Source organism: Ictidomys tridecemlineatus, chromosome 7, assembly GCF_052094955.1.
Source record: "Ictidomys tridecemlineatus isolate mIctTri1 chromosome 7, mIctTri1.hap1, whole genome shotgun sequence".
NCBI classification, from domain to species: Eukaryota; Metazoa; Chordata; class Mammalia; order Rodentia; family Sciuridae; genus Ictidomys; species Ictidomys tridecemlineatus.
In genome coordinates this window covers 44,071,994-44,216,172 of record NC_135483.1, presented here as the reverse complement: position 1 = coordinate 44,216,172, position 144,179 = coordinate 44,071,994, and the positions used below count along the sequence as shown (strand labels likewise).

At 34.9% G+C, this 144,179-nt stretch overlaps 2 protein-coding genes and 2 pseudogenes across 9 annotated transcripts; 3 read left to right on the top strand and 1 right to left on the bottom strand.

The window, feature by feature from the left end:
* The first annotated feature begins 65,875 nt into the window (after positions 1-65,875).
* Osgin2 (oxidative stress induced growth inhibitor family member 2) lies at positions 65,876-91,111 on the top strand. Of its 2 annotated transcripts, XM_005328637.4 has the most exons (6): positions 65,876-66,041; positions 72,479-72,633; positions 78,403-78,539; positions 79,027-79,218; positions 86,270-86,361; positions 89,097-91,111. In XM_005328637.4, exons 1-6 carry the CDS (start codon positions 65,998-66,000, stop codon positions 90,127-90,129), a joined length of 1,653 nt encoding a protein of 550 aa, XP_005328694.2. In that variant the 5' UTR covers positions 65,876-65,997; the 3' UTR covers positions 90,130-91,111. The 2 variants fall into 2 exon arrangements, with proteins under 2 accessions (XP_005328694.2, XP_077873067.1); XM_078016941.1 differs by lacking the exons at positions 65,876-66,041; positions 72,479-72,633; positions 78,403-78,539; positions 79,027-79,218 and adding an exon at positions 82,370-83,855.
* Positions 91,112-102,433: 11,322 nt separating this feature from the next.
* Nbn (nibrin) lies at positions 102,434-140,622 on the bottom strand. 7 transcript variants are annotated; one of them, XM_078016935.1, is made up of 16 exons: positions 140,450-140,621; positions 137,329-137,462; positions 135,341-135,489; positions 134,751-134,910; positions 132,384-132,487; positions 127,082-127,199; positions 126,337-126,530; positions 120,333-120,430; positions 118,258-118,387; positions 115,672-115,947; positions 114,030-114,480; positions 111,021-111,083; positions 109,912-110,067; positions 109,002-109,115; positions 103,800-103,849; positions 102,434-102,613 (listed from the first exon to the last, which is right to left on the bottom strand). In XM_078016935.1, exons 1-16 carry the CDS (start codon positions 140,484-140,486, stop codon positions 102,583-102,585), a joined length of 2,265 nt encoding a protein of 754 aa, XP_077873061.1. In that variant the 5' UTR covers positions 140,487-140,621; the 3' UTR covers positions 102,434-102,582. The 7 variants fall into 7 exon arrangements, with proteins under 7 accessions (XP_077873061.1, XP_077873060.1, XP_077873062.1 ...); XM_078016934.1 differs by having other exon boundaries at positions 111,015-111,083; positions 140,450-140,620; XM_078016936.1 differs by lacking the exon at positions 137,329-137,462 and having other exon boundaries at positions 111,015-111,083; positions 140,450-140,613.
* LOC120883847 (U2 spliceosomal RNA) lies at positions 107,155-107,334 on the top strand (annotated as a pseudogene).
* LOC101955593 (protein BTG3 pseudogene) lies at positions 129,913-130,823 on the top strand (annotated as a pseudogene).
* Positions 140,623-144,179: the final 3,557 nt, after the last annotated feature.

Below are 144,179 nucleotides of genomic sequence, written 5' to 3'. Positions count from 1 at the left end.
AATTGTTTTTCTCCAATAAATAATTGTGATAGAAAAATCTCATCTTTCCCTTCCTGTACACTGATCTTAATAGCACTATACTTTCTGGTTATTTTGTTGTTATTTTAGGAATTTGAGAGCAGAGGAAAGAGAAGTGGGTTTAGAGAAGCTGATCTGTCTTCTATGCTCAGAAAGCCATGAAGCTGGCTCTCTTCTAACCACAAAAGTAGATGTTGAAGACATTTATGTGGCTGAATTCCTAATTTTCTTTCTATTTTAGCTAGCCAAGTGTTTGAAAAAAAAAAAGAATAAGGAACAAAACTTATCTTAATTTTCATTTTAGTTAATTTATCCCTTCTTGCACATCCAAGTCTGAAAGATGGGTTGTCTACCACAGTTAAGAAAACTGATTTCTATTCATTTATATTTCAACATCATTATCAATGAAGTGCAAGATAGATAGATTGCTACTAGTAACTACTGGAAAAGATTTTTTTTTCCTAAAATGTGTGACTAAAGTTTCTGTCATAACTACTTTTTTTAATATGAAGATTTGTTCCTATGAATCATTGAAAAGATGAAAAATATTTCCTATTGAAAAATATTTATTCCTTGGAAACACTATGTAAATGAAAGATTTTATATTTTTTCTACTGATGTAGCTTGTTTTTATAGAAAACATCAATGGATTATGGCTTCAAGAATCTCGGGCTCAGGGCTGGAGTTGTGGCTCAGTAGTAGAGCATTTGGCTGGCACATGTGAGGCCCTGGATTCGGTCCTCAGCACCACATATAAATAAGTAAAATAAAAGATCCATTTAGAACTAAAAAATATATATTTAAAAAAAGGGGGCTGGGATTGTGATGCAGTGGTAGAGCCCTTGCCTAGCATGTGCAAGGCACTGCGTTCAATTCTCAGCACCACATATAAATAAATAAAGATCCATGGACAACTAGACAATTTTAAAAAAAGAATCTTGGGCTCATAATAATTATCACTTATTAAATATTTGCTATATGCCAGATGTGGTAATAGGGACCAGGATTACAGAAATAAGTTAGACACAATTCTGTACTCAAAGAATTTGGGCCTAAGAATAGAAATATGTTCACACTAAATTTGGAGATAGTCGGAAACCAACTTTTAGTGCAAAATTAGAATTACCTAGGGTGATACTACAATAGTGTGAATAGGGCATGGGGATGGTTTGGGATAATATGCAAAGGTTCTATAGAGAAATCCCCATTTCTAGACTCAATATTAAAGTGAGTAAAAGTAATGATACACTCTTTCAGTTCAGTTTAGATAGAACAGAAGATATGTGAATCATCTAACATAGTCACTAAAGATTAAGTAAGAAAAAGAAAAGGGCTGGAGCTGTAGCTCAGTGATAGAACACTTGCCTAGTGCATGTAAGGCACTGTTTTAATCCTCAGCGCTACATAAAAAGAAATAAATAAAAAGAATAAGAAACAAACCTTGCAAAAAATCAAAATAAAAAAGAAAGAAACAAGCTTTGTTAAGAATTATATGGAGAGACAACCTAGCCAACAAGTACAATAACGTGTGACTGGTATTATTACAGAATACAAGAATAGAATATTATAGAATACAAGGTCCATAGAGGAGGATACTTCCCTCAGCTCTGCAGATTAAGAAGGCTTCCCAGGACAGAGATGCTTTAGCTGAATTTTAATGAATAGGAATTTCCCATCAAGTCAGGCAAATAGGACAAAAAGAGCAGTTAATGAGAGACTACATGGGGGGAGATATTGGAGATATAAAGGATAATGTGTACTTATTGGGCACTTACTATGTGCTAGACACTGGGTGTGATGGGAAGCAATGGGGTGAAGATTGACCTTGGATAAGATATTCAGCAGCCTGATAGTCTTATAAAAAATAAATCACATCATCTTACTGATCTCACTCTCTTATTGAATAACCTTCAAATGTGGGTTCCATTTGCAACTCATTAACTATAGCAGGTCCTCTCAGCATGACCCACAACATCCAACATGATTAGTCCCTGACACTTTCCACAAGCTCTTGTCTTGCAACATCCACTTATTCCATCCCTCTGACCTTCTTCCTATTTTACAGGAAAACCCCTTATGTTTCCCCCTGGAATTTGCATTCACCATTTCCTGGAATGTTTATTCCTCAGCATTCAAGCTATGATTCAACTACTTTGAGAAGCTTTTCATTACTACCATAAGATGGTAGCCCTGCCCTGCCCAACTCTTATCCCTGACCCATCTCCTTGTTTTGTTATCTCAGTTTTTATTAATCAAACTTAAAAGTGTCTATTTATTTGCTTTGAGTGTTCTATCCCCTCTAACAAAACTCTACAGAAACAGAAACGTCTATTTTTTAAACACTGCTCTTACCTCAGTATCTAGAAGACTAGCCAATTGCCTGTTGATAAATAAATGAATAATAACCACAAAAGTGAGTAAGGTGAGCAGTGTTTGTGATCATAAGAAATGAGATTAAGGGGGCTGGGGTCGTGGCTCAATGACAGAGCACATGCCTTGTACATGTGAGGCACTGGGTTCAATCCTCAGCACCACATGAAAATAAATAAACAAAATAAAGATATATATATATACACATACATATAGGCATTCATATACACACACATACACACACACATATACATATATGCATATATATATATATATATATATATATATATGATCAAAAGGTTTTCCTGGGTGAAGAGAAGCTCAGATAGGAAACTAAACAACTAAATTGATGAAGATATAAAAAAAATTAATCTATGAGTAATTATATTGTAAGAGATCAACACAGTAAGTGTGATTATTTATATTGGGAATGTTTGTGAAATCCTGGAATTTTATGCCAAAGGATTTAAATTTTCATCTGTATAAAACCATAAACATATTGTTTCATAAAACATGGTAGTCATGATGTGTCTTCTGATAAAGAACATCTTTCAACTGTTTAACTATCATTCCTTCAGCTACCAATGCTGCTTTGGGCTCTCTGTTACAGGATTGATGTACTCATAAGGAAAACACAGTCTGAAAGACCAATGCTAATCAGTGTAGGTAAAATATACACAATCTGAAAATATCTCACTACAGTACTTGAATATTTTTTTTACATATGTTCACATATGGTTTCTTGTTTTTTTTAAATAAAAGAAATACCTGTGAAAAGCAAAGTTAGTTTTTTAAAGAAATCATTCTTGCTAGGCACAGTGGCACATGCCTATAATCTCAGTTACCCTGGAGGCTGAGTCAAGAGGACTACAAATTCAAGACTAGCCTTGACAACTTAGTAAGACCCTTTCTCAAAAAAAAAAAAAAAAAAAAACAGAAAGAAAGAAAGCTGGGGTTTATAGATCAGTGGTGGAGCACCTGGGGTAATTCCCTAGTAAAACACACACACACACACACACACACACACACACACACACACGTCATTCTTTACCAAACATTTACATATGTAGTAATTTATTGTAAAGGTAAAATTTAATCAACATGAAAAGAAAAGTATATCAAGGTCAAATAGGGAGCCTACATCCTGGAAACAAATTTTTACCCCTCACACCTCAGATAGGGCCACATCAATGATTATAGCAGCACAATTCACAATAGCTAGACTGTGGAACCAACCTAGATGCCTTTCAATAGATGAGTGGATAAAAAAATTGTGGCAGCTATACACAATGGAGTATTATGCAGCACTAAGAAATGACAAAATCATAGAATTTGCAGGGAAATGGGTGGCATTAGAGCAGATTATGCTAAGTGAAGCTAGCCAAGCCCTAAAAAACAAATGTCAAATGTCTTCTTTGATATAAAGAGAGCCACTAATAATAGAACAGAAAGGAAGAGCATGAGGAAAAGACTAACAGTAAACTAAGACGAATGGGGGGAGAGAAAGGGAGAGAGAAGGGAAAGCATATGGAAATGGTAGGAGACCTTCAGTGATACACAAAATTATAAGAGGTTACGAGGGGCAAGGGGGAGGGGGAAATAAAAGGAAGAGAATTGGACAACAGCAGAGGAGGTAGAGAGGGAAGATGGGAGGGGAGGGGAGGGGAGGGGGGATAGTAGGGGATAGGAAAGGTAGCAGAATACAACAGTCACTAATATGCCATTATGTAAAAATGTGAGTATGTAACAGAAGTGAGTCTGCAATATGTATTTGGGAAGTTCAAAACCCAATTGAGTCAAATGTATGAAAGATGATATATTATGAGCTCTGTAATGCTTTGAACAATCAATAAAAAAATGAAAAAAAAGTATATCAAGGTCAGCTATACCTGTATTTGTAAAAAAAATAAAGAATAACAAAATATGCAGCAACTTGATAGGACATCATCCTATAGCTTATAAAATGATACAAAATCCATACAAAGCAGAAAAATTCATGATAAAATATATATTTAAATGAAAATAACAATATTAAAATAGCATTCATAGTACAACAGTCCTCCCTTATCCTTGGAGGACATGTTTTAAAACCCATAGTTTTGATGTAGATCCTGAAACTGCAGATAGTAATGAACTTGATGTATACTATGTTTTTTCTATACATACATATCCATAATAAAGTTTAATTTATAAATTAAGCACAGTAAGAGAATAGCAACAATAATAGTAAAATAGAGCAATTATTAAAATGTGCTTTTTCTTTCTTCGTCTTTTTTGAATAGATAATTTCTTATATAGATTTTAGCAACCTTTTTTTTATTAAATTACAAAATTTCAGCTTTTCACTTAGAAGAAGTACTTCATGGCCTCTTTTGGGAATACTTGAATTGCAAGTATCACACTGGTCTTCCACTTTTAGGGCCATTATTAAGTAAAATAAGGCTTACTCAAACATTAGCACTGATAGCTCAGCCAACTTGATAACCAGCCAACTACTGAGTGACTAACCCTAACCCTAACTAAAAAGAACAAATTTAAAAATATGGCAAAATATATTCATCAGATGGGGCTGGGCATGTAGCTCAGAGGCAGAGGACTTGCCTAGCACAGAGAAGGCTATGCATTAGACCCCCAGGCCCAGCATCCCCCCACTCCCATATTTTATCTGAAAATCATTTGTTACCTTCTTTGCAGCACATTTTTTTTATTTTGTATTTAACTTTTATATCAAGTTATGGCTCTCATTTTGTTTTCTTGCATGGTACTCATAGTTCATCATCATAATCCATTTTTGAAGAAAAAGCTAATGAAGTTTCATTAGAGGACTTGTTTGGGAGAGTCTAAGCTATTTATAAAATAGGAAAGAAATAAATAATAGCAAATCCCATGACAGATGAAAAGAAAGAAAAACGAGTGAACGAGTATTTGTAAAGAGAACAGATGAAGTGGGTTAATGAAATGCAATAATGAATCTATGAATAATTTTCACAGATGGCTACAATTCCAGGTATGATATCTATGAGCAGCATCTAATACACTCAATCAGTTCATTTCAATTCAGCAATTCTAAATCTATAATATTTAGAAATGCTGAGATAATATAACCTGCTGTTTCTGGCTCACAGATTTGTCACTGTAATACGAAAAGTTTTACTGCCTTCTTGCTGTATTGATAGAAGGCTGACTAGCTTATTTGTTACTGTGTCATTAACAGTACTTGCTGACTATTGTAAATACCAACCATCTTTTCAGTTGCCTCTCTTATAATTTTTATTGGGATATTTATATTCTTTTTACCTAGAGATGTTTTTGTTTGTGATCAAATATGATAAACTGGGAAAATTACAGTAGTAAATTCTAATCTATTTCTTTCCAGGTAAATGGAGGTAGGAGTTGTTATGGTTTTTAGTTGTAATGCATGAATAAAATAATTTAAAATTCACTTTTACTTGATGCTTTTCATGACCAAGTGAAGATTGGAATTAAGATTTTAGTGTTAGGGGATTCCCACAGATGTCAAGAATCAGGCCTTCACATGGCCCAAATCTTCTGTGTTTAGGATCATCTTTTTTTTTTTAATTGGTTGTTCAAAACATTACAAAGCTCTTGACATATCGTATTTCATACATTAGATTCAAGTGGGTTATGAACTCCCATTTTTACCCCAATAGGATCATCTTAAATGTCACAATCAGCTCAGATTCTGTCATTGCATAAGCAAAACTAAATTTATGAATTTTGACCCATTACTTGTATTACTAACATAAGAAGATAGTGGAGTTGAAAAAGATAGCTGGTAGAATAAGGATCAGAGTCAGAGAGAAGAGGCCACTTGGTACCTCCAATAGTTACATAATTATTTCTTTTGTTCTCTCTTATCCCAAGCCAAGCCTCTTCTTTCTCATGATTCATTGCCTGTGTACCCTCTTCCAGATGGTGCCCCCTCCCCTTCATTGATAAAATCAACTTCCTAATTGGAATCAGAGTTTCTCTTCTGAATTCCTGCATATTTCTTGATACTATATTTACCAATTAAAAGTCAGTTTTAAGGGATTGGGGTTATAGCTCAGTGGTGGAGCACTTGCCTCACACATGTGAGGCACTGGATTTGATCTTCAGCACTACATAAAAACAAATAAATAAAATAAAGATATTGTGTCCATATGCAACTAAAAATATCTTTTTAAGAAAGTCAAGCTCACCTTTTCTTCCCATTGCACAATTAGACTTACATTTGTAACCATGTGAATGGAGTAAATGCTCGTTCGTATAAAATGAAAGGACTTCCCCCTTTCACTTCCTCCAAAACACATGCATGCATCTACGTCTGAAAGCATTTAGCAATGTGTCCAGCACAAGACCGAATATTATTTCCCCTTTCCTTTGTATAGGACTGTGCAAGCCACCAAATATAACCTTAGGGAATTAACGAGCAAAGTAAAAGACAGAAAGAGTAGCTCAGATTGGAAAAGAGAGCTCTGGTGTCAGACCCGGTTTTGAATACCAGCTTTATCATTTGACAGCTTTCTGTCCTTAGAAGAATGACTTCACCTCTGATTCTCAGTTTCCTTTGTACATAGTAAGGCTTGCACCACTTAGGCCATTGAATGGTTACTAAAAGTAACAAGATATTCTATGCAAAGCTTCTAGCACAGTACCTAGAACATATGTATTTTCGAATCTTTTTTATAAAGGACATACCCATTAATCATTAGAAAAAATGTAAATCAAAACACCAATGCGATATCACCTCACATTCAGTAGGAGGACAGAAAGAAAGAAAAAAAAAAGAAAAGAAAAGAAGAGAGAGAGAAAGGAAGGAAGGAAGGAAGGAAGGAAGGAAGGAAGGAAGGAAGGAAGGAAGGAAGGAAGGAAGAAAGGAAGGAAGGAAGGAAGGAAAATAACAAGTGTTGTTGAGAATGTGGAAAAATTGGAATCCTGTGTACTACTAGAGGGAATGTAAAATAGTGTAGCTGTGATAGGAAACAGTATGGAGTTTTCTCAGAAGAGGAGTGTAATCCTTATCATAGCATTCAGCATCACAATTCTGGGAATACGCCCAAAGAAATATAAAGCAAGATATCAAAGAACTATTTGTACACCTATGTTCATTGCAGCAGCATTTACAATAGCCAATTCAAAGAAACAGCCCAAATGTCCTTTGATAGATAATGAATAAAGACAATGTGTCATACACATACAATGGAATTTTTCAGCCCTTTCAAAAAAGGAGATCTTGTCCCATGCTATAACATGGATAAAACCTGAAGACATTATGTGGACAAAACAAGCCAGACACAAAAGGACAAATACTGTTTGATTCCATTTACATGAGATATCTAGAGTGGTCAAAATCATAGAAACTGAAAGTAGAACGGTGGTTTCCAAGGAGTTGCTGGAGGGTGAAATGGGAAGTTGTTTTCTGATGGGTAAAGAGCTTCAGTTTTGCAAGATGAAAAAGTTCCAGGGATATGTTACACAACATTGTGCATACAGTTAACAGTGCTAAACTGTATACTTAAAGACGGTTAACAGAGTAAATTTCATATTATGTTTTTTTCACCACCATTTTTTTAAATAGGGAAAACTAAAACAAAACTTAGGTTGTTAAGTTCTCTCTAATGCCCAGAATAGAGAAGGGAGAGGAGAAAGAGGAAGATTTAGAAAGCAAAGAACAACTTTCAATTCTTAAAGTAAATCTGTGTAACAGAAAAGCCTAATCAGAAGCACCTTCCCCACTCCCCACCCTAGGGGACACTCAAAAGAGACTATAAACAACTGTCAGGGATAAACAAGGGTCTGAGGGTATGTTTGCCTAAGAATTGGAAATGAGAAAAGTTGAAAGAAAGGAAAGAAAACTTTGAAAGGGAGAAAAGGAAAAAAGTGTTATAGGAAAAAAAAGTCAATAATTTGAATTAAAATGAAGAGTTTGAACCCTGTTTCTACTACTTGCTTATCTTCTCTGGGGTTGACTTTCCTTCATCAGGAAAAACAAGGATGATAGCGTGCATATGCGAATATGAAACAATGAATCTCACCATTATGTATAATTATAAGACACCAGTAAAAATTGGTTGAAAAGGGATGATCATGCTTTTGTGGCAGAGATGTTGTGAACATTCTCCTAAGATCCTGTGTTTGAAATGTTCTTTCCATCCTATGAAGCACAAAACACATTTTACTTGCAATTTCTACAGCTATGCAAACTAGCTGATGACCACCACAGGGAAAACAGTAGTTTCTATCTTCTTACACATGGGGATAATTACTTATTATTTTGATGCCTATCATTAGTCTTGCTTATGAATATCAGTATTTGTTCAGTGCAGGAAAGTGTGGGATGATTCTTATCTTCAAAGTGAAAATGTGACAGTTTACCCCCTAAGCATTAAAGATAATAAATCAGATGTTCTTAATCAAAACAAGGAAACAGTTTAATGTTTCTTAAAAAAAAAATCACATTGAATCATGGCTCAAGAATGCATTCATTGTTGTCCCCTTTTCTAAAGACAATATTAAATGCAGCATTTACAAAAGGTAATAATCAAATTCTCTCTACTGCCAAAGACAAAGGAGAAAAAAATCACCTTGAAAAATAGAGGATATTTTAATAAAGCTGATTTGATCCTGGGCTTTTGTTTGTTTGTTTGCTTGCTTGCTTGTTTTAAAGAAAATCATAGTTTTTTGTTCCATTGAAGTCTTTTTTTTTTTTTTTGTACAAGGGATTGAACTCAGGGAGCACTTGGCCACTGAGCTACATCCCTAGCCCTATTTTGTATTTTATTTAGAGACAGGGTCTCACTGAGTTGCTGAGCACTTCGCCATTGCTGAAGTTGGCCTTGAACTCACAAACCTCCTGCCTCAGCTTCCTGAGTGGCTGGGATTACAGGCATGTGCCACTGTGCCCAGCTTCATTGGGGTCTTTAATTGAAGATCTTCCATCTCCTAAAGTGTGAAGTTCGTTTCAATGCTTCTGGGAATCAGAATTCACAATACTGAAAGTTAATATTTCCCAGGGTGGTTGTCAGTAATACAACTTCCCATTTTTTGTTTTTGAGTAGATATTGCAGCTTCAATAACAAAATACTTTTGGTTGGTCTGCTGCTCTTGTCTAAAGCATTGGACAAGAAAATTTTTCTTGTTGAACAAGAAAAATCTCAATGGATACCTACAGCCATGTGCCACATTTTCAAATTGCATGGGCTTTTCTTATCTATAGCCTGGATTCTGTATTAGTTTCTTTTCTGATGTTTAACATTTTCTCTGCTGAAATTGGTTTACTTTACCACCAAGATTTTTAAAGTATTGATTAATTATTTTGGACTGATATCTGTTTTGTTTTAATATGAAAACTCAATCAGTATCTATAATTTGGACAGGGGAATCTATAACTAATATCAAGAGCATTCACTTATGTTCTTATGAAGCTCATTAGAGGAAAGTTAGAAAATAATCTTAACCTTGTAAAAAATAAATAAGTAAATAAATTACCTTCAAAGTATTTGAGGCGTGTTGATTTTGGTAGTGTTTAATAAACCAATACCAATTTCCTTTGCTAGTATTCTCCAAATACTAACAGTAAAGGAATTGTTTCACTGGGTTCCGCTTCACTAATCTACTCCTGACTCACTTCAACTGTGAGCCTTTCCACTTAGTTCTATCCCTTTCGACTTGCTTTCAACATATCCTTTTCATGTGCAATCAGAGGGAAAAGAAAAACTTGCATGTGTATATGAACAGAAAGAAAAAGATGAAGCAGTAAAAGGTTTCCAGGAAAGTAGAAATTTCTATGAAAATCTTTAGCCTCTTTTTTTTAAAAACACTATAAACAATCTTTGTGACTCACCCAACTTGACTTTTAGCTGGTCTGCAACTAATCCTTTAAGTAAGGAACTTTAAAATAGACCTGAATGACAACTCCTATTTTATATTTTCTTTCTTCTCTAACTAAACCAAGAGATTGCCATGGAGATTGTTTTAAAATTAGGCTTCACATCCAAGGCATGAGGTTTAGAGGAATAAGCAGTAGATTTGGAGCCTGGATCCTAGAGGTGACTTTGTCCATTATTGTGACCTTGGACAAGAGTTGTTAACTCACGAGGCCTTACTTCATCTTAGAAGTTGCCTAAAATTTCTACCTTTATAGTTTAGGTAATATTAAATTTAATAGAAATTGAGAGGTTTAAATATATCCTTTAGAAGGGGGGAAATCATGCCTTCTCTGGACCCTCGGATGGTGACATCAGTTTGCATTGTCAATTTCAATGATATTTTTTTAGAGAGGCTTTCCCCAACTGCTCTATTATTGCCATCTATCTGAGCTGGCAACCTAAGCTGGGTTCACAAAATCTGACTACTACAATAACTGAAGAAAATGGTGAAGAAAGCACACAAGCACACAGAAGTACCTTTTCAAAATCCGGAGATGGCTCTCCACCATAGGGTCGTTGGAAAAAAGAAAGCACCACCTGAATTCTTTATTCTTATATAGGGGGGGACCCACAAAGGGAGGTTCCATGGAATGCATGGAATGTTCTTTCCAAAAAAAAGGTCAGGGGTAGTATTACAAAGGAACAAGAAGGCAGCTCACTCCATTGGGTAATGCCCACTTCCAAAGCTTTGCTCCTCTCCTGAGCGGAGCCAGGGATCCACCTGCTTCCCAGCCAGTCTCCACATTTCCATTGCTCAAAGCTAAGTGGCGCTCAGCTCCTATGTGGCAGCTCCCAACACTCTATAATAATGTCAGTCTCTTCATTGGTCGTTAATACTCCTCCTTGGGCATCAGCGTTCTAATAATGATCTGCAATTATTTCATGTTAATTCTGTTTATTTTATGTTTACTGCATCATCAGGTAAGCTCCCTAAAGGCAGAGATGTGCCCTCTCCTTATTACCACTGAGCCATAGGACTTAGAAATAAATAATAAGTACTCAATAAATATCTATTAACAAGTGATAATAGCACCCTTACTTTACACCAAAGTCCTGTATCATTTGATTTTTTTTAAGCACAGAAATTTTGGCCTGAGTACCCCAACGTCTGTACATTTACATTTTTACTATGCTATGCTTATGCAGACAACACATTGTCTTGTTGGGTCTGAAAGATGAAGAAAGCTTCACTGTGAAGTGTGGAAACCAAGAGAAGAGAAAGTTGGTTGAGGCTGACCCTATCAAGGAAAGGAAAAATGAAGTGTGCTGCCAAGGAGTCCTCATACTGCTTCTCTTTGTCCCAAGGCCACATTTGGGTGGTAGAGATGTCTGGGAGTGATGTGACTTGAGAACAGGTTATTGAGGGACAGAAGGACAACCACCCAAAGTGTACCCAGGAAGCTGGAAAATAGGCATTGCTCTGATTCTTTCAGTTAAAATTCATGTGTGAGGATTATGCCTGCGGTTACATAGGAAGAAGAGAAGGTTAAATATGGAAGCATGGGGGAAAAAAAAAGAAAAAACTAGATTTTTATTCAAGTAAAATGTAAATTCATTATTGAAAAGTTAAAAGGTACAATTTTTTTAAAGAGGAACAGATAATCACAAAATGAGCTTACTTTACTTAAGCACAAAATAAGTACCATTAATATTTTGCTGCATATTATTCCAGATTTTTATAGACAAACCTATACATAAATACATGCTTTTTAAAAATAGGTTTGGGGTTGGGGTTGTGGCTCAGCGGTATAGCGCCTGCCTTGCACGTGTGAGACCCTGGGTTTATAAATGTACACCTTTAAGTATATGTAGAAAGTACCAATCAGAAATAAATAAAGGAGGGTGAAAAGGAGAGGGAGTAAGGGAGGAAAGGAAAGATAGAGATTGAAATAAAATTATTTGTATGTATAATTTTGTCTAAATGAAACCAAGTACTATATATAATTTTTAAAATGAAACAAATAGACTTATTCAAAAGTGCTAAGCTTTTAGGTTTAGTAGAAATTGTATCATATTGATGTGAAATGTGTTTCCTTTTCATGATTTATGGCAATACCCTTTATATTTCAAGCCCTATGACATTCAAATATGCATTTCTACAGTCCTAAAGAGTATCAGATTTATTATCTGTGGGTCATACTTGCTGGACATGTGTTAAATTGTGTAGTTTTTAAAAATACAGTTTGTATAATTTCTTGTACTTCATTGTGAAAGGATTAAGAAATTAAAACAGCTGTTCTCTAATTCTATTTATTTCATGTTAGTAGGGCCATTAATCTGTCACCAAGCAGAAATGTACTTAGAACAAAATTTGTGATTATTTTCTATCCTGCATGTGTTGAATCATGGTCAGAAATAAGGCTTCTTGATGTTGTCTTTCTCATCACATTAACCACCTATCAGGAGTGAACCTTCATCTACAGCAGAGAAAGAATTTCCAGATTTATATACAGATTGCCTCCAGGTCAAGTAATTTTAGAAGTAATGTTTTGTTATGGGTATGATGGTGCATGCCCGTAATCCCAGTGGCTTGGGAGGCTGAGACAGGGAAGATGGAGCGAGTTCAAAGCCAGCCTCAGCAAAAGCCAGGTGCTAAGCAACTCAGTGAGATCCTGTCTCTAAATAAAATACAAAATAGAGCTGGAGATGTGGCTCAGTGGTTGAGTGCCCCTGAGTTCAATCTCCAATACCAAAAAAAAAAAAAAAAAAGTAGTATAAATGTTTTTGAAGAAAAGGGGCTCATGTTCTGCATATTTTTTTAAGGTAAAATTCACAAGAGCCGTTTTAAAGTGTACAATTCAGTTGCTCTTAGCATATTCACAATGAGGTAGTGTATCCACTACTTCTGTCCAGTGCTAAAATATTTTCATTGTTCCAAAAGGAAAACTTGTACCCATTAAGCAGTTGCTATTCATTCCTCCCCCCACCCCCAACTCCCAATCTCTGGCAACTAACATTCTGCATCCCATGTCTACTGATTTACCTATTCAGTATGTGTAACATAAATGGAATCATAAAGATACTTGCTCCACCCGATGATCTCACTTCTTTCTCCCCGCTGGTTTCTTCCTCCACTGTCTGAAAACAGTTCTCCCTGGCCACTGGCTCCCTCCTTCCTTTCAACAATAGTTATGAGAATGGGAAGGATCTGAGTGTACTGAGTGTAATAGCATCTGAAAGGATCTGGAATCAGTGAAACATTGTGTACGTGATGAAAGTGGGGGAGGGAGGGGTCCAGATGACTCAGAAGTGTCCTCTAAGAAGCAACAGCAACATGGTCAGTGGGTGACTGACTCAGCTGACCACCTTAGCAGGAGGAGCTATTACACATGAGAAGTTTCACCAGCGAGTTCTTCAGAATTTGCTATCATACTGCCTTATTTCATCACTATTGATTCACTACTTACTCTCTGACCTTTAGTTTCTCCCTCTATGTTAATTTGCCTGAACTATCAGCATTGCACAGAAAGTAATTTCTAAAGCTGAGACTTACAAAGAACAGATACAAAAATTAGTAGCAGTGGTATAAAATCAAGAACAACTTGAAAGCCCCAGCCAGACTTCTATGAATAATGCAAGGAATGCCAAAGTTTAACATGAGCTTTAAACCAGTCTTCAGAAGAACAATTAAAGTTTGGGAATAACAGACAGAAGGGAATCCTTATTAGCTATTGCGGCACAACGTTTAACTGGAGGAAAAGAAAGTAGAACTACACAATCTACATCTGCCTTTCTTCTGCTCTAACAAGGAAAAGCTCCACCAGCTCAAAACATAAAACAAGAATAATATTTAAGAAAAAAGAGGGAATGATAATCCCATTTAGTTATTTTCTTTGTTCAATTTGGAATACTTTTCAGAGCACTAAAAGGAGCTGTACGTCTCAGTGAGAGACGGCTGTTGATAATCTTTGAAAAATTACAACAAATTGGAGAGGTGCCATACATTGCTAGTGGGACTGCAGATTGGTGCAGCCACACTGAAGCAGGATGGAGATTCCTCAGAAAAAAACTCAGAATGGAACCATCATTTGACCCAGTTATCCCACTCCTCAGATATATTCAAAGGACTTAAAATCAGCATACTACAGTGACATGACCACATGGATGTTTATAACAAATCAATTCACAATTGCTAAGCTATGAAACCAACCTAGGTGCCCTAAAACAGATGAATGGATAAAGAGAATAATGAACTATCATTCAGCCATAAAGAATAATGCAATTATGGCATTTGCCAGTAAATGGACAGAATTGGAGACTATAACGTTAAGCAAAATAAGCCAATTCCCCAAAACCAAAAGCTGAAACATCTCTTTGATGTGTGGAGACAATACACAATAAGGGGTGGGGAGAATAGAAGTGCAGTAGATTAGACAACCGGGAATGAAGGGAAGGGAGGGAGGATGGGAATAGGAAAGACAGTGGAATGAATCAAACATCCTATGTTCATATATGAATCTACCACCAGTGAAACTCCACATCATGTACAATCACAAGAATGGGATCCTAATAAGTTATACTCCATGTATGTATATTATATCAAAGTACAATCTACTGTCATGTATATTTAAAAAGAACAAATAAAAAGAAAAGAAGGAAGAAAGGGAGGGAGGAGGGAGGGAAATGTGGAAGACAAATAGACATGGGCATGCCTTAACTTAAAAAAACAAAAAAAACTTTTCTTCTAGTTACCACTTGCTGGGTGAGGTTGATGAGATTTCAAAGTAGAACTCTCTTAACAACTGCTTATCATAGAAAGGAAAGGCTGGTTTCCCACTAAAGGTGGCCGGCTAGATATGTGCATTCGTCCTTCTTCCCAAATCCAACAAAATGTCAGAAGAGAGAAATTAAATAAAAATTAACCTGAGTAAGTTTTAGAAAACTCAGAAGGAATATGTTGAGGAATTCCCGGAATACACTGATGCCCAAACACAACAGAATTGAAAGACCCACAAGGGGCTAGGAATGTGGCTTGCTGGTAAAGCACTTGCCTCACAAGTGAGGTCCTGAGTTCAATCCCCAGCACCACCAAAATAAGGGGGGGAAAAGACCCATAAGTCCAGACCATGAAAGAGAACACTGAAAATTAATTTTCTTGGCAGAGTTCTGTAAAAGACTCATACTCAAATTAAGTAGGCCCAGATTGGAAGAAGTGAGGCCTCCATGTATGTATATTATATCAAAATACAATCTACTGTCATGTATATTTAAAAAGAACAAATAAAAAGAAAAGAAAGAAGGGAGGGAGGAAGGAGGGAGATGTGGAAGAGAAATAGACATGGGCATGCATGTTGGAAAGTTGGAAAGTTGGAAAGGCAAAGTTGATTCTTACTCCACCTAAGGGTTGATGCAGATGAGTCTCAAAGAGGTCCAGAGAGTGAGGTCCTTGTCACAGGCAAATGGCAGCTGTATATCCTTTAAACAAAGCATCCTCAAGGCTAAAGGAAAGGTCCACCCTCTCTCTACTATGTAAGAAATAAAAGGTCCAGTGGTCCATTTTCAAAATATGGTATTTCACCTTAAATGTAAAATTGGGATATAAGACAGGCAACTGGAGCAGAGAACAGAATGAAAGTTACCAGCAGGTTTCACAAGAGTGTGAAAACTCCAGAGCCCCTTGACAGGAGGTGAGAGAGCAGGAGCCAGCCTGACCAACAGAGAAGACTTCATACATGCCAAAATGCACTCAATCGCAGAAAGGCCTTCCTGCCACAAGAGGACAAAGGGAGGTGGGAACAGATAAAGGAGTATTTCTTTAAATGATCCAATAGGAGTCAGTAAAATCTAGGTGACATTTGAGAAGATTGTGCATCACATAGTATTCAGCCACTGAGGAACCGTGGGAGGGACCTTGCACTCTAGGGGATAAAATACTGGTTGTAACCTCCCCTCAGATCTGTTTCCCCCAGACACCTATCTTGCAAGATTGTCAATAAAGCCTTGCTTTTTGCTCTACCTTATGTCTGTTATGTTTCTTTGGGTTTGGACAAAGGAGCATGTGTGTAGTTGTGTTTCTCACAACTACACACAACCACTTGAGGTAATTTAACCCAATACTCAGACTCTGGCCACACAAAGAAGAATTTTAACACTTTCCAGTCATTCATACTATTCAAATTAGTATTTGTCTACAAATATGTCCAAACAACCAAAAACCATCCACCAATCAAAAATGCAAAAAGAAGCACCAAACTCAAAAAGCAGAACTAAGGCCTGACAAAATGCAACATGGGCATCAAATAAAGTGACAAGTAAGTATATTTAATACTTTCAGAGAGATTCCAGGAAGCTCTGAACCCATAAAAAAAAAATGAAATACAACCAGCCATGGTGGCACATTCCTGTAATCTCAGTGACTAACGAGGCCGAGGCAAGAGAATTGCAAGTTGGAGGCCAGCCTAGGCAACTGAGTGAGATCTCATCTCAAAATTAAAAAAAAAAAAAAAATGAAAAGGGATGGGGATGTAGCTCAGTGGTAAAGCACTCCCAGATTCAATCCAAACTAAAAAAAAAAAAAAAAAGTGGGGGATGGCGGGGGAATAATAAAGATAAAAGAAATACAGATGGTTCTAAACATAACTAATGAAATACCATTCAAATATTGAGACCAGGGATAGAGATGGCACTTGTCTAGCAAATATGAAGTCCTGAGTTTGATCCCCAAACCAAAATAGAATAAAAAAGAGTTACTTGAATGTTTAAAATAACAAAAGGAGTTGGAAAAAGGGAAGCAGTGACCACTCCAAGTCAGCATGGACTCATGAAAGACAAGTCATGCCTCAGTTACTTCATTTCCTTTCTTGAGAGTCATCAGACTGTACATCTGGCAATGCCAATTGTATGGTGTGTCTGGTGTCCAAAAAGCCATTAATTAATTATTTCATGACTTTAGACTCTGAAAAATATTATGTCCTATCAGTGATTGACTAATAAATCAATAAGCTTATATATATATATATATATATATATATAACACCTAGTATACAAATTTTAAATTTAATTGTTTTTCCCTCTATATTAGAAACTTCTTGAGCAAAGAAATATTTTTTAATTACATTCAACCTATCTCTGTGGCCTAAAATAATATGGTAGATGCTCAGTGAGTATTTATGAAATGATAATTAAACAAATATAATTAATGCAGTCTGTTTAAAAGCATAGATGAGGTTAAAGAGGAGTAGCTAGGTGCTCAGTTTATTTGGAGTGATAAATTGGTAGCACCATCCCATTTATATTTACCACTGAGTTACATCCCCAACCCTTTTTATTTTTTTTATTTTGGTTTTAGTTGGTTGCTTAATGCTGTCAACTAAAATGCTGTGATGTGGCTGACAAGACAACTACAAATAAAAAGCTATGGCAATGAACAAATAGTGACATTATGGTTTGGATGTGGGGTGTCCCCCCAAAGCTCATGTATGAGACATTGCAATAAGATTTGGAGGGAGAAATTATTGGGTTAGTGAATTAATCCCCTGATGGGGTTTTTGTATCTGGTGAGTGTCGTCTCTCTCTTCTTTCTGATCATCAATGTGAGCCACTTGCCACACTCTTCCGCCATGATGTTCTGCCTCACCTTGAGCCCCAAGCATTAGAGGCAGCCTTCAATGAACTGAGACCTCTGAAACCATAAACCCCTAAATAAAGCTTTCCTCCTAATTATTCTTGTGAAGACTTTTAGTCACAGCAGGGAAAAAGTTGACTAAAATAAGTGAAAAACACAGGAGAATGTGACACACATCCAGCCATCTTCCTTTTCCTGGAAGTCACTTTTCTTGGATGATTCCCAAACATTTATCAGAGTTCAGAGTAGGTATGGACTCTTACATGAGGTTTTTCTAGCCAATCTTTTCTCTAAGATCCTACATGGATCTCTACAACCACCTAAGACACTACTTCATAATTGTCAATTGGCTTACATATTTGTTATCAATTCTAAACACCAGAGTATCCACAGAGTCCACTACAAGTCTAACATATCAATACAATCAATAAAATGCTTCCCAAAGGAATCACAGAAGAACTATTTGGAGAGACCAAGAGGTCAAGGGAAATATTTTAGCATGCTACTCCCTAGGATCAAACTTCAGTTCAGTCATTTTCCAGCTGTGGAACCCTAGACAAGTTACTTACCCTCTCTGTAATTAGTTGCAATGTCTGTTACATGAAAATAATAATAAACATGTCATGGGGTTTGTTATGAAGATTAAGTAATATCATATGTAAACAAGTTCTACATGGTGTAAGCATTTAGTAAAAGGTCATTATTATTTTATGACCCTAACTTATCTATGAGATCCTTGCTGTGTTCTTCATCACTGTATTCTCAGAACCTGGCATGTAATAGATATTTAATTAATGTTTGATGAGTTAATCTATATGAATAGGTATATTTTTAAACTTCAAAAATAGTTTTTCTCCCTCTCTCACCACTTCTATTCAACATAGTTCTTGAAACACTGGCCAGAGCAATTAGACAGATAAAAGAAATTAAAGGAATAAGTATAGGAAAAGAAGAACTTAAACTAGTACTATTTGCTGATGATATGATTCTATACCTAGAAGACCCAAAAAACTCCACCAGAAAACTTCTAGAACTAGTAAATGAATTCAGCAAAGTAGCAGGATATAAAATCAACACCCATAAATCAAAGGCATTTCTGTATATCAGTGACAAATCCTCTGAGAAGGAAATGAGGAAAACTACCCCATCCACAATATCCTCAAAAAAAAAAGATATTTGGGAATCAACTTAACAAAAGCAGTGAAAGATCTAGACAATGAAAACTAGAAAACCCTAAAGAGAGAAATTGAAGAAGACCTTAGAAGATGGAAAGATCTACCTCGCTCATGGATAGGCAGAATTAATATTATCAAAATGACCATACTACCAAAAGCACTATACAGATTTAATGCAATTCTGATCAAAATCCCAATGGTATTCCTCATACAAATAGAAAAAGCAATCATGAAATTCATCTGAAAAAATAAGAGACCTAGAATAGCTAAAGCAATTCTTAGCAGGAAGAGTGAAGCAGGAGGTATCACTATACCAGACCTTAAACTACAATACAGAGCAATAGTAACAAAAAAAAAAGCATGGTATTGGCACCAAAACAGGCCAGTAGACCAATGGTACAGAATAGAGGACACAGAGACTAACCCACAAAATTACAATTATCTTATATTAGACAAAGATGCCAAGAACATGCACTGGAGAAAAGATAGTATCTTCAACAAATGGTGCTGGGAAAACTGGAAATCCATATGCAACAAAATGAAATTGAACCCCTATCTCTCACCATGCAGAAAACTTAACTCAAAATGAATCAAGCACCTAAGAATTAAACCAGAGATTCTGCATCTAATAGAAGAAAAAATAGGCCCTAATCTTCATCATATGGGATTAGGCCCAAACTTCCTTAATAAGACTCCTATAGCACAAGAATTAAAATCAAGAATCAATAAATGTGATGGATTCAAACTAAAAAGTTTTTTCTCAGCAAAAGAAACAATCTGTGAAAACAGAGAGCCTACATCCTGGGAGCAAATTTTTACCCCTCACACATCTGATAGAGCACTCATCTCTAGGATATATAAAGAACCCAAGAAGCTAAGCACCAAAAAAAAAAAAAAAAAACAGATAACCCAATCAATAAATGGGCCAAGGACCTGAACAGACACCTCTCAGAAGAGGATATAAAGTCAATCAACAAATATATGAAAAATGCTCATCATCTCTAGCAATCAGAGAAATGCAAATCAAAACTACACTAAGATATCATCTCACTCCAGTCAGAATGGCAGCTATTATGAAGACAAACAAGAAGTGTTGGCGAGGATGTGGGGAAAAAGGTACACTCATACATTGCTGGTGGGAGTGCAAATTGGTGCAGCCAATTTGTAAAGCAATATGGAGATTCCTTGGAAATCTGAGAATGGAACCACCATTTGACCCAGCTATTCCTCTTCTCGGACTATACCCAAGGGACTTAAAAACAGCACACCACAGGGACACAGCCACATCAATGTTTATAGCAGCACAATTCACAATAGCTAAACTGTGGAACCAACCTAGATGTCCTTCAGTGGATGAATGGATAAAAAAAATGTGGCATTTATACACAATGGAATATTACTCAGCATTAAAAAAAAGAACAAATCATGGCATTTGCAGGTAAATGTATGGCGTTGGAGAAGATAATGCTAAGTGAAGTCAGCCAATCCCCCAAAAACAAATGTTGAATGTTTTCTCTGATATAAGTGGGGGTGAATCATAGTGGGGTAGGGAGGGATAGCATGGGAGGATTAAATTAATTCTAGATAGGGAAGAGGGGTGGGAGGGAAAGGAAGGAGGAAAGGGATTAGCAAGGATGGTGGAATGTGATGGTCATCATTATACAAAATACATGTATGGAGACTTGAATTGGGTGTCAACATACCTGTATACAAACAGAGATATGAAAAATTGTGGTATATATGTGTATTAAGAATTGTAATGCAAAAAAAGTACATGTATAATGGCATAAATTGACATGAACATACTTTATATACAGAGATATGAAAATTGCACCCTATATGTGTAATAAGGATTATAAGGCATTCCACTGTTATTGTGTATTTAAAAAATAATAAAATCAATTAAAAATAGTTTTTCTTTAATAACTAATTATTTGGTCTGTGAAGTCAGTTCTTCACTGATTGCAGCAGGATAGAGAGCATGCAGTGTTGGAGAAGCCATATTTCAGTCCTAGAGGTGAAAAACACAGGTAACCTCACCCAATTCTGAGGAAGGCTGCTGATGTGCTTCCAAATTTTTCTTTCAGAATGTTCTTTCCATACTTTCTGGCTTATATTATATGTTCCTAAATCCATAATCATCTCCTTTCTTATGTCTTTCTTCCATTACCCATAACTTTGATAATATCTGTTGAACAATAACAAAAAGGGTCACACAGGAAGGTGAGGAGACATCTAATCCTACCTCCAGTTTCTGGAATAAGACCTTCCTTAGAATATTCAAAATGAATAATAATTGACACAGAGTTTCAGTAAAAGGATCTCTGTTCAGTGGCTCACTAGTACCTACAAAATGGAAAAAGCTAACTACAGTTCTCCATTTCTCATTCCAGGTCACTTTAAGCCCATTTGAAAAACAATTCTTGTGAATTCATAGGGAAGATGAAATAACAGATGTGGAAGGGTTTTGGGTAGCACCAGTTAACAATAATGAGGCAGTAGAGGCCAATGCAGGAGGTTAGAGAAAAGATCTGTGGTATTAGAGGCAATGTATGTCATCATGTTTTGCTTTGAGAATAAATTCTCCTTTTTGTACCTTCAGCACTAAAAGTTGGCAATAGTTACCAATATTAATTTAAAATTCTAAATTAAACCTAAGGAAGGTTAAAAATAGGCATGTTTTGTCATATGTTAGAAGTATCAGGGCCCATTAATATTAGCAAAATGAGAGATTTGAGAAATATTTTCACAGTTCCAATAACTGTGAAAATATTTAATACTAGCAAAATGAGAGATTTGAGAAATATTTTCACAGTTCCAATAACCAGGCACCTCTAGTGAACAGTAAACCTGGCATCTCTTCCTCTCCACAGAAGTTAAGAAGAAGGGTAAGAGAGCTGGGATACTTCTCTTCATCCGGTAGCAAGTGTGTTCTACCTAAAGAGCTCCATACCCTGAGCCCTTTTCATAATATTTTAAGTTACTGAGGTATTTATATAGAACACTTTATGCTCTACAATTATTTTCCTGAACAAAATATCTGTAAGGAAGTGGTGTTTGGGCCAAGTCTTAAGAAGATTGACAGGGAGGGTTGGAAAGGAAGTATGGAAGCAAGGAAAAATGGAAGGAAGGAAAGAGTGAAAGAAAGGAGGGAGGGACATACATTTGGGGACACTAGTAGGTCCTATAGATTCAATACACAGACCCATCCCAGTGACCCAGACACCAGGACCATTCTGGAACCTGGCTAGGCCCTGTAGACTCCTACTCAAGGCCTAACCCAGTGCAAGTTCAGGTTCTGTGGACCCAGGCTTCAGGGGACCCCCAAGCAGATACAAGCTCCAGGTTTACCCCTCATAGATTCACTCTCCAGGAATACCCCCATGGACCTAATCACAGGTCCAGCCCAATGGATGCAAAATCCAAGATCCAGACCCACCCAGCTGCTAATCCAGGCACCCTCCCAGCCTGTCATGACCGTAACTTGCCTAGACCATGCCACATGACCTGCCCATAATGTCTGAACAGGTTGACAAAAGACAAGTTACTTGAAACATATATAGTCGAGGATAAAAATGAGAAAGATTAAAAAAAAAAGAATGAAAAAAGCTTAGAGTATCTGTGGGAGGGAATTTAAAGAATAAATATGCAAGTTATAGGAATGTAAAATGGAGAAGAGAAAGATAAAGGGTAGACACCTGTTTCTAAATTTGGAAACTTTTCAAATTTAGAGAATTATATAAATATCCAGATACTTGTCAGTAAGGTTAAAGGTCTCTAATCAGATTCAATCCAAACAAAACTACACCAAGCCATATTAGAAACCGTCAAAAATCAAATGCAAAGAGAAGATCTTAAAAGCAGTAGGAGAAAATAAGCAAATCACATACAAGGGAGTTCCATTAAGGCTAGCAATGGATGCCTCCTCAGAAAACTTACAGGTTGGGAGACAATTCAAAGTGCTGAAAGAAAAAAAAAATGTCCAACAAAACTATTATGTTCATCAAAATTGTTCTTTAGAAATTAAAGCTAGGTAAGACAGTCCAAGACCAATAAAAACTGAGATAATTCATCATGCCAAACCTATCTTACAAGAAATACTAATAGAAATCCCTTAAGCTGAAAGATAAGAAAACTATTTAGTAACACAAAAATTTATTAAAGCATCAAACTCATTGGTAAAAAGTAAGGGCACAATCAAGTTTAGAATACTGTAATGGTAGAGTATGAATCACTTATCTCTTTAGTATGAAGGTTAAAAGAAAAAAATTTTAAAGTGGTAGCTATAATAATTTGTTAAGGAACGCACAATGTAAGAAGATTTAAGTTGTGACAATGAAAACATAAAATGTAGGTGGGGTGGAATCAAAGTGTAGAGTATGTTTATGCTATAAAAGTTGTGTTGTGGGGCTCGGGTTGTAGCTCAGTGGTAGAGCACTTGCCTAGCATGTGTAAGGCACTGAGTTCAATCCTCAGCACCACATAAAAATAAATAAATAAAATAAAGGTATCGTGTCCATCTAAAATTAAAAATATATGTTTTTAAAAAGGTTGTTTATCTCTAGCAATTAGAGAAATACAATTCAAAACTACTCTAAGATTTCATCTCACGCCAGTCAGAATGGCAGTTATCAAAAATACAAGCAACAATAAGTATTGGCGAGGATTTTTGGGGAAAGGCACATTCATACATTGCTGGTGGGACTCCGAATTGGTGCAACGAATCTGGAAAGTAGTATGGAGATTCCTTTAAAAACTTGGAATGGAATCACTATTTGACCCACTCACTCCTTGGGCTTTACCCAAAGGACTTAAAAACAGTATACTACAGTAATGCAGCCACATCAATGTTTATAGCACCACACTTCACAATAGCCAAACTGTGGAACCAATCTAGATGCCCTTCAGTAGATAAATGGATAAAGAAACTGTTGTATATATACACAGTGAAATATTACTCTCAACAAGAGAATAAAATCATGACATTTGCAGATAAATGGATGGAGTTGGAGAATATCATGCTAAATGAAGTAAGCCATTCTCAAAAAAACAAAGGCCAAACGTTTTCTCTGGATGCTAATCCATAAGAGGAGGGCAGGCATGGGATGGGTAGACGAACTTGGGGAGGGGAGGGGACATGGGAATAGGAAGGATGGTGGAATGAGACAGACATCCTTACCCTACATACATGTATGATTACACGAATGATGTGAGCCTACTTCCTGCACAGCCAGAGAGGTGAAAAATTGTGCTACATTTGTGTACATTGAATCGAAGAACATTCTCCTATCATGTATAACTGACTAGAACAAATAAAAAGTTTTAAAAAGGTTGTTATCAGCTTAACATAGTCTGTTATAACTATGTTTTATGTAGGCCTTATGGTAACCACAAGGCAGAAATGTATAGTAGGTGAAGGAAAATAATATTCCTACAAGACAGTTCCCCTGGGAAAAAATGGAGGGACAGTGTGACTCAGAAGGAGGGAGAGGATATTAACCAAACAGTAAACTTCTCCCAGTACCTCCTTTCCCAGTAACAATGGGCCCCAAGGAAAAAAAGCAAACTTTCATACCTTCCCTGGTTCATCCCCAGCACTTCCACCAAGAGCAAACATTTACCCCCTCTAAACCACAACAAGTCCTGAAGGGAAGAGGTGAATACGGAAATGCTGCACCCTGGACTCCAACCTTTCCCATTGCAGATGACTCCTGGACAGAGAAAAGCAAATAGTGAAGTTTTAGGTAACAATGGGTCACAGAGTAAGGAAGATAAGCAGTGAACACCAAGTTATGAGCTTTCCCCAATGACAATGAGTTTCAAACTTTCTACAACTGCCTTCCTGAGTTAAAATTTTAACCTGCACAACTAGATTCCTGACTGTCTGAATGGCACATTTGCAGTCTCAAATGACTAATTCACCCTCATTTTAAACTATAAAACCCAGACTACTTCTGTAACTCGGGGGCCATTTCCATACCCAGAAAATGAGCCCTCCTGTGCCTGATTGATTGACTTCACTGAAGAATAAATGAAAACTTGCTGATCCAAGGTTTGCTTCCTGTCTCCTGCCTCCATTATTTGTGTGCCATGAGCTTGCAGTAGGAACACAAAAGATAAAAGGTAAGGAAGCAAAGTGTATCACTAGAAGAAATCACCTAATCAAAGAAGAATACAATGGGAGAAAAAAAAGGAACAAAAAAGCTACAAAACAACTAGAAAACAATTAACAAAATTGCAGTTGGCCTTACTTATCAATAATTACTGTGAATGAAAATGGATTAAAATTCTCCAATCAAAAGACATGGAGTGGGGGCTGGGGATGTGGCTCAAGCGGTAGGATGCTCACCTGGTGTGCAGGGGGCGCTGGCTTCTATCCTCAGCACCACATAAAAATAAAATAAAGATGTTGTGTCCACCAAAAACTAAAAAATAAATATTAAAAAATTCTCTCTCTCTCTCTCTCTCCCTCTCTTAAAAAAAAAAAAAGACAAGAGAAGACATGGAGTGGCTGATTAGATTTTTAAAAAGCACAGACAAAAATCAAGACCCAACTACATGCTGCCTACAATAGACTCACATCACCTTTCAAGACATATAATAGAAAGTGAAGAAACAGAAAAAGATATTCTACACAAATGGAAACCAAGAGCAGAGGCATGTATGTATGTGTATATGTATGTATGTGTGTGTGTATATATAACATCAGATCTTTAAGTCAAAAACTGTAAAATGAGATAATGAACGTCATTACATAATGATAAGTTAGTTCATCAGAAGGATACAACCATTATAAATCTTAGTGCACTCAACACCAGAGCACATAAATATATACAGTAAATATCATATATATCTGAAGGGAGAGATAGATTATAGTACAGTATTAGTAGGAGACCTCAATATCACACTTTCAGCAATGAATAGATCATTCAGACAGAAAATCAATAAGGAAATATCAGACCTAAAATACACTTTAGACCAAATGGACTGAACAGACACATACAGAACATTCGATCCAGCAACAGCAGATTATACATTCTTCTCAAGGGCATACAAGAAATTGTTTGGCATAGATCATAGGTTAGGGCACAAAGAACTCTTAACAAATTTAAGGAGTTTAAGTCATATTAAGTATATTTTCCAATCACAATGATATGAAATTAAAAATAAAAAGAATTTTAGAAAATTTACAAATATTAAACAAAATATTCCTAAACAACTAATGTATCAAAGGAGAAATTGAAAGGAAAAATTTTAAATACACTGAGAGAAATACTGGGGTGCACCAAAGGCAGTTGTCAGAGGGTAGTTGGCAGCAACAAAGGCCTACATCAAGAAAAGAAGAAGGATCCCAAATAAACAGTCAAATGTTACATCTCAAGGAACTAGAGAAAGAAAAATGAAATAAGCCTGAAGTCAGTAGAAGAAAGTAGATAACAAAGGTCAGTGCAGAAATAAAAGAAATAGAGATTAGAAAAGATGAACAAAGATCTGGGTTGTGGCTCAGTGGTAGAGCACTTGCCTAGCACGTGTGAGGCCCTGGGTTCAAACCTCAGCACCACATCAAATAAGTGAATAAAATAAAGCTATATATATAAAAATAAAAGTTCAACAAAATGCAGAGTTGGTTTTGAAAAGATAAAATTGGTAAGTCTTTAGCTAGACTAAGGAAAAGGAGAAATTTTAAAAATAATAAAATGAGCAAATGGCAAAAAAAAAGAGAGAGGAAAGGGAAAATTCAAATATATAAAATTAGAAATGAAAAAGGATAATGGCAACTGATACCACAGAAAAAGGAAGGATCATGGAAGATGTCAGGTCAGTGGCGGTGACTTAAGAACAAAGCACCAAGCAGCCCATACACAGGAAAGAAACATCAATCAGGCACCTGGGAACCACCTGTCAATCAGCAGAGTCTCCTGGCCAATCCTGGATCTCAGCCAGTTCCCCCCAACCAACTCCACTGGGACAAGGAACTCTAAAAATCCCTTTTCCTGTCCCAAGCCCTTCCTTTCCTGCTGTAAGCCCCATAAAATTCCAGTCCTATAGAGCCCCCACGTGGTTTCTCCTCAAACCCTCTTCCTATCCATTCTGTTAGTTTGATAGAGTTCCTCCAAGGAGTGGAGTCTCAATAAAGCCTTGTTCAGCGGCCTTTTTAAATCTGCCTCCTTTTGGTTGCCGCCATTTTCTGACCTTACAGAAGATATTATGAATTATTATATACTGAAAAACTGAATAACTTAACACAAATGGATAAATTTCTAGACACATAAATCTCTAAAGACTAAATCATGACAGAATAGAAAATCTGAACAGAAAAATGATTAATTATGGAGATGGAATCAGTAACATAAAAAAAAAATCACTCATCAAAGAAAAGCCCAGAACCTGACAGCTTCACTACTAAATTCCACCAAACATTTAAAGAGAACTAATACCAATTATTCTAAACTCTTCCAAAAACCTGAAGAGGAAGAAAAACTCCCAAATTCACTTAGAAAGGCCCAAGATGGACCACCATAAGAAAGGAAAATTAAAGGCTAGTATCTCTGACAATATTGATGCAAAAATTGTCAACAATATACTAGAAAATCCAGTCACATATGGTGGCATAAGCCTGCAATTCCAGCCAGTTAGGAGGCTGAGGCAGGAGGATCCCAAATTAGAGTCCAGTATGAGCAATTCAGTATCTCAAAATAAAATTTAAAAAAGAGCTGGAGATGTAGGGCTAGGGGTGTGGCTCAGTGGTAGAGTGCTCACCTAGCATATACGAGGTGCTGGGTTTGATCCTCAGCACCACATAAAAATAAATAAATAAGATAAAGGTATTGTGTCCAACTACAACTAAAAAAAATGTATATTAAGTAAACCAACCAACAAACAAACAAAAAAGGGCTGGAGATGTAGCTCAGTGGTAGAATGCAGGCAGAAGCCCTGGTTGAATACCCAATAGAGGAAAAAAGTGAGAGAGAGAAGAGAAAGAAGGAAAAAATATTTTTAAAAAATACTAACAAATCCAATTCAACAGAATATTAAAAGGATCATGCAGCACAATCAAGTGGAATTTATCCCTGATTTGCAAGGTGTTTCAATGTATGTAAATAAATAAACGTGATATACAACATTAACAGAATGAAGAACAAAACACATGATCATCTCAGCAGATGCAGAAAAGCCATTCAACATTCTTTCATTGTTAAACAAAACTCACAACAGATTAAGTACAGACAGAATATACCACAACAGAGTAAAGACTATGTAGGACAAGTACACGGCCACATCATTCATACCCAATGATCATCAGTGGATAAGTGATAAGGAAAATTTCCACACAAAGAATATTCTGTCATTCAATTATTTGTGATGACACGGAGGTACCTGAAGGACATTATGTTAAGTGAATAAGCCAGGCATAGAAAGACAAATATCTCATTTATGATCTCACATATAATGAAGCATAAAAAAGTAAATCTTCTACAGAGTAAATTGATGGTTATTAGAATTGAGGTGTCAAAGGACACAGTTTGAATGGTGTCTTTTCACACTATTTTATAATCTCATGAAACATCATCAGCTATTGTAACTTCCATTTTTACTAATCCTTTGAAATTATAATTTTGCTGGGTTCAGGGGCTCATACCTGTAATCCCAGCAATTTGGGATTGCTAAGGCAGGAGGGTCATGAGTTCGAGATCAACCTCAGCAATTTAGTAAGACTCTAAGGACTTATCCAGATCCTATCTCAAAATAAAAACATTTTAAAAAAAAAGGGGGGGAGGGATGTGGCTCAGCGGTAAAGCATCTCTGGGTTCAATCCCCAGTACAAATTTAATTAATTTATTAGTTAAAATTTAAAATAAAGTTATAGTTTTTTTAAGTTATAGATGGACACAATGCCTTTATTCTATTTATTTATTTATTTTTTATGTGGTGCTGAGAATCGAACCTAGTGCCTCACACCTGCTAGGCAAGTGCTCTACCACTGAGCTCAAATCCAGCCCTAAAATTATAGTTTTACAAAATATTTCCTTAACAAAAGTTCTGACTCAGTGAATATCTACCATTGTATAAAATTAAGTAGGAATAAAGTTAATTAAATTTAATAAATTTAAAATAATTGAAATGCAAAATTTGTAAACCATCAGTTTTTAAATGCATCTAACAATATTGTCACTAGAGGGAGCTCAGCATTTAATTTGTATTCTAAAAGAGTCCAGCCCTCCATCAAAACTGCGGTTTACATCCCAATTCACTGTATGTGAGGGGGTTCCAAATAAACTGACACCATTATTTTTCCTAGAAAATGAAAGTGACTGAAAGTATTAGCTCTCATGCTTTTCATGGTATTTGGAGCAAATATAAATGTCTTCGCCTCTGTGGCGCCGCTGTCAAAATAACACACACACTTCTTTGAATGCAGTTCCAAAATGGCTCATGCTCTCTGCAGAAGTCCAAAATGGAATGGAGGAATAAAGATCAGGACACGACCCACACAGTGTGATTCAGCACAGAGATCTCAACAGGAGGGCCTATGCAGGGCAGAAAGCACAGTAGCCCCAGGAAAAGGTCTGGCCTCAGATGGTTCTCCACCTTTCAACCTGTATTAATATCATATTTGAAGTGCTCATAAGGACATCTTTTGTGATAGATGACGTTTTTAAGAAAACAAGGAAGACCTCTACTGTGTCACCACCATTTTGGCCCAAATCAACTGAACTTTAGAGCTTTTTTCGAAGAATAAATGAGACATTTAGAAGACAATAAACTTTTCCCCTCGGAAGGAGGGATTTGAATAAAAATAAAGCAGTTCTAGGCCTCCTAAAAAGAATTGAATTGAATGAGCCTGTAAACAAATAAAAATTAGGATGATAACATCATACATAATTTCACAAGCCTGATTTTTAGTGAAGAAGTAAAATATAAAAGAACCAGGCATCCTTTCTACTTTCTAGAGCAAAACCAGTGAATGTCTTTGCTTATTTGCACAACTTGAGGGAAATGTTGAAGTTCATAAAATTGCAGACTCTTAAATCTAGAAGGAACTCAGGAGTAGCTGTCCAACCTTTACCCATACAAAATCCCCTTGCCTCTCTAATTCCTATGCTTTCTTGGACAGAACTGGAGTTCACACAGTAACCAGGGCATCTCAGCACTTCTAAGGCAACCCCATCCTGTATTGGGTCGTCCTAATTCTGCCAAAGAAACTCTACTATCTTCAGAACTGCAATTCTCTGCTATGTACTTTTATTCTGGTTCTGCCCTTTGGTGGAAATTTAAAAGGACACTTTTCATGTTCTCAGGACACACTGCATTTGAACTTGGGCTTTTCTGCATAGCTGCCTCTGTCTTCCCAGCTCCAGCTCCCTCCCACAAACTCTTCTTATATTCAGCCAGGATACTATAAGCTTATTTTCCTTTCCATTAAAATTGTCTTTTATCACTTTTCCCTTGACATAAAACTTTGTAGAAAAAAATTAAAATTCAGATATGCCAAATGAGGAAAATAAACTTACTGCTCAACTGCTTAGAAATAACTCAACATTTTTTTTTTTTTTTTTGGTACTGTGGATTGAAACCAGGGAAACTTAACCACAGAGGACAGCCTCAGCTTTTTTATTTAGAGACAGGGTCTTGCTAAGTTGCTTAGGGCCTCACTAAGTTGTTGAAGCTGGCTTTGAACTTGTGATACTCCTACCTCAGCCTCCTGAGTCACTAGGATTACAGGTATGCAACATCACGTCCTTTCTGACTCTTTCCATGTTAATATATACCTCTTAAAGTTTTTGACAAAAAAATAGAATATTATTATTTCTAAACTTTCATATAACCAATCAATAAACCATCCACAACATTTCTGAATCATACTCCACTGTGTGTTTAAATCATATTTATTGAAATAATTCTGGGTTGGGGATGTGGCTCAAGTGGTAGTGTGCTTGCCTGGCATGCGTGCGGCCCGGATTCGATCCTCAGCACCACATACAAACAAAGATGTTGTGTCCACCGAAAACTAAAAAATAAATATTAAAAATCTCTCTCTCTCTCTCTAAAAAAAAAAAAAAAAGAAAGAATTCCTACTGTTGGATATTTAGGTAATTTTATATTGGGGCTATTAAAAAGTTTCTTATAGGTGTATCATTTATAAGACACATATTATTTTCTTATATTTTAGTTTCCTAATCTAAAATTCCAATTTTTATAGATTAAAACTTCTAATTTAAAAAAGCTAGTAAAGTAAAAATACATTCTTCACTTCCTCAACATCTAATGAAACATTGTCCAAATCTATCACCATTCTGATGAACCTCAAAATCTTAATATATCTTTCCAAACACTTATTCCAAAAAGCCACACACACACACACACACACACACACACACACACACACACACGCACAAACCACCCTATGTCATTTTGTTAAGGAGGCTCCCTGAGTCTGGCCTAGATCAGGTCTTTGTTATAATGTCTCATCACAATTTTATTTGTCTTTTATGGTATTTTTTCATTATTATAGTTATGTATTTCATAGAATGATAATTTAATTCCACTTGTCTTTGGGTTCACAAGTGTAGAAATCATGTCTGTTAATTCAGTGCTTATCAAAAAGCATACACTCAGTAAAACATTTCTCGAATAAATGGAAAGGTGTGGATTTTACAGAAGAAAGTGACTGGGGACCAGTGAAGTCCACCATCTTCGGTGGGCAAGCTATATGGTTTAATGTTCTATGTTCCAAGTCCTAACTCTACAGAACTCCCAGAAGGCTTAGCCTCAGTTATTAACTGTTTCCATATTTTGTCACTTCACCTCATATTGAGCCATAGTTTTGAGATCCTATACAATAGGGCCAAGGCTTTGAAAAGGGCTTTCTGTACATTGATCATCTATCTGCAGATATTGCCAATCCAATATTCCTCTCTGACTGACCTCTTTAGATCTGTGGGGTTTTTTTTCATAACTTCTGAGACATGTCTGAGACATGAGAATCTTCTTATTAAGCTGCGTCCATCATAAAAGTCCACATCCACAAAACACAATACTCAGTTATCTCTCTGTTGGCCTTTCCACCTCCCTAGAAGGTGCAGAGAAAAGTAAATTCTCCCTGCTCAGTGACCTCTGATTATCTCTGTCTTCTTCTACGACCAGCCTATAGAAACCTCTTTATTGCTTAACTAAAACAGTATAAAAATGGGCAAAAGTTAATAGTTTACACACACACACACACACACACACACACACACACACACACAAAGAAAATACAATTTTTTTTTTTTGGTACCAGAGATTGAACCCACGGTACTTAACCACTGAACCATATCCCATCTCTTTTGTTATATTTTATTTAGAGACAGGGTCTTGCTGAGTTACTTAGGACCTCACTAAATTGCTGAGGCTGGCTTTGAACTTGCATTCCTTCTGCCTCGGCCTCGCAAGCCGATGGGATTACAAGTGTGTGCCACCACACCTGGCACAAATGTTTCTTACACATATGAAACAATGTTAAATCCAAATTCCAATCAGATCCATGAAAGTGAAAATTATGAGATATCATATTTTACTTATAAAAATTACAAAGCTCTGGAATGCAAGAGAATACAATCCTGATGGGAATATATATCAGTCCCACTTTAAGGCAGATTAAAGTCTGGTTGAAAATTCTTTCTCCCCAGTCCCAGTTGTTCTAGGACTTCTAGCCCAGGTGCCAGACACAGGAGTGAAGAGGGCTTCAAATGACTGTCCTCAACAGCCATCTGTCTAAAACAAGCATATGAAACTCCGAGTCAAACCATCCAGCTGAGCTCATAAACAGAACAGTGAGAGAAAATTGTCGGGGTTTTATTTTATTTTATTTTAGTTTAGTTGTAAATGGAACAATACCTTTATTTTGTTTATTTTTATGTGGTGCTAAGGATCCAACCCAGTGGGCCCCATGCATGCAAGGCAAGCATGTTACCACTGAGCCATAATCCCAACCTGCAAAAGGTGCTTTTTATTTAAATAGTTGTATTAGTTCAAATATATGATTTTATCCCAGAGTAAACTTTTCAAGTAAGTCAGACTGGTATAATCTTCATTTTATAGATGAAAAAATTAAGATCTTAAAAGTAAGGTGACAGTGGCAACCCCAGATCTTCTCGGTGCATAAGGCTCAGAATGACAATCTGGCCAGAAGCCAGGAGGACCAGTTTTATAGACACTGCTGTATAATCAGGTGTACTGATTTTACTTAGACTACACATAGCTCAAGTTGCTAATATCCTCCCAAGACCACCACCCCATCCAGTTTTTCCCCTGTACTCCATCCCATGAAGGGGCTTGCCCAACTGCTCCCAGTCCCTGTGTCACAGAGCTCTCACCAGAAACAGAACTCAGCTCAGTCCTCTGACCATTTCAGCCTCAGATTGGCACTAGGTTTGTTTTTTGGAAATATTACACCTGTTGAATCGACACTCTTTTTAGTGAACACTCTACCCTTAGTAAATCAAGAAAAATAATACATTCTCTTAAAATAAGGTATTTCATCAAGAGTTAGGAAACTTTATTTTTTGACATCTATTTTGTCTACATAAAAGGGGTAACTAGTTACTATTATCATTGTTATTACTAGTACAAATCATAAGGCAAATGCAAGATTCATTTACTGATCTTTTTTGCTCTGTGCTATGTAGTGCAGTAACTTATATATATAAGATATGTCCATTTCTTTCAGCAGCAATGTTAGACAAATATCATCTCTCCATTTGATAGATGAGAGACTGAGACTTCAGAGAAACTAAATAACTTGTTTAAGTTCATACCATTCACTAGAACAGAGTCATCATTTAAAACCAGGTGTTTCTGACTATAAAGCACTACTATTTCTCCTGGATCACTCCACCTCCCTGGATTAATTGTCATTACTGCAATGACAAAAGAGACAAAATTTGTCTTACACGTGAAATATATATGTGCCCTTAAACACAGTAGGTCTTATTCATTTTGTATCCCCCATATCTAAAAAAGCTCCTAACACGTAGCCAGAGCTCAATAAACATTTCATAAAAGAATCAATTTTCAAATTTGTTGAATATGTTAAAATATATTTCAAAGAAAGCCTATTTGATGACATTTCAACTTTTCTGGATCAACAAAAGTCCTGCCTAAAGAGGAAAAAAAAAATCTGTAAGGCTACAGTTTTTACAAAATATAAACCTTTCTTTGTTTCTAATAGCTGAGCTAAATGCAACTTTCTCACAGTTGGGGAAGAATCATGAGGCCACTCAGTTCCACCCTGGAATGGAATGTCCACTTGTTGCTTGTTCAGGGAAATGATGATGCCAACTATTCTTTGTCTTTGATATAATCAGACTCTGAAGTTTGTCCAGACCTCTCGGTTCAGGCTGCCAACATTGGCAGCATGGTTTCCAGATAATTGACCTTGGTTCTGCTGACTCCGAAAGTCAACTCCCAGAGGCAGACAGGACTCCTATTCAGACGGGACCAATATTCCTTAACCTTTTTTCTTGGGGGGGATGGGGGAAAGTGAGGAGTGGGGAGTGTGCTCATGAAACTCTTTGAAATAAAAGGGGATTCATCTGAACCCTGAAGTCAATGTCCATGGATACCCCAAATAAGATTTTAAAACTATACTATTTTGCAAAACCAAATAATTTCTTTTCCATCTTCTTAAATATTTTCTACTCAAAATGACTTGATTTGAGTAAGTCATATCTTCCGGTGGCTTCTGTAACAAAATGCAAGATAACAGAGTGATTTTTGATATTCTTTATATCCCCAAAATGATTTTTTCAGCAGCAACTTGCTCAAAACTATTCTTTACATTCTGTTATTAGATTTAAAACATTTGGAGAACATTAGTATGCCCATCAAAGGAAAATGTAAATTAAGATGAAAAGGTATTGGGGTCTGGAAGTTTGTATAATGCCAATGTCTCCCACAAAGAAAACATGACAATACAATTTTACTAATGTGGTTTTTTTTTAAGGTTTATTTATTTATTGAAGTGCTGGGCATTGAACCCAGGGCCTCACTTATGCCAACAAAGTGCTCTATCACTGAGCCACACACCCAGCAATACAATTTTATTTCTACTGACCAAGCTTGAGAAGGCATCACAATTTTCATACCCAAATCTTGATGGAAAATCTTAGTTATTGAAAGGTTATAATTTTTTCCTTACACATTTAATGGTGGCAATATGTACTGAGTAATGGAATAAGAAGTGTCTGCTCTCAGGGTCAAGACAGTACCCAGGTCACAATATTTACAAATGTTTTGGACTTTGTTAATATCTGTGGCTACAGATAGTACACATAGTGTCCCCAAGCACTTTCCTGGCTAAAGCAGTTTGGAAACTATCTTACTCACAAGGCATGTTTTTCTTTTGCAACATAGAACCCTGTGAAGATTTACAAGGAAGGTTTGGTACCCTGTCTGGATTTCTAGATCAGAGGTGGAGTATCAAAGGCATATGAACTAATAAGATCATAAGACTGTAAAGATAAGATGTTTTATCAAGTAGTGTTGAAGCAAATTGTTAAAGGCCTCCTGTTTCTTCAGATAAATATTATTATTTTACCATTTTGCAACTGAGGAGGCCAATCTTTGGAAAATTTAAGTAACTTCACCCAAAAATCACCTGGTCAAAAGTGAAAAAAAAATAACACATAACTGCATATCCTCAAACCCATATCAACTCCAACATATTTTAACTGAATATATGTGAAAAATACTATTATTTAGTTAGTTCAGATACTATGGGAGGCAACATTAGTGTGAATGATTCAAAATGTAAATTTTAAAAAGTGTTTTCATAAACTTTGAAATGTGTTTCTATAACCACATTTGGGTATGAATGTTGCTAATCTGAAAATTCATAATATTGCCTTGTTCCCCAAAGCCAGGAGAAATAATTAGCTATCTTGATTTCAAAACAAATTTCATATATTTTTTCCTTTCAATAGCCTTTGGATTTGAAGTTTCCAAAGCCCAAAATGATTTGAATGTATTTGTGGGGATGAAAGAACAGATTTGAAATCAGAATTGTCTGAAATATGTGGTTGTTCTTTTTGCCAAATATAATTTAGTATTATACACAGTAAATACAATAATATTAACAAGAAAGTATTAGATTTGAGCAATTGAAATTGCCTGGACTAAGTTAAGGCAAAAACTTTTTTGGATAAGTCTGTATTGTTCATGCATTCATAGGACAGAGCAGGTGACAATTTAGTGACAACATGCCTTGCTAATTCTAGATCACCGAGGAAACGAAAAATGCTTGGAACTAAAAAGGCAGCTGAACTAATTTGCAATGGTGCTTTAAGACTGAAATGTTACATTCTCAGTAGTCAGTTAAAGGTCTTGGGAAGGAGTAGACACATTAAACATTCTGATTAAATATCAGCAAATGTTTAAAAATCACTAAAAATAGCAGGTGATAACAATAGAAAACTTAAGTGATTAAAACTGCTTTATAAAACATGGGTCTGAGGTTTTCATAAGATAATTAAAAACCAAAATTATTCATTGTTAAGGTTTAGTATGCTTGTTGAAGCCCCCTAAAGCCCAAGCTTTTGCAAAACCTTGGGCTTTAGCGGGCTTCAACAAGCATACTAAACCTTAACAAAACCTTGGGCTTTAGGGAGCTTCAACAAGCATACTAAACCTTAACAATTCATCAACAACAAAATCAATGCATACTTTTAGAAAATCTAAAATAAACTGTAAAAAAGAAATCCCAAGCTTAATATTCTGAAAAGAGCAAAAAAACAAACATCCAAACACAAATAATAACGTTTTGATGTATTTTCTTGTTATCTTTTTACCAAACATAATGCTTGTGTATTTTTATCAACCTATAAATGAAATCCTACTGAACAACTGTTTTGTATTCTGTGAATTTATCATGTTTTATTTAACAATTCTCCTACAGCCAGAAATATAGAATATTTTAGTGTTTATAAATGTAAGTAACATTGTTGTGAACATCTTTATACACAGACTTCTCTGCAGTTATTATTATTTATTCAGAAAATATTCCTAGCAAATGGGTTGTTGATAGCAAAAGAAAAGATGTAAATCATTTAAAATCTTGTCCACCATTGTAAACCATATTTCATTTGTTCTCTAATGTACTTCCTTTTACATTTTCAAATTTTCAAAATTGAGACATAGCATACAACCCATGTTTCAAAGTGCCCTGCAGTAGTTGTCATTCCTTGTGTATTTGTGAACTGAGTGGGAATATATCTGGTGGGAACAACTGGACCACTGTAACCCTCAGAATTTTAGTCAAAGGGCCTGTTAGGAATCTTTTGAAGAATATAAGAATCTTCATTGTTATTTGAAAACCACTCCATTGACATTTTTGGCAAGATCAAGAAAGCACATGTTTCAAAATTTAACCCAAATACAATGAGTTTTAGACACTTAGAGCTGTCTTTGAAGGAAGGATGTAGTATTTTACCATAGGATGTATGGAGGATAAAAATGATAAAAAATGTGGATAAAACTCCAAACAAATGTGACACAGAGTTGAATTCTGACTATAAAGACATCTTCTTGTAGTTTACACTTTATACACACACCAATATTATTAATAACAGTTCATGTTTGAAGAATTCTGAAATAAAAAAGTATAAACAAATGTTACAAATAATAAGTCACTGTGTCCCAGCATATAGCAGTTTTACTTCTTTCTTAGTGATAAATAAAGTTGCATATTAAGATTGAAGGAGGCTGGGGTTGTGGCTCAGTGGTAGAGCACTTGCCTAGCACATGTGAGACTTGGGTTCCATCCTCAGCACCACATCAAAATAAATGAATAAAATAAAGATTGAAGGAGCTAAAAATATGCCATGCTGATCATGGTCAAATATTCAGGTTCAAAGCACTTGAAAAAAAGCAGGTGCAAAAGATTCACTCTGATCTTCATGCTATTTCTTATAAGCAAAATTGTGATTCTCTTGGGAAACATGCAACCTCCTTATTCTCAAGGACAACGAGTGGAGACCAAGAGAATCCTATTCAGAACTTATTATAACAACTCTTATCTTTTTAACACTCCCAAGATGTTTCTGTTGCTTCTTCAAAACTTACTTTTCTTTGTCCAATTCAGGGTGTCAGTAACTGGCTTCTTAGGGTCTTCATTTCTTCATGAAAGTTGACTTGCCATGTAAAACTTGTATTAAATAAATGTGTATGCTTTTCTCCTGTTGATCTGTCTCATGTTGGTTTAATTCTTGGACTCTGCTAGGACCCTGAGGGGATGCAGGTGGAGTTTGTGCAGCCTGTACAGATTGTGACATTTTAGATTCTGAAAGCATATTGTATGCCAAATTACTTTTCAAAGGTGTTACATGAATTTACAAACAAGCAATGTATGATGGTGGCCAATTCAACATTTAAAAATTCATTAAATATATAATATATTAAAAGACAAAGATAAAATGGGATATAAAAATTTATTAACACATTAATATTTATAAAAAACTACTTCACAAATGTCCACAGATCTTTTACATTGTACAAAATAGGTACCTAATAAATATTTGTTGATAATCATATACTTAAAGCTGTGATGACAACAATTTTATAATATGGTACTCTTCATGTAATATTTAAACATTAAGCCTTTTAATATTAAAATTGCCTGCTTTTTAAAAATATTTATAGGAAAGGAAAACTTATAAACTATTTATCTTCATCTTCACAATGCAGCTCAGCTTTTTGAAAATTGTGTCTCTTTGTCAGAATAATACCGGTTGAGTCATGGACATGAAACCATGAGGCTCTGGAGAACATGATATTAAAAATACAAAATAATGGCTGGGAATGTAGCTCAGTGGCAAAGCACACCATGTACCACATGCAAGGCCCTGGGTTTGACCCTCAGCACTATCAAAATAAATAAATAAATAAATAAATAAATAAATGTAAAAACTCAATTGTTCCTGCAGGTAATGGAGTTGATAGTCATAGATAAAATCAGACAAGTTTAGGAACATAAAGGCAAATGGCCAATGAACCCATTTTTAAGTACTTAACCTTATTAATAAATGAGGAATTGCAAATTAAAGTAAAATACCATTTTTATTTATCAAACAGAAAGTATTAAAAAATATCACAATGGGGAGCTGGGGTTGTAGCTCAGTGGTTGAGCACTTACCTCACATGTGTGAGGCACTGGGTTCATCCTCAGCACCACATAAAAAATAAATAAATGAATAAATAAAGATATTATGTCCATCTACAACTAAACAATTACTAAAAAGATTATCTTATTAAAAATCACAATGGAGGAAAGTATGCTTTTATGTAAGAATTTTGATAGTGTAAAATAATAGTAGCTATCAAAAAAAGTGAAAATATACATATCCTTTGACCTAGTAGTTATATTTCTTAGTATTTCTCCAATAAAAATCATCACTCAAAGTGGTAAGGATATGTTTAAAAATATTCTTAACAGTATTTTTTTTAATTATAAAGAGAACAAATTTAAGGAAAATCATTGAGGAATGTTTTTAAAAAAGTGTGTTAAACTCTTTCAATAGAATAAGAGTCAGACTTTAAAATAATAAAGTAGATATATACATAATGGAAGGATGTCAGGGTATGTCATTGAATAAAGGAGGCAAATTACAGAATTCTACATTAGTCATGATTATTTATGTATTTATTTATTTATGTACTGGGGATTGAACCCAGGAGTGCTTTACTACTGAGCTACATCTCCAGACTTTTTTATTTTTTATTTTTAGACAAGGTCTCATCAAGTTGCCAAGGCTGGCCTCAAATTTGTGTTCCTCTTGCTTCAGCCTCCCTAGTTGCTGGGATTACAGGTGTGTACCATTGCCTGGCAACAATTTGGTTTTTAAAAGAAGTATGTCTGGATTGTATAAAGAAGGGTATAATAGGATAGAAACTAAATTTTTAAAAATTGTTACATCTAAGAAGGCAAAATTGCAACTCAAAGTAGATCAGAAACATGAATCTCAGTAAGATTTGGTAATTTTCAACCATTTCCAAATTTTCAAGTGAAAATATTTTTAAATAAAAAGAGATAAACATTTTTTTTAAAGTGACCAAATATTTCTTAGAGAAAACAAAGTACACAGATTGAAACTAATTTGACAATGTCTCAAGAAGTTCAAGTTAAGGAGACAGAGCTGGAAACTTTAGAGTTGGGAAATTTAGTCCAATTTTCTCTCAACTGAAAAATTTAACCCTAAAAACTGAGAGGTGCAATTTTTATTTACTTGATTTTTTAAAAATTGTTTTTATTGAGTTGCAATAAATTGTTCACTTATTTAAAAAAGTGAACTGGTTTTAAATACACAATAAAGTTTACAAGTTGTGGAAAAAATCACATTTTCTTTTGTTTTAAATATGTATGCATATGTGTGTATGTATGTATATATATGCATATATGTGTGTGTGCATGTATATCATATATATTCATATGTGTGTGTATATATATGTATGTGTATGTGTGTGTGTGTGTGTGTGTGTGTGTGTGTGTGTGTGTGTGTATCTCATAAGTTCAGGAACTCATCATTCATTCTTTCATGCACATTTGCACTTTAATAGAAATCTTATTCAGATGCTCTCTACCAAAGGGATAAAACTTTAATTAAGTATTAGCATCCTACTTCTTTCAAAGCACCGTATATCAGAACAAACATGCCCCAGGTCTCTCATGAAAGCAAGACACAAATAAGGTGAGATATTTAGAGTCTATACAAGTGTTCAGATTCTAGAAAATAAATTACTTGCCAGTGTGCTCATTCATGTCTTGCCTGTTTGTTGCCAATTCAATCCCCTGCTGATTTTCTATGCTCCAGACTGGGTTCAGTAACCTTACTTTTTAAAAAATATTTTTTAGTTGTTGATGGACCATTATTTATTTACTAATTTCTATGTGGTGCCGAGAACCGAACCCAGTGTCTCACACATGCTAGACCAGTGCTCTGCCACTAAGCCACAACCTCAGCCCAGTAACTTTACATGTTTGGCTTTGATTCTGGTTGACCTACAAATTCTCCATTGTTTCTGCTGTTTTGGACCTCAGCACACTTATGCAGCATTTAGTTTTGCTCCCTTTATTGGCAATTGCTTATTCACTACAACCCAGATTCTTGGAATAACCTGCTAATCCTCAATAGGGACACCCAGAATTCCGTAGAAATTTGAAAGGAGAAAAAATATTTGGAGACTTTACACTGTCCATCAGGCTGTCAAGAACCCTTTTCTTTGCCCAGGGTTGAATATGGTCCTCTGCTCTTTCTCTTACCTCACTGATTTTATATTGGCTTGCTTCTTAAGGTGACTAGGCCTTTTGATCAAATTTCTAGTTGAGCAGTCTTTAAATTTGAGTTCAAGAGTCGGGGAAATGGCATTACAGACATCTATTTCATTTAACCAGTTTATTTCCAAACAGCATGTATGACTTTTGCAACATTTAAAATAAATTATATCAACTGAAGACAAAAATGGTGAGGTAGAAAGGCATAAGCCTTTTAAGGGAATCATTTGCCAGATCTTGATTTTCATCTTAAACTGAATCTTTCCCAAGAGTTCTTTACAATGATCTATTTCCCCTGGTACAGAACAAACGCATGCCTCTCAATCATCCCACATTGTACTATAATGCTTCAGGTATGAACACCCCCAGGAAAAACAAAGGGAAAGCATAAAGCATTGAAATAGGTGTTGAGAAAATGAATTTTTCTAAAGATTGGGGAGCAAACTGACTTTACAGTTTTTTTATTTTATCAGAATTGATATAGGATCTAATCTATCAACTTATACTTATTTTTAAATAATCTTTAATAATAGATCATTATGAAGTGGGGTTGACATATAACTTGGAAAGACTTCAAAATGACATTGCTACAACAAACTTTTTACATTTGTATTGAAATACATTTGTATTTGCATTTATGAAAACCCAGTTTCTCACCATTATACTATATACTTAAAAAAATAGAAATGGAATTGATACTGAATCTTGCCTCATTCTATCAACTAATACTATTCATTAATGTAAAACTGTTCTAATCTGAAAAATTGAAAAACAAAACAAGTCCACCCACCTCCTTAAATGATACAAAATTTTAGCTTTTGTTTTTCATAACTATATAAATTATATGTAAAAGATTTCATTTGTGTATGAATTATGATTTATTAGAAATTCAGTTGAGAAAAAAATTATAACACCCAGATTTAGGATCATAATTTTTAAAAATTCAATTAATAAGGACATTGTTGCAGAGAAGTATAATAGGATGATCAAGATGAGATTTTCAATTATGTTACATTAAGAGGGTAGGATATAGCTTAAAAATAGTGTTCTTGCCTAGCATGTATAATGCCCTAGATTCAATACCATAAAAAAAACATAAAAGTGTGAAGAGACAGTAGAACAGAAATGAAAAAGACAGGAATTAGGTAATAGATATTATCCTTAATAGTTTGTTCATTTGTATATAAATATCTTTTTAGTATAGAACTTTAAAAATACATGCAAAAGAGCTGAGGTTGTGGTTCAGTGGTAGAGCACTTGCCTCAAATGTGTGAAGTACTAGATTTGATCCTCAGTACCACATAAATAAATAAAACACAGATATTGTGTCCATCGACAACTAAAGTTTTGTAAAAAAATAAATACAAAAATAAAATGATATGGTAAAACTTCATCACCTAGCGTCAACAATTACTAATATTTTGCCCATCTTATTTAATCTATTTCATCACACTCTTTTCTGGGTGAAGTTTTTAAATCAAATATTAGATATCTTTTCATAGTAAATGATATATTTGCAAAGTGGGTGATAGTGAGTATCAATTTACTAATTGTACTTAAAGTTAATTAGAAACATTGCAAAAGAACACTAGGAAAGTTTATTTTTAAATATTAATAATGACTATAGGTCTGGGGTTGTGGCTCAGTGGTAGATCACTTGCTTAGCATGTGTGAGGTACTGGGTTTGATTCTCAGCACTACATATAAATAAGTTAATAAAATAAAGGTCCATAAACATCTAAAATAATAATAATAATAATGACTATATGCCTGCAATCACTATTGATTATAAGATGTACATTTCTCAAAAAAGTAAGTACAACACCTATTCTTTTTCCTTTTAAAAGATTTGGTTTTAAAAGAATACTATTTTCTAAAATATACATTTTATTTTGCATAAGTATAAATTATAATGAATAAAAATATGATATTTTACCCCTATATAGCTTATGGCATCATTACAGTTAACTTTCGTCAGTTAAAAAGGCAACTAAAAATGGATGAAATAATTAAATGTAAGACCTAGAATTATAAAATTACTAGTAGGAAATATGAGGAAAATGTTTTAGGTCATTGGAATGGAATTCCAACAGGCGAGGGTTTTTTGGTTAAGACAACAAGAAACACAGGTAACAAAAGCAAAAATGGACAAACAGGATTATATCAAAATATAAAGCTTCTTCACAGCAAAGGAAATAATGAACAGAGTGACGAGACAGCCTACCAAAAGTTTTTCATAATTTTAGCGTAAACTTATTAGGTAGCAAAATCCAACTAAGATGATGTTATTTATGGTTTTTATTTATTTCACTTCATATGAATATGCATCCATTTTGTTGCAAAAAATTGTTGTTTAAAAAATATTAATGTTGGGGGCTGGGGATGTGGCTCAAGCAGTAGCGCACTCGCCTGGCATGCGTACGGCCCGGGTTCGATCCTCAGCACCATATACAAACAAAGATGTTGTGTCTGCCGAAAACTAAAAAATAAATATTAAAAAATTCTCTCTAAAAAAATATTAATGTTGGATTAGAGGATGCTGCCTCAGACCCTGATGGAATATCACTTGAATGACAAAAAGCAGATGTTTCAAAAAACCTTATGGAATAAATATGACCTCAAGAGTTTTAGATAAGGGGTTGTGGGCCTATATTAATAACTTTATATTTGATTTAGCTGCAGAAAAATCACAGTCTGCATTTTTAATTAAATCTATTTTTTTCACTGATACATAAAACACAAAATTACACATATTAATGGGGTACCATGTGATGTTTCATGAATATATTGTGTCATGTTTAAACCCATTTAAATATTTCTCACTCCTCAAACATTTATCATTTCTTTCTGGTGAAAACTTTTAAAATATTTCAAAATATTATTTCAAATGACAGGATTCTATTTATGGCTAAATAGTATTCTACTGTGTATGTGTATCATATTTTCTTTATCCATCAATTGATGGACACTTAGGTTTTTGGCTATTGTGAATAGTGCTAGAATAAACATGGTAGTGCAGATATCTCTTCAACATACTGACTTAATTTCCTTTGCTTATATACCAGTAGTAGGATGGCTGGACTATATAGTAATCCTATTTTTAACTCTTGAGTATCTTTCATATTGTTTTCCATAATAGCTAAACTAATTTCCATTCCTATTTTTAACATTTAAGATTTCCCTTTCCTCTACATTCTCACCAGGATTTGTTCACTTTTGTCTTTTTGATAAACAGGCATTCTAATTGGACTGTGGTAATATCTCATCGTGGTTTTGATTTGCATTTTCCTAATGATTAGTGTTGTGAACGCTTTTCATATACCTGTTGGCTATTTGAATGTCTTTATTTAATAAATGTCTATTTCTATTTCTTAAATAGTTTTTTACATTTTTGCTATCAAGTTCTTTGTGTATTCTGGATATTCACCTCTTGTCAGCTGTGTAATTTGGAAACATTACCTCCATTTGTCCATTTTTGCTTCTGTTATCTGTTTCTTGTTGTCTTAACCAAAAAACCCTTGCCTGTTGGAATTCCATTCCAATGACCTAAAACATTTTCCTCATATTTCCTACTAGTAATTTCATATTTCTAGGTCTTACATTTAATTATTTCATCCATTTTTAGTTGACTTTTTAACTGGCAAAAGATAGGATTCTAGTTTTATTCTTCTGCATGTGGATATCTAATTTTCCAGACATTCTGTATTTTTAACCCACATATTGCATTATTTACTTTGCAGTTGGTGGTCTACTCTTAATAAGATGGAATATAATATAAAGCAAATATGCATATTTACATAGCTAATGACCACAGATGCAACAAAAACTATATCTATACTTAAAAAATATTGGAGTTTTTAAATAGAACGGAACTAACACTTGAAAAGTTCTTTTTTGTACCTCTTTGGAATTAAACTGTTTTCTCCAAAATAGAACCAAATACTAAAAGCTTGCATTTATTATTAGGCACACTTATGTCTGAAAATAACACGATTGATGAAATAACTAAACAAGCTCCACAATGGAAATTTTAATCACCTAGATTACTTCCCCAGCTCTACCTCACTCGTATCCAATATATCCCCCAAGCCTTTAAAGTAATCTTCATCGAAAATAATATAATTGGTATATTTATAGGTAAAACAAACAATAAAAAAATACTTTGTCTTTTAAGAAAAAATGGATTTTTCTACAGGAATTTTCCAAAACAGAAGCAGTATATCTTCCTCACATTTTGGCTCATGCAAACATTCTATTTAGACAATCTAAAAACATCTCAAATGTTCAATGTAACATCTAACAAGCTAAGAGAACCAAAACCATTGTGTATGTCAAAAATACAGAAGTAAGCATGTATACAACAGAGGAATCATTTCAAACTTATTTCACAATCAATATAATGTTAAAAATAGCAAAAATTAAAGAGTATTTATACTAGAAGATTGGATTTACGCTTTTTCTTAGATGTTTAAAAAATCACTTCTAGGGCTTAATAAGAATTATATAAATGATTGGGTCATATTCATCAAGATACTTAAAATTTAGAAAATCTCATCATCAGAATGTTAATCAAAAGTCTTAAATTTTATGACTTTTGATTGGCAGGAGGAGTGGTTATTATTTTTATTATAATCAATCTCCTATCCCTGAACTGTGGCAATGACTGAATAGGCATGTGTAATAGTCAGTTTTCTGTCACTATGATAAAATACTTGACATAGGATACTTATGAAGTTTGTCCTGGCTCATGTTTCAGAAGGTTCAAGTCCAAGATCAGGCAGCACCATTAGTTTGGGCTTCTGGTGAGGGCAGCTCATTATAATAGGAGCACATGTCAGATCAAGTGATCACACCTCAAGTCAAGAAAAAGACAGAAGACTGAGTTTTCACAATCCCCTTCAAGGGCATGCCCCCATGACCTAAGGACCTCCCACTAGGTCCAACTTCTTAAAGATACAAAGTATCTCTTAGCACTGTCACCCTATGGATCAAGCCTTCACATATGGACCTTTGGGGAACACTCAATACCAATCACAGAGGCATGAGAATAAGAGGGAGGGAAAATAACATTTTCTCTTGTTTGTCTAGCCTAATTTCTGACTAAATTTCATGGTTTTTTTCTATTATTATTCACATAAACACTTTTTATTGGGCTATATTTTCTCTATCCCTACTCCACGGTGGTAACTCTGTGCCTTCCTTATTCTCACCATTTGTGCCTTTCTTACTCTCACCACCTACCAATATCTTCCCACTATTTAGTCCTAATCCATGATAAATAAGGGACCATGGCAGTCAAAGGTGTCAGAGCAGATATAGTAGCACCCACTGACTTAAAAACAAAACAACAATAGCCATGGCAGTATATACCTGTAATCCCATTGATTGGGTAGGCTGAAGCAGAAGGATCTCAAGTTCAAGACCAGATTGGCCAACTTAGTGAGACCCTTAGTGAGTCTCAAAAAGGGCTGGAGTTGTAACTCAGTGTAAAGCACCCTGGGTTCAATTGCTAGTACCAAAAAACATCAAACAAACAACAACAACAGAGAAGCATACCATAGACCAAATTCAAAGTCAACTGAAGACATAAACACTTTCTCTGGACTATTTCAACACCTTCCATCACCTTTCTTTTAGATTTACATGAGTAGGAACCAAGCAGTAAGAGATGCAAAGCTCAGTGCTCACCTCTCTAGTCTTGTCCAAAATATATATATTCTAAATAAGGCTGCAAAGGAAATCCGCATGAGGAGTTCCATCAGTAGCAAGAGGAAGTACTGATATGTCTTCCTTAAACGTGCTCTCATAACTGCTAGAACTTTATGCTTAAAACAATGAAAAATCATATCTTGCAGTGTTATATATGTTTTATCATTTCCAACACTCATCAACATTCTAAGGTTAGTGAATCAAGAGAAGGAAAACAGAGACGGATATCTGCGACTTACCCAACCATATGACTGGGAAGGACTAGAACTGAGGTTTTCAGAGTACAGAGGTTTAGGATGTGGGCTGGAAATGCTGATTCTGAAGATTGAAATCTTGATTTCACCATTTCTGAGCCTTGTGATCTTTTTTTTTTTATTGATTGTTCAAAACATTACAGAGCTCATGATATATCATCTTTCATACATTTGACTCAATTGGGTTTTGAACTCCCATTTTTACCCCAAATACAAATTGCACAATCACATCGGTTACACACTCACATTTTTACATAATGGCATATTAGTGACTGTTGTATTCTGCTACCATTCCTATCCCCTACTATCCCCCCTCCCCTTCCCTCCCCTCCCATCTTCCCTCTCTACCTCCTCTGCTGTTGTTCAATGCTCTCCCCTTTTTTTCCCCTCCCCCTTGCCCCTCACAACCTCTTATAATTTTGTGTATCATTGAAGGTCTCCTACCATTTCCATATGCTTTCCCTTCTCTCTCCTTTTCTCTCTCCCCATTCGTCTTTGTTTACTGTTAGTCTTTTCCTCATGCTCTTCCTTCCTGTTCTGTTCTTAGTGAGCCTCATGATCTTGGTAAACGATTTACCCTCCCTGCGGCTGTACACTGAGCTACATAATCAGCCCTCAGTTTCCTTGGGAGATAAGTTCCTGGACCCCTCCAGACACCAAATTCACAGATGTTCCATTCCCACATATAAAATGACATATATTAGCACATAACCTATTCAATCCTCCTTTATATTTTGAATCATCTCTAGATTATTTATAATACATACATAAATACTATGAAATAGCTATTATATTCTATGGTTTAGGGAATAATGAGAAGAAAAAAGTTCATACATGTTCAATACAGATGCAACCATCATAGGCCTACCTACATATTTTTTTATCTTTATTATCTCAGAGTTTCTGAGGTCATACCTTGTGCTATGGTTCAGGTATGATATGTCCCCCAAAGATTTTATACTGGAAGTTTGGTACCCAATTTACATTATTGAGAGATGGTGGAAACTTTAGAGTTTGGGCCTGAGAGGAGATATAAAATGATGGGAACATCACTCTCAGAAGGGATTAATGCTTAAATCATGGGAGTGGGTTGGGTCTTATGGGTCTATACAGGTGCTTGGAGAGTGGGGTATTGTAAATTGGGACCATCCTATGTTTGGCCCCTCCTGCATGCCTTGCCTGCTGCTGCTCTCACATGCACTACCACTATGTGGGGTCATCCACTGTTATTATGACAAACCATGAGAACTGAGACACCTTCCCATTCCCCTTGCATAGCAATGTACTCTCCCTTTTCAAAGCTATATTTTATATTTTCCTCTATTGCCTGGATGAAACTTGAGGATGGGTCCTACTCTGCTTCAATTATGTCCAATGACTGATTACTATAATTAGAAATGAACTTTATAAAAAAATTCCTTGGTATTATGAGGCTTACATAAATTAACTTGTATAATACTCTTAGGAGTATCTGACAAGCATCCTATAAGTGTTATTTATTATTATGTGCCCTCTTCCTTATTCTCACATGGGGCCCTTAGAATCTGAATCTTTGCTTACAACTGCTTTCACCAAATTAACATAATATCTAAGGGATGGTGATCCCAACATGTGGTTTCATTGGCCTAACTTCCAAATTATCCCAGGTCTCATGATGAAAGATTCATTTAAGGAGGGAATCTTTGGAGAGAATCTCAGATTTGCAATTTCTAGGCTAGACTGTGGGGCATTAGAGCTATTTGTAAGTGGCTATGTGTTCTTGGTGCAAATCTAGTCCCTGTCCTGGGAATAGACCCCTCCTCTAATCTCCATGGGGAGTGAAGAGGACTTGCTGAGGTCTTTGAGAAAAAGTTGTGAGCCTTCTCTTCGCTCCCACTTCCCACCCCGCCCTTTGTGCTCCAATTACAAACCACATTTCTAAATTTTCATTTGGAGCCTTTCTTTTCTTCTTTTTCTGGGGGGGCTGGGGATTGAACTCAGGGGCACTCAGTTTCACTGAGCCATATCCTGTTGGGAGCTGCAACATAGGAACGAGCACTCCTTAGCCTTGAGCAACGAGAATGTGGAGATATGGCAAGCCAGCCGTTGGCTGTGTGTGTGAACTATGAGCATTGGGCACACAAAGTGGACCGAACCAACGTTGCCGTCTTTTTGGATGGACAACATGTGTCTTTTACTGGCTCTGCCTATGATCCCAAACAGCACGAGATGGGCGTGGCCTTCCCAGATGTCAGTCAACCTGCTGACAGCAAGACATCATGAAGCTAGTCTCAACCCCCTGAAACCTGAGTTCTTGCCTCATTTGAATGGCTTCTCCCCAATAAAAGGATTCAGCACGTGCTCCTCGCTCTCTTTTCTTGGCCTGCCTTGCCCCCGTGTGAGAGCTACAGCTGAGGAGCAGTCACTGAATCAAAAAAAAAAGGTACTTTCTGTGTCTGTGTCTTTATTTATTCCCCCAAATTCACTTAGAGTGATCCTGACCAGTTTAGTCTTGTGACTAGACAACATTCCCAGCCCTATTTTGTATTTTATTTAGAGATAGGGTCTCACTGAATTGCTTAGCACCTTGCTGTGGCTGAGGCTGGTTTTGAACTCACAATCCTCCTGTCTCATCCTGCTGAGCAGCTGGGATTCCAGGCATGCACCACCGCACCTGGCCTGGAGCCTTTATTTTCAAACCCAGCGTGTATAGCCACTAAGCCCTGTCTTATTTTGCAATTATGAGGTCTATATTTCCAAAAATAAAAAGGAAATGAAGTTTTTAAATATTTTCCTTGAATTTTTTTCCAGCTGGTGTTTCTATATCTACTTTCAAATCAGATTAGTTCTTCTTCTTTTTTTTTAATATATCCTCTGCAGCAAGTAAGACAACATTGTATCCTCTAGTTCTTTAATTCATTTCAAGATTGTTTGATTCCAGATAAGGAACTTGCTTTTCTGGTAAGGAAACACTGACCTTATGTGAACTCCCTACTTGCAGCAGTGACCAGCATGATGTCTGGTGGAATCTATGGAAGGGTGGCACCCGTTAGAACTCAGCATGGTTTGTTTTTCCCTCTTTCTTTTGAAGAACTTTCTGTGAGTCCATGGCCATATTTGGAGAGAAGGAACAGAGCTGTAATAGAGATAGAGCCATGACCTTCCAGCTTTCTCCACAGAAAACTGGATTTGATACAAAAAGACCTCAATGCTGAGCCAACCCAAACTTGCTCTTCACTGAGGATAAAAATGCATGCAAAAGAGTGCAGAAAGGATTTTCTCTGGTTTAAATATTTGAGTTGCTAAATTCTATTTTTTTTTTCCTAAACGTTTAACAGGAAGGAATACAGTTAAATATTCTAAGAAAAATACAGTGTATTATTAGGAAACTATTAAAGTATTTTGAAAGGATATTTAATGAAAGTAGAATTTTAAAAGTGTGTATGTAGGTATGCACATATCTATCTGTATTTATGAAGGTACATATGTTTATTATACAAAACAATGCATAAAAATATTAATTATGGTTATGCATACTGGTAGGATTCTTATGACTCATTTTTAAGAGTTGGTATAAAGGAAAAACAGTGGAATGAAGCTGACCTAATTTTTCAAGGTACATATATGAATATACTACAGTGACTCTCTTAAGTATATCTGCAAGACATTAATTTTACAAAAAAAAAGTAAATAGATCAGTAGAGTAAAAGAAAGAACAAGAGGAGGGTGGAGGGGATTGGTGAGGGTAAGTACTGGAGACTTAATTGGAGCATGCATTTATAATTATGTCAAAATGAATCCTAGGGGGGCACGGTGGTGCACGCCTGTAATCCCAGCAGCTCTGGAGGCTGAGTTCAAAGCCAGCCTCAGTCACAGCAAGGTGCTAAGCAATTCAGTGAGACTCTCTAAAAAAAAAAAAAAAAAAAAAAAAACTCTATCTCTGAATAAAAAACAAAATAGGGCTGGGGATGTGGCTCAGAGGTTGAGTGCCCCTGAGTTCAATCCCTAGTACAAAAAAAAAAAATACTAATGTTATATAACTATATGAAAAAACAATTGGTATCATGTAATATGTCAATTCTGAGATGCTTGTTAAGAGTCTTTTTGTTGGGGGGAGTACCAGGGATTGAACTCAAGGGCACTTGACAACTTAGCCTCATCCCCAGCCATGTTTGTATTTTTTATTTAGAGACTAGGTCTTACTGAGTTGCATAATGCCTTGCTTTTTCTGAGTCTGGCTTTGAACTCACGATTCTCCTGCCTCAGCTTCCTGAGCCGCTGGGATTCCAGGTATGTACTACCATGCCTGGCAAGAGTCTTTCAAAGTCTTATTTTCATCAAATTGTCTTTATTTTTCTATAAGTTTCTGCTTCTTCTGTGGCTGCTATGTTGTATGGTGCATAAAGGTTTATATATGTTGTATCTTCAACAACAACAAAAAGAGTTGGTATTATGGTTTACAAACTATTATACTCTCTTTATTGCACCAGTGAATACTAAGTGTAATTAGTTCAATGGACCTTTATATAATAGAGGACTGCTTTCTGATACAGAATTTGTTCTAGAATCTAAAAGTAAAAAACAAAAAACAAAAATCAAAAAACTTAAGTAACTTAACAAGAAAATAATAAAATAATACATTTTGTTCACTAAAGAAGATATACGAATTGTAAATGAACAAAAGATGCTCAACAGTGTTAATTGCTCATGAAAAGCTAATAAAGTCACCATAAGAAGACACTACATATATCATCAGAGGTTTAAAACTACAAAGACAGCTGTGGGTTGTGGCAGACACCTGTAATACTAGTGGCTCCGTAGGCTTAGGCAGGAGGATTGAGTTCAAAGGCAGCTTCAGCAAATTAGCAAGGCCCTAAGCAACTTAGTGAGACCCTATCTCGAAATAAAACATAAAAAAGGGCTGGTAATGTGGCTCAGTGGTTAAGCACCTTTGGGTTCAATCCTAGGTACAAAAAAAAAAAAAAAAAAACAAAGAAAGAGAAAATTTAAAAAACTAATAACCACCAAGTGTTAATGAAGATACTGATCAACCAAAGCACACATGCATTTCTAGCTGGAATACAAAATGATACAGCCACTTTGTAAAAGAGTTGGGAAGTTTCTTATAAAGGTGTTTTAGTCAGTCTTTTCATGACTGTGACTAAAGGACTTGATGAGAACCTATAGAGGAGGTAAAGTTTACTTGGAAGCTCATGGTTTTGAAGTTCTCAATCCATACAAGCAGGCTCCATTCCTTGGGGTTCAAGGTGAGGCAGAACAAAATGGTGGAAGAGTGTGGTGGAGGAAAGTATACAAATATATTCTCCAAAGCCACGCCCCCAGTACCCTACCTTCTCCAGTCATGCCCCACCTGCCTTCAATTAATAATCAAATAATCTCATAATTCACTGACTAGGTTAAGACGCTCATAACCTAATCACTTCTCCTCTCAACCTTGCATTGTCTCACACATTAGCTTTTAGGAGACATCTCACATCCAAACCATAATAAAAAGTAAGCTTACGCTTGCCTTTATACTCCTAGGTATTTTCCCAAATGAAATGAAAATATATCTATAGAAAGACCTGCATGCAAATGTCTAGAGCAGTTTTACTTTTTAAATTTATATTCATGATAGACCCAAACTGGAAACAACTCAATGTCTGCTAACTGGTAGGTTATGGTAGTTCATATAATTCTACTCAGCCATAAAAGGGAGGACATTACAAAAAAAAAAAAAGACAATGACTAGTGCAAAAGTTCAAGACAAATATTAGCTTGGTGTACTAATGTAAATATTAGAATTTGGTGGTCACCTGGAGTTTTCCTGAAGGGATAAACAGCTATTAAAATAAACTCTATAACTTGTATGCTATGCTGACTTAAATGTTAGATTCTAGGTGATTCCAACTTCTACAACTGGATTTAGATTGAATAAGACAACAGGCAAGTACTGAGATAAAATAGAGAATATCTGTTCACAAGTGCATGAACTGACATTGTCAAGGTACCCTAACTTGTGCAGGTAGACTAGGGAGTCAGGGATGTGAACAATGGCATCCATTATATTTTCTAGAAGGTGTAATTTAAACATATAGGATTTAAATAAGTATTCTTTTTCAACTAACCAAAGACTACCGAGGACAAAAGAACATGATATTTTCTTCTGTCAATAAGATAAATAAAGTTTTAAATCGTTTTCTCCAAATTTGGCTCCAAAGATGAAGCCAAGAAATTTAACACATAAAGTAATTACAGACTTTACAGATCAGCTTTCAATTTAAGAAAGTAAAGTTGGGTGCAGTGATATATGCCTGTATCCCAGCAGCTAGGGAGGCTAAGGCAGGAAGATAGGATTCCAAGTTTGAGGCCAGCCGGGGCAAGATCCTCAGCAACTTAGTGAGACTCTGTTTCAAATTAAAATATAAAAGGACTAAGGATGTAGTTCTGTGGTAGAGCACCCTGGAGTTCAACCCACAGTAAAAAAAAAAAAAAAAAAATCAACAACAAAAGAAAATAAAAAGCTTAGTTGAACAAAGCCAACCAGGATGATTTGATCACAGGAGTACCCCAGATGGAAATATAAAATAGGAAGAAACTGGATCATAGCTAGCAGGGAAAATTTGAGGCCCAGGAAGGAAGGCAGTCACTAGAACTGTTTATAGAAAGTCAGTTACAATAATGGAGGTTTATTGCCAAGTTCTATAATTTCACCAAGTCTCCCCTTGGCAGTCCTGAGTGCCCTGCCTGGACCTGCAGCATCCAAAGAGATAACCAGAGGATCATGTTGCAAGGAAAGGATCTATGTCCAAAAGAAACAAGCACAAATAGGGGACTGAAGAGTAGGTGTTAGGACAAGGAATCAGCCCCAATAGGTTATAACTCCTTGTGTGAAAGCTTATACCCCACTTAGAATCCCTTAATTTGTGGCTCTGCCATGTATGTCTAAATTCAGCATATGCATAGACTCTGCCTGATTTGTTCAGCTTGTCCATCTTGTGTCCCACTTCTGGTAACTGGGCTTTTATTACAAGCCAAAACTCTAGTGCCCACTTTGTCTTAATTCAGATTTAAAAATAGGCCTACTTTGTTCTAAATGTCAATGTCACTTCCAGTTAGTTTTCTGAGTACTTCAGCCTACTGGAAGCCTTCTTAGTTTTTGTTAGTCCCACTTTAATGGGATAGAATCCTGACTTTGAGCAACAAGTAATTAGATGTAAATGCTATTGCCAAAATAGTTTTACTAGCTGTAATATGCCAAATAATAATAAAATATTGAGTACTGTGCATATCAGTAGTGAATTTAAGTGAAAAAGTACTAGTTAGATTCTTTTGAAAAGAAAAAAAATGTTATTCTACTTTACCCTAGAAATGATGAACATTCAGAAACCACATATTAGAAAAGGTTCATTCAACTATTTCAAGGTGATTAAAAAAAAGAAAAATAATCTCTGTTTACTATCTTTGTATCCATGATACAAGTAAATGTAATTATAAAAAGGAAAGCAATTAATAAGCCCAACTAGAATTCACAATAAAAAAGATTATAAAGATTTTTATATATTAAATTCATAAATTTGGATTTATACATCAGCATAAGCTGGTATTAGAAGGATCCCTTCTTACCAACACAAACACATGAATCAAACATAACAATGTATAATTTGGATACAATGTCAAGTTAGAAATTAACAGGAAAGTCTCCAGACTGTAGGAATAAAAAAAGGAATGGAAAAAGTGGGGCTGTGATTAGTGAGCAGAAACATAAGTTAAAATAGCTTAAGGTGATCATACATGGACTTGTTTACCAAGGACAGGTTTGCTTTGTGCCTACTATTTCAAAGTAATTAATACTAATGTGCATTTTCAATTTCCAAAGTGCCCTGATTTCAATGGTAAATTATAAGTTGGGATGCTTGATAAACACCTGCAAGGAGTATCCTGGCCAAAAGTCCTAACTGTAAGTTCCCTGCATACAAGCAGAAGTCATGGGGGTAACTCTTCTATAAAAGGAAAGAGTTAAGGATTGGCTCTGCCTAGGAAAGTGCCAGAAAGCTCATCCTCTGCCTAGGTTCTTAAATGGGGGAAAAAAATAAAACACCAACAGGAAGCCAGCCCCTTTACCTGTGGGTTCTTGTGTGGAATCCAAATTCCTCTGTTGGCTGGCACAAATGATCCTGAACTAACATTTCTATTAGAGTTGGACCAGATAAAGCAAAACCCACCCAGTCTAAGTAAGGCCAATGTGAAATTGCCCTGTGGTTAAGATTCTATACAGCCCACATACCAAAGTCAACCTCCCACTGGACATGAATTTATAGACAGAGATTGTAATCTGTTTGAGGATGTGAATAGCTGTGAGAAAGGATTAGCAGAACCAACAAATAGGAGAATTTGTTACCAAGGACAAGAAAAACTGATACAATCTAGTTGTAAAGATGCTTTGAAATAAATATTTATAAGGAAGAAAAGATTATAAATCATAATGAAAGAACAAAGCAGTATTTTAAATAAGAGCTAACAGATTTATAAAATAGCCAAACAAACCTAATGCAAGCAAAATATATACAATACACATAAGATAATGGGAAAAAAAACAGTGGATAGAGCTTAAATCTCTTTTCTTTCATTAGTTTTATTTAAGTCTTTGTTATGTTATATTATTAACTGTGGAAATTAACTCTTGAATACAAAGGATTTTTAAACAGGAAAGAAGATTAATTCTACCCCTCTGAAATTGTACATGGAAGGCTAGATGGGTTTTTCATGCTTTTCTGGAAATTCATTTCAAACTAATTTTAAGCTTTGGATGTCACACTAAATTTCTAAAATATTTAACATAAGTTTTCATTCATTTCTACTGTGGTGCTTAAATTAGCATAAAAATGCATAAAATAAGCACATTCCTTGGCAATCCTACAAAAAGATTCCCTTATTAAACATTCTAGAAACAGAATGTAACAGGCAATTAGATTATCATAGAATTATTTTAATTATGTCATGACTGGTACATATTCTAAAACAAAATTTAAGAAATAACTATTCACACTTATGATTAAAGGTATCACTTGTGGGATTTATAAATATCTGGTTTTGGATGGAGAACAAGAAAGAGTATATAGCTATTCTAGTTATTTAAATATTTGGTAATACCACTATTACCTAAATGTAAGTTATCTTATTATAAAATAGTTCTACAATTTTAAATGTCTTAAAATGTCAAGTAAACGATTTTTTTTAAAATCATGTAAACATATCAAGAATAAATTACAGTGGTGGAAATTTAAGACTCTTTCCAAATAACCTTAACTCTGGTGCATTTGATATTGCAGTGCTTTCTTTCAATATAGGAAATAAATGCAGAATAGCAGTGGATGTTCAAAAAGCCACTTATTTGTTAAGTCATCTCTGAACTCCAAGACTGGAAGCAATTTAACAATTAATATGTAAAATTCATGTACAAAAGAATTGCTATGTCATAAAATCCTTTTTGTTGATTTGGGAGACTAGTTAAACTAAAACAGAATAAAGTTAAAAACAAAATAACACAATACACTTAAAAGGAAAAAAAATCAGTGCCCTCATAAAATAATATTCATTAGTGGCATAAATTTAAATTCTGAATTCTCTGCACTGAAATGTTGCAAATGCGTCCCTTTCCAAAATTACTTTGCCATACATCTTAACATTTTTTCCTGGTTTAATGGGCTAGATACCAGTACAAAGGATGATTAAGTAGAAAAGATATCTAAAATTGTATTTATTCTAAGTCTTGTTTTACAGATAAATGGATTAAGGGAAGGTAATGTGCTTTGCAAGATGCAGATTGGATATGCTTATATAGCACCAACCAAGTAGCAATATTTAAATCAAATAAATCTTGCTCCATCAAGACAAAGAACTAAAATCATCCATTTCTCTAGTCAATAATCTCAATAAAGGCACAGTTACTATCATCATATCATCATTCAAATAGAATCTCATTGTGGCACTAAATTAGCCCCTAATTGGAATAAAATCTAATAGGAATATATCCATGTAAATTAATAAATCTAATTGATTAAATATTTCCCACACTAATATTTTTCTGAGATAGTAAAAAGGCTAACTATATGAAAGATATTAAAATGTTACTATATTCTTATGAACATAAAAGGCTGAATATGCCAATGGACAATAGCCAGACCATATATAAAATAAGAACTCTGACCAACAACCTACAACAACCCATCAGGAAACCAAACCTCTCATCTACAATAAGCAGCTTAGAAAGCCAGCCTGATACATGTCAGACTTGTAGAAAGTTAGATTACTATCTCTAGTGACAATCCAGGAATCATAACAATAACTTCTGTAATGAGAAACTAAACAGTAACTTGTGTAACTTATTGTTACAGAAGGACTTGATTAGAAACTGACAGTTCCCCTAATTTTTGTTCCCACTTCCAACTTAGATCCAACTAGAGAAAACCAGTAACCTACTACGTAACCCATTAACCAATCCTGCTTCTAATGAGCTTGCCAACAACTTCCCCATGCCAATAGCCTCCACTTACGGAACACCTGAATCTTTCCCACTCTTTGTTTTCCTTTGAGTATCTGCCGAAAAGGCAAGCATTTGCAAGAGCTGACTCCCTTGCAAATAGGTCCAAATAAAAAGTTTTTTTTTCTCAATAAGTCCAATGTCTTTACTTATTTCTACAACCCATGCAACAGAAAATGATGCTATGATTAGTATTTCATAAAAAGCTGATAGTAAAAAATTATTAAGCATTTATCATGGATCATGAACTGTACTAAATGTTTTTACACAGATTATGTAATTTAATTTCACAATAAATATAATAATGCTTACTGAAATTGATGGCATTATTGCATTCATTTTACAGATGAAACATCTGAGGCTAAGAGATGTTGAATAACTTGTTGATACTTTGGTAATAAGTAGCTAAGGATGTCTTAAAATAAAGGCAATCTGATGCCAAAGAGGTAACTCTTAATCACTATACCTAATTCAACTTGGAATATGAAGACATGTATATGTTTAACTTTCCTAAGAAAATATAAAATTAACACTTCATTTTATTTCAAGCTCTCAGTTGGTAATAAAATACTGCATAATAGAAGAGGAAAGGAATTTAGAATTCATTTATCCTTTCCTTTATAGATTATATAAATAAAGTTCAGAGTAATAAATAACTTACCAAATATTATATATCTAGTTAACAGACAAAATCAAAGCCCCAGTCTTCTGCTGGCTGTTCCAGATGCCCAGCAGCTTCACTGGGAGACAAATTTGCCTGGGGAGATTTAGAACTCCACAAAGATTTTATATAACAATGTAATGCTAGCACATTCCAAACACATATTATATAACATGGCTAAACACATCTCTTTTATAATGAGCTAAATGTTATTGAAAAGGCCACTGTAGTTAGCAAATATCTATTTGAGTGTTCAGTAGTTTTAGATACATTAGCTTCCCTAGTGAACAAAATGTAAAAAAACCCATCTTATTGGTTTGTATTCTAGTGGGCGTGAACAAACTAATAAAAATAGGCAAGTTATATGTTAGAAGGTGCTAAGTGCTTATGATAAAATTGGGCAAAGTAAGTTAGATTGGAAGTGACATTTCAAAACAGAGTGCAGTCAAAACTTTTCAACAGGTGATCAAGGTCAGCCTCATTCTAAAGGTGACCCATTTATATAGTGGGTACTCCAAGTAGGGGAAGCAGGTAGTACAAAACCCCAAGGAAGAGAATTTGCTTGGTACATTTGGAGAACATGTTGGAAAGGTAGAAAAACTCGAGAATACCAACAGGTGAGATAAGAACACAAATTAGGGTATGGGTGTGCAGGGAGACTTTTTACTATTGAATTAACTTTATTAATGAAATAAAAGCTATATATTTTATATTTATGCTATTACTATGTATTATAACACCAAAGAAGTGATTGTAGTTTTTTCTCAGATTTTTAACAATTTTACAATTGTCAGAAGGAAAATGTTTGACAAAGTGTTTTGACACTTCAATTTGTTTTGCTAATTCAATCAATTGTGCAGAAATTGCATGTAGATTGCATATTAATGATTTGAGAGCTTGTTTGGAGGTTCTAGCAGGGGAGCATAGCTACTTGTACACCCATGATCAAAGAACAGTCCTCATCTATCCAGGAAGGTCGTCCTCTTTGACCCAGCCTGCAGCTTCAGGAGGGACTTACATAGAGCAGTGAGGAAGAAAGGAGACACTCGGCTCACCAGCCAGATCAGCCAAATCAACCCTGGAGATCAATGGGGTGACAGAAGTCACAGCTAGATTGCCTTCACATCCTTATGATTTGAATCATGGACTTGAGGTCCTTCCCTTAGAGACTTCTTAATCTATTTGGTAGTGGTGGGATTCCGGAGAGGGGGAGGTTGCTAGACAAGTGCTCCCTACTATTGTGCTACTCCTCAGCCTAGCATTTATGTTTTTTTTTTTTTTTTCATGTTGGTTATGTTGACTTTCAAAAAATTTTTAATAGTTGGTCTTTTTAGTTATACATGACAATAGAATCTATTTTGCTATGTATTTATGTAAACTTGAGATATATCTTATTCTAATTAGGATCCCAATCTTGTGGATGTACATGATGGTGAAATTCACTGAGGTGTATTCTTACATGCACACAGGAAAGTTGTCAGATTCATTCTACGGTCTTTCCCATTCCCATCTCTCCTCCTTTCCCTTCACTCCCCTTTATCTAATCCACTGAACTATTTTCCCCTCCTCCCTCATTGTGTGTTAGCATCCACATATCAGAGAGAACATTCAACCTTTGGTTTTTTGGGATTGGCTTATTTCACTTAGCATGATAATTTTTAGATGCATCCATTTACCAGTGAATGTCATAATTTCATTCTTTTTTTTTAGCTTAGCAATATTCCATTGTATATATACATCACAATTTCTTTACCTATTCATCTGTTGATGGGCATCTAGGTTGGTTCCATAGCTTAGTTCTTATGAAATGTGCTGCTATAAAATATTGATGTGGCTGCATCATTGCAATATGGTGATTTTAACTCCTTTGGGTATATACCAAGGAGTGGGATAACTTGGTCAAATGGTGGTTCCACTCCTAGTGAGTTCCACTCCTTTGTGAGTTCCCCACACCAACAAACAAGACTTTGTTTTTTTTGTGTGTTAGCATCCACATATCAGAGGACTGCAAACTTTGTGTTAAGAGAATAAAAATGGAAGAGGAATAATGAGAACAAAGGAGAGCAACCAGTTGGCATCAATTGCCTAATAAACAATTTTAAAAACAAAGTTGTCTAATATTCAATTTGAAATTTGGCATTGTTATGATAGAAATATCCTGTATCTCCAAATATTCAACAAAGTCCATTTGAAATATTTATATGTGCCTGATATACACATTTTTATATGAATAAACAAATTCAAGTGGGCTCAATGCAAAAAGCAGCAGGTCCCCAATCAATCTTATTCATACCCTTGGAATTGTTTTCAAGAAACAATCACATCTCACTGGTTTTAGTTCCCTCCTATCTTTCAAAATATGCTTATAATACTATTTCTCAATTAGTCAATGTTAGGTCTTGCATACCCAGTTCTTGTCATTATAAGGTTTTAGTTACACTAGATCACCCCAAAATCTCCCTACCTACATGCAATACCTAATAAATTATGTCACTATTTAGTTTTCTCACTGATTATATTTGTGATTTTGAACACTATACTTAAACACATATTTCTGATTTCAACTATAAACAGTATCTCTTCACTGTGTCAGTTAAGAATTTTTTTAAATTCCATAACCTTTCTTTCTTTTGTTCTCTTTTATGTTAACATACTTAACATTTACAACCTGTTCTGTAACCATAGTTAAGTGATTCTTCGTCTACAGGTGGACTGTAAATTTGAAAATCAGTAAACAATGTTTATATTTCGTCTATGTAAACATAAACATTCACCCAGGCAAATGGTATTATTTGCCCAGGCAAATGGTATTCTATGATTATACTTTATTTGGTTGTTTTTGTCACACAACCAACCCCACTAGATTTCAAATTGCCATCTTTTAAATCTTTTTAATATAACTTTATTTATTTATTTTTATGTGGTGCTGAGAATCAAACACAGTGCCTCACACATGCTAGGCAAATGCTCCAGTGAGCTACAACTTCAGTCCTCAAATCGCCTTTTTACTTTTGTCTCAAGTCTCCTTCCACGCCATTGTTAGAACAGGTTCTTCCAATATTTCCAGGATATTATCAAGTCTAAAAGTTCCTTTGTTTTTTCCTTTGTGCATAAATATGTATATGTGTGTGTGTGTGTGTGTGCGTATGCATACACATGTTTATTTTTCTTTTTCCTGCTCAGTACTCAGTAGGTTTTCTACATCTGCAGACTCATGTCTCCTTTTAGTTCTAAAACTTTTTTCATGTTAATAACTTTCATCCAACCACTTTCTCTAATCTCACTTTCTGGAACTTCTGATACTAAAAATCTAGATTAATTCTTATGACTTATCTCTTATCATATGTACTCTTTCTCTATTTCTCCTTATCTTGTAGGATGCAAACAGTGCCTACCAATTGACCTTATAAACAATGAGATAGAAAAATCTCATAACTGATATTTTTTCCTTCCATTTAGTTCAAGGCTTACCCAACTTTGGCCCTGCTGATTTTATTGGGTGAGTGTTATCTGATTTGTGTGTTGCTCCTATCAATATCAAGATCTGTTCTCAGTGTTGAGTATACAACATTGAACAAAGAAAAAAAATTCCTGACCTCCTGAACTCACTTTGTAGGACAGGGAGGCAGTGAAGGGAAATCGAGGAACAAGAGACAGGTGAACAAGAAATGAAAGATGGAAACCATGCAGAGATACATACGAGAGTTTATTTGTCAGAGCTGACAAACAAAGGCTCTCTATAGGAGACAGAGGCAAAACAGGCTTGAATTCTGGGATTTTTAAAGGGTAGACTCAGGAATCAGAGTAGGTGGGTCCTAATTAAAGCAGTTAAGGGATGGGTTAGTATGAGGGTGATGAGCTTTTCTCAGAAAGGCCCTTGGGTGGGAAAGTGAAACTTTTTCCTTAAAATGATGGCTGTCACTTAAGATGGTCATCCAGATGCCAAGCAAGGACCTTATAGGCAGATTTTTTTCAAAAAAAGATTAAAATATTACACATCAGGTATATATATTTCTGGAATCAGAGGCTGTAGCAAAATTTTCTGATTTGGCAGGCAGCTTTTCATTCACAGACAACAGCTCCCTTGGTGACCGCTCTTGCTTGTGACAGGGAATTTTTCAGAGTTCTACTTATGTTTCTTTAGTCTTCCTCTAAGTCTGCAAAATATTTAATACCTGTATTCTTAAATTAGCCAGAGTGAATTTTATGAATTGTTTTCTGAAACTGAATATGACTGCTACAATATTCACAAAAATAAAATGTTTTTTTTTTTTTTTTAGTAGGAAGCTACCTTGGTATTTTTCTCTATGTCCCCTGAGATCAAACTGTAGAAGCAAACATCATCTTAAAGTCCCAAACATAGCTCCTGTCCCCAACTTTGTACTTACTCAGGGAAGCATTCTTATTATTTGCCATCTATATGGAACATTGAATTGATGAGAATTCCAAGCTGGCAGTTAAACAGAGGTAGTCAGTGTAAAAACAAGTATATCAACAGGCCTGAGGATAAAAAATCTGAAAGGTATCCGAGGTTCTCAGAATTTCAAGTTTAATAAAGGAGTAACTGTTTCTCTACAATGTTTTCTAGAACCACCTGAGTCTTACACTATCGATTTACCTTTTCTGGCATGGCCCACTGACTGATTTGCAGAGATTGTGAACTGAACCAGTTTATTTTGAATAGTTCACATTAAAAGTTTTGGTTTGCTTCTAGAAAATACAAATACATACTGTCTTAGTCATCTTGGGCTTCCATAATAAAATACCAAAGAATAGGTGGCTTAAACAATAGAAATTTGTGTTCTTACAGCTGTGAAGACTAGGAAGGCCAAGATTAGGTGGCCATGGAATTCAATTCCTGGTGAAGGCGCTCTGCTTAGCTTGCCCCTTTATCCTCTTTTTGAAGGAGAAGGAGCTCTATCTTCTTATAAGGCACCAGTCATAACCCATTAGGGCTCCACCTTTATAGCTTCATTTAACTTTTATTATCCCCTTTTAGGTCCTAGCTCCAAATACAGTTATATTAGTGGTTGGGCTTCAATTAAAAAATTTGGGGGACACAATTCAGTCCACAGCATATACTTTTCAGAATTTTGCTTTTAGGAAATGTAAAAATACTTTGCAATATTACAAATAATACTGAAAAATAACATTCATTTGGCAACCAATAGGAGCCAGGCACTGTGATTCTCATAAATGTTCTATCATCACAACTGCTGATGTAAGTTCCATTATCTTCATTTTACAAATGAGGATAGGCTCTGAAATGCTAACGTCACTTGCCCAAGATCACACAGCTAAGATAGTGAAGATTCCAGTATAGGATCCTCTTGGTCACTACACTATAATTTAATGTATATATCAGTAAGATTGTTTGGTAAGGAGTTTACAACCTGGTGACACTGTGGACCCAGAACTACCATTCACTGTAAATTAGATTGTGGTCATAGAGTACATTGAGTTCCTCAAATGCAAGTGATAGAGTTTTGGATTACCTCCTGATCTGCACTCTCACCAACAGTATCTGATTCTGTTTCCCCATTACTTCACCAACCATGAGTTTTATGCTTAAATAACATTTCACCCACAATTTCAATTCAAAAATATGAAAATTCGGATATGCCTCATTTGCCCTAATAAAAATCCTCTACACAGTCATTGTGGCCTGGTTTCACCACAAGCTGTTATCAAGTTTAAACCATCACAGCAAGTTCACAAGGTTAAATATAAACCAGATTAAGCCCCAAAACTGACATACGTACTTTTTATTTATTGTGAAAATACTGCAAGAAAACTAAAAATGAAAACAAAGCCATGAAGGAAAAATGTATATAATAAAACAGTGTAGGATCTGATTGGCATAGCTGTCAAGAATTTAGGGGCTTTTAAAAGGATAATGGTGTAAATATTAAACTTCATGCTTCACTCTTAGAACCAACATTAAACTGAACATGTCACATTTGTCAGTAGTTGAAAGAAAAGAAAAAGAGAACTTTTAATATTGGCAAACATACTCTTTGATTGTATAAACCTGTTGGCAAGTTGAATCCTACGGTTCTCTTTAAGCACCACAAAACCTAAAATAACTGCAAACTGCAAGTCTGGTCAAGGATAATATCCATCAAAATCCGAAAACTTGTTTTAAAAACTATATTTAAAAACACAAACACTCTGGGCTCTTGGGCATTTGCCTCTAATCCCAGCAACTAGGAAGGCTGACCCAGGAGGATTCCAAACTGGAGGCCAACCTTGGCAATTTAACAAGACCTTGTGTCAAAATGTAAAATACAAAGGGCTAGAAATGCAGCTTAGTGGCAAAGCTAGTGAGTTTTGCATTTCAGCGGCTCAAACCCCGGGGGTTAGGGGGAGTGGGTAAGAAACACAAATATTGCTATTTTAATTCCCCCAAATAATCGGGGCTTTTCTGGAGGCGGGATAGAATGCATTTCTGTTCAGTACAGTATGCAATCAATTCCTTCCAGTTGTCCACTGCCAACCTCTCACCCCGCGCCTTTTAATTTTGACAAACACCAAATAGGGACACTCACTATTACGAATTACCTTTACCTCCAAATCGCATCACAGTCACCTAGAGGGACTCCAACACGCACCCGGTCCGTCCCACTTCCCCACACTGACTCGGTAGGTCTGTAGTGCTCACATTTGCGCGTGTCTGAGAGCCACTTACTGAAAGAAGGGAGGCTGACCCCTTCCAGGAATGTGTATTTTCAAAATTGCAATCTTTGGGGATGTGGCCCGGCACCAGTGGTGTGAGGACTCCCCAGGTGACTGTGATGCTGTGTCGGACGGCAGTACCCAGGAGCTCAGGGAGTCTGCATCCCGGCCAGCGCGAGCAAATGCGCTAAGGCTGCGCAGGGGCGGGGAGCTCGGGCTTTCCGCGGACCTCGGCAGGGTGGCGAAGGCCGCGTGGGACGCGGGGACCTCCCCAGGGACGGATTAGCAGCGCCTCCTTTTCAGCTCCGGCCTCAGACCCCTGGGAGCCCCCAGGCTGCGTACCGGGCGCAGGCCGAGGTTCTGGAAGGGCCTCGCCGCCGCCGCGCGGTGGGCCCGCCGAGTTCGGCAGGCGGCCAGCACAGCCTCCTCTTCATCAGGCCCGGCCCCTCGCCGTCTCCGCGGCTCCACCAATCACAGGCCTCGCCCGTCGCCGCCGCACCTGTGAGGAGGAGCCCACGCGCCTCGGCGCTGTCGTCGCAGCGTCCCCGCCCCGCTCCGCCCCCACCGCGGCGCCCGAGATCACCCGCCGCCGGCGCTCGGCTCCCCGCTGGCAAGAAGCGGAAGCCGCCACCGGAGGCGGACTCGGCGAGACTGAGCTCGGGCAGCCGCGGCAACGGCGAGGCGCGGGGCGGGGGCGCCCGGCGGACACCGCGACCCCGAGCTAGCGGGCGCCCCGAGCGGGCAGCCCCGCCGGGGGTGGCGGCGGCAGCGGCCGTGGTGGCCGAGCTCGGGCGCCCCTCGCGCAGCGCTCCATGCCGGTGTGGTGCTGCCGCTGCTCCCTGGCCGGTCATTTCAGGTGACTTCTCCGGGGACCGGAAGGGAGCGGGCTCGGGTGAAGCGCGGCGGGGGCCTAGGTGGGCCGAGCCGAGCCGAGCGGGCGGGGAGGACGGGCAGCGCTGCATTCGGCCGCCGCTGGGGTCCCGCCGCGTCGCGATCCCGCCTAGTCCGCCCTGCCGACGGGCTCCCTGCTCGTCCTCCTTCCCTCGCCCAGGACCACGGGGGTCACGGGATGGACTGCGAGACCGGCTAGGCCCGGGATGGGTCGGTTACGGCGGGCTGAGACTTCCAAGTCGTGCCAAGTTGTAGCGACGGATTCCCGCGAAGGGCCTCCTTAAAAAAAAAAAAAATGTTACTTAATTTTTTTTTCTTTTTCTGATAACATAAGTTATTGGTTGACAGAAGGTAGGAAACTACGTTTAGCGTCGTGATCTGGTTACGAATAGGTTCTGACTTAAGATGTTGCTTATGATAAGTCAGTTTCTAGATATAGAGTAGAAATTTGAAAAAGTGTCACAGTTTTATACTCAGTGATGGGGAAAGTTTTTAAGGGGTGAGAAAGATAATACATTTAAAAAATAAAAGTGGATGTCTTTTATATGTCTAGCACAGTTGATCAGAACTTCAATTGCAAGGGAGAAAACCAAAGACACTAGAAATGGTTTTAACCCAGGGGTGAAATTTACACGTTTGAATGCTCCAGAATGATGATGCGTAACACTTATTTTGGGGGGGTAAGCTATGAAACTCTAATCAAGAGTTTTAAATTGGGGTTCATAGGATATAGGTGGTCTATGAACTTGGACCAAAAATATATTATTTTCACAACACTAGCATTTCCTTCAGTTAGGAGTATAAGTAACAAATCAAAGTAGTATTTATGATTGACATCAATGTAAATCACAAATATTTCCCTATCACATTAGTTGCAGATATCTAGAAATACTGTTTATGCTTAATGTTTCTTCAGAATTACAGTAATTACTATACATCAATGAATTGTTCTTTAATGCACATTTACTTGTATGTCAGGAGGTTTTTTTTAAAATACATTTTTTAGTTGTAGATGTACACAATACCTTTATTTTATTTTTTTATGTAGGGCTTAGGTTCGAACCCAGTGCCTCATACATGCTAGACAAGCACTCTAACACTGGGCCACAGCCCCAACCGCATGAGTTTGTTTTTTTTTTAAAATAACTATTTTAATGGTTTCCTTGTAAGTCCTATTAATGCTGTTATTCGGAGAAGAGGTCCTGAGGCTTTACCAAATTATGAAAGGGATGTAAGGCACAGAGAAAGTTCAGGACTTCTGTTGTACTAGCAATAAGCTAGGCTTGCCCAGTGAGTTTTGTGTGAGTCTCCAAATTCTAGATATTAAAAAATCAATAAAAAATAAAAAAGTATGTAATAGATTGCTTTTGTAACTTCAAGACAAATTGTCATCTACTTAATAAACAGGGTTTTAAGAGTATCAGACACATTTTGGAGAGTTGGAGAGAACTGGTTCCCCAATGAAAACTTGTTAAATTTAAACCCCTGAGAAACTAACATCACTTTTAGAAAATACTATCCCAAAGCCTTTTGACAACCTTTTGTATACAGCTGAACTCTTAAGGTGCCTGGTTGGGATTTATATCCTTTCCTCAAATACTAGGCAGTAAATACTATCTGCTTATCTTTGTGCACTGAAATTTTGAATAGGGGCTAAAAACAAAAAGCATGGGGCTACATTTTGGTCTTTTAAGAGAAAGGACAACAAGCCTGCAAGCTTTCTGCCTCTAAAAAAGAAAAAAGGTCACCTAAAACATTTTTTAGGAATGTTTCTCATTTACTAATGCTATCTTTGTGCAGATTCATCAGAAGCACATTTTATACAGATTGTGATAAACTACATTTTGAGATTTGTCTGATATTTGAATTGATATGTTTAGTGAGAGAACTGTCTACTAACCTAGTACTTCCTATTCTGGCAGATGATAATTGTGACTGCCTTTGTGACTTTAAAACTTCTTTTCATGTGTTAGTATTGATTTGGTAAAATTTAGAATTGTGCTTCCAAAGATTATAAAAATTGAGGTATTAAAGCATTTCATTTTAATTACTTAAAGAGATATTGCTACAATGTGGGAAAAGTCTTTTTGTTATCTAGATATTTTGCTTACACTACCCTTTTAAATTTGTTTTGAAACTTGGGACAGTAATGTTTCAAAAACCAAAAAATGGGAAGCTTCTAAAGTCTTCTTAGTTATCTTCTTTGATACTGAATGTTTTGGTAACTGTTGTTGTTTACTGTTGTTCTTTACTGTTTTCTAAATTTGATTACATATTTTTCAGTTTAACTGATGCCCCAAATAGAGGAAAAGTAGATTTTTATTACTCAAAGTAAATTCTGTTTTGTTTTTTTTTTTTGTACTTGGGATTGAACCTAGGGGCACTTAACCAGTAAGCTGCATCCCCAGCTCTTGTTTATATTTTATTTAGAGACAGGGTCTCGCTAGTTGTTTATGGCCTTGCTGGGTTGCTGTGACTGGCTTTGAACTTGTGATCCTCCTTCCGGCAGACTTTGTGTGCCTGGCCCACAAATTCTGGTCTTAAATAAAGTTTTCATAAAGTTGGAAAATCTAAGTAGAAATTAACATTGTTCATAGTATATGCATATACTATAAAACATGTACAGCAATACTAAATTTATAATGTAGGTTTTGATTATTTTTAGAAAGAATAGCTACTAATTGGCTTTTGATTCATTGTTGCTATATGTAAAATCAGCTAACCATAGTTTCATTTTATTTTCCTGTTGACTCAGGATTTTTCATGTCTCTATGAAACCACTATTTTGAAAGCTATCTTCTTTTTTTAGCTTTTGAAAGCTATCTTTTTTCTTGATTAACACTATTGAGTTATCAAATACCATGCAAGTTTATTACAAATAGTTGCCACACAGATAGATTACACCAGTGATAATAAGAAATCAAAACAAATTACTTATACTGTGTAAATTTAGGCAAGCTAATATATAGAAAACTTAAATAACATGAAATTTTGGCTCTTGTTAAGGGACCTGAGACAATGGGAAAAGAATATTATTATCTTCAATGAATTTCAGGGCAGCTGGATATCTACACACAAAAAAGGATGAAGTTAGGGGCTGGGGCTGGAGCTCCGTGGTAGAGCGCTTGCCTAGCACGTGCGAGACGATGGGTTCGATCCCCAGCACCGCATAAAAATAAATAAATAAATAAAGGTATTGTGTCAATTACAACTAAAAACATATTTAAAAAAAGATAGTTATATGTGTCTTACCCTGTGAACAAAACTAAAGTGGACAAAAGGTCTATTAGTAAGAACTACAATTTTAAAATGTAGGAATAAATATTTGTAACTAGATCAGGCGGCAGTTTTTTAGATATGCCACCAAAAGCATGGCAACCAAAAAATAAATTTAATTTGGTAAAAAATTTAAATTTATTCATTCAGAGGACATCATCAAGAAAGTAAAAGGGCAGGTCACAGAATGGGAGAAAATGTTTCCAAACTATCTGAAAAGGGATGTTTGTCCAGAATATATAAAAAACTTTTTTTTTAACAAAAAAACAGTTAAAAACAGGCAAAGGCTGGGTGCCATGGTACATACCTGTAATCCTAGCGGCATAGGAGGCTGAGGCAGGAGGATAGCAAGTTCAGAGCCAACCTCAGCAAAAGTGAGGCGCTAAGCAACTCAGTGAAACCCTCTCCAAATAAAATACAAAATAGGTCAAGGGATATGGCTCAGTGGCTGAGTGCCCCTGAGTTCAATCCCTAATCCCCCCAAAACAAAAACAAAAAATGGGCAAAGGGTTTGAATAGATACTTTAATGAAAATATTCAAATGGAAAATAAGCACCTGAAAATATGCTTAACTTTAGTCACTAAGGAATGTAAATCCTAAAGGCAGCTGCTCTGGAGGCTGAGGGAGTGTTTTAAGTTTAAGGCCTATCTGGATAAAATAGCAAGACCCAATATTAAAAAATAAACAAAATTTGCAGTTGAGATGCCACTTCACAGAAACTAGGATAGTTAACTAAAAGACTTAATAGTGCTGGCAAGAATGAGGCAGTTCCTCAAGATGTTAATATAGATAGAGTAAATGGCCAAATTATTGCTGTATATTCTCTGTGAATATTCTTTAGAGAAATGAAAACTTGTCAATACAAAACCTTCAGTGAGTGTTCATCAAAGCATTATTTATAATAGCAGAAAAGTGGAAAAAACCTGTGTGTTCAACAAATGATAACAAACAAAATGTAACATATCCATGTATAACATATCCATTGAATATTATTCAGTCTTCAAAAGAAATTTAAGTACTCATACATGCTCTAACATGAGTGAATCTTGGAAACGTGGTAAGTGAAAGAAGCTAGACACAAAAGGCAACATGTTTTGAGAATGGTCACATTGATAAGAGATTTCCAGAATGGGCAAATTCAGTAATTCAGAAAATAGTTTAGTGCTTGCTAGTGGCTGGGCAAAGGGGAAAAAGAGGATCATTGCTAATGAATGTACTATGTTAGGGGGATGATGGTTGCAAAACCTTGTGAATATATTGGAAACCATCAAATTGTACACCCTAAGGGTGAATTTTATGTATGAATTATAATTCATTGAAAGTCTTTTAAAATTTCTTTCTAGTGTTTCTTCTGTTTGCCTTAATGTAAGGCTTGATCAAGTAACCTATTGTCTTATGTTTTTGAGCTTTTGAAAGCTATCTTTTTTTTTCTTGATTAACAAAAGCCCACCAGAGGGCATTTTATTTCTGATTGTCTTAAGCTCCTGATTTACTTTTCTAAATAAACTGATTGAGAGGACAAGTTCAGTGAAATGAAATATAGTTGCTTATAATAGTCTATATATAGAATTTATAGGTGAATAAAATTCTAAGGCTTGCCAGAAAAATAATTGCTTGAGACAGCTCGACTTAGAATATTAAATGCCCCCTAAAAATGAGTCCTGTAGAAACTGAGTTCTACTGTACCTTTAGGTGAAAGTAATTTGTAGTTTCATAAGTTATAGTTTATCCTTTTAGCATTTGAATATTACATATTAATTTCACAGCATTTATTTGTAGACTTAAAGTTATTATTTTCCAGGTTATATATATAGAGAGAAGTAACAGTGTTTGAGGTAGGGATGTCTGGGAGATTAAGGGAGAAGTCTGCATTTCCTTAGAATTGTGACCATTACAACAATAATGTTTATTTGGCCTGGGTAGCCAAAATGACTTTGTTCAGAAGCCTCCAACAGGAGCTGGACTTGTCCTTTGCACACACTTTGGAGAAGTATCAGGAACAGACCAAAGTAGAAAATACTCAGGTTTAGTGTAAACTCTAAGAAGCAGAAGCAGGCAAGACAGTAGATACATCTGGATCTGATCAGAGGCAGTAGTTAGAATGCTCTTGAAAGGGATGGATTGATCATAAAAGATACTTCCTTCCAGGGATAGTGTCCTTGCAGTGTGAGGAGGGGCTTTCTTTACTTGCCAGTCCAGAGGGTTATCTATTTTGGCAATGTAAGATGAGTCCAGATATTTAGGGGTAGACATTACTTTCTTTGGTTTAAGAAAGCTCTCATAGTATTTTAAGAACTCTGCCCCAACTGAAGGTAGATTGGGACCTCTGAGGGATACACAGAAGCAGACTTTGCTGTCTCCATCTAATTCTTTTCATTTGCCAACATCTTCTGGGATCAGTGAGTTGACCCTTAGTCTTGTGAAATAGCTGATCCATCTGTCATTTATCATTCGGGAAATACTAAGAAACATATCTACTCCTGGGTCTCAATACTTCCAGACATGATGACTATTGCTGACTGTATGAATATGGAAAATAATTTAGGAATTCTATTTCAAAATAATCCACAAAATAGTACAGCATTAACCATGTTCAAGGAATACTCCATTTATTGTGTGAACATGCCACAGTGCTAAAACTAGTTTCTAGAGAGGCAATTGGGAAATAAAGATTGGAGATCAACATTAAAATCATTCCTTATTTTTATATTTTCTTGATAATAAAAGTGTATAAACCTCTTTTACCGAATACCCAACTTGTAATATTTAACTACAGTAACTTTTCCTTAAAACATTTATGACTGTATATTTTAATGCATTCGCCTTTTAGTTAATGAGAAAAAGTAGAGAAACTAGTCATCATAGAAGATCTCAGAATTATAAAATCTCTAGTGTTGTGTCTTTGATCATTAAAGAGAGCTTCTTGAAAAAGCTTGCCTACAAAATAAACAGCTACTTAGAACTTCTGGCCTTCAAAGTAGGATAGGTTGACATACAGCTAAACTACTAATTTCAAAGCATTGTGAAACTATTAAGTATTTTATGGCTTAAATAAAATATGAGTAAAAAGTGACTTTTATGTCAAGGCTATATTGACTCTCTCTCTCTCTCTCTCTCTTTTAAAGAAATTATAGTGACACTGAAACTGAAGGAGAGATTTTTAATTCCTTAGTGCAATATTTTGGTGATAATCTGGGGCAAAAAGTTAAAGCGATGCCATTAGTTGAAGAAACTTCTTTACTCGAAGATTCGTCAGTGACTTTGCCTGTGGTAATAATAGGTAAGTTGTTTCATTTTGTTGTTAAAAAGTTTTACTGCCCTTACTACTTTAATAAATCTGCAGTAAGGCAGTGCAAGTTCTTAGCATTATATTAAAAAGTAGTCTTATTTCAAAATGGCTAGTACAGAGAATTTTTAGTGTCCTTAACACAAAGAAATGATATATGTGTATGGTGATAGATATGTCAGTTACCCTGAGTTGATCAGTAGACATTGTATACGTGTGTTGAAATGCTGGAGTACCTCCATGAATATGTACAGTTAAACTATGTGTGAATTAGAAATAATTTTTAAAAATAGTTTTTAAGGAGAGTGGAAAAGATAATAAAGGAATTAGTTCTAATTTAAAACAATCTAAAGTTGTTTTATGTGTTAAAAAAAACTAATAATCAAATCTTTGAAGGAAGTAATCTGATGTTAGTGGCTATGTTAGAATTTAATACATTTCACTGGAGACCTGATAATGAGAATTCTATTAACTGTATAGTAGTGTCATGGTAGTGATAATAACCAATATTAGAGGTCTGAAGTGAGCATTCGGTATATATTATTAGATTATACCTTATAACCTTATTGCCCTCTAATGTTGGCAGGGGACACACATATAGGGAGAGACTCAAACAGTGATTTATACAAGTTAGTAACCCAATTTGTAATATTAATCCTTAATTGGTACATTGTAGTACGCTGATATTTATAATTCCCTTAACCATGACATTACTGTTGTATATCCTTTATGCCTTAATTCAGAGTTAGTAGGAAGGGAATTAAAGCTGTGTTCTCTGATTAACATATGGAGATACTGGGAAGTAAGGGAGGGAGATGGGCAGGAGAGCAAGATTGTTCTTCTATACTAGATTCTCCTCTAGGAAATAGATAACAGTATTTCCTATCCAAGATAGATCTCAGGGGCCAGATCCTGTATCTGACTTTTTCCCCTTTTATATCCAATCCTGATTTTTCATCCAGGATGACAAGGAACCGTATCTTTCAGAAAATTACCTTTATCTGCATCTGTCTACCCTATTCCTCCCAAAACAATCTATCCCTATTTGTCTTATCTAACCTATGAGTTGCTTACCCTAATGTACATAGTTCCACTACTATTTGGAGTAGCAATACCTGAGCATAGGTAAAGAGCTGATTTCCTTAATATATGTAAGGTTTTTATGTTCCTTTTATAACAACTTACCACAAACATGGGGCTTTAAACAATATAAATATATTATCTTATTGTTTGCTAGGTCAGAAGTTCAGAGCTGATCTTACTTGGCTAAAATTAAGGTGTCAGCAGGGCTGTGTTAAACTTTTTGAAGGCTGCAGGGAAGAATCGTCTCCTTGCCTTTTCCTGTTTCTAAAGGCTGGTCATATTACTTGCTTTTAAGCTCCCTCCTGCATCTTCAAAGCCAGTAATGTTTGCCTTAATGCTGGGCAGCCTGATTCTCTGTTTTTAAGGACTTGGGATGATTGTATTGGGCCTACCTATATGATCCAGGCTAGTCTCCATCACAAGGTCCTTAATTAAAAATAGTTTTGTTTTTTTGTTTTGTTTTTATGGTGGTGGTGATGGGGATTGAACCCAGGGCTTTGTGCATGACAGGCAAGCACTATACCAACTGGGCTAGATCCCCAGCCCCCAAAATGTATTCTTTTGCTAAGATACCATTAGAAAGTTTTGGGAGTTAGTACTGAGACATCTTTGGGATGGGGGTGCATTCTCCCTATTACACTGTATTTCTCTGAATTGCCTTTTTGTATTCTTTGCCTATTTACTTTTGAGTGTTGTACCTTTTTCTTTCAAGGAATTTAGTAACTTCTACTGGTTGTCTATTTTAATTAATAGACTTTTTTATTAGGGCATTTTCAGTTATAAAATAATTGAGCAGAAAATAAAGGGAATTCTCATATTCCCCTCTCTCTGCCTCATTTTCTCCTGTTATTAAAATTAGCATCTTGTATTGGTGTGATATGATCGCTATAGTTGAGGAATCAATTTTGGTACATTATTATTAACTAAAATGTTTAATCTACATGAGAGTTCACTCTGATAAGTAGTTCCATGGTTTAGCAGAGTGTATAATGTTATGTATCTACCATTACAGTATTTATAGAATAGTTTCACTGCCCTAAAAATCTATACTCCATTTATTCATACCTTTCCTTCAACCCCCAATTACTAGAAAACATTGATCTTTCCATAGTCTTCCAGTTTTACCTTCTCTAAAATGTATATAGTTAGAATTGTAGAGTATATAGCCTTTTCAGACTGGTTTCTTTCACTTAACAATATATATTTATGGGTTCCTCCATGTCTTTTTGTGACTTGATACCTCACTTTTTTTTTATTACCAAATAATATTTTATTATATAGGGTACCACAGTTTGTTTATCTGTTTACCTTTTGAAGGATATCTTGTTTATTTCCAAATTTTGACAATTCTGAGTAAAGTAACATTTATATACAGGTATTTGCATATTTATAAGTTTTTAACTTATTGGGGAAAATACTTAGGAGTATGATTGCTGGGTCATATGTTAAAAGTACGGTTAGCTTTTTAAGAAACCGGCAAGCTATCTTCTTATGTAGCTATAAAATTTTGTATTCCCAGGAGCAGTAACAAGAATTCGGTTAATCCACGTCTTTGTTAGCATTTTCTTGGCCTTTGTTTTGCTTTTCAGCCTATTAGGTGTGTAGTGTTGTTTTAATTTTTAATTCCATAATCATGTATGGTGTTTAGCATCTTTTCATATGCTTATTTACCACCCATGTATTGCTTTTGGTAAAACATCTGATTAACTCTGCCTCCTTTTACACTGGTTCTTTTGGGGGGTTGGTGGAGGTTAGTTGTTAACTTTAAGTTTTAAAATCTGTGTGTATATTTTGAATGCAAGTCCTTTATCCCAATGTATTTTCCAAATATTTTCTCCTAGTCTGTAACTTGTCTTTTCATTCTCTGAGCAGTGTCCTTTTTAAAAAATATTTATTTATTTATTTTAATTAGGTATATATGATATGACAGGGGAATGCATTTTGATTCATTGTACACAATTGCAGCACAACTTTTCATTTCTATGGTTGTACACAATGTAGTGTCACACCATAGGTGCAGTCATACATGTACCTAGGGTAATGATGCCCATCTCATTCTGCCATCTTTCCTGCCCCCATGTACCCTCCCTCACCTCCCTCCCATTTGAGAGCAGTGTCTTTTGCAGGGCAGAATTTTAAAATTTTAATCTTTTCATTTGCAGGCCTGATTTTTGGTGTTATATCTAAAAATTCATCATCAAATCTAAGGTCATCTAGATTTTCTTCTAAGTTGTCTTCTGGAAGTTTTATGGTTTTGTATTTCACATTTAGGTCTATGATACATTTGTAAATAATTTTTGTGAAAGATGTAAGGTCAGTATCTAGGTTTTTATGTTTGCATGAGAATGTCCAGTTGTTACAGCACCATTTGTTGAAATAACTGTCCTTTTTCCATTGGATTGCCTTTGTGCCCTTGTCGAAGATCATTGACTATATTTTGTGGGTTTATATTTGGGCTCTGTTTTGTTCCTTTTATATATTTGTTTATTCTTTCACCAGTTCTATACTGTTTACTGTAGCATTGTAGTAACACTTGAAGATGAATAATGTCAGTCCTTTAACTTTGTTGTTTTTCAAGATTGTGTTATCTCTTCTGGGTCTTCTACCTTTATATAAATTTTAGAATCAATTTTCTGAAATCTGTATAGTGCTGGTGATTTTTTTTTTTTTTTTTTGGTGTGGGGGGTAGTTTGCATTGAATCAAGTTGAGAACTGACAACAATATCAAGTCCTCCTATCTGTGAACAGGGAGTATCTTTTCAACTTAAGTAACTGTTCTTTGATTTCTTTCATTAAATTTTGTTATTTTCCTCATGTAGATCTTATATGTATTTCAGTAGATGTATACCTATATATTTCTTCCTTTTTTGGTGTAAATGTAAATAGTGTTGTTTTTTTATTTTCAGATTATATGTGTTCATTGACCGAATATATGAAAATAGTTGACTTTTGCATACTGACCTGCATCCTTTAATCTTGCTGTCATTGTTTATTAGTTCCAGAATTTTTTTTTTAATCAATTCTTTGGGATTGTTTACATAAATGTCATGTAATTGGCAAAAATGGATTTTTTTTCCTTCTCAATCTGTGTATCTTTTATTTTCCTTTCTTCTCTTATTATATTAGCTAGTACTTAGGTTATGGTGTTGAGCAAAAGTGGTGAGAAGGAACATCCTTGTCTTAATTCTGATCTTAGAGGGGAAGTATCTAGTTTCTTACTATTATGTCAGCTAAGGTTTTTTTGTTTGTTTATTTTGTATGTGGTACTGAGGATTGAAACCAGGGCCTCATGCATGTTAGGCAAGTGCTGTACAACAACAGCTATATCCCTTTTTATTTTTTATTTTAAGATGGAGTCTCACTAAGTTAATCAGACTGTCTACAAATATATGATCCTCCTGCCTTGTGGCCTTTGTGTATTAGGACTGCAGACATGTGCCACCACACCCAGTTTGTAGCATTATTATAGATGATGTTTATCATGTTGAGAAAATTCTCTGTTTTTTTTTAATTATGAACAAATGTTTGATTTTTTCAAATGCTACTCTTGCTTGTGTCGATTAGCATGTGATTTTTTTTTGTCTCTGATTCAAGGAAATTAGCTTTTTGACTTCTGTTTGTCACTTATTTTTAATTTTTATCAAGTCAAATGGTTTATTTTTCTGTCTTTTGGGTTTTCTGTCATGCTTAAAGCTTTTCCATGCTAGCATTATATGTAGAAATATTACCTTTTTTTAGTATTTTTATGATTTTACTCTTTTTGCTTATGTCTTTAAGCATATTTTATTTGAATAAATGGACAAAAAATGATTTTTTTTTCGTGATGGCTAGCAGTTTTCTCTGTTGGATTAAAGTTTTGATAGAGATTCAAAATAGAAGTGGCAACCTAGGCTAACAGAGCTACATGAATGGAAGTAGTTCAGTGGGGTTCATCAAGAAAACCAATTTGGCTTTAATTAAAATATACATACCTATAGGAAGGCATTATTAATTGCTGATAATGGAAAGATGGTTGTGACCAGAATGTGGAAACATTGAATAGTCAGAAATAAGCAATATTGGTTTTAGAATAGAGGGATAACATAAGAGGACTATGTGTTACCAAACTTATGTGAATGCAATATGTCAAATGGAATAGGTAAATCTCAAGAAGGAGAAACAGAAGACTTTATTCCTCCTTGTGAAAGTACAGAAGTGATAATAGCAAAGACAACTGATGGAATATAGATGGAAAATAGGTTTAGAATCAGAATTTGATTAATTCAGGATTTTGCTAGTACCATACTTGGAGATGGGTGATGGAATTTAAAGCAAAGAGCATCTACATGAAGGGACTCCTGTTTGCTTTTGAATACATCATGTTTGTTACTAGTAGGTCAGTCAGGTGGAGTGAGGAAGTAGCATATGGAAATGTGGGATGTATCTGGGGGGAAGAAGTTCATCTAGAGAACTAATTTTGAGAATTAGTAGCATAAAGAACTGAAACTTTCAGTAGATGAGATTCCCAAAAGAAAATAGAGAGAAGCAAAGATCAGAATCTTTGAGACATCTTGTTTTGTGAGACAGCTTTAAGAGATTAGAGAAGAAAGAATAAGTGAGGGAGAAGAACCATCTTTGAAGTAGGAGGAAAGCCAAGTGACAAGAGTATTAATACACCTCTTTCTACCTTTTTCAAAATAGGAAATGGACCCTCAGGAATATGCCTTTCTTATATGTTATCAGGCTATAGACCATATTTATCATCAGAAACAATACACCCAAATACAATTTTACATAGTAAATTAGAAGAAGCAAGACATCTTTCCATTGTTGATCAGGTATTGTTTATTATGTCAATTTTAAAATTTTTTATGCTGATACAAATTAGTTTTATTTATATAAGCATTGTTTCTCAGTTAAAAATTCTTCATTCTAAATAAAACTTTGTTATTTTATTTTAGATTCATAAGTGTATTCTGTGGAGTTATATCTATATATGTCTACCTATTTTATGGAATTTATTAAAGCATAAGTTCCCAAATTGTGTTCTAGTGGAATTTTAATAGTTGCTGTATGCTCACATAAGTTTGAAAGTGCTGCTTTTTACATACAAAAGGCATCTTCAACTTTTCCAGTGTAAGGATCTGGTTAGCTTTGTGGAAACCTAAATTTTACCTGTATTATTTGACCAAAGAATCCATTAAGATCTCAAGGAACATCAGTATTCTATAATTCACTATCTGGGAAATGCTTAAGAGTAATGGCTTTTACTATAATTATCATGGTCATGACTTTTTTCAGACTCTGCCCTTTTTTTCCATTCAGGACTTAGAGTACTTGTCTGAAGGCCTTGAGGGCCGATCATCCAATCCAGTTGCAGTACTTTTTGACACACTTCTTCATCCAGATGCTGACTTTGGGTATGATTATCCATCCATTTTGCATTGGAAATTAGAGCAACATCATTATATCCCTCACTTAGTTCTTGGTAAAGGTCCACCTGGTGGAGCTTGGCATGTGAGTATATTGTTTTTAGCCTTTTCATGTACATGAATTATTATTTATTGTCCTGATGAAATCAATTTGATTCAAGCTTTATGATAATAATACTGTTGTGTATGTTTACTGCATTTTTATCTGAGAAAAATTTTAATGCTCCTCAGTTTGGTTAAATATCAGTTAATTGCCTAAAGTAGTTAAGGCCAAATTTTTATTATTAATACAATCTTAGAACTAGCATTTTTCTGTAGTATCTTACAAGAATTATAAAGAAAACATTTCAGAAATGTTTTACATAGCAAAACTTATTCATTCATTTATTTTCAAGTTAACAATATCTCAACATCTTATTTCAAAACCAATATTTATTATTCCCAGACATTTTCAAGATAAAAATGAAAAAATATATTAAGAGAAACAAGTTGTATTAGTTTGTTCAGCTGCTATAACAAAAACTGGATGGCTTGAACAACAGGTATTTATTTATAGCTCACATTTTTGGAAGCTGCATAGTCCAAATTTAAGGTACTGGTTAATTTGGATCCTGGTAAGGGTTGTCTTCTTGGCTTTCAGGCACTTTCAGGCAGCCACCTACATTTTCACTGTGTCCTCACATGTATAGAGAGCAGTTGTTTCTTATAAAGCCATTAATTCTATTTAGAGGGACCTACCTTCATGACCTCACCTAAACATCATTAATCCCCAAAGGCCGCCTCTCTATATGACATCACATGGAAGATTAGGACTTCACCATAATAATTAGTGGTAGGGGGACAATTTAGTCCATAGCAGAGGTTAAACAAGAGAATCAATAAATTGAAGATTCATCCAATATATTTGATTAGGTAGGGGGCCAATTATTCTTCATTCTTATATCCCTAGTTAACACTATGTCTAGAATTGTCAAAATGTAATGAATGGTCATATGTTATACAAATAAATGTTAAATAATTTAGTTTGGCAGGGCGTGGTGGTGCACACCTATAATCCCAGTGGCTTGGAGGCTGAGACAGGAGAATTGTGAGTTCAAAGCCAGCCTCAGCAAAAGCAAGGTGCTAAGCAACTCAGTGAGACCCTGTTTCTAAATAAAATACAAAATAGGGCTGAGGATGTGGCTATTACAGCAGCTGCCCTTGAGTTTAATCTCTGGTTTTTACCAAAAAAAAAAATAAAAAATAAAAAATAATTTAGTTTGTTGTATGAAATACAGATTTATGAGAACTTCAGCATGTTCAATAATCAAATATTTAATACAGATTTCAATTGGCTATTCCTATTAGTACAATGTTACACATCTAAAAAGTGGTTTACATTTGTTAAGTGACTATGTCAGGGTATTGATATATTCCTATATAATATATATGACTAATAACTTTTAAAATCTTAATTCTTTTTATAGTATTATGTAGAAACTGCCAAGCTATCTGTACCTTTTCATTTAAGATTTTTGTTTATTTTTAATATTAACTTTATTTAAGAATAGTTGATTTACAATGAGCTGCATTTATTTAGTGTATAATTTGATGATCTGTAACAAATGTCTATAACTGTGAAGCCACCAGTACAAGATATGAAAAAATTCTGTTACTTGCAAAGCTGTGTTTATATTTGCTCTATGAATAGTACTGTCTTAGTATTAGATTGCCTTCTCTAAATTCCTGAGATTTTATTGTATACTTAACTTTTTCTGCTTAAAAATACTGTGCAGGGAATAATTGATCTCTTTTTACTTCATTTCTTTTACTTTCATGTAGAAAAGTTAAAGTCTGGATAAACCATCATTTCTAAAAGCGTATTTTAGAAATTCCTTATCTTTTCTTCAGGAATATGTTAACTAGAATATCGATATAAATAGCTGGGATTTGAGCTGTGATACATTTGTCAAGGATACTTTTAATGAGGATTTCTGACTTTCCCAGGCATAATTATTTTTTCCCATCTGTCCATTCCATACCTTAATCTTAATCTTTCAGGGCTTGCCTATCATACTGTTGATGTGTTTGTGCTACTTTCCCTCTGCCATGTGCTCTGCACATCCTCGCTAGCCTTAGACATCTACCCTCTCTCATTCTTATCTCCATTTTGTGATCTGGTTTTTTACCACTCTCTTCTCTTCCAAGCTTTATAAACTGTGTCCTCTAGAACCTCAGTGATAAACCCTATATTCTTAACTATTTAAGTTATATGGTGCTCCTCCTCCCTTTCTTGAAAACTTGCTTTTTCCTAAAGATACCTTTCCCATTGCAGCCCTCTGAAGTGAAGCCTGTTCATTCTCCCACTGCCTCATGTTTTATCATTTTGCTGGTGAGGTTAGAGTTCTCTTTACTTCTCATTGCTCTTTTGTAAATTCCCACGTTCCTTTGAACAGGTCATCTTTTAGCTCCTTTACCTTTCCAAACTATATCCATTAATTACTCAATCTGTGACATCTGGCTCATGGTCTTTGATTATTATTTCTGAAATTTTATTATCACATTGAATGACTTTACATACAGGATGCAGAACCAGCATCTTAACCTCATAGTCCCTTCACTCCTCATTGCCAACAGTTTTTTATCTTTTTTCTATGGATCTTATCTCTTTCATAATCTCTCAATTTGTGAAACCAGTCCTCAAACATCTTATTTTCTAAACACAATTTCTGTTCTTACAGCTGCATCACTCAGTTACTTGCTCTGAACCTCAAAACCAGAGTGGTCCAGCCCTGAGCTTCACCTTCTTACCCAGTTTAGGTTCTACAGTCTACTGATTTAACTATTTTCCTTAGTTAATTTTCTTGGCCCATTGTCCTTCTATTAGATGAGTTCAGCAAAAAGGCAGTTCATCTAACTGTGTTTTTAATCTAAGCTGTTAAACCCCCTGGGGAAAAAAATCATACAACTCTGAAAAGTATTGTCTAGCCTCATTTGGGCCCTAAACACCTTTTGGTAGCATTTGGTGTTTCCTTGCCAAAGTTACTAAGTTCTTTTCAAACCCCTGTCTTTTGAGTTCTGTTTTATGCTTAGATGTGCTCTTGGTTCTTGTTTTATGGAGAAAATAGAATCAGTATTGAACCTCCACAGTTTCATAGTTTACCCTATATACTTACTTGTATTCATGCTTATTCTTTGGTTTTTTTTTTTTTTTTTTTTTTTTTTGTCCCTGTTATAAGGAAAGACGTATCACTTCTCCTATCTAAGGGGCACCTACAACTATATCTGGACCCTTGTCGTCTTAAGGACAGTCTTTGATCTCCTCTATCTTCTTATATCATTAGTTCTCTGCCAGCTTTTATTGGTCAATATATAAATGTGCTGAAATTATTTCTGTCTTTAAAAAAAATTAGGTGTTTGCTTGTCTTATCCTTTCCTTTAACACATCTTGAAATGATTACCTGTACATACCATCTTCCATGCCTTTGCCTCCTGTTCCTTAGTTCCCTGACTGTAGCTTCTGTTTCTGGTTTTCCATAGGAACTATTCTTTCTGAAGGTCAATAATTTCCTTTTTTGCTTAACTTGATCTTCTCAAAATTTCCTGACATCTTGTTTTAGTCAGCCTTTTCACTGTAATGGTCATAAAACCTGACAAGAACAATTAAAAGAGGATAGCTTATTTGAGGGCTCATTGTTTCAGCGGTCTCAATCCATAGACAGCTGGCTCTATTCCTCAAGACATGAGATGAGGCAGAACATCATGGTGGAGGAGTGTAGCGGGAAACAGAAGCTGGAAGCATGGCACCAGGAAGCAGAGAGAGTGCATTTCCTTCATGGACAAAATATGTCTTTCCCTCAAAGACATGCTCCCATCGACCCATCTTCTTCAGCCACACCTTACCTGCCTTTGGTCACCGCTCAGTTATTCCCTATTGGGATTAATGCTCAGGTTAATGCTTTCATAACCCAATCATTTTGCCTCTAAATTTTCTTGCATTGTCTCACACATGAGCTTTTGGGGAATACCTCCCATACAAACCATAACAGATCTACTGCATATCTTTCTTATATTTTCTGAACCTTCAGTCTCCTTGATGTTCTTTCTCTTTGGTACTCCTTTTCAGTTACTTTTGTGGACTCTTATTCTTAAAACTGTGCTTCTGTGACCTCTATCCCAAGCCAAGGTCTTCTTATCATACTCTCTAGGTTATTTCATCTAGTCTAACGACTTGCATATGGATGCTGCTTGATTCTTAAATAAAAATCTCTAACCTATATTACTCTTTCTCCTACATCTAAGTTCTAACCCCCTTTTTTTATTCCAAAGGTGTCCTGAAACTCAGCATTCCTAAAATTTATCATCTTGATTATCTAATTTCTTTAATTTCCTTATGACTAAATGACACAGTCCTGTAGTTACTAAAACCAGAAACCTGAGAGTCTTCCTTAATGTCTCTTTCTTCAACTGCCACTTCAAATTTATCATAAAATCTTTTCCATTCTTTCTTTTCTTTTTTGGTACTGGGCATTCAACCCATCATCTCTTTTTTTTTAACTTTTTTTTTTTTTTTTGAGAGAGTGACAGAGGAGAGAGAGAGAATTTTTAATATTTATTTTTTAGTTTCGGCGGACACAACATCCTTGTTGGTATGTGGTGCTGAGGATCGAACCCAGGCCACACGCATGCCAGGCGAGCGCGCTACCGCTTGAGCCACATCCCCAGCCCAACCCATCATCTCTTGTATGTTAAGTATATACTGTACACTTAGCTGCACCCCCAGCCCTAACATTCTTTATCTCAGAGACATATTTTGAGTCTACCTACCGTGCTTCTCCCTATCATAATTGTAATTTTGCAAGTACTGGCTATCATTATCTTTTGCCCAAATTATTGCAAAATTCTTTCTAAATGCCTTTTCTACTCAGCTTGTCTTTTTCATTTTTTTTCTTAATACCAAAGACAGAGTTGTCTTACTAAAACACAATCTGAGATGTTATGCCATGGATAAAGCCATTAATTTCTCCCCCTTGGTCAGATGCATAGTATACAAACTTCCTGATATATTTTACCATATTCCATGTGATTTAACTCCTATTTAGCTTTTTTGTCTTATTCCCCACACTCTCATTCCATGTTTTGATATTTTCATGTTGCAGAATCCAATGTTCAGGCTCTGTGATGCAGTAGTGTTCACAGGACTCAGAAAATGGTTTACTCATGCTTACAGTTTATTGCATGAGTGGATATAGATTAGCATAGCAATGGGAAAAAGCTCATGGGGCGAAGTCAAGGAGAAACTAAGAGTATGCTTCTAGTAGAAACACATAGGGATGTGCTAAATCTCCCAACAGAACAGTGTGTGGCAACACATGTAGAGTTGCCAAGAAGGGAAACTCACTCATGCTTGGTGTCTAGGGATTTTTTATGGACCAACAGTCATATAGGCCAGCAGTGCCTGTGTGTCTGACCTCAGCCATCAGACCACTGCCTCCAGCACAAACACTGGTATTAACTGTAAATCATATCGTTAGGATAATTTTACATGGCCACACTGGTAGAATATGTCCAAGGCCTCAGGCGTGAAAAAAACAAAAACAATACTTTAGGGGCTCAGAGTAATCTCTTAAGAGGGAGTAGACAAGGCTGTGTCCAGAAGACAAGCCTTTCTTAATATATGAAGGGTTGGAATAACCCAAGTCTGCTAAATTTTATTTTTAGAAAGCTACTTAAGTTCTTTCTCATTAAGCTGTTACATAAATTTTTATTTTGCCTGGAATATTCTCCTTCTAATTGTGCACTCCTAGAAGCCCATTTGTATGTATCCTTGAAGAAATAAAATACTTTGCATATGTTCCTATATTGTACTTGTATCTGGTTTGCCTCCCATATTACACTACAGTCTCCATGAGAACAGACATTCATGCCTTATAGTTTGCATAGAACAAACAAACACTGATTGGTAGAAAAGTGAGATCAGAGAACTAGGTCTCTCAACAATGCTACTTCTCAACCTCTTGAAGGTTGAGTTCTGCACGAGGCAATTATGGCTCCAGAAAATCTCTGATTCAGTAAATTTTTAACAGTTCCTTTTAATGATGATTCATTTTCTTGATTCTGAACCTATTATCAAAGCCAGTCTGCCTCAAATCATGTGCATCTTGCCGCATTCTCTACCCGTAGTGGTGATCTGTATGCTGTCTCAGATAATGCACCATAGGCTTTGCACATGGTAAGTTAAAAAAATATAATATAGGCCCCACTCCCAGTTCTGGTCCTTATAAAAACAGGGTAAGAAGAATAATGATATCTAAAACAGTGGGATGAAAGAGATTATTGGTTATTGAGATAAGTGTTTTGACCCTTGGACATTTATTCCTTTGTATCAAGGAGAGCAGAAGTAAGTAGGTTCAGGAGCTTGAAGTGCTTACCTCTTTGATGACAGCATTAACTCCAGCAGTGAGTTTGTTTCTCAGGAAACCACTGCTTATTTTTCTAGTTGTAGTAAAAGATGTTGCTATATCCAAACCAATCTAGACTTCAGAATTAAAATTGATGGAGGGTAATTGATGGATTAGGTAGTTTTCTAATTTTTAAAAGGCTGTAAATGAGGTCTGGGCTCAGTGTAGAATGTTTGTCTGGCATATGGAGGCCCTAGGTTTGATCTATAGTACTGCCAAAACAAACAAAACTGTAAATAATGTTAAAATGGAAAAATATCTTAAGTTTTAGAAATTATTGAATATTTTTCTTTTTGTTAAAAACAGTGGAAATAGTGACTTATAACAGGTACATCTAAATTAACGTATCCATCATATGCCAAAGCTATCAACCTTAATATGTACACATGATTATCATATCAATTGTAAGCTAAAGCTATCAATATTGTGTAGACATTGGAGAATCCTCTAAATATGTTTATGGTTGTATAACTATATAAAAGAAGATATATAAATGGATAATACGAAATGATGAAAATATGTAAAAGTTTATTGGAATGAAATTTTGGAGGCAATTTATACAAACATTTATGAGTACATTGAGGACAACATGTCTAGAGTCTGAATTATTATAAATGGAATTTTTAGCTTTTATAAAAATCCATGATATGTTTAATAGTGTTTTTTTTTTTAACTACTACTTTTTAATTTTAACAGAATATGGAAGGCTCCATGTTGACAATCAGCTTTGGGAACTGGATGGAGCTTCCTGGACTTAAATTTAAAGATTGGATATCTAGCAAACGAAGGTAATGATCAAACTATTTTTAAATTCTTTGTTGTAAAATGAAAAAGACTGGAAAAATTTCACAATATTTGTGATCCTGTCCTGGATGAATAATATAAATATAACTGTTTTTCAGATGAAAATATATCCTGGAAGCAGTAATTATGAGCTAGTTTCCTTTTAGAGATGTTATAAACTAAGCAGTAAGAAAGTGTTTATAGATTTTTTTTTAAAGTTTGTTAATCATGAATTTCTTTCCTGTTAAATCACTGTTTGGTTACTTTCTCAACTACCCACATATCATTTTCTACACTTTCAATCACTCATTTTTATGAGTGGATATATAATTTCATTTATTTATATCTTGTGTACATACCCAAAGTGTTTGATTTTCAGGGTAAAGAGTGTATATTGTATGATTGTCTATGTAGAATGATGGAATAATTCAGAATTTGGGATATGGTTGGCTACTTGGGCATGAAAGTCAGTCTTTAATTAAGAAAATATGAAAGTAGGAATAACTGAGAAAAAATATCATCTTGGAAGAATATAAATTTGTTTTATTTTGAGGGAAAGAATCCAAAAGTGAAAAAGGAAAAATATGGAAACACTATTGTTTTCACAGATGATAGATATTAGAGAGGAATTACCAATAAAGAGAATTTATTCCACTTTGACTATTAATGGAAATAAGTTAAAGCAGGAAGTTATTTAACCTTTGTTAGAATAGGAATGTGACATTTGAGTAATTATCTCCCTGATAGATAAGAATCATTTAATCCATATAAGTTTTCTTTCATTTGAAATTTAAGATGATCAGATTTAGAGCATGAGTAATTGAGATTAAACCTTTAAATTTATTTTTATTTTTTTTAAAGAGAGAGTGAGAGAGGAGGGGGAGAGAGAGAGAGAGAATTTTTTAATATTTATTTTTTAGTTTTTGGCGGACACAACATCTTCGTTTGTATGTGGTGCTGAGGATCGAACCCAGGCCGCAAGCATGCCAGGCGAGTGTGCTACCGCTTGAGCCACATCCCCAGCCCCTAAATCTTTAAATTTAAAAAAATTTAAATGAAAACCTTAAAGTTTCATTTTTAGGCTTTTTAAGATGGAATTATATATGGGTTTCAAACAAAGTTACAAAATCAGGCAGGTTATACCAAGTTCCCTATTTTTTAAAGTAAACAAGTCAAATTGCTCAGTACATTCTCCCTTTGTAAAACAAGTAAGAGAAGGAGCTTTATGATTTTTTTAACAGAAACATTTATCTTTTTATATTGTGCATATTGTATCTTGAATATTATGTGAAAATTAGTCTTGTGATAAATATTAGCTTTAGCTCCTGCTCTTAGTGTTAAGAGCAGATTCGTGTCTCTTAAAAGATTGGCAGGGCTTGAGTCCTTCCCTTTTTTCTTTTTAGATACTGGAGATTGAACTTAAGGGCATTCAATTGAGCCACATCTCCAGCCCAAATTTGTATTTTTATTTAGAGACAGGATCTCACTGAGTTGCTTAGTGCCTCATCTTTGCTGAGGCTGGCTTTGAACTCCATATCCTCCTGCCTCAGCCTCCCAAACTGCTGGGATTATGGATGTGTGACACTGCACCCTGCTTGACTTTAACTTCTAATGTAGTGGTCTCAGACAAATAACTTCAAGTAATTGTGAATTTTCTATTCTGCAAAGAATAGAAATAATAGGAGATAATAATAGTAACCATTTCATGGGTTTTCTGTAAATGTTAAGATTTAATGTATTCTAAATAAATTTTAGTAAACTTTAAAAAACTTTTATGAACTTCCGTTTACAAGTAATAGTGCATTATGTTTAATGATTTGGTTTGTTTTTACTGCTATCTATCTCTAATTTGGGCATAGTTGTTGGGAATATTTCTGACCATTTGTTTTACAAGCCAAGTGAAAAATGAAAGATGTACTAACATACATCTTTCATGAAGAACAGTTTATACTTTGAGTTCTCTTTCCGAGGAGGAAAACACATTGAGCAAAATATAATATCTTACTTGCTTAGATGTAAAATTATTTTGTACAGCAGAAGACAGATGAATTATTTTTGGTCTTTTAGAAAACTGTAACTTAAAAAAAAAAAAAAAGTCAGATTGGGTGCCACGTGCCTGTAATCTCAGCATTACAGGAGACAGAAACAGGAAGATCACCAGTCAAAGCTAGCCGGAGCAGTTTAGCAAGGCCCTGTCTCAGAATAAAAAATAAATAGGCTGGGATGTGGCTCAATGGCTAAGCACCCCTGAGTTTAATACCTGGTACCTTAAAAAAAAATAAAAAATCATGGCAGGATGGTATTATATAAATCTTTCAAGAAGCATAGATATTACAGTTAGAACTGTAATTTCTTAGTGATTATAATCTATGTAATTCAGTTAACAGTTACACATTATAATTGAGATATAAAATAGTCTAATTTTCAGATATCCACATTTTAATTCCTTCATTTACTTAATAAAAGTTTATCAAACAATTTGAGCTGACACTATGAATGGCGCTGGAGGAAAAAAGATGCATTAATGTCCCTGCCCTCGTGTCTTCTTTTGTTGATAAAACTTATTCATTAAAAGTTTTTAATTAAAAACAAAAACATGCTTTCTTTATAAAGTTTTAGGATAAGTTTTAGCTAAGACAGTCCAGAATAACTAAAAAGATATAAATACTTACTAGAGAAATAATAAATGTGGCAACTTAAGAACTCTCTTCATAAGATATTTTTTCTTTTCTTTTTTTAGGAATCTAAAAGGGGATCGAGTTATGCCAGAGGAAATAGCTCGCTACTATAAACATTATGTAAAAGTCATGGGTCTTCAGAAGAATTTCAGAGAGAATACTTACATAACCTCTGTATCAAGACTCTACAGAGATCAGGATGAAAATGATAGTCAAGACTCAGATATTTCAACAAAGCATTTACAGACAGAGAAGTCAAAATTTATCAAGAGAAACTGGGAAATCAGAGGTTATCAGCGAATAGCAGATGGTTCTCATGTTCCCTTTTGCCTCTTTGCTGAGAATGTAGCTCTAGCAACTGGAACATTGGATTCTCCAGCTCATCTCGAAATTGAAGGGGAAGATTTTCCTTTCGTGTTTCATTCAATGCCTGAATTTGGAGCTGCTATAAGTAAAGGAAAGTTACATGGCAAAGTGGATCCAGTGTTAATTGTAGGTTCTGGGCTTACTGCAGCTGACGCAGTACTGTGTGCTTACAACAATAATATCCCCGTGATCCATGTTTTCCGCAGACGAGTAACTGATCCAAGCTTAATTTTCAAGCAGCTTCCCAAAAAGCTTTATCCTGAATATCATAAAGTCTATCATATGATGTGTACTCAGATATATTCTGCAGACTCAAATCTTTTGTCTGATTATACCAGTTTTCCTGAGCACCATGTGCTTTCCTTTAAGTCGGACATGAAATGCATTCTTCAAAGCATCTCTGGATTGAAGAAAATATTTAAGCTGTCTGCAGCAGTGGTATTGATAGGGTCTCATCCTAATCTTTCTTTCCTAAAGGAACAAGGATGTTACCTAGGCCATAATTCAAGCCAGCCAATCACATGTAAGGGTAATCCTGTGGAAATAGATGCATATACCTATGAATGTGTTAAAGAAGCCAACCTTTTTGCATTAGGCCCTTTGGTTGGAGACAATTTTGTTCGATTTTTAAAGGGAGGGGCATTGGGTGTTACACGCTGTTTAGCTACAAGACAGAAGAAAAAGCAGCATTTGATTGTTGAAAGAGGAGGAGAAGATGGGGTAGCTTAAAACAAGTTTACAAAGAATTTAAATGGACAGTTTACTATTAAAGATTTTTAATAGTGGTTTTGCAGTGTACTGGCCTGAATTTTCTGGACTTGAATTAACTGGAGGAGAGCCTCAAGCTATAGTAACTTCATTTTTATAACTACCACAACTTGGCTTACTGATTTATATTGTAATGTACCGGAGATGTCAGACAAATAGAAACACTGCCAACTTGGTAAATTTCAAACTTAACTAAAACATTCTTTTCTTCCAAGACTTATTTTTTTGTGATCATTTTGGGTTATTTATTTGATTGCAAAATATTACAGCCTGGAGTCCATAAAACCACACACTTGTTAGGCCAGACATTGTCCTAGTGAGGACATATTTGGGTCACTTTGCTGCTCCAAGGATGGTCCAAGGATCAGCAGCATCATCTTTATCTGTTGCTTGTTAGAAATGTACTGTTGGGCCCCACAGTATACTTGCTTAATCAGAAATCAAGACATCGGTATGCTTATTAAAGGTTGAGAACACTGGCCTAAGTGAAAATGGGGATATAAAATATGTATACTAGGGCAGGGTAGGGGGAGGAGGCATTTTCAACTCAGGTTTTATTTATTTTGAAATTGTCAGTTTTATAAATAATTTATTACCAAATATGATGGTCTTTTAAAAATATTTTTATTATTGAATCCTTGATAGGTACTTCATTTTCTTAACTTCTAATAATTTAAACATTCCAATAATATTAGTAAGCACCTTGACATACAAGAACCCGCTGTGACATTTTTCAGGTTTATTCTCTACTTTTAATCATCGTAATATCTAATTAATCTGATTTATAATTCAATAAATTGTGGATGGAACTACTTATCTTTGTGTGAACATTGAGTAACTGATTTCTGTCACTGAAACTAAGATATTTGGATATGGTAAGAACTTCCTAAAATTGTAATACCATTTGGTTATTGTCAGGATCATTAAAGGTTAATTTGGAAAATGATTATTTTTTTATTCCCAAGGTGATTATTACTTTGACATCTCTAATAGTGTTTGTTCATTGGGTTTATCTGCTGTAGTAATCCTGATCTATATTTTTTGTGCACATGTCTGCATTTCCATACATTGCCAGAATTTTTAATGTTAGTTTTTTGAAGTTCTTGAAAAATTAAAATTTTTAGCCTTTTTTTTTTTGGTACAATTATTTCATCTGAAATGTGCTCATTGAATTTCAGTTTTTCTTAGAATTAAAAATAATGCACTAATGTGTTCATATTTTTCTTTAAATTTTTTTTAGTTGTTGATGGACTTTTATTTTATTCATTTATTTATATGTGGTGCTGGGAATCGAACCCAGTACCTCACAAATGTGAGGCAAGTGCTCTACCACTGAGCTACAACCCCAGCCCCCTTTTTCTGTTTGTTTTATTGCAGTGCTATGTGCTTAGTTTACAGGATCATAATTTACCTTAAATGATTCAGAATATATTCACTTCTTCCAATTCATTGCTTCAGATGAATTCTTAGACTCTTGGTAATTGTCAAGTTTAACTTTATTTTATAACTGCAATCCAGTTTTAGTTCAGTATTTTGATGGTAACTTTTTCAAACTAATTTCACTCTTTATTGAAATAGTGTAACATCTTATGACAGCACGTGATTCAAAGTACTGTTGTGTTTGCTTGTTTTTGTTCTCTGAATGAGTTGGACTGGATAAATTTAAATGACTGTTATAAAGATGGTTTCTAGGGAAGGATGAGACCTGTAGACATCTCCTTACATCTCGGAAGGCTGCTTTAACTGAACCAATGACATTTTTGTAACTAGAGTATTCCTTTTCTAAAAAAGGATTCAGGGAAAGTAAAGCTTCAGTGAAGCCCTAAGTAAACCTGTTGGGTAATTTCATCTCTGACAATCTCCAGTTTCCCACCTCTCCCTCAATTCTAGCTGTCCTGTGCAACATATAACATGTAAATATTTTTTCTGATGTATTATATTGCTCTATTTTTAAACTTCATTGAATCTTTTTTTTTAAATATTCACATTTTTTTTTTTTTTTAGTTAGAGGTGGACACAATATCTTTATTTTATTTCTATGTGTGTTGAGGATCAAAGCCAGTGTCTCACATGGGGTAGGTGAGCACTCTACCTCTGAACCACAACCCTACCCCCTAAACTTCATTAAATTCTTTTCCATAATTCCAGATCTCCTTACATTTCAGCATCAGCCAGGTATTAAAGGAAAAGAAAATTACTAAATACTTGAATAGATGTGAAATGATGTTAAGATGTTGTCTTTCCAAGTGCATCTTGGTATATGGCAAACAGTCCATAGTTGTTGAAAGAATATAATGCACAATCTATTGAAGATTTTTTAAAAATATATAAAATGATAAAAGTCAGATTTAGTTACAGCTTTCAGTGTCTTGGGTATGTGAACTCATCCAACTGTACTTTTTTTCAGAATCCAAGTTTTATCATGTAATATGTTTCCATGGCATCAAATTTTAGTTAGCAGATTTTTTAAAAACAAAGGTATTTTAAAGTATGTAAACAATAGGAAGTGGTGAAAAATTCAAAATAAACCCTATTATTAAATAAAAGCAAGTGCTGTTAAGTTTCACTTTCAGAAACTAGAAACCAGAATGAAATGAAATAAGTCTGAATTTAAATGTCATTTTTATCATCTAATGTTTTTACAGGACTGCTTATTGCATAAAGCTGTTTTGACCACATTAGATCAAATAGTCTTTAAAAAACTCCGTTCTGTACATTCTTGGTGGGGGTAATGAACCTGGTCCCGAAGGTGAGCCTGAAGAGAGCATGTGGAAGAAGGATAAAACATCCTACTGATCCTGAATTAGCTCTCCACCCAGGTTATTCAAGAACAATGGTGTCTGAGGAAAAAAGCAGGGCAGATAGATACAGAATAAAACAAAAAAGAGAATGAAAAATAACCTTCAATTTTAAAATTAGAACTAGCAAAATTACTTCCTGATTCCATTTATGGAATTATGATAGTCAACTATGAAAGTCTAATACATATAAAGCAGTATTTACAACATAGCGATTCAGGACCGATTCTTAAGAGAAATGAGATTTTCTTTCCCCCTTTAATTATCACGACCCTCTGCCTGTGGGCACTTTGCAAACTAAAACCCAAAGTAAAATGTGTGCAATTTGCTGAGCAGAGTACTGACTGGAGAGGAGAAAGCTACACAGAGAAGCTCCAGAAATTAACAGTGATTTCCGTACATCTGGTTCAGTACTACATAAACTGAGTGCAGAGTGGGAAACATGGAGCCAGGACCACATGGAGATTCTGGAGGTAGGTGGTTCTGGAAGACAGGAGTGCTGACCAGCCAAGGGAGACAGACTTTGCTGGACTCCCCCTCCCCCACAAGGCATTCAACTGAAAATGCTAAAAAGCCATGTCTTAAGGATAGGGTTACTGTAACCTTGCCTAAAACTTAAGCCTCAGCAAGATTTAGCAGATCTGACAATACATTAGCTACCTGCCAGCACAAAACATTCTTTAAAGGAAGATAAAATCCAGACACTGAACAATATCCAACATACAGTAAAATGTATGTCCACAATATCCAACATACAGTAAAATTATTAGGTGTGCAAACGAAAATGGGACAATCAACCAGTAGAAAAATTAAGCAATCAAAACAAACCTAGAGTTGATAGAGATGTTGGAAATAGCAGATAGGTCCTTTAAAAGTTGATATAAATATTAGAAAAGGTTGACAGTTACTGGAATCTCAAGTTTTTTAAAATGAAATTTTACAACTAAAAAATCCTGAGCATAATGTAAAGGGCAATGCAAGAGATGATGTACATTAATGGCAGAGGTTAAAATCTTTCAATACTGAAGTACAGAGGTAAAAGGATTGAAAAACAATTAGCAGACAATGACTTAAGGGATAATCTCAGTGATTTAATGTTGAAATTCAGAGAGAAGATGAGAGATGAGTATCAAGAAACACTCTATAATGTTTTGAAGTGCAGAGATAAGAGCACAAAACTAACATTGTATATCCAGTGAAAATGTCCTTCCAAAGATGAAATAAAGACATACTTAAAACTGAGAAAATGTGAAACCAAGATGCCTGCTCTATAAGAAATGTTAAAGGAAATACTTCACATTGAAGGTCCATGATACCTAGTGAAACATTTATGTGAAAGGAAAGAGGAGTGCCAGAAATGGTAAATAGAAGTTTCTTTATTTTAAATCTAATTGTTAAAAAAGAAAAAGTTTAAACAGTTTAATAGATTTAAGAATTGAAGATTTATGATATATAGAAGATATCTGACAATTACAGAAAAAATTATAGGACATATACTTTATAAGGTATATACAGTATACATGAAGTGGTAGTTGATGATAAACTGTAATAAGAATGCATATCCTTATAGCAACTACTGAAAAAAAACAACTAAAAGGTCAACAGAGAAGATAAAATGGAATACTAAAAAGAAAGCAGAAAGGAAAAAAGAAAAACAGTCTAACAGTACAAAGAGAGAACAAGTGTGATAACAGACTCTAGCTGTACCATACCAATAATTAAAATGGATATATGTGGATTAAGCATCATCAATTTAAAGGCAAAGATCAGACTGAATAAAAAGGTCTCACTTAATTGTTTAGGGCCTTGCTAATTTGCTGACATTAGTTTTAAACTTGGCAATCCTCCTGCCTTAGCCTCCCCTGTCACTGGGGATTACAGGCCTGTGTCTCTGTGTCTGGCTGAATATAAACTTTCAACAATATGGAAGTAACAAGAGACTCATGTTAAAGAAACCCAATCCTTCAAAGGTAAAAGGATGGGAAAAGACACCATGCAAACAATAATAAAGACTTAAAGAGAAATGTTACTAGAGAGAGGTGTTTCATAACAAAAGGTTTATTCAACTTGTATATGTAGCTTATTACTGATTTTTAAGATATATAAGCAAAACAAAAAAGTAAACTAAGAAGAAAAACTGATTAAATCCACAATCACGGAAGATGTTATTATTCCTGAGTAATAATAAAATCAGAAAAGATATAAGATTTCCAAAGCATTATCAACCACTGACTTGACAATTTTAGAACACCTACTTTCTAAGTTGTAGAATACACATAGAATATTCACTAACACAGAACAATCTTATTCTTCTCACAAACAAATTTCAAAAATTTTCAAAAGATTAAAAACTTACTGAATATAATCTTTGACTACAGTGGAATTTAATTTAGGAATAGAAACAAAATACCAATTAACTTACATTTTTTGATAGATGCGAAAATGTGTAAGCTACATGTGTAAATGAGAAAATCAGGGAAATTAGGACATTGTGAACTGAATATCAACAACAAAAAGTACAAATTTGTCACATTCAGCTAGAGCAGCGATAAGTGAAATTCATAGTTCTAATACTGATAATTAGAAGATAAGTTTAAAATCGATGATCTCCAAGGGCTAGAAAAATCAGTACTTGAGGGCTAAGGCTGTGTGGCTCAGTGGCAGAGCACTTGCCTAGCATGAGTGAGGCACTGGGTTTGATCCTTAGCACTGCATACAAAAAATAAATAAAGGCATGCTGTCCATCTACCACTACACAAATAAGTAAATAAATAAATAAATAGAATCAGCACATGAAACCCAAAGTAGAAGAAAGGAAATAACATGAATGAAATAAAACAAAATAACAATGAAATGTTTTTTGGAAAAACCCTAGCTAGACTGGGAAAAAAAAAAAAAACCACACAAAAAGCTCTGATAACAAAAAAGAAAAAAGAGATAAAATTACATATCAAACAGACATGAAAATTTCAACAGGAATATTATGAATAACTATGCCCATAAATTTGATAACTTAAAGAATGAATAAGGCCCTTGAAAGACACAAACCGCCAAAAGAAATGGAAAATCTGAGGAACCAAGATTAGAATAACATGCTTAACATTGTTCTGATGGTTGTAACCAATGCAATAAGGTGAGAAAATGAAAAGGCAAAATAATTGTAAAGGAAGATGTAAAGCTTTCTTTACTGATTACATGATTGTGTGTGTAAAAATCCTGAGGAATATGAAAAAAAACTAAAAGGTAAATTAGCAACTTCACAAACTATAAATTCAATGTGCAAATTGGCATGGTATAGGACCAAAATAGACATGTAGACTAATGGCACAGAAAACACTGAGACAAACCCATATCAATACAGTTATGTCATACTAGACAAAGGTGCTAAAAACATACATTGGAGAAAAGGTAGCCTCTTCAACAAATGGTGCTGGGAAAACTGGAAATCCATATGCAGCAAAATGAAATTAAACCCCTATCTCTCACCATGTACAAAACTCTATTCAAAGTGGATCAAAGACCAGGAATTTGACCAGAGAACCTATGCCTAATAGAAGAAAAAGCAGGCCCAAATCTTCATCATGTTGGATTAGGCCTTGACTTTATTAACAAGATCTTAAAGTGCAAGAAATCAAATCAAGAATCAATGAATGGGATGGATTCAAACTAAAATCTTCTTAGCAAAAGAAACAATCAATGAGGTGAACAGAGAGCCATATTGGGAGCAAATTTTTACCACCTGCATATCAGAGCACTAATCTCTAGGATATATATGGAATTTTAAAAACATAACACCAAAAAAACAAAACAAAACAAAAACTCCAAACCACCCAATCAATAAATGGGCTATGAAACTGAACGGACACTTCTCAGAAGATGATATACAATCAATTAACAAATATATGAAAAAATGTTCAGCATCTCTAGCAATTAGAGAAATGCAAATCAAAACTACTCTTAAGATTTCATCTCACTCCAATCAGAATGGCAGCTATTAAGAATATAAACAATAAGTGTTGGCAAGGATGTGGGGAAAAAGCCAGACTCATACATTGCTGGTGGGACTGCAAATTGGTACAACCAGTCTGGAAAGCAGTATGAAGAGTCCTTGGAAAACGTGGAATGGAACCATTGTTTGACCCAGCTATCCCACTCCTTAGTTTACGCCCAAAGGTCGTAAAAACAGCATACTATAGTGATGCAGCCACATCAATGTTTATAGCAGCTCAGTGCACAATAGCTAAACTACGGAACTAATCTACATGCCCTTCAGTAGATGAATGGATAAAGAAACTGGTATGTGTACACAATGGGACATTACTCAGCACTTTTTAAAAGAGAATAAAATCATGGAAGTTGCAGGTAAATGGATGGAGTTGGAAAATATCATGTTAAGTGAAGTAAGCCAATCCCCCAAAACCAAAGGCTGAATGTTTTCTCTGATATGTGGATGCTGATCCATAACAGAGGTAGGGATGGTGCATAGGAGGAATAGAGGAACTTTAGATGGGGTAAGGGAGAGGAAGAGGAAGGGAGGAGGGATGGAGGTAGGAAAGATGGTAAAAATGAGAAGGACATCATTACCTTAAGTACATGTATGAAGACACAAATGGTGTGACTCTACTTTGTGTACAACCAGAGACATGAAAAATTGTGCTGTATATGTGTACTATGAATTGAAATGCATTCTGCTGTCATATATAACAAATTAGAATAAATAAATGTAAAATAAAAAATAAAGAAAATTGAGAAATTAAAAACAAACAACAACAAAAACTTAACACCTCCCAAAAAACCAAACAACCCAATCAATAAATGGACTAAGGAACTGATCAGATACTTCTCAGAAGAAGATATTCAATCAATCAACAAATTTATGGAAAAATGTTCAGCTTCTCTAGTAACTAGAGAAATGCAAATGAAAACTACACTGAGATTTCATCTCACTCCAGTCAGAATGACAATTATCAAGAATACAAATAACAGTAAATGTTGGTAAGGATGTGGGGGAAAAGGCATATATTGCTTGGTGGGACTGCAAATTGGTGCAACTACTATGGAAAGAAGTATGGAGATTTCCCAGAAAACTTGAAATGGAACCACTCTTGACCCAGTCATCCCACTCCTAGATTTATACACAAAGTACTTAAAATCAGCACCCTACAATGACACAGCCACATCAAGGTTTACAGCAGCTGAACTCACAATAGCCAAACTATGGAACCAACCTAGGAGTCCTTCGACAGATGAATGAATAAAGAAAATGTGGTATATATACACAATGGAATATTAGCCTTAAAGAAGAATGAAATTATGGCATTTGCTAGTATATGAATGGAACTGGAGACTTTTATGCTAAGTGAAATAAGCCAATCCCCCAAATCCTAAGTCTTGGCCACAGCGTGCTTGGGGAGGGAGTAGGTAATTGTCACAGATGAGGGCTGGCTGAAAATAAAAGCTTGAAATAAACAGGGCTAGGGGTGTGGATCAGTGGTACAGCATTCGCCTAGCACGTGTGAGGCACTGGGTTCGATCCTTAGCACCACATAAAAATAAATAAAGTCCATCAACAACTAAAATAATATTTAAAAAAGAATAAATAAAGGGCTGGGGTTGTAGCTCAGTGGTAGAGCATTTGCCTAGCATGTGTGAGGTACTGGGTTCAATCCTCAGCACCACATAAAAATAAATAAACCAATAAATAAAGTTATTGTGTCCATTTACAACTAAAAATAAACAAATAAACAAAAAACCAAAAGACAAATGTTTTCTCTGATATGAGAATACTATTTTACAAAGAGGAAGGGACTAGGGAGAATAGTTACTTTATTTTTTAAAAATTTGTTTATTCATTCTAGTTAGGTATATATGACAGCAGAATGTATTTTGATTCATTGTACACAATTGTAGCACAACTTTTCATTTCTCTGTACAGGATGTAGCATCCCACCATATGTGCAGTCATACATGTACCTAGGGTAACAATGCCCATTTCATTCCACCATCTTTCCTCCCTCCCCTTTACCCAAAGTTCCTCCATTCCCGACCCACACCACTGCATTATGGATCAGCATCCACTTATCAGAGAAAATATTTGGCCTATGATTTTTTGGGATTGGCTCATTTCACTTGGCATAATATTCTCCAACTCCATCCATTTACTTTCGAATGCCATAATTTTATTCTCTTTTAATGCTAAGTAATATTCCACTGTGTATATGTAACACAGTTTCTTTATCCATTCATCTAAGAATAGTTACTTTAGGTATAGGGATGTGAAGGGAGGGGTGGAGGTAGGAGGGTAAGGATAGTAGAATGACTCAGATATTATTACCCTATGTACATATAAAACCATATGACTTGTGGGATTTTATATCATGTATACCAGGAGAATGAGAAGTTATATTCCATTATACATGATGTATCAAAGTGCATTCTACTGTCATGTATAACTAATTAAAACAAATATAAAAAATAAAAAAAAAACACCAAAAACTAATAACCCAATCAATAAATGGGCTAAGGAACTGAACAGACACTTCACAGATGAAGAAATTCAATCGATCAACAAATATATGAAAGAATGTTCAACATGTTGTGCTAAGAATGCTTTATTTATAGTGAAACACCAAAGGGATTCAGTGAGAAGCTTCTTTAGGAAAACAGGGTGAAAATGGGGAAAACAAGTTGTTTGGGGCTTGGCAGGTTATGCCCATCTCTGGGCGACTTCATTTGAACCTAGGGCTGTGAGCTAAGGCAGGGCGCCAGCATGATCTGGGCTTTCTCAAACTGGGGAATTTCACCCAGGAGTTCCCAGAAAAGCAAACTCCCTGCCTTATGATGACTCAAACAAACCCATAATTCATATATAGCTTCCAATGTGAATGCTAACTCATAATAGGCAGGGGGAAGGGAGAAGTGGAGATTCACCAGATTGGATGCAGGGGGGAGGGAGGGAAGATGAATGGGAATGGGAAAGACAGTAGACTGAATCATACATGACTTTCCTATGTTCTTATATGATGAATACACGACCAGTTTAACTCCATATCATGTACAACCACAAAAATGGAAAGTTAATACTACATGTAATGATATGTCAAAATACATTCTACTGTCATATATAACTAAAAAGAATAAAAAATTAAACAAAAAATCCAATTAAAGTGTTCACAATATCCTAGACTATTTCAACAATTTTTTAATTGATCATTATGCCTATAGTAGAAATTGTAGGTTGGCTCACCCCATTCCATTCTCTAGGAAGGCCAAGAAAGCTTATAAACTATGTGACTGACTCCCTTGCAGCTACAAGAGTTCTACCTGCAAATAGTCTGAACTTGCAAAAATTGGTTAATTAGGTTCTGGCAAATAGAGGGAAGGTGAAACCAGCTTCTTGTCCCTTTTGCTATTTCTAATTATAAGGGAAGTCATGGCAGTAGCATTGTTCCATTCCTGTTTCTCCAGAAAACTGATTAGTAGTATTGATTCTTAACTGGAGTTTCCTTCTCTCTAAATCATAGGTACATGGAGCTATTGTTGAACTTGGGACTCCATTGAGGCCTCAGAGGTAACAATTACTTACATAGGTCTGTTCAAAAATTTTCCTGGAATTTTAAATGAAGACCCTGACTAGAACCTGCTCCAAGTCTAACCATTTTAAACTTCTAACTCCTTATAATCTTTTCCTGACTAAGATAGTGATTAGTTTCTTCAGTTAGTATTCAGTGTAGAAATGTCTGTGTCTTCCATTTCCTCATACAGCTTATGTAAAATTAGCACACCTATTTTGAAATTCCTGTTTGGAAAGTGTCAACAACTCCCCCACTTTCTATGGAATAAAATCCACACCTCTTATCCTGATGTTTAAATTCTCTCAACTTGCTAAGAAAGCTGATGCTTCCTTTTAAAGAAGTGCTGTTCTCCTAGTTTGGGAGGCTAGCCTGGATAGTGCCAGATCAAGAAGCAATTCAATTCTACAGTTCAAAGCAGTAAAATACCTTCCAACACATTTACGTACTAGCTATCATCATCTTTAAAGGGAAGTGGTCTGATTCAATACTTTTATTCTTATAAACTTTGAGTCATCTGTTTGACAAAAAAGGCAAAAGCATTCAAAATGGAAGTTATACAGAGCCTTGAGAAGACATTATCCAGGTCCCAATTTGCTTCAGTCTCTTAAGGAATTTGGGTCATGATCCTAATTCAGATAATCAGATGTAGATTTCCAGTGTGACCAACCACAAAGCCTTAGCTAAAGAATCAGGAAGAAGTCTGGGGGGAAATATAATCCTGAATAGTAAGTAAGCTGTGCCCTGAGAAGAGGGTGTGCCACTGGCATGAAGCCTGCTGGGGAATGGTAATTGTCAGATTGTGGCCAAAGACAGATCACTTCCTCCCTGCCATTGGGAAGCTAAACTGATCCTTAGCACCTAAATCCTTAGGGTAGAATTGGGGCTGGTCACAGTTCCCATTCATCTAATGAAGAAAAGTGGTGCATTATCCCTCTCCTTCTTTCTCCTAAAACACATAAAAGAGTTAGAAAAGAGGAGTTCCCAACAAAGCCAGGGGGAAAATTACAAACCCCAGTTAAGCAAGTCTGTGACTCAAGTTGTTCAGAACCATATTATAAAGATGGAATGGTGCAAAACAGTGGGAAACACGTCCATCCACTTAAAAAACTTATAAAAGAGTCTTAACAACAGACCATCAGGTCCAAATACAGACCCTTAATTTTTAATCTTTGAGTTCTTTCAGTGTTGTAGAGGGCAGTGCTTTGCATGTTTAATAATGCTTCCTAAACAAAAGAATTTGAAAGTAAAATGAAAGGTGAGAATAAAACAAAGACCTATGATGTTTATAAACTATCTCCATTAAAAAAGAGTATATTCTCAGGGCAGGTCAAAGGGTATCATGGACAAACACTTAAATGTGGTGACTTCTTTTTTGACTGCATATGAACACTGAATCTTTCATAAGATCTCGATACTATATGTACTAACTTATGCATCTTATACTCTTAACCTAAAAAAAGGTAATATTAATAGGGTGGCAAAACTTGCATGAACCAGGAAGCCTTCAGTCAGTATAAAAGAAAAAAATTATAAAATTACATTGATATGTTTAAGATCTTCAAATACATTAGGTGAAGAGCAAGGTGCAACACTGTGTAATGCTGTCATCTGTATAGGAATGAACAAAAATGACAATCATAGGAATTTGAACAGAAATTAAAAATCTGGAAAGACTCACAAGAAATGAGTATCATGGATTTTTTCTGTAATAGCTAGATGGATAGTAAAGGGACACTGTCCTTACCCTTATGTACTTTTAAGATTTTGGACTATGTTTATATTAACCATTGAATAAAAAGTAAACATTTTAAAAATAGAAAAAAATTATCATGAGAATGAAATGACAAAAGCATGAAAACAGAACAAACTATATTCATTACCATACACAACAAATGGAGTTTTGGGCACTTTATTTAATAAATTTAGGACATGGAGTACTTTGGACTTAAATCTCTGCTATACACCATTGAGACATCCCTGTTAGCATGAAGTAAATGCTTGTTAGGAAATCTGTTTCCACAGCTTCCTTTTAAAGTTCTCAATTATCTTCTCCTTTTTACATTAGGATTGTATCTGCAAAATAAGAAATGGTGTTCATTTAGATAAGTGATCCCATTTCTTTTGCCTTTAAAGTTAAAGGGATTTCCAACTACAGCCACACTTTGACAAATTAGATGAAAATGGTAATTTTTGTCCTCCAAATCAGAAAACAAATACATTTTTATTTGTTTTTTTCTCTTGATATTGCTTTGATGAATATTTAGTAAAAGACAAGTATCACCAATAACAAAAAATTGTTTAAAGCATTAAAATAATTAAAGATATTAAAAATCTAGTATAGCATCAAAATAGGTCCCACATCTGCCTTTCCTCAAATTAAAGTGCAACATTCACACAAAAGAGCATAATCAACCTAAATATAATTACTTTTTTTTTTTTAACAAAGTTTTCTCCTGTAGCCATGAAGTAAATACACCTGGGAAACCAGATAGTCTCATTTGATTACTTATGAAAAATCAGTATTGTTTGTCAACATTTTTATCAGCCATTTATAATGTCAAATGTGAAATTAGAGAATCATAAAATTGGCTGCAAAATACTTAAAAATATAGTATTTAAGTAAGTTTGGGAAAATGTTATTCTCTGTTAGCCAGCAGGTACCATCTATATAGTATTTTATTAGTTTTTGAGAGGCAATTATTATAAGGTTTGTTGGGCCTCCACAAATGGTGAAAATGTGTTAAATCAGATTATATTATAATCACCCATTTTACCTCTCCTAAAGCCTCTCACAAAAACTTGCTTTGAAATCTTAATCCAGCCTATGGCCATACCACCCTGAACTTGAATGATCTCCTCTGAAATCCTAATCCATTCTTTGTTTTTATTTATGTGCCCATTAAAACTAAACATGTGGTTTGGCATTTACTTCTAAATTCAAACCCATTCATTCATAATTCTTCTCAGAGCTTAAGCAAGTCACAAATTTACCCAGTATAAACTTCATTTTGCCTAAATGCCCCATACAATTTTTTTCTATATCTTATACTACAATTTAATCAACTCCAAACCTTGATGGTATATCCAGTAAACATAATTATGTTTACTGAGGTGAAAATAATAAAAAGAAATATATATGTAAAATAATATTCTTTAGGTGAGGGACTAAGAAGAAACAGATTTTTAATCTCTGTGAACAAAACTAATTTTTTATACACATCTCTCAAAGGTATATAAGAAAGGTGAATCAATAATTTACCTAAAGAGATCATCAGCCAGAGAGTCTTCTTTAGCTTGTTGTTTTTGTACCTGTCAAAGTTAACAGAATTTCAAACATTTGCTTAGTAGTGAATTTAAAGAATTATTATATTTACAGGTTTTAAAATTTTTTTTTAGTTATACATGGACACAATATCTTTTTGTTTATTTATTTTTATGTGGTGCTGAGGATCAATCCCAGTGCCTCACATGTGCCAGGCAAGAGCTATGCCACTGAGCCACAACCCCAGCCCTGTTAACAGGTTTTGGTAATCTGTCTTTATGATTTCCACATCTGAGATACTATAAATCTTGCCTCTTCAACATCTCTCCCATTCAACAGTTTCTATTTTCACTTCATGCTAAGATTATTATTGCAAAATTGCTAATTAAACAACTTTCTCCAGCCAACTGCTCTGAAAGGCAACCAACATAGATTGCTAGCTTGCTGAACTTTTAAATGTTCATTCCAGCAGAATTCTTTTACTAAATGAAAATTCAGTACTCTGGATTGGAAGTGGAGAATATTTTGCTAAGTGAAATAAGCCAATCCCAAAGAACCAAAGGCTGAATGTTTTCTCTGATATGCAGATGGTAATTCACAATAAAGGGCAGTGGAATTTTGGACTAGACAGAGAGGAGTGAAGGGAGGGGAGGGGGCATGGGGATAGGGAATGACAGTAGAATGAATCAGATATTATTATCCTATGGGCCTGTATGGTTACATGACCTGTGTAACATTATGTACAACCAGACAAATGAGAAGTTATACTCCACTTATGTATGAAGTGTTAAAAGACATTCTACTGTCATGTATAACTAATTATAACAAATTTAAAAAATATTTTTAAAAAGGGTGGTGGTGGCTGGTGATGTGGCTCAGTGGTATTCCTGTGTTCAATCCCTACCTAATCCTGTGAGAAGGGAAAAAAGTAGTAGTGGGGCAAACTTAGGGAAGTAAGATACAATATGATATTTATGTATATATGAAGTAGACACACAGCAGAAGAAAACTTGCTTTATAGAGTAAATCCTCCCCAGGTGCTTTCGCTCTAGCAAAAAAAGAAAGTCAATGGTATAAATGCTAGAACACAGAAGCACCTCTAATTCCTAATGAAATTTTCCCAATTCCTCTCCCATCCCCAAACCAACCAACCAAACAAAACAACTGCAGTAATGAATTGAGTACAATCCTACACCACATACTAAAAAAATACAGCTGTGTAAAGAACCAAAAGATTTTAATGCACATCATTACCAGTGCTGTCCCAACCTATTAAAAAGGGGTATAGAACTGGCCACATCTGAAAATTCTTGCCAAGGTACCAAATTTGGGGAAAAGGTAGCCTGAGAAGGGAAAACATTGCTGGCAGTCTGTTAGAAAGGGTCTACTGTCACAGGAGGTGAAGAAGTAGAACAGATAATGATCAAAGGCATAAGTTCCAGGATTCTTGATAAGTGAAATGACCAACCTAAAACGCTTGGTTATTCTCTTTTGGGACAGAATGCACTCCCAATACAGGCTATTTAATTCAAATCTCGGAAGAGAGCTAGCTTAGCTTTTCAATAAAAGCAGCACACAACTCCGGTTGAGTCCTTCCTTTTTCTGACTCAGTGTTTCCAGGTAACAGAAGCTATGTGGGACATGCAATGTGCTTTTGATTATTTCACTGATAGGCACCAGGGCAATTCTGTTGGCTAAGGGTATGCTAGGAGGGTTATGAATAATTTTGATTACACTCAATTTTTGCCTTACTCACTGGCTTTAGAATGTAACACCCAAATAAAACTGTACAAGATGCTTTGCTTAGCAAAGAGAATGTCTGTTTAAAACATTTCATTTTGAACAACTAAAGATGAAAGAAAATAATAAAGCTACTTCACATAATAAAGAGAACCAAAAAAAAAAAAAAGAGAGAGAGAGAGAGAGATATGGGAACAGAAAATGCAAAAGATAGTTTAAAAAGTTTTTTCTCAGCAAAAGAAACAATGAGAGGTAAATAGGGAGCCTACATCCTGGGAACAAATCTTTACTCCTCACACTTCAGATAGAGCCCTAATATCCAGAGTATACAAAGAACTCAAAAAATTAGACAATAAGATAACAAATAACCCAATCAACAAATGGGCCAAGGACCTGAACAGACACTTCTCAGAGGAGGACATACAATCAAACAACAAGTACATGAAAAAATGCTCACCATCTCTAGCAGTCAGAGAAATGCAAATCAAAACCACCCTAAGATACCATCTCACTCCAGTAAGATTGGCAACCATTAGGAAGTCAAACAACAACAAGTGCTGGCGAGGATATGGGGAAAAGGGTACTCTTGTACATTGTTGGTGGGACTGCAAATTGGTGCAGCCAATTTGGAAAGCAGTATGGAGATTTCTTGGAAAGCTGGGAATGGAACCACCATTTGACCCAGCTATTCCCCTTCTCGGTCTATTCCCTAAAGACCTAAAAAGAGCATGCTACAGGGACACTGCTACATCGATGTTCATAGCAGCACAATTCACAATAGCAAGACTGTGGAACCAACCTAGATGCCCTTCAATAGACAAATGGATAAAAAAAAAATGTGGCATTTATACACAATGGAGTATTACTCTGCATTAAAAAATGACAAAATCATAGAATTTGGAGGAAAATGGATGGCATTAGAGAAGATTATGCTAAGTGAAGCCAGCTAATCCCTAAAAAACAAATGCCAAATGTCTTCTTTGATATAAGGAGAGTAACTAATAACAGAGTAGGGACAAAGAGCACGAGAAGAAGATTAACATTAAACAGGGATGAGAGGTGGGAGGGAAAGCGAGAGAGAAGGGAAATTGCATGGAAATGGAAGGAGACCCTCAGGGTTATACAAAATTACATACAAGAGGAAGTGAGGGGAAAGGGAAAAATAATACAAGGGGGAGAAATGAATGACAGTAGAGGGGGTAGAGAGAGAAGAGGGAGGGGACGGGAGGGGAGGCGGGATAGTAGAGGATAGGAAAGGCAGCAGAATACAACAGACACTAGTATGGCAATATGTAAATCAATGGAAGTGTAACTGATGTGATTCTGCAATCTGTATACGGGGTAAAAATGGGAGTTCATAACCCACTTGAATCAAAGTGTGAAATATGATATATCAAGAACTATGTAATGTTTTGAACAACCAACAATAAAAATAAATAAATAAATAAAGAATGCACAGCTATAAAATCATAAAGCTAATTATTATTTCAAAAAAGAAGAGTGGATATGACTTCCATTCTTTAATTTTTGACAATAAATCTTGTGAGTGATCTTCCTAATATCTTTACTTTTATGAGAAACCTTCCTAACCCTTATACAAAATAACTTCAGTATTTCTTGGCCTTTGTCTAAAATGAATGTAATATCTGTTCTGGTTAGTCGAATATGTGATATGTCTTCTATTAGAGGACATCATATTAAATGGATTTTTGAAAATAGGAGATGGAAAAGGAGATATCTCTGTCACATAGTGACCTGGTACTGCAATACTTCCAGGGATGGTACAGCCCTCTTCCACCAAAAAAAAAAAAAAAAAAAATCCCTGATTTAAAAAATGTGTTTTTAAAAATGAATCACTAAAGGTACACTATGCCCACAATAAAGCAAGAAAAGGAACCCTGACAAGTTAACAAGTACTAGAGTCAGCTTTTGCCCTCATCTGTAAACCAAGAAAAATTTGATCTCATTTGATATCTGCATGGGATATGAGTGATATGAAAGATAACCTAAGGGACTTTACAGATCCCAGTACTATAGGGAGAAAAAGAAATAATAGGAGATGGTAAAAAACTTGCCTATTTTGACTTTGGCACTTGGTGAAAGAAAGAATGAAAATCTCACTTAAAGTATTTTTTTTTTAATATCACATTTATTTATTTAGTTTTAACCCACGGCCTCGTGCATGCTAGATGCGACCTCTACCGCTGAGCCACAACCCCAACCCTCACTTGAAGTTTATAATGACAAGTTGGCTGTCACTTGTTCTACTGTAAATATATACAAACACTTGAGTGACCTAAAACAATCACAAGAAGAGATTTTAACTTAAAAGTTAGGACTAGGGATGTAGCGTAGCATAGAGTGCTTGCCTAGCACACAGGATATCCTGAGTTTGATCCCCAGCACTCCAAAAAAAAAGTGTGTATGTGTGTGGGGGGGGTGGGGGCGCGCAGGTCTGGCAGACATAAGCATTATCTTAGTCCTAAATTTGAGTTTAGGATTCAGAAAATCCTACAGATTACATTTTGAGGAAAATGATCTGTTCATATACAAAGATCACAAATGATATACTCAGAAATAAAATACCCTATGAGCAAAAAAACAGATCAAGAAACACTTTGGTATCATTAGGCAAACACACCAGCAGAGAATAAGATTTAGAAAAGAAAGAAACATAGTTCTAATAATGAAAAAATGAAATAGACTGAATTTAAAACTCAATGAATGGGTGCAATACTAACCAGAGCTAAAGACAAAAATAGTAAACTGGAAGAAAATCTGAATAAATTATCAAAATATTATCCAGAGAAACAAACAGAGAAAGACAGTGAGAAAATTTAACTTATTTCAAATTAAAGTTCTAGAAAGAGATATGGATAAAGGAAAGGGTAATGTTCAAGAAAATAATGAGAAAATTGCAGAACTGTTGAAACACAATTTCTAGATATAAAAAGGACATTTCATTTATATATTACATCATTGATATATTATATATAATTTTCCATATGAATATATGGCCAACCTTTTAATTATTATTCTTTAGTTTCCTTTAAGATTTTTGTGACTTAAGTCTTTTATCCCCCTTTACGTTATATTTTCATCTGTTTAAGTCCTACTTTTTTTAAGCAATAAAAATAAATCTAGAGGCTGGAGTTGTAGCTCTGTGGTAGAGTGCTTGCATAGCACATGTGAGGCACTGGGTTCAATCCTTAGCACCACATAAAAATAAATAAAGGCATTGTTTCCATATACAACTAAAAATATTATATAAAAATAAATACAGAATTCCCTTAAGGAAATGTCACAGATTAATATTAATACCCTGTATTCTAGAAATACATTTTTGAATGACCTTAGGTCACTTAAGTTTGGTTTTAAGAAGAAGAAATCTGCTCTAAGAAAACCGCAAAGGACTTGAAATGCAAGTCAAAAAGTTTTGAGGCCTTATTTTGTACAAACCTCCATTTCCTGCTTAAGCCACTCTTCTAATTCTGTATTCTTTCGAGCATGGTGAGCTATCAGATCTGATCCTCCAATGATGTGTGGAAGCTTTCCTGCTCCAGGAAATATGACCTGTTAATAACAGCAGTGAGGTTAAACATGTTAGTAAATTAAGATGACCATAAAAAAAAGATTAAAAAGCAAAGATTATACAACTTTCAAAGATGTTTAGATCCTACAAATGAGACAAAGGAAACTGTTATTGGACTCATCTGCTTTTACCTGTTTTTTTTTTCTCTAGTTATTACCATATCAAGATTTAGACATGTCACTGGTATTTATGTATTTAAAAGTTTTAGTTTGTAGTTTTTATTTACAAATGGCCTTAGGTTATCATCTAGCAATTGAAGCAACCAAAGTGAACACACACTATAATTTAAAGCACTGTATTTTGTTTCAAAGATTTCAAGGTTTACACCCTTTCTAACACTGATTAAAATTTTAAGTCTTTTCAAAACTTTTCAGTTTATAGTTCCTTATCAGGGCATTTTGAAGATGGAAACAATTTATACTTTCAGTTGAAATTTTAGTTGTTCAAAAACAAAGGGGTAAAAAAAAAATCCTATGTAAACTTCATATCAAGTACACTGATATTACTGTACTTTAGGAAATAAGTAATAAATCCTTAGTATTTATGGGACATGCCAGGTAAATAGCAACCTAAAAAGAATTCAGTCTTGATAAAATCTTTGTCATTTTAGGTGTTCTATATATTAATTATTAGTTTAGTCCTTCTTATTTTTTTTTAAAGTGGGAGAAACCAGCATCATTTTTCAACATACTGTTTTTATTACTATTTAATGCCACTGGTATTTCTAAAAACATTTCAAACATTGCCCTCTTGTGACACAGTTAAAGAAACACCTACCTTCTTGAATTTCTTGAAATTCTTTATTTGACCATAATCATAATTCACCACACATGGATCTCTGCAAGTGGAATTATTAACCACCAATGATCTAAATTCAGTCAGTAACACCTTTCTTGGAAGCATCTCACTATTGTCCTGAAGGTCATCACTGTTCTTAAATGGGGTTAAAATGGATAAATTAGAAGAAATAAGAAGGAAAAAGAAAATTATTTGTTATTTGGGTATATACAGAAAAAAGTTAAAATACTTGAAAAACAAAACAGTAAGAGGGGTTTATTTCTTGTACCTGAATTTTGTATTTGAAATCAAAACATCTATTTCAAAACCAGAAAATGATTCTATAACTTTGAAAACATTCTATGTTCTCATCTATAAACTGTTGAAGTCTCAATAGTTTGTTATTTTTTATATCTCAAAAAAATTAATCATTAATTCTGAATATAATACCTTATTAAATGAGGTATTTTTAAATTCTAGGTCAATAGTTACTAAATCTGAAGATTTTTCCTGTTATCATTCAATTGTTCAGTGGTCAGCATTGTTAGAGCTGCTGAAGGCTAACCATCTTAATTCTTTTAATTGCTGAACTATATAATTCATATGAAAGTTGCCACCATGTCTAAGATAGTCACAAACAGGAAAAAAAGAAAAATGGGAAAAGCCAGAAGAAAAGGATCATCTGATAGTGACAGAATATAAGAAGGACCTCAATTAAATAATAATACCCTAATTTTTTTGGAATTTATAAATATTATATTTATAAATCTGTTATTGAACTTGATATAACAACAACCCCTCTAGAAAAGCATTAACCTCATCTTACAAACAAAGAACCTGAGGTTCATAAATGTGAAAATGGCTTGTGCAATGTCACTTATCTTTGCAGTAGAGAAGAGAATTACACCCAGGCTTTTCTTTGCACTACACTATATCATGATTATAGTATGATTTATCCATTTCCATAGGAGGCACAATCATGAAACAGTCCAGAATTTAAAATTCAAAGCAATATTTAATCCTAAGAATATAACTAATAAGATGTGATCCTTGTAAGTCAAATTTTCATGAAAATTACGTCAAATACAAAAGAATTTCCTTACAGATACCTCTTCTTTAGTTGACCACAGTGATTCTTTGAGCTCACATTTCTTCCCCATTTTGTTTTCTTGCTAAAAATTAAAATAAAAAATAGTGTTCACAGAAGTTATTAATAACATTTCTAAAAACTTTGAGATATTCATACTGACCCAGCCATATGACCTTCAAGTATATTTCCTAAATTATGAGATAAAAATAAAAATAAATGTAAGGATATTTTAGTATGAATATTGAAACAAAGAACTGGAAGGTGTCAAAATTCATATAAATTATGTACGTTGAGAATAGTCAACAATAGGAACATAATATAAATTAATAAAACTGCATTAACAGTTGATTCAAACTATACAAATACCAACATATTTTATGGTTGTCTGTGGATGGTAGGATAACCAACAAATCATTTGTCCTATTTTCCTTTTATTGATGAGCTTTCATAAATTCAAATTAATTCTTAAAATGATAAAAAAGAAAAAATTAAAAATAACTTCCCATTGAGTAAAGTTGGTTAACGGCATTAATGTTAATTTCCTGGTGTGATACTATACTGTAGTTGGTTGAGCTGTCCAAATAATTAGGGAAAATGGGATGAGGTTATATGGGATTTCTTTATATGATTAATTAAAACTACAAATGAATTAGCAATTAAATAAAGAGTTTTTAAAAATAACTTACACCAAAAGCAAAAACAGTTTTGTACCTAGATTTTTATTAAAATAAATTTAGTGCTAGAATGTGATGATTTAACTTTTAATATGTCCTAAAGTGTGTTATAATCAAATATCTATTTGTTCTCCAAAGTTCTTGTACTATATTTTTCATTTAGAATGTCATGAATTTTGAAACAGTAAAATAAGATAAAATAAATTATGTTGTAGAATCATAAGCAAAATAGAATAATCATGTTGCCTGATATTATATATCATATAAACCTTACATAGTAAATGAAAGTTCTTTTCTGGTCCAGAAAAGACTATTTAGTGGTTCCCATGTCAAGAGTGCATAGTGCTTTGTTCTTTTCTTTCTCTGTCTGTGCTCTAATGACTAATGCCTGGGGTGGGTAACAATAGCTCTGGGACAATGTGCAGTCAAAAGCGAAACATCCATTAGTGGTCAGACAGGATGGAGCAAAGAATTCTGTGATTAACTAAAACCACAACCATTTCCACACAGATCTGTGTGCAGTGTGATCCGGGGACCAATTTGGCACAAAATTAAAGGAAAAGGAAAACAAGTCCACCTCCCCCTCCCCCCGCCAAAAAAAAAAAAAAAGACAGAAAAAGAAAATGTCAAAGAAAATCAGAAATAAACACAGGAGGAAAGGTTCTGTAAGGAAAAGTAGTTTACAAAGATGTGGTCAAAATAATATAAATAGGATCTTTCTTAAGACTAAATGTTTATAATATTAAGCAACCTCATTAAGTAGATGAGTGTGATTAAGAGGGAAGGGGAAGAACGTTGCTCTTGTGGGACAGGACTGGTAATTTCAACAGTGGATTGTTATAAAGCAAGGCTGAGCCTCAATTCTTGTCTCTCCCACATCGACCCATCTACATTTCTACTTTTCTACCATGTTATGACACGGGACTAAGCTCTTACCATGTAGTTATTCAACCTTGGACATCTAGCCTCTGAAACTATAAGCTAAATAAGCTTCTTTCATTTATAAATTACTCACTCAAGAATTCTACTATAGTCAGGGAAAATGAACTAAAACACCCAGAAGGTAAACTTGATGTCTGGAAAGTAGAATGTCAGAGCCAAAAGACAAACAGCTAGGAAAGGAGTTTTATTATCTACTTCTAGGAAAGAAGTTTGATTATCTACTTCTGGGCTTCTTATATAAGTAAAACAAACACAAACAACCTCCTCCTCGCCCAAAATAACCCTATCTTATTTAAGCCACTAATTTTAGAATTTTAAAAAATATCAAAAGAAATCTCAATTAATGGGGCTGGTGTTGTGGCTCAGTGGTAGAGTGCTTGCCTAGTTCACATGAGGACCTGGGTTCCATCCTCAGCATTACATAAAGATAGATAGAATAAAGGTATTGTGTCCATCTACAACTTGAAAAAAAAAGAATAAAAAAAATAATTCTCAGGGTTTTAGCTCAGTGTAGAGTGATTGCTTAGCATGTATGAAGCACTGGATTTGATTCTCAGCACTGCATATAAATAAATAAATAAATAAAATAATGTCCATCAACAACTAAAAATATATATATATATATATATATATATATATATATTATATATATATTTTTTTTAAAGAATTCTCAATTAACCCAAGAAGAAAATTTTTTTTTCTGGGCCAGAAGTCAGATGTACTGAATCAGGATGTGTAAGATTTTTGGTCTGGGAATTATATTTTTAAAAAGCTTACCAGGTGACTCTAATGCACTTAGTCCACAAAAGGACATTTAGAATTCACATTTTTGTTTCATCAGTTCTGTGTTCTGATCTGATGAGTTAATCAGTACAATAGTTGGTCGACTTACTGATACACGAAATAGAAAATAATATGAAGAGCTAAAGTAAGATAAATTACCAACATTCATCAAAACTAGAAAAGCATATTAAAGAACAAAATTTATAACAAAACATCCTAGTGATGTCATACATGTTTTAATCTAAAAAATTTACTTAGTAGATAAAGTGCTCTGTTCTACTAACTTTCTTCTACTTTCTGTGCCGTTTATTCTTTTAAAATATCCACTAACTTACCAGCATGGCTGAAAATCTTTTATAACAGTATAGCCTAATTTGGAAGTCTACCAAAACAATCATGTATAATAGTTTTATTTGTTTTTATTTATTTTATCCTGCTGCACAGCCACTGTATTTTTACACTTATCTTACTGAACAGCAAATTCTTACGCTTCATACTGGGTGTTCAAAACATTAATTTCTTTTTCAAGTAGACACAATAGCTGCTCATACTGTTAATGCAAAATCTAGAGTAGTTTTTAATATTCTAAGTTACTATTGGCAATAGCTTTCATTTAAAATGTTACTTACAGATATTTTGCTGCTTTCTGGTATTGTTTCATTATTAAAATTATTATTTGTTTCTATATCCATCCTTAACTTCTTTCTTATATTGAACTCTTCCTCTTGTTTTTCAACTTTTACTTCACTTTCTAACTCTGGTTTCATGCTCTTGAATAACTGTTTTGATATTTCATCTTCTACGGCCAAATCATCAATTTCTTTTCTTTTTTTAATTGATCTAAGGTTTTCTGTAGAAAGAGATTTATCAGAAGAATTTTTCACACTGGATTCTAAATCTTCATCATCTGTAAATAAGTTATTTGATTTTTTGTCCACAAGCTCATTCTGAGATAGATTTTCTGCCTTATTTTTCCATAGTGAGAGTGTAGCAGGTTGTGTTTGTTCTAAAAGAGAACAAGACATTTCTATTCTTGCTGATTTGGATGAAGACATTTCTTGATTTTCTTCATCTCTTTCCCTTAGATTAAAAAAAAAAGAGAGAGAGAACAAAACCAAAAGATTAACACAGCTACATAATTTTTTAAATTTGACACTACTCACCAGTCACTCCATTTAATTCACAATGTAATCCTGATTTTATTAACAATAGCACTAGGAATCAACAAATAAGAATTTGAAAATAGTACCAAATTCACATACATTCTGTTTTGATAGGAATTACAGGCCCTATAAATTATCCACCCTAAAGCAATGGAGAATTCTATCTTCTTTGCTGAAGTAGAATCAGACGTTATATCAAAGTTAAAGAAAAGGGAGATAAATACACAAAGGACCTACTGCCAGGAGATCACAGCTTAATTTATAATGTAGGGAACTTGTGGGCAGGGAAAAATTAAATTGGGTATATAATCCTATGAGTTAATGGGAGGTGTATTCAAAATAATAAACAAGAGTGGCTAAATCTAGAACATGGCATAAACTGTATACTGCATATACTATGTGAATCTATCACTGAGAGTATTCTATACAATACTGTATTACTCACTCAATAAATACTGAAAACTTTGTGCATGCAAATTGTATTGAAGTCCACAGAAGACACAGACTTGAGTATCTACTATCTAGAAGCTTAATGAATTTATAGTGTATTAAAGAGTTAAAGGTGATGTACTATTAACAGTAATGTAAGGATACTGGGCACACAGATTATTCAAGAGGTTTTTGTAGTAATTTAGGTGATCAGGGTTTGAAGGAGGGAGCTGACAACACAAACAGATGGCAAAGGAAGGACTGATAAGCCACTGAAAATAAGGATCAACAATATTCATTTGGGAAGACAGGAGAAATATCAAAGATTATATAATAAGGTAAAATTTGATTTACCTTGTGAGAGAGATTATCAAGGGGAAAAAAAGCAAAAAAGGTGATTTTGGAATGCAGGTGTGAGTAAACTCTTCTTCAAAAGAAGTGCAGCAAACAAAACAGCAGATAAGCTAAGGTACAGAAGAAGAAGGATGAAGAAGAATCTGTCTAATGGTCTTAATAAAGGAGGAAATTAGGGCACTTCTTAGAGTGAAGGAGCTAGGGGGCCAGAGATTTCCAAAGGAGCACACTAGAGCATAACAGACTCAAATACTCTACTACAGTAAAATAAAAAATGCTAATTTTTTTCAGAGGCAAAAGAAAAAAATTGTTATTAAAAATATACCTTTTTTTGGCACATGGTTGAAAGTAGTTTTTGATGGAGTTTGTCTGCTGCTGTTGAGAAGACCGATCTCTACTTTTATTTACACCTAGGAATTTGGTTGGTGAAAGCTGATAGTTTGGGACTTTTGTCCTAACCAAAGTATTTAATACTATATTGTTATTATTGGAGCTTGTTTTGGAAGGTTCCTGTACAGTGAATGTTTCTTGTGAAAGCATTCTGACTTCTTGTTCCATCTTGGAGATACTTATTTCTTTTGGTCTTTCATTCAAAAACATACTGTAGAAAAACAAAAGAACAGAAGGTAAAGTTCACAGCAACTTTTATGTAGAAACAAAGATCTTTAAATAGTTCTACTGTAATATAACTTTATAAGATTATATTTAGATAATAATTTGGGCAATATATTATCCCAAGAAAATAGCTCCTCTGTCATCTAAGTGCCTTGAAAAAGGTTGGTATCTTACTCTTCTTCATCCTCTATAATACATATGTAGAGGCATGTTCTACCAAAACGACTGTCAAGTAAACAAGGAATATCAACCTAGTATCCTATTATAAATGAAACTAGTTGATAATACCAGGTGATTTTTATTTTGTTGAGAAATGTTTTTTTAGTATTTTTATGTAAAAGTACCTTCATAAAAACTGGAAAATTATAATAAACTCCTATTATTATAGTGTCACATATAATAGGGTATTTAGATCACTTTAGATGAACTGATATGATTCTATCCAACCTTTAAAAAGTTAAATCTGGACACAACATAAAACATGAGGGTAGTAAAAACTAAAATAAATACGATCTAATATAATGATATCATTAAGTACATTAATATAAATACTTCAATATGGAATATTTGAAATACACCATTGTAAATGAAAAATAGTATAGAATACAAAATAGCTAATCCCATCCATTAAAAAATAAAACCAAACCTACAATCCCTCTTCAAATAACCACTGACATGGACAAATATTAATAACTTCATGGACAAATATTAACTATACAGATAGTTAGCAGACCCTATCAAGTATCTAAAAAATTTAAAATAATATTTAACTATACGAAATCATAATACAAGACAGATATACACATGGTACCATCCCCATCTTTTTAGGGGATACATTTCAAGACATTTCTATAAATGCATGAAACCAATGGTAGTACCAAACTATATAAACATTTTTCCTATACATATACAACTAAGATAATTTACTTTATAAATTAGATAAAGAGACTAAATAAAAACTAGTAATATAATTTATGACAGCAGACTATGATAAAAGTTACACAAATAGAGTGTCTCTCAAAATACTGTACTGTACTCAGCTTTCTTGTGATGTGAGATGAATAATGTTCATGTGATGAGATGAAGTAAAAGATGAATAATGTAGGCATTGTGACGAACAGTGAGGATACTATGTAAGGATTACTTAAACAGAAGTACTGCAATACCAAGACAGTCAGTTTGATAACCATTATGATTACCAGTGACCAACAAACAGATGGGTAGCATATTGAGTGTGAATTTCCTAAACAAAGGGATGATTCACATCCTGGGTAGAATGGCAAAAGATTTCATCATGCTATTCAGATACGAGTACAATTTAAAACTTTCGAATTATTTATTTCAGGAGTTTTCCATTTAATACATTTGGACCACAGTTTACCACAAGTAACTAAAATTGCAGCAAGTGAAACTGCAGATAAGTGGAGACTACCAAGTTTCAAACTTATTTCACCAGTCACAAATGAAGTACTATAATTCTTTTAGTTTTCCATGTATGTTTGTAAGGTATGAAACAAATTATCCTATGACAGCAATTAACAAATTACAGCCCATAGGCCAAATCAGGTCTGTTATTTCTTTTTCTGAATGAAGTTTTATTGGAACACAGTCACATTCAATTATATGCTGGCTGTCTCTAACTTCTTTCATGCCACAATGGCAGAGTTAAGCAGGAGGAAATGATTAACATTAAACAGAGACATGAGGTGGGAGGGAAAGGGAGAGAAAAGGGAAATTGCTTGGAAATGAAGGAGACCCTCATTGTTATACAAAATTACATATAAGAGGTTGTGAGGGGTGGGAAAATAAACAAGGAGAGAAATGAATTAGATGGGGTAGAGAGAGAAGATGGGAGGGGAGGGGAGGGGGGATAGTAGAGGATAGGAAAGGTAGCAGAATACAACAGTTACTAATATGGCATTATGTAAAAATGTGGATGTGTAACCGATGTGATTCTGCAATTTGTATTTGGGATAAAAATGGGAGTTCATAACCCACTTGAATCTAATGTATGAAATATGATATGTCAGGAGCTTTGTAATGTTTTGAACAACCAATAAAAAATAAATAAATAAATAGCTATAATAGAAATCAGTGGCTCACACTGCCATATTTACTGCTGATCCTTTACAGAAAATTTGTTGATTCCTGTCCTAAGGTATGATTTTTCCTGGCATCTCATACTCCCAGACTTTAACTCCTAAGAGATGACTTGCTAAAGACACTGACTTGACTTCTTGAATATTCTATTAACTTATTCATAAAATAGCAATAATTTTTAACAAAGAAGCTTTACCATGTATCTGCTTGCTCTGATTCTGTGTCAGCTACATATGCTGTAGTATTCACTGAAGCCACTGGAATTAGTTTTTTATTGACTGACAAACCTTGTGAAAGGCTGGGTCCCGGAGTCGTTGTCTTTAATCCTATAAATCATAAAAGTGGAAAGAAAAATATCACAATTATTAGACAGGAGATGGACATTTGATCATTTAAAATTGTTAAAACTGTGCCATGCTGAGAGGATTAATTAGGTAATATTGCACCTGATTGTTTCTAGTCAGTGCTCCCAATCATCTCACACTACCATTTCTCCAAACTTCAAACATGAAAACACAAGCCCTTTGTACTGCAGTGTAATAATGTCTTAACAGCTTTGACCTAAGAGTCAATTTGAATTAATTACTTGCTATATGACCACTGGCTAATTTCTTAAACTCTCTGTACATTAGTTCCCTCATCTATAAAATGCATATGATATTCTCTTTCTTCACAGGATTATTTTGCAAATTAAACTGTAGCAATGCATGTAAAATGGTAACTTTGGTATCTGCACCTCAAAAGACAGCAGTTATTATTACTACTAGTAATTATTAATGACCTACACATCTAATCAATTCCTGGTCATTAGGCCCTAAATGGTTCACATCTTCCAAAATGTAGCTTAACACATTCCTTATCCATTTAAATTAAAATTGTCGAGCACTCAGAAGGTACATGGCCCAACTGCATAGGTGCCATTGGATGGACTACAGTGTAAATGATACTCCTACCCCCACGTAGCAAATAATGATATGATACTGTTCTCTAACTTGTCTATTAGCCAAAGACCAATAACTGTTCATGAAATAAGTATAGAAAGAAACCAGAAAGCAAATAAATGTGCACAAGAATATAGACTGAATGCTTTGGTAGCTAGGCAAAGAAGAGGCAGTGATTAGAGAGAAAAAATGAAAATATTTCTAAGGTAAAAAAAGCAAGAAAACAATAGAGGAATAATCTTTATAATGGCAGTATCAATTTATTTATAAAAAAAGAGATAAAAGGTAGAGGAATATACACTCATCCTTAATTATCCACAGATGATTGGCTCTAGCACTCTCCACTCACCCCCACCCATGTATACTAAAATCCAAAATACTCAAGTCTTATATAAAATGGTATAGTACTGCATAAAACCTATACACAACTTCCTGTATACTATAAATTAACTCCTGAGGGCTGTGACTGTGGCTCAGTGGCAGAGCGCTCGCTTAGCACGTGTGAAGTGCTAGGTTCAATCCTCAGTACCACATAAAAAAATCAATAAAATATTGATTTTAAAGTATTGGGTCCAAGTACAACTAAAAAAATATTTTAAAAAGTATGTACATGATCAGTATAGATAAAATAGATACAATATTTTTGTTTCCCAAATATTTTTGACTGAAGAATTTTTGTTAGAATTCTCAAATGTACAACCTGGGTAAACAGAGGGCTGAATATAATAAAGGAATAACAATGATCATCTCTGAGTACCTTCACAATAGCCACAATAGCTTTCTACTGATAACCTCACTTCTATTTTGGACCCTTGTAATCCATTTTCCACACCAGAGTGATCTGTTCCTTCTGCGAGGGATTCTATGCCAGATTCACACATAGTTGCCTTTTCTCGTCAATCAGGATGCATGAAGCTCAAATGTCACGTCTTCAATGAGATCTTCTCTGACTACCTCTCTAAAACCTGTTTCCAGTCACTATCACATCACCTTGTTTTGCCTTCCTCTTTGTACATGGCCCTATCTGAAATCATGTGTGTGTGTTTTTCTGCTTGTTCACTATTTGAATCTTGACCTTCAGAGTAAAAAGTTCACAGGAATAATGCTGTTCTTTACTTTATTCACAACTAGAATCTTCAACATCTTAGAACAGTGATTAATACACGGCAGAAATACTTATTGAATGAATAAACAAATGAATACACTGTTGAGTTTTAAAGGAAAGTGAATACAGTCATACCTGGCAGGTATAATTCTAAAGTGCATATAATCTATCGTCAATGTACATAATAATGTTGCTAAGAAATCAATAAGATAATGCTTTACTTACCTGTATTGGGTTGGCCCTGAGGATCACAGTAATTTTCTGTAGTCATGAAAATAACTGCCAATCCAATTTCTGCTTCAGGAATAGGTCTAAGACCTTGCCTATTAGGAAAAAAAAAATAGTTTAAGCATAACAATATATTAAAACAACTTTTATTGAAATGGTGTCAAACTGAATCAACTTTTTTATCCTCCCAAAGTCATATCAGAATTTTATGGTATGAACAGAATTTTATGGTATGAACAGAATTTTATGGTGTGAAAATACATAGGGCACTAGCTTACTCACAGGGAAACATTATTAGGGCAGGTCCATCACCTGTTAGTAACTCAGTTAATTTTGCTTGTAAAATAAGGAGCTAGAGGAAAGAATACATATCTTAATAGTTCTAAAATTCAATAATTTTCAGAATAAAAAGAGTAATACGCAGATGAAATAACAACATGAACTTTTAAAAACAAATTTATGATTACTATGATTCTAAGATAAAACTTAATAGAGAAGAAGAGAAGGAGGGAGAGAAGCACAAATAACTATGTGTAAGTTACATCTATACATGTGTAGAAGTTTAATAAGTTAAGTCATTTTATCAAATTTACATATATTAAGGTATCTTAATAAAGGAATCTTCTGACGAATTTATTTTCTTTTGTTCTGTAATATGAATGACTGATTTTATAAAACAAGGAATATTCAATAAAATTTTTCAAAAATATTTATTTTTAGTTGTAGGTGGACACAATACCTTTATTTTATGTCTTTATATGTGGAGCTAAGGATTGAACCCAGAACGTTACACATGCTAGGCGAGCACTCTAACGGCTGAGTCATAACCCAGCCCTATTCAATAAAATTTAAAACTGTACCTAAAATTTTAACAAAAAGCTACATGTCTTTTAAAAAGCTAATGTCTTTTAATACTCATTGTAAAGACATTTTATATGGCTGTATTAGTTTAAAATACGTAACATGTTTTTTTGTGTGTACTGATTCAATTATATGTGTAATCATACAATTATATGTGTAATCATAACAATACTACACTAAAAAAACCAAGATTTTAAAAAGCATCATAGCCTGGCTGGGCATGGTGGTGCACTCCTGTAATCCAGTGGCTTGGAAGGCAGGAGGATTCAAAGCCACCCTCAGCAACGACAAGGTGCTAAGCAACTCAGTGAGACCTTGTCTCTAGATAAAATTCAAAATAGAGCTGGGGATATGGCTCAGAAGTTGAATGCCCCTGAGTTCAATCCCCAGCAACCCTTCCCCACAAAAAAGCACCATAGCCTGGAACAGTGGCACACAACTGTAGTATCAGAAACATGGGAGGCTAAGGCAGGAGGATACCAAGTTGAAGGCTACCCAAAGCAACTTAGCGAGAGTCTGTTTCAAAACAAAAATAAAAAGGACTAGGGATGTAGCTCAGTGGTAAAGGTTCCCTGGGTTCAATCCTCTGTACCAAAAATAAATAAATTAAAAAATTTCAAATCAAAATATCAAAATACTAGTAAAAAACATATAGATATCTTTTTGATCTATGAATAGATGTTATGTACAAAATAAAAAGAGTGCTGACTATAAAAAGATATTAATTTTTACTATATTAAAATTAGATGTCTTTTCTTTTTCATCCCACTGCAAAAGGTAAGTTATAAAGTGGTAACAGATTTTGCAATGCACATAAGTGAAAAAAAAGAAATATAACATCAAGAAAATAGAAAAACTTGCTATAAATCAAAAAGCACACACAAATATATAATTACTGTATAGTACAGTAATTGGTATCCATGTACATTTATCCCTGAGAAATAAATACTTGTTCACATGGAAACCTGTATATGTTAATTGAAGTTTTATTGTAACAATAACTATGCACAGGGCAAACTTCCTTCAATGGTGAATGATTCAAACTATGGTATTCACACCATGGAATACTACTTAGCAATAAACAAGTATTAACTATTGATACAACTTAGGTGAATCTGAGGATTTTTGCTGAGTGAAAAAAAGCCAATCCCAAAAGATTACATGCTCTTGGTTTTCATTTAAATACATTTTATTTAAAAGACATTTTATTTATTTAAAAGTGTTATACAAGGCCCTGAGTTGGAGCCTCAGCACCACATAAAAATAAATAAATACAATAAAGATATTATGTCCAACTACAATTAAAAAATAAATATTAAAAGAAAAAAGAAAAGCAAAGTGTTAGAAACAAGCCAGGCACAGTGGTGCATGCCTATAATTCTAGAGCCTTGGGAGGCCAAGGAAGGAGGATTGCAAGTTCAAAGCCAGTCTCAGTAAAAGTGAAGCACTAAGCAATTCAGACTCTGTTTCTAAATAATATATAAAAAATAGGACTGGGGATGTGGCTCAGCAGTCGAGTGCCCGAGTTAATCCCTGGTAAACCCCTGCCCTGCAGTCAGAAAAAAAAAATGTTAGAAACAAAATAAATAAGTGGTGGGCAGGGTTTCAGGATGAGGAATGAATAGTGGGAAAGGAGATTTGGAGGTGGATATAGTCATAAAAAGACAACCTGAGGAATCTTGTGGTGATAAAACTTATTTTGTATGCTGACCCTGGTGATGAATATAGACATACATGTGATAAAATTATATAACTAAATATACACACACCAATGACTAAAACTGAGGAAAATAAAAATAGGAAAATATAAACCTAGGTATAAAGAATATTGGGTAAATTTGTAGTAAAAAGAACACAGGGCTGGGAGTATAGGTCAATGGTAGAGTGTTTGCCTAGCATTTTCAAAGCCCTAAACTTCACCTTCTGCACAAGAAGAAAAGGGAAGGGAAAAAACATGACTAACTGAAAACTGGACAAGAGACATAAACAGGTATTTCACAAAGGAAGAAAAACAAATGTTCTATAAATGTGTGAAGAATTAAGTATCATTGGTGATCAGAAGAACACAAATCAAAACCACAGTAAGCAATGATTATAAATCCATTCACCTGGTAAAAATGAAAACATGACAATACTAAGTATTGAGGTACTGAGGTGTGGATTAGAACAAGATATATTCCATGCTTATATAATTATGTTAAAATAAATTGAAGTGTCCTGCATAACTAAAAAAAACTATTTTAAAAGCCATAATAAAACTATACATTAAAAAAAGATGATATGCATCTAGAAGGATCTCTTCTATGTATCTCTTCTATTGTGGGTAGGAATGTAAAATGAAAAACAAAGTTCAGCATTCATATAATCCTGCAATTCTAGTCCTAGAAATGTGCATGTGCACATTGTATGTACACATAACACAGTTTTTTTTTTGGTACTAAGGATTGAACTCAGGGATGCTTAACCACGAGTCACATCCTCAGCTCTTTTTTATTTTGAGACAGGGTCTTGCAAAGTTGCTCAGTGCCCTGCTAGGTTGCTGAGGCTGATCTCAAACTTGTGATCCTTCTACCTCTGCCTCTAGAGTCACTAGGATTACAGACAGGAATGGGCCACCGTATCTGTTGACTAGAAATATTTTTTAAAATTTTATTCATTTGTTCTAATCAGTTATACATGAAAGTAGAATGCTCTTCAATTCATTGTACACAAATGCAGCACAATTTTTCATTTCTCTGGTTGTGCACAAAGTAGGGTCATACCATTCATGAAGTAGTACATGAACCTAGGGTACCTAAGGTTGCCCATCTCATTCCACCATCTTTCCTATTCCCATACCCCCTTCCCTTTGCCCAATCAAAAGTTCCTTCACTTATTCCATGCCCCTCCCCCCACATTATAAGATTAGCATCCACCTATCAGAAAACTAGAAATATTTCTAAAAGGAAATCTTGGGTCTATGGTAATGGCTAAGTGGCAGAGTGCTTGTCTAGCATGTGTAAAATTCCTGACAGGAATTTTACATTCCTGGGTTTGACCCTCAGTTCCATGTAAAAAAATAAACTAATAAAATTAAATTAAAAAAAAAAGAATCTGTACCAGTATCAATAGGGAAGATACAAAAAATGATAATAGTGTTTAAAATTTTTAAAATCTGGAAACAAGGTTTCAAAACCAGATAACAAATCTGGGGGCTGAATAAATGAACTAATATATGCACAAAGTGAAACATATTCTACTATGGAAACAAATAATTTACAATATGTATCACAATACTTACAACATAACATTGAAACGAGAGAAAAAAGAAACAAAGATTACATGTAGCACAATAACCATTTTATAAAGTTAAATACAAGAGACACATACAAATCCATATTAGGAATACATTTTAAAAAACTATAAAACTACACAAAAGCAAGCAGGTAAATTGAGTGTGGTGGTATATGCCTGTAATCCTAGTAATTTAGGATGTTAAGGCAGGAGGATTGCAAGTCTGAAGGCAGCTTAACAATTTAGCAAGACGTTCTCAAAATAAAAAAAAACTAAAAAGTGCCCCTAGGCCAGAACCCTAATAACATGCACACATACACCCACTCCCAAAAAGTACAAGCAGATAAATGAAGATCCCAGGATTCAGAATGATCAAAGATCTAGCATGTATTATAGGTGGCACATTTAAAATATTTATTATAGTATTAAAAGTAACTAATTATATAATTATTAAATCAAAAGATTTTATACTGTGTGTGATTTGATGATGACAATGTATCATTTATAATTCATCCAATTTTGTGCAAGCCTAGGAAATAGATGAGGGAAGGAGATGATTTAAAAAAAAAATAAAGTAGTTACAGGCAGAGTTCCCAAATTTCATCTAAGGTTCTGGAAAAATACAGTACATTTTTGTTGTAGTAGTAGATTGGTGTAACTTTGTTACAAAATCTACTTTTACAGTAGTTAATACATCTTCATAAGTAAAATACTTACAGGACAGATAACTAAATTTTAACTTTTTATTTAGAAAAAAGCCAATTCCCATAATCAGAAGGACTTCTGGGAAAGGAAGCATGGGTCTTTTGGAGAACGCTGGCTGTGGACTTTTCATTTTGGGACTCAACTACTTTTTGCTAGTGAAAAGAAATTTAATCAACAGACTGCCAAGTCTGGTATTTCTATTAGTTTTTGGCTTCAACAATGCTAATATTATGATTAATAAAGAGTTTAAGGAAGTCAGGTGTGGTAGTATACACCTGTAATTCCACTTCATTGGGAGGCTGAGGCCAGCGTATCAAAAATCTAAGGCTAGGGCTGGGGATGTGGCTCAAGCGGTAGCGCGCTCGCCTGGCATGCGTGCGGCCCGGGTTCGATCCTCAGCACCACATACCAACAAAGATGTTGTGTCCGCCGAGAACTAAAAAAATAAAATAAATATTTTTTTAAAAAAATTCTCTCTCTCTCTCTCTTTCTCTCTCCTCTCCTCTCCTCTCTCACTCTCTCTTTAAAAAAAAAAAAAATCTAAGGCTAGCCTGGGCAACTTAGTGAGATCCTATCTCAAAATAAAAAATAAACAGGGTTGGAGATGTGGCCGAATAGTGGAGTTAGGTTCAATTCTCAATACCACAAAAGAAAAAAAAGTGTATGGAAACAAACACTTGATTGTAGCTCTTTTATATTCTCCTTCCCCACTATAAACACCATTCTAAGGTATGTGACATTTTCCACCTACTTACCCATAAGAACTCATATAAGATGGATAGAAATTTCATATGCATTTTAATTGGTAATAAACATCAAGGGGCAAATACATTTCAGCTCCAATTTCAGAAAAAAAAATCACTTTCTGAATGTTCACTTTGTAACATATTCTACAGAAAAACTTAATATTACTTTATTAATTTAAAGAGAAGTTTCTACAAATTCTATAGTAAAAAAGGCAGACAATCCTGAGATCAAGTTGTTATGTACACAGATATTCTATTTCTAGCATATAAAGTCACAATCAGTTCTCATGTATATTACAGGTTACATCCTTTATAATAATTCTTCTATCTGTTAAAATGAAGTACAACAAGGAAAATTACATATAAAATCTCCTCCCTGCATTTTTTCTCTTAACTAATGAAGAATAATTCTGTACCTTTGGAGCATATCCATAATTGAATGGACCCATTTTTTCTGAGAATCAGGAATTAAGATCTGTGTATTCGTTATTCCTATATCGACAACACAAGTTCCAGGAGCTGAAAAGAAACTATCTTCTTCTTCATTTTCTTCTGTTATCAACCTAGCTTCTCCACCTCCAAAAATGACTGCTGAACTTAATTTCTTATGCTAAAAATGAAAAGAAACATTTAAAAAAGTGATGTAACATTCGTATTTCATTTTTTTTTTAGTACATTCTTAACATGTAAGAATTTGATTGGACATGTGAAGTAGAATTTGTTTTACTTGCTGAATAGGAAACTTGAGGTTCCACTTTGGGAAAATCCTTGGTTCAGCAGGTGTCTCTGCAGCCCTCTTAATAATTCCCTTGCCTGCACTTCATCACATTTACCACACAGTCTAACTTACCTGCATAATTCTCTACAACATAAATTCTTGGAATCTCCATTTTGGTACACAGAAGACATTCCATAGATGTTTACCAACTGAACAAGTTAAGATATAAGTTTTCTGTCCTCTCCAGTTTATTTATATAAGCTTAACTGATAATAAGAAATACTATAATCATACACAGGATTACCTGGTAGGTTCTGGTGCCTGGGCAGTTTTTTATTGTACTTCACAAAGCTACACAAAGCTCCCAAATGAAATGCTATTAATAACTATCATGAAAAGTATTAATGAGCCCTATTCTGTATGTTTTCTTTGGGAAACGTTACCTGTTTGGCATTTAGAAATATAAATGTTTTCCCTTTGAAGATTTGTTTTCTCTCCTGTCGTTCTGATAAATCAATATTTTTACTTCCAATAGTTGGTTCATCAATAGGTGGGTAAAAACTGTAAAAATAATTAAAGAATACTTTATATACCACTCTGTATGTTTACTATTAAATTAGTAAATGATGTGACTATTTGATATTAGAAAGACTCAATTTCATTAATACTATCTTAGTATTTAATAAAACAATTAAGAGTTCTATCTGGCACAAAATGACAAAACTCATCTAAATCCCTTTTTAAAAAATATGGTGAAAGGTGTCACATATTATAGCAGAATTGTCTTTATTTTCTCAAAATAAAAATAATCCAAGGTAGATAATCATAACAAAATATAAATTAAATATATATGATCCAAACAGATTACATGAATTACAAAAAGTTGAAAGTTTTGTGGCAGATCTCCTCCTATCCAAGTTCTACAAGGAAAACAAAGAAGGCACATAACAGTAGTTTGTTGCAAAAGTGAGGAACAATGACCTTGAGAAATCATGCTTTTTATAACTAGTTATAAGCAAGCCTGCTCTTTGCCCCAAGAGGGAGACATTATTTCATTTCTCAAGGTTTCTCACTATAAACATAACTGAGAAGTGAACTGTGTAAAGGGATGTCAGGGATGTATATTCTTGGCATATCTAACAAGTTGTGGATGAATGCAAGAGACCCATGGAAAATGGGTTCACAGTGTTAACCCATTGATGTCCTAACAGTATCTTCCAAAAACAATACTTTTTTGAAATAAGGTAATATATTAAGCACTCCATAATATGAGAGACTCTGTAAAAAATTAAAAGCAAGTCCTTTTCTAAAGAGTAATGTCCATATGTTCAAACATATAGAATATTTTAATAAATGTCCCTTGTTAGAATATAGATGATTAAAGTTAAATACTCCTTTTAAATAGAATCTTTTAAAAATGACTTCATCTACACTATCATCCAGAGGATCGTTTTTGAAATGAATTATCACAAATCATGTTAGGTACATGAAACTGCAACTGCTTTTTGATGATAGTGCAAAGATAGAGATATAGCTGAACTAAACAGGACTGCACATTTTCTTGGGTAAAAATATATTTTGCCTCCTAACTTAAATATAGGATTAGTAATCATGCTTTTGCAAAACTAAAGAAGAGTTATTCATGTAATCAAAAGAGTCACTTAGGGGCTGGGGTTGTGGCTCAGTGGTAGAGCACTTGCCTAGCATGTGTGAGGCACTGGGTTCAATCCTTAACACCACACAGAAATAGATAAATAAATATAATAAAATAAAATAAAGGTATTATGTCCATTTACAACTAAAAACATAAAAAAAGTCATGTAAGTTTATTTCTTATAAATTCTGTATCATTTCTATCATTAGTTTCCTATCGTTTCTATTACTAATTAATGCTTTTAAATAAAATTTTTTTTTCTACCAGTAACTGAGTACTGAGAAATTTTCAACAAATATATCAAAATAGATCCAGATAGGTGTAGAAATCTATTAAGGCAAATGATAGGCATTTTAAAATATTAAGAACCTGATCACCAATGGTCATCATCAAATATGGGCTAATATAATAGACTTTCCTGGTTAACAGTGAATTAGGCATTATTCAATCTTATAGTACCTAAAAACTCTACACTGAATGAAATATCTTATAGTAATTAGTAATAGTTTACATTTATCTAGAAAAACATTTTAATTATTTTTTAAAAATTATTTTTAGTAGTAGATGGACACATTACCTTTACTTTATTTATTTATTTTTATGTGGTGCTGAAGATTGAACCCAGTGATGCACCCAGTGGTAGGCAAGAGCTCTACCACTGAGCTATAACCCCAGCCTAACATTTTAATTTTAAAACCTACTCAAATATTAAAAACTGTCCTGAAGAAATATGATGAGCTTACAGACATTTTGTAGTCATGTAGAGCCAGAAACTGTGCTGAACCTATTAGTCAAAGGCAGATCCAGATTAAACAGACCAGAAAATCTGAAAAGATAGAGGAATCAATGACTTAATTCTTTTTTTTTTTTTTTTTTGTATCAAGGTTGAACCCAGGGATGCTTATGCACTGAGCCACATTCCCAGTCTTTTTTAATATTTTATTTAGAGATAGGGTCTTGCTGAGTTGCTTAAGGCCTAGCTAAATTGCTGAGGCTGGCTTTGAACTTATAATTCTCCTGCCTCAGCCTCCTGAGCTACTGGGGTTATGGGCAGGCTAGTGGCTCCATAACTAATCCTGAAAACTCCAAGACCACAAATGCATCCACCAGTAGTGAAAACTTACAAGTTGCTCTACCCTCAAGTATTCTAAAATTACCAATGGCTTAATATTTACAGGATTTATGGACTACCTAGAAGGTTCATGAATAAGTTTCTGGGGAAAATATGATTCTGTTAAATACTAAGCAAGCTTGTAATATGTAAGTGAAGTTTACTAAGGAGAGCCCCATTCTCATAAGGGTCTAGGAATCAAGAAACGTTAAGAATGTTCTATTTCAAAATCTGAGAATCTTTTCCCACACTCTGGAAGTTACATTATTTGCCAGGTTATATTTAAAAACCTCCCAAATGAAAATTATAAAGAAGGTGAAGCTCGCCTGCCTGCCCGCCCGCCAGCCGGTCCCCAACGCGGGAGCCACACACTCCACTCAGGACAAGGCTCCCAGGGCTCCCTGTTGCCCAGCGAAAGCCACTGAGCCAGCGCCCTGGGTTCCCGGCTGGACATGGTCATGGCTGCTAAATCTGCAGCCCCAGAGAAGCGGCACCTCGGTGGGGTAAAAATGAAGAATGAAATTGCTGCCGTTGTCTTCTTTTCACAAAGCTAGTTCTTAAAACATGATAAGTTGAAAAAAAAAGGCAGTTGAGAGATCTGCTGAGAAATTGACTCTAATACATCAAGAAAAATATAAAAATCACTGGTATCCAGAAAAACCATCAAAAGGACAGGCTTACAGATGCATTCATGTCAATAAGTTTCAGAGAGTTGATTCTGATGTCCTAAAAGCCTGTGAGAACAGCTGCATCTTATACAGTGACCTGGGTTTGCCAAAGGAGCTCACTCTCTGGGTGGACCCATGTGAGGTGTGCTATCAGTATGGAGAGAAAAACAATGAATTCATTGTTGCAAGCTTTGAAAATGAGGATGAGAACAAGGATGAGATCTCCAAGAAAGTTACCAGGGCCCTTAATAAAGTTACATCTGATTATCACTCGGGATCCTCCTCTTCAGATGAAGACACAAGTAAGGAAGTGGAAGTGAAACTCAATTCTATGACTGCAGCCCGGAGCCCTGTGTACCAGATTTCAGAACTGATATTCCCACCTCTCCCAGTGGCACCTTTTGCCTAGAAAAAAACCAGGAATATACAGAGGAAATGGCCATCAGAGTCACTATCTTCCTCCTGTTCCACTTGGTTATCCAAATCAGGGAAGGAAAAATAAACCATATCGCCCAATTCCAGTGACATGGATACCTCCTCCTGGAATGCACTGTGACCGGAATCACTGGATTAATCCTCATATGTTAGCACCTCACTAGCTCCTTTTGATTCTATGAGTGTCATGTTGAGAGTAAGAAGAATATATCTTACTACACATTAAAAGTTCAAAGTTCATACTCAGTAGTGAAGTTAGATGGGCCAAAACCATCAAACTTATTTTTATGGAGAAGTTATTGAGAATAATCTTTCTTTTTTTCTTTTCTTTTTTTTTTTTTAATGAGAGAGAGAGGTAGAGAGAGGTAGAGAGAGAGAGAATTCTAATATTTATTTTTTAGTTATCGGCGGGCACAACATCTTTGTTTGTATGTGGTGCTGAGGATTGAACCCGGGCCACACGCATTCCAGGCGAGCACGCTACTGCTTGAGCCACATCCCCAGCCCGAGAATAATCTTTCTTAAAAAAAAAAAAAAAATATATATATATATATATATATATACACACTTTAGATATATTGATATAGTTTGAGAAACTTTATTAATAAAGTTAGTCAAGTGCCTGAGTTTTTAATATTGGACTTGAGTATTTACATATTGTACATCAACTCTGTTGTATACAAAACACTGTAGGAGTGGACGATTTGTTCTAGCACGTTTAAGCATTTACTTTATGGAGAGTATGTAAGTTATTTATATACAAGGAAATCTATTTTATGTCATTCTTTAGAAAAATTGTGTGAAACCATGTAGTTGCAAATAGAAAGTAGTTTGAGGCAATAAATAAATAAATAAATAAAGAAGGTGAAAAATCTGATTTTGGGTGACTAAGACAAGCAGACATCTATTATTAATAGGGATATAAATAGTACCTAAAAACTCTGCTTTGGGCAAAACAGCTTACAATAAGTAGTGATTTAACTTGAAAAACACTTTAATTTTTAAAACTTGCTCAAATATTAGAATTGTCCTATAGAGATATGACAAGCTAATAGATAATCTATTGTGCCATACAGACTGTAATCTACTGACATGCATTTTTAAGTAAAGAAGTTCTTGTGCTATTAAATTGACTAACTATGCAATCCGAAAAATAAAAAGTCTAATATCTTTGTTCTCAAGGACAATATATATTATTTCTATGCATCACTAACATAATATAGAGGGAACAGATCTTCTAGACTGATGATTCACAAACTTGACACAGCATCAAACTAATAATAAAATAAAGCTTTTATGAATCGTCCCATATATTGTTTCAATTAGCAACATGAACCATTTTTTTAAACAAGGTGACATTCTCAGACTTTAAATACTGTATACTCTTACTAATACTTTTAAGAACACAGCTGGACAATTATAAGTCTCATTTTTGAAATGAGATAACTGAAGCTCACAAGAAACAAGCTCTATGCTCAAGGCCATAGCTCTGCTACTATTTTTGTTCTGTGCTACATGGCTCCTGAAGAAGGTTGCTGCATCATGCATTTTCAGGGGTTCCTCTTGCATGATGGAACATATGCTCTTCTGACCAAATCTCAAGGCCATTTACTCTCCTTCCATTTTTTTCTTTAAGTAATTAGTATTTATTTAATGTTTGTTTTATGAACATAAGAAACAACCTACAAGGAATTTGGGAAATCCTTTCTTTATAAGCTAACAACAACAACAAAAACTGCCATTAGCAATACTGAATTATAACATCAACTATTACATACTAAAATAGTCATTAAACAGGGTATTAGTCTAAATAAAATCAGTGCCATCTATTTTATATGTCTTATCTTGTTATATTATATTTGAAATACATAATGTACCTTTCAATTTGTGGAGGCTGTTTCTTGGACTGAACTGCTTTCAGAAATTCAGTAAAATATTCTGGCTTTACAATTGGACGTCCACAGATGAGTGCACATATTGTCTAAAATGAAGAAAATATACATAAATATATATGATCATACATCAACTTTTTTAAAAAAATAAAATGTTTTAAGTTATAAACTAGAAAGAGACTGTTCTATATTGTTTTTCCTTTAGAGTCCTAAATTTATAAAGGAAGCACAATTTATAAAATGTATTTGGTCATTGCTTAGTTTTAGAATACAAGTTATTATAAAATCAACCATTCACAAATTTAATTTAATAATTGCTTTTGAGGGGGTGATGGTGGGACATGTAACAAAATATCAATCAATTTAAAACATTAAAATTTTAAAAACATTAAAATGTGAAAAGCATATTGTAGACCTAAAAAAATGCATCTGCTGCAGAGGAGACTATTAAGAAATAAATAGCCTCAAATCAGATACAGTCACAAACTCTGAAAAGATTTGAAACTATTACTATGCGCAATGGAAATGAAAATGCAGAGACTGGGCATAAATCTATGAAATAATACAGCAAGAGTTTATAAGGATGTTTTTAATAATAAAGGGTCTGGTCTAAACAGGGACAAGCAGATATAGGGCACATCTCAAGAACAGAATTTGAGATACTAACCTCCAATATGAATGAAATAAATAACTTATAGCATGAAGTAGTAATGTGCAATTCAATACTGGATTGAGTAAACCATAACACATGTGACTCCTGGAAAATTATTTAATTGTTCCATATCTCAATTTGTACTTCTAGGTTCTCTTTTGGTTCTAGCATTCTATAATTTTAACAATATAAGTTAATTTGCATTTTGGAAAAATTTTCAAAAAACAATACAATGACCATGTTTTCTTTTTTGGCATATGATTAATCAGAAATATGGAAAAAGATAAAAAATATTGAAAAAAGTCTGCAAACCATGTTAATGTCTAATAGAGAAAGATTCACTATTCAGTTCTGTCATGGAGTCAGTACAGTTTCTCAAGACAATCTAACTGCCTTTGATCTTGCTTTACACCTACCACACAAGTATATGATTGTTCACTCCATTTCCTTAAGTACCTTACTATTTTAATGGGGATTTCCTGGAGCCCATACTCAAACATTCCAATCACAGTAACAGTATATTCCTACTATAAATTAATAGACATTCTGATTTATGAATCTACCATCTGTGGGTTTATTTGTATAAATTAGTACTGTGGAGGCTATTCATGTGCTGAATATATGAATCAATTTCATAAACTTGCAACAATAAAAAATTCTTGATGAGAGGTATCCTCAATCAAGGTACAAGTTTAACTTGAGGTTTGATCTAAGCTGCAAGCCTATGACACTTCTTTAGAGTAATGCTTATATTTAATTGTATTAATTATATTGAACATTAAAATATCTTTGAATCATCTCTATATAGATATTAACCTAAAACAATCCCACATATCTATAGTTAACCTGTTTAAAAGGAGACGAATCACCTCCCAATGTCATTCTTCAATTAGATTTGGATATAAACAAATCTGAGGAAGATGCAAAATCTGAAAACATACCAAAATATATTACTGTTTAACATATAATCAGCATCTTCTAAAGGTACACATCTACATATCTTTAGGTTGTGAAAATTTATTAATGTTAAAATACATAAAAACTTTAAAAGTCTTTGTGATTAGGGCCTTAAATCAAATAAATACTAAAATACTAAGAGAGCTTCAAATCATAAAATGATATCAGAAACTGGAGGAAGGCAACTTCACAGAAGAGACATGTATGCTAATTTTGAAAACAAGCCTCTTTGCTTTTAGAGAGCACGAATTATGAACTCCATTAAACTTCATGGTGAAAGGATAACACAAATCCTTTTGAAAATGCTAAATCAAAATCTGAAATCTAATTTTATGTGCTTCTGCTTGTCTCAGATAATAAACAGGTTATCCAAAAAGTCATGTGAACCTAAATAAAGCCAGGGAGTGGAAATATACAAATCTATGACTAAGAGACCTGATAGTTTCAAAGCAAATCTTTTTAAAAGTCTGTGTATAGGTACAGGCTGGATGTGGTGGCGCAAGCCTATAATCCCAGCAGTTTGGGAGGTTAAGACAGGAGGAACACAAGTTCAAAGCCAACCTTAGCAACTTAAGCAAGGCTCTAAGCAACTTAGCAAGACTCCTTGTGGAAAAAAAAAAGGGGTGGGTAATGTGGCTCAGGGATAAAGTGATTCTGGGTTCAATCTCTGGTACTGAGAAAAAAACCAAAAAGCTTAGTGGGTGAGTAAGCTTAGGTTTATAGAACTTAATTTTAACACCTACTTTAATGGTAACTTTAACTGATATCATAACAAGGTGAGTACATTCTTCTGTCCAGTTGTTTACAGTAAGTCCTCCAAGTTGCAATATAGCTTGATTTAAAGCAGTTTTCCCAGAGACATCTAAACAAGAAGAGCATGCAACCAAAGGCTCATATTCTACTCTGCAAGTGAAAATAAGTTATAAAAAGTTCTATTATTATAGTTATAGACATGGCAATTTTAAGAAATTTAAACCTTTAAGCTCACATCACATTTTTATGTATCATTAAACTTTATAACTTATGAAATTATCATTTCCTAAGTCTTGAGTTCCAGTAAAGATAAAATAATCAAAGTTAACATTATGCTTTCACCTATGTCAAGCAACTGAACTCCCATTATGGTTCTCAGAGCCTGCACAAACTGCCGTTCACTTTTATCACTACCTATGATTGACAAATGTATAACCACAAGGGTTCACTACTGTGCTAGGAATTTAATTATATTGATATACTGTTTTCAATTCATTATCCATAAATATTCTTATCTTTTAGAACTAGTTTGGTATAAAATAAAATTGTTCATTTTAATGTCAAATTTAAAACTTCTCACCTGAATTTACTTTCAAATACTCCAAAGGTAACCCTATCTCCTGTCTTCAAAGTTTGAGAAAGGCCATTCTGCATTTTTTCCTCATTAACAAAGGTACCATACTTAGAATTATCTTTTATTGTTAATGTAGGGATTTCATTTATTTGACTCTGAAAAAAAAATGAACAAATAATTTATAGTCTTTTACCACTAAGAAATTCAATTTTCAAGGAAAGGATTTCAAAAGATGAATAACTTTTGAATAAGCAAAAGCTAAGTAGACAATATAATTTAAGGTTGCCTTTAGGAATGATCACTGAAGTGGCAATTAATAACTTCTTAAGAAAATTTCTTAAACCCAGATTACTGATTTTATAACATATATTGGCTTTTTTAAAATCAGTGCAATTATATTAATAATCCTAAGTTATAGGATTTTCCTGACTCTGATTTCACACATTTTAGAAGTTTTTGTTTGAGGACAGTTTGTTTCACATATAATATGTCAGTTTCATTTCCAAAAAATTCTTTTTTCCTTTTTAAATGATCAAAATCACATTGTAAAAACTGGTCCAATAAGAATAAAGAGTTAAAAGCTAGAGCTTCTTACTTATAGTAATAATTTACTTTTTCTGTAGGAATTTCTATAATGTTTCTCTATACCTAAAAGAACAGACACAAAACCAAAATATCACAAAATGAATCCAGTTTTTGCTATATGTGGTCACTGCTCAAAATAATGGATTGCCTTTTTTAGTACCACAAACATTATTGTGAGCACAGGTATTTATATACATTTCTCTTTTCATACATTTGTATCCATGGTTGTGATTAAAAAATCACAAGCGATTTGTGTTATTAAAACAAATCATCAAGGGGCTGGGGTTGTGGCTCAGTGGTACAGGCTTACCTAGCATGTATGAAACATTGAGTTCGATCCTCAGAACCATATAAAAATAAATAAAATAAAGGTATTGTGTCCATCTACAACTAAAAATATTTAAAATAATTAAATAAATAAATCACCAAAGCTATTCAAAGGAGCTATGTGGCATACTTGAGAATTATCTTCCCTTGTACAATAAAATGATTTTTACTGTGAAATTTTGTTTTATAAGGAAAATGCTTGTGTCCATAGGGAGAGTCATGAAGGTCCAATCATTCACTGTTCTATTCCTAGACTTGGTATGATGACCGATACACATTACCCACTCAATAAATGTGCTGTAATTTGGATCTGGAGTGCCTCCCAAAGGTCCATGTGTTCAAGGCTCAGTTGTCAGCCTATGGTTCCACTGGGAGGTAGTGGGATCTTTAAAGATGAGCCTAATGAAAGGAAGTATGTCCCTGAAGAGGACGTTGGAACCTTGGCCCTTGTTCTTTGTGCTTCCAGGCTGCCATGGAAGTGAGTAGTTACCTCCACCAAGAACTCCTACCATAATGTACTATGAGGTAATGAGTCCATGGCAATATGGCAAAGCAACCATGGACTCAAACTATAAGCCAAAATAAAACTTCTTCTCTTTAGATTTCATCACAGTGATAAAAAGCTAACACGAAATACAAACATGCTCTACTTCCTCTGAGTTTCTAAATCACTAAGCGTTAAGTTACTAACACAGAAACTTCAAACACAAATATCACTGGTACCACTGCCAACCATAAGGATTTTTTTTTAATAGTATTGCTAATTAAATGCAATGTTAGCCAAGTGGTCTGCCACAGGGCAATACCCCCATCCCAAATTATAAATACTTAATTTTGTTAACATTAAGATAAAAATCCAGGGGCTGGGGTGTGGCTCAGTGGTAAAGCGCTTGCCTAGTACACGTGAGGCACTGGGTTCAGTTCTCAGCACTTCATAAAAATAAATAAAAGTCCATCAACAACTTAAAAAAATCCAGTTCCATGAAAACAAAAGGTCCAATGAACTTTCATATGCACCAAGATAATCTGTAATGATTTCAGTTGCCTTACTTCAAACTAGTGAAATAAAATTAGTAACATACCAGATTGGTTAGAGAAAAGTTAGCTGTTAACACAGCATGATTTCGACTGATTGACTGATCCTCTTCAATTAAAATGGCACAGTTTTTCCTTCCAACAATGTACTCAATACCAGTCAAAAGTCTGTATGGTTCTCCTAAGCAAAAAAAAAGTAAATTGAAGACACATGTGTAAATACACATACATACATATATGTGTGTACAGAATATGTGATGTTAAATATTTAAATAACACTTTTGATGTTTAAATGTTAATCAACTTTGTTTATATCAAACTTGTGTTTTCTAATAAAGCCCCATAAAGGACAAAAAATAATTCCTAAATAGATGAAAGGCTATATCATTTTTCTAAAGGGAAAACAATATTGAAAGAAGTAAATGTTCCCCCTAATTAACTTATACATTTAATGTATTACCAAGAAATCATAATATTGTGTTTGGAACTCAATTACATAGATTAAAAAATTCATTAGGAAAGTATGTTTAAAAGTAGCCAAGAAAAATTTGAATAGTATTACAGGAACTTGCCCTATCAGACAGCAAAGTATGCCATAAAGCCATAGTAATTAAAAGGTATGAAAGTTACAATACAGCTATAAAACTCCTGGTGAAGTCAGCATGCAAGATATACCTGCATATACATGTTCACTGTGGCACTGTTCACAATAGCCAAGATAGGGAATCAGGCTAGATGCCCATCAACAAATGGATAAAAAGAAAATACAGTATATATACAAAATGAAATTCAATCAGCCATAAAAGAATGAAATGTTATTTGCAGGAAAATGGATAGAAATGGAGGTTATCAGCCAGACACAGAAAGATTAAGTACTACATGTTTTCTCTGATATGTAGAAACTGGGCGGGGTGGGAGAGAAAGAAGGAAAGAAAGAAAAGACCTGAAAACAGAAAATGGACTGTCAAGAAAGGAGAAGAAAATTGGAGGGTATTAAAGAAGGTTGACAAAGCATCACATGTGTAGCCAGGTGTGCTATACACCTGTAATCCCAGCAACTCAGGATGTTGAGGCAGAAGGATCACAAGTTTGAGGCCCACCTGGGCAACTTAGTGAATTTAAAAAAAAGAAGAAAATAAAAAGGGTTGGGAATGTAGCTCAGTGGTAAAGTGAGTTCTCTTCCTAGTACCGTACCATAAAAAAAAAAAAAAAGATAATGCACATATGGAAATGCCACAGTGAAACCCATTAATTTGTACAATTAATAAAACTAAATGATTAGAAAAAGCCTTCAAACATAAACAGGTACATAAAAGGTCTGAAATGGATTAGGAGTAAATAATATAGATCAAGGCAATAAATTCTGGATGGGATTCAAGTGCAGATTTGAGGGAATTCTGTTTTTATGTTAAACATAGCATCAATAGGAAATGATTATTAGTTTTAAAAACACATTGTAAATCACACATTGTTAGAGTAACAGTATGTTGGGGATTTGTGAAATTTAGCCTGGGAGCAGGGGATTCCATTACCACAATTGTAGGATGATTAGAGCAGTTATATTAGACAAGTTGGAAAGGAGCCCAGGAAAGTCCTGAACTCCATTCTGGAAAGTAGTTTGGACTACATGGCCTGTTAATCAGATTCTTAACCTGGATAGTTTCAAGGAAAAACCTTTGTTGTTTACCACACAACACAAACTGGATTAGGGGACTGATCTATAGCTTGCATCAGATTATGATAATAGTTCATGACACTCTACTACAACCTAACCTGAGTATCAGTCAATCAGACTGCCTGTCAACTGATCAGACCATGGTTATGTATCAGGCAAATGCTGAGGTGGAACCAATCAAGCTGTTTTGTATGGCTTCCTTTCCTGTCTATAAACGTTGCCTGGCCAAGAGGCTGAACGAAACTCTCTGAACATCTACTCGTTTAAGGTTATGCTTGATTCACAAATCCTTATTTCTTCAAACTCTGCTCAACTTAATTTGTTCCAAGTTTCTTTCTTTCAGCAGTGCTAGGGTCTGGCATGGGCTAGGAAAGCATCCTATCACTTTGAGACAAGGTCTCCCTGCACTGCCCAGACTGAATTCAAACTTGTCAATCTTCCTGCCTTGGCCTCCACGTAGGTGGGATTACATGGATGCACCATAGGCCCTGGTGGTCTCTAAGTTTTTCTTATAACACACCTACAGGAGACCTGAGAACCAGTCAGATTTCTTTTGTTTTTTAAAATATTTATTTTTTTAGGTGTAGTTGGACACAAAGTCTTTTATTTATCTTTATGTGGTGCTGAGGATTGAACCCAGGGCCGCCTCCTACGTGCTGGGCAAGTGTTCTACCGCTGAGCTACAACCCCAGTCCTCCAGTCAGGTTTCTTTAAATGAACGTAATACCAACTTGTCCACAAACACAAAATTTGTGGACAAATGGCAGTACTCCAAGCCACAGGGATGCCCTCTTCTATGTATTTTTGTTCTAGTTATCTTCTCAGTCCCAGACATTATCAATTTAGCCTCTTCATTGATTTTTTTTTTCCAATCACAATGTAAACTTTCTGAGGACAAGACCCAATTATAGGTACTTGCTTAACCTTCTGTCAACGAATAACAACACACAGGAGGCAACCAGTAACTTATGAGGAAAAATTTCTACTGCTGGAAGTTCAAGAAAGAGGTTGGGGAATCAACTTTTCCCACTGTACAGCTATTTTGGGGGAAAGGTCTGAAACAAATCTGAAAGCATGTTTTCCTGTGTGCCACGTGGTTCTTCAAAAAAGAAAAATAAAGAAACGCTTTGCCCCAGACAGATCGCTTCCTTGTCATCCTGTGGTCTGGCTTTGTTAACTCCCTGGTGATCTCTTCCTAAAAGCCTACGACCAGGTGTCCCAAAAGGAAGGCGTCCGGGGCTCGCTCCGTCAGGTCGCGTGAGCAGGTGCTGGTTCCCGTCTGGTGTGGACTGAGTCGCCGCACCGTCCCGGAAGAAAACGCGGCGTCCTCACGCAAACTTCCGACTTTCCCATCCCGCTTTCACAGAATCCCAGGGCTGGCACAGAGGCCGCGCCGGAAGGCAGTGAGAGCGGACCGGAAGCGTCGCTCCGCACACTCCACGCAGCAGCTGCTCCCGGGAAAGCTGGTCTCTATCTTTCCCTTCCACCCTTACCTCGGGCCGGGCCCGCGGCGGGAAGGAGCTTCCACATGGGTCCGGCTCCTCAGGACTGGAGCTGACCAGCGGCCGCCTCGCTGCGGATAGCCGATGTGCACGCGATCACAGCACGGGCAATGCGCGGGAACACTAGGACGTGCGCGCTCCCGGCAGTCGCGCAAGCCCTGTTGGAAACCGAGGGATGGGGCGGGAATGCTATTGAGCGCTAGGGCGCCACCTGGTGGTAAGGAGCAACGCAGTATGAACTGAAAGGTGTTGCATTAGGGGAATGAAAGCCGGGCTTCATTTTAAGGTATTCATAAAATATAAGATTTTTTTTTTCTGATTGTGAAAGGAAATAATTTTTAAAATTAGCTCTAAAGCAATGTGATGAAATCTTCTGATCAAATACGCTAACTAATCGTTTAGTTCCTTGCATTTGCAATGTATTAAATTTCGGTTGTTACTTAGATCAATAATGATGAAGGTAAGGAGTTTACCTGAAAGGCAACTCATTACATTAAATATTTTTTAAAGTTTAAATCAACTTCTCCATTTTATCAGGATCCACTTTCATCTAATCCCATTCTAAGTACTGAGCAGACTACATTTCCAACTGTTCTTTTACTGGCCCAGCATTCCCTAAAAGGATACCATTCACCTCTTGCACATTGCCAAATAAACATCTGAGATCACACTTTTGATCATGTAATTTCTGGTTGACAAAAGCGGATTGTAACAGAAAATAAAAACATGCCACTTTAAAAGCTTGGCTTAACAGTCTGTTACCAACATAGATGCAAAAATCCTAATACAAGATTAGTAAATTGAATCAAGTGGTATTATAAAAAGAATAACCACACCCAGGTGGGCTATATTCCAGAAACAGAAGGGTGGATTAACACTGGAGGAAAAAAAAAATCAGCATAATTCACCAGAATAAATTCTTTAAAAAGGAGAAAAATTTCTGCATCATTTTAGTAGATGCAGAAAAAGCATTTGATAAAATTCAATACTCATTCATCACAAAAGCTCACTGAAAAATAGGAATAGAAGGATCATTCTTGACCTGATAAAAGACATCTACAAAAAAATTACAGCTTACATTATACTTAAGATAAATTATTGATCATTTCCCCTTGACATCAGGAATGAAATAAGAATCTATCTGTTCTATTCTTATTTCCTTTTTCTTGCTGCTCAGAATTGAACTCAGGATTTTTTTGAAAAGTGCGCAGTAACACTTGTCATATAGTTCAGCCTAAATTCACTTGGTAATTGGGATAACTCTCTGTGGTAGCTAATTGATTTGATCCAAAGGAAAAATAAACTTCTCCTAGCTTGATAGGAGATAGGTTTGCTATTTGGAGTTAGAACAAATATTAGGTTCCTACCTTCAAGGTCTTCCTTGAGAATTCTTCCATGTGGATTATATTTCAAAGGGATGGCTTTCATGTCCTTGAGAAAGACATTGCTGGGTCGTAAAGCTAGCAAGAGGTTGTGGTAGAACTTTTAGGAGGTGGGGACTAGTGAGAGGAAGTTAGGTCATTAGGAGCATGCCTTGAAAGGGATATTGGGACTCTGGAATTTTCCTTTCTCTCTCTTTTACTTCCTGGATGCTATGAGGTAAATAGGCCTCCTCAACCATGTGTTTCCTTTATGATATACCATGCCACTACAGGCCCAAAGGAACAGGGCCAAGTGACCATGATCTGAAACCAAACCAAGCCTTTGCTCCTTATAAATTGTTTATCTCGGGTATTTTGTCACAGTGATGGAAAGCTGAATAATACAACCTGTCATTGTAAATTCTTTATCTTTGAAATGTATATAAAATCTTTCTTTAAAAAGGCTAAGTAAGCCTCTTGATAGCTTTTGGTCAATGCCTTGGTAAAAGCATTATTGCCTCTTAATTACTCAGTACTATTTAAAATATTTGGTAAGAGAGTTTTTACAAAACTGATATACAGTACCCAAAATCAGTTTACAAAAATGTATTTGGGCAAAGTCACAACTTTTCTGGCCCACTCTTCCCCTGGGAAGGTTCCCTTCCTTATTTTTTTCGCCATGAGATAGTATATTTTCTTGGTAATGATCTTGTTAAATTTGCTTAATAGGTACAGCTTGTTATTCCATAAAAAAAGAAACATTATTATAATAATGATGTCAGAGGTTCTCCTGTAGTTTTTGATTACCAATGGTCCACTCTTTTTGTGCATAATAGTGTTTACTGGTTGTTGATGTGCTGGGCTCTGTTCTAAGTGTTTTAAGTTATATCTCATCTATACCCAGCTACAACTTTGTGAATTCTTAATATCTGCATTTCACAGATAAGGAACTCAGGTTTATAACCTGTTAAAACATTACACATCTAGTGAGACATATAGCTCACTTTGAACCTCAGCAGTTGACCAAGTCTACACTCGACCCGAGAGCAAGGGTGCTAGAGCCAGACAGAGCTGGGCTCAGATTCCATCTGATTCCATAAGTTGAAAAATTTACCTAACTGCTCTCTACCTCAGTTTCCCAAATGTTGATAATAATAGTGTACACTTCATGAATGCTTATGAGGATTAGTGAAATACATTTATGGAATGTTGAACAGTCTGACATCCAAAACTATGTTCAGAAATATTAGCTTCTATGAGTAATAAAACCTTTCCTCTGCACAAAATAACCGAGCTGCCACACAGCCTTGTAGGTTCAAAATAGGAACTCCTTTATTCTCCGCACTCCCTCAAACACCATGCAGGCGGCCTTCTCCAGGGACACACCACACACCTAGGAAATCCCTCCAGAAATCCTTCCTCCCGCACTTCCCCAACCAATGGGAACTCTCCAGGAATCCCCTTGAGAACTCCAAATTAGCAGGCTGGAGGCAGACAGCAGGGGTCTAATATACAATTGAATACACAGTTTAACATATCCATTATCATCTCAATGGCTTGCTGGTGTCACCTCTCAACCACTCTGTTCTGGCAAAAATGCCATGCATCATTCTGACTCAGCTATGGCTCTCAGCAGCTGTCAAGGTGCCTGGTTCTTCTGATAAAGCTAAGGCCACATTGGGGGGAGGCCTTCATTTCATTTGGCGATTGACACTATGCTTCACAGTCAACACCATGGCCTCAGTGTCTGAGCTGACCTGCATCTACTCTGTTCTCATCCTGCACAACAACAAGGTGACTGTCACGGAGGAAAAAACAATGTCCTCATTAAAGCAGCTGGTGTAAATGTTGAACATTTTTGGCTTAGTTTGTTTGTAAAGGCCCAGGCCAATGTCAACATTAGCAACTTAGGGGCTGGTGGGCCTTCTCCAGCAGCTGATGCAGCACCAGCAGGACGTCCTACTCCCTTCACCAGGCTGCTCCAGCTGAGAAGAAAGTGGCAGCAAAGAAAGAAGAATCTGCTGAAGACATGGGCTTGATCTTTTTGACTAAATTCTTGTAACATGTTCAATAAAAAGCTGAACTTGCTGATAAAAAAATAAAACAAAAACAAAAAAACCCCAAACCCAAGACTGACATTAGTTAGATCCCATGGCTCCTAACGGACAGAATTTGTTGCTTCTGGAATGGCATTTCTCTTTCATGTCTCTAGTCTATTCCTTACTAGCTCCTATGGCTGCTACAAGTTTTTCTCTAAGTTATTTTTATGGTCCATCTTTAGGAAATGGCAATAGTATCAGTACTTAGTCATTGGATAAATGTTTGTTGAAGGGTCACTATTGTGCTGAATATGGGAGTTA

Coding starts and splice junctions, on each gene's coding strand:
- Osgin2 (XM_005328637.4), top strand. CDS start 65,998: ATGCCGGTGTGGTGCTGCCGCTGCTCCCTGGCCGGTCATTTCAG. Junction 72,634..78,402: donor TTTGCCTGTGGTAATAATAG/GTAAGTTGTTTC, acceptor TTTTCAAAATAG/GAAATGGACCCTCAGGAATA. Junction 78,540..79,026: donor ATCTTTCCATTGTTGATCAG/GTATTGTTTATT, acceptor TTTTCCATTCAG/GACTTAGAGTACTTGTCTGA.
- Nbn (XM_078016934.1), bottom strand. CDS start 140,486: ATGTGGAAGCTCCTTCCCGCCGCGGGCCCGGCCCGAG. Junction 137,463..140,449: donor CGCCGCGGGCCCGGCCCGAG/GTAAGGGTGGAA, acceptor TTTTTTGCTTAG/GAGAACCATACAGACTTTTG. Junction 132,488..134,750: donor CAGTTAAAGTTACCATTAAA/GTAGGTGTTAAA, acceptor TCTTCATTTTAG/ACAATATGTGCACTCATCTG.